Source organism: Sapajus apella, unplaced genomic scaffold (assembly GCF_009761245.1).
Source record: "Sapajus apella isolate SASKATOON/1434 unplaced genomic scaffold, GSC_monkey_1.0 scaffold124, whole genome shotgun sequence".
Lineage (NCBI taxonomy): Eukaryota > Metazoa > Chordata > Mammalia > Primates > Cebidae > Sapajus > Sapajus apella.
In genome coordinates this window covers 3,519,823-3,634,517 of record NW_022437064.1, presented here as the reverse complement: position 1 = coordinate 3,634,517, position 114,695 = coordinate 3,519,823, and the positions used below count along the sequence as shown (strand labels likewise).

The window sequence follows — 114,695 nt, the reverse complement described above, 5'->3', positions numbered from 1 at the left end:
CTTTTAACTTTTATACGAGAGATGTACAAAGCACTATGATGGTATTGGCATATTCTGAATTTGACTATATATTTAAATTTACCAGTGAATTTTATATTTAATCTTTAATTTTCTAATTGCTGCATTATAAAAAGGAAAAAGGAACAGGTGAAATTAATCTCAGTAACATATTTAACCTAACCAGATATATCCAAAAATATTATTTCAACCAGCAATTAAGATGAAAAGGTATGAATCAAATATTTTCCATTACACGTATAGCACATCTTAATTGGGACTAGCCATACTTCAAGTATTTAATAGCCACATGTGGCTAGTGGCTACCTCATTAGACAGTATGTCTCTTTGGTTCTATATTCTCTATATTTATATGATTTAAATTTTTTTGATTTAAATTTATATAATGAAAATTTATTCTTACAATATTACTTTTACAACAGAAGAATGAATAAGAAAGGAATAGAAATTGAAGAAACAAAAGTCTATGCGGTCCAATATAAAAATAAATTTTAAAAAAACAGTAATATACTCATGGAGGAAAGTTAGAAAGTCAGCTTTCGAAAAAGTTAGAAAAGTTAGAAAATCGATCAAATCAGCTGTCATCCTTATGCCCAGAAAAACCACATTTAGGCTCAGCACTGTGGTTCACATATCTAATCTTAGTACTTTGGGAGGCCAAGGCGGGAGGATCACTTGAGCCCAGAAGCTTGAAACCAGCCTGGTCTCAAGACCCTGTCTCTACAAAACAAAACAAAACCAAACAAAACACAACACCATCAACAAAAAGAAATCAGAAAAAACACATTTAACATTTTAGATAATTTTCTTTCAGGCCTTTTCCCATAAGGTATATAATGTATATAGTACGCTTTATTTTAAGGAGTTTTCTATCTTCCATTTATAGAAACGTGCTGTATCTGTTGATGACTAAATGCCCTTGGGTGTCCTGACTATCGAAAAGTGTTTATAGAACCTTTAGAGGCTGAAAGAAAATGATCATGAAGTCTAGAAGAGACTCCTCTGACTATGAGAGATTTGGAAACTATGTGTGAACATGTACCTACTTTTGCTTTTCTCTTTCAAGACAGCTAAAATTGTGCGTGTGTGTGTGTCTGTGTGTGTGTATGTTTGTCTGTGTCACCCTTCAACCAATTCATCCAACCAAAATGTTTTAAGTCTTGATTATTTTATGTTCATCCTTGGACTACTGATGGGTTATTTCCCTTTATTTTAATTGTTGGAGGTGTGGTAGTGGAGGGTCGCTTAAGCCACTGTGTTGACACATCCAGGAGATGAGGGTTGGTGAGGAATTCTTTTGACATTGAGTGCAGCCAGGGGTGAAGATGAATGGAACTCATAGCAGCTAAAATCCTTCCTTCATATTTCAGTGTTTTGTGTTTTATTAGTTTTGTTTCTTAAAATTTTTTAAAACACGTTTCATGAGGTAACATAACAATCTGGTTTTTGGAAAGACATAAATTATGTATGGCTACGTTCACATTTACACTAGGAATTATTGTCTTCTTATGTCCTTACTTCCAAACAGAGAACGTTTCTATTTATTTTTTTTAAAAAACAGCAGCATTAGAGCAAATGAAATGTGTTCCAAAATGAACAATTCCATTAATCGTATGTTTTCCATAATTCTTATTGTAGGATTTATGGCAGTCAACTTGTTTAAAAGTAGAGAATGAGAGGCTCTTTCATATAAAGACAGTATTTAAATATGGGGTTAGATTTGGTCCTGCTTAGCAATCCCTGGCAAAACCACTCTCTTCCAAGTAGTTAAAATGATCTCTTTTCATCACAATCTGTCCATTAAATGACCCCCTTTTGTTAGAAAATTACTTACAAATAAAAAGAAATGTTCTGTGCATGTAAAAGATCCCCATGAAGTTTCAATAGCTGGGCTTAAGTGCAGAGGAAAGCACTTCAACAAAGAATCAAAAGGCAAAATAAACCATAGAGATAAGGCTCAATGATGAATAGCAGGAAATAATGAATAGCTGGAAACTAACTGAATATGTGCTGGAAGTCTCATTTTGCTTTTGCTTTGCTGACAGTTGCATTTTCCAACCAACTCAAAGAGCAATGAAGAGAACTCTTTTTCTTAATTGAACTCTGTGCATGTAGGGAATGTTATTTGGTGGTAAGAAGGATGAAAATAATCATGTCATCTTAGATGATTGTCTTCTTATTCATCAAGGAAGCAACAGTAAGAAGAATCAGCCTTATATTTAGACATTAGAAAGGCCAAATTTTTAAGTTTAGGAAAAATAGGTTAGAGCCCACGGTTATGTACTCAAGACAATAAGTTGTTTAAGAGGGAAGGATTCTACAAATCATCTCTATGAGGAAGAATAGGGATACACATGTAATGATTCCAAAGTGGCTGCACCAGAGTGCTTAGAACAGACTTCTCAAAGAAGAAAACAACAAATGAAAGGAGAGCCCTGCTATCCAGTATGATAAAATAGGGTCTCGAGACCAATAAGAACAGTGTCTCAAAGGTAAAGACCAAAAGAATGACTTGAGACTTTTTTTTTTTAATGAAAAAAAAAAAAAGCTAAGGTCAAATAAAGAGACTTTTAATGTGGTTAATGCTACAATGCTATGTCTCAAACAATAATAAAGGAAGAGAAAAAAGTAGATAAAGCACAATTACTCAGCTCATTTTTCTCACATCTTTTCAATAAGGAAAACTCTGGTAGGTTGATCAGTGGTAGACTAAACATTAAAAAACAAATTCCAAAACAGGTCAAATGATGGTAAGATAGCAAGTGGTAGGTTTGAATGCTGGCAAATTATATTCTGGGATACTAAAAGAACTTATCTTTGTGATTGTGGATACATTGAAAAAGGAGAGAGCTATCTACAGGGTGAAGATGAGAAACTGCCACTTTTCTGAAAGGGCAATGCTGTCTTTTCTTGTGTGACATTTCCCCTCACTGGAAGTGTTAATGTAGCAACAGCAAGAAGGGAATTCCCTGCTCTTACATAGTGGCTAGATTAGATCATCTTAAAGGCCTCATCCCAACTCTGAGAGGCTATTAAAAGCCAGATTCCCATCAACTATTTATTCCCACCAATACTAGGTTGCTATATTAGTCCGTTCTCATGCTGCTAATAAAGATATACCTGAGACTGGGTAATTTATAAAGAAAAGAGGTTTAATGGACTCACAGTTCCACATGACTGGGGAGGCCTCACAATCAAGGCAGAAGACAAAGGAAGAGCAAAGAAATGTCTTATACGGTGACAGGCAAAGAGAGAGCTTGTGCAGAGGAACTCCCCTGCTTTTATAAAAGCAGCAGATCTCATGAGGCTTATTCACTATCACCAGAAAATCCAGAGAAAGGCTTGCCACCATGATTCAATTGCCTCCCACTGGGTCTTTCCCATGATACATGGGAACTGTGGGAACTACAATTCAAGATAAGAACTGGGTGGACACATCCCAATCATATCAGTTGCACAACCATAAAATCTGCAATCTTAAAAGTTTCAGGGGGGAGTACACCTTGGTTTTAACGAAGCCTGTAACTTCAAATATCACGTTGTGACGCATTTCAATGAACACCTGCCAGATAGGCTTCTCAAGATCCATTTAGATCTTGAGATCTGATACCATTTAGCAGCTGCTGGAGATAAGGCCTTCTTAAATTTGTCTCTGTTGATGTCAACACCAATGATCCTGGAAGTACCAGTAGTTTTGCAACCCATGACAATAAAAAGACCAACTTCACCCAGGCCAAACACAACACAAGTTAGAAGGAATTTGACCTAAATTATCAGAAAACACAGATATCCAAAGGCAAAGCAGGGTGAAAAAATGAGTAGGCCCTATTTTGCTGGGAAAGGGAGGTGATGTTTCTGGTCAATTTGTCTTTTTAAATTATTAAATCTTTCAAATAGCAGTTTCCTTTGAAAGGAGCTTGAGAGCTTTATATGATGTACTACCAATCTCTAGACAACAAAAGAAAGGATTTCTTATAGGAATGTTAGAAGCTAATATTAGAATTGTCAAAATTATGATTCCCCTAAGGCCCTGGAGAGCAGTTTCCAATTTTTCTCTTTTAGGTTGAAGACCAGATGAATAGCATAGCAGTAGCTGTAGATGTAACTTTCTCCCTTTGGGCATTATATATACATGAAGGAAGCTGCAAAAGTTTTATTTTACCTAGCCACTGTGATTCAGTTTTTGGTGTCTACTTATGAGGTCACTATGAACAAAAAACAGAAATATGTGGCTAAGAATTTTCTAGAAATACATATAAAAATCTGTACTGACTGCATCTCCTTTAATCAAGGATACACATGTAATGATTCCTAATGATTCCATTCTAATGATTAGGTTAAGCAATTCTAAAAACATACATATCCATAGAATCAATTTAGTAACTGTCATTCCTTATAAAGCCTTTATTCTCCTTTTAAGTGACTGGAAGGGGGTAGGAAATGTGACTAGGTTCATAAAAGAAAAATGAGAAAGGGCAACAAAAGGCAGCTGAATTGTTATTTCTAACCCGAATCTACTCAGCCTTGTTTAGAAGAGGACGACACTTAGGTTCAATTATTGCACTAAAAAAGCCAGTTAACTTATGCAATCTTCCGAGAAGCATGCTTTTAAAAAAAATTAACTTCTCGACTGAGAAGCCCTTGCCCCTTCAAGCAATTTCTGAGACAGAGATAGTCAGCACCTTCAGTCATTAGTTCAGTGTCACCTCTTTTGGGGGATTGTCTAGTCATGGTAGTTAACTGAGCATGTATAATGCCCAGTTACTAACGAAGCACAGGCAGTTTATAAAGTTATGAATTTGTGGAAGACTTGGCAGTTGCAAAAATCAACACTATTAGGGGTTTTTATTTCTTGGTAGATTGATTTGGGTCTTTAAAATTTGGCCCCAAATGTTTTAAGCAGAAATTCTTGTAGACAAAAGGCAAATGAAAGAGCTGTCTTCTTTCCTTTTCTATTCTCCACTTTAAAATAACCCAGGCTAGTATTTGAGAGTATTTAAATTTAGTATACCAAAAGAGAAGACCAACAAACTCTTTGCTTTTCATATTCCAGTCTTCTTCAAAAAGCAAGCTTTCTAAATGATAATCTCCTAAAAATACCAGTTAAGAACAGATGCTACCATTTTGTTAGTACTTTATGAGATAACTCCAAGAATCCTAATGAGTTGCTATCACACTCTCAACACTTCCCTTTACTCCTGTTTTCCATGCATTCTCTCTTATATGCAAGAAAACAAAGAAAAATGCAGTAAGTAAATGTAAAATTCTAAGTGGTATAAACTAAGTTGTGTATTCTCAAATGTGCTAAGCAGCAAGGAAGCCTGTCTTGTAACATTATGTGTTTGTTCCTTCCAAAACCATTAAACCTAGAATGGGGGTAAGGAAGGCAGCCATATAAGCTGAAAAATGGCAATTTTGAGCATGCATCTCTTCTGCCTCCCCCATTTTCTCCTGTGCTTTGAGCATTTTAAATAGGATGGCCTGAAGGAGACACCACAGAAATGAGCTTGGCTTACTTCTTATGTCCATTAAATGCAAGGGCCTATGATGAGGTTTTAGAAGACTGCGATGGAAAAAAAGAAAAAATCTAAATCCTTACCTTTGGATTATTTATCCTGCCCTCTTCCAGCAAGTAATCCATAGCCTATCAAACATACTTTTTCTAGTGAAGCGTCAGGATCAATTTTTGACAAAGGCACTTTCTCTTAACACTGTGTATTCAGTGAAAGTGCTTGTGTTAGAGAGTTGGTTAATTGGTTTTCTTTTACAGGTGGATCTGGTGGTGGCATTAGCCATGTTTCATAAATACCATCAAAGCTTAGTAAAGCAAATAATAAAAGCATATATGAGAGACAAATGGAGGTATAGGATGAAAATTTAGTCAGTAATTAAAGAGACTTACTTGAATTTATTGCATGTATTTCCTTTAGGGAACAAACAAGGGTCAGATTTTCCATACTGAGGGATGACTTTGTCTCCTGGAGAGAACAATGCAATCATTCATCAAAAATTCTCTCTGGAATGCTGAAAGGAGAAATATATACAAAAGACTATGGTGTATTTCAATTAAAGCCTCTCACAATACATGCCCAAACTCACTTTTAATAAAGGGAAGAATCTTTTATCCTCCAGATTAAATTCATCAAAGACTGTGTTTGAGCCATGCAGTTACTATTTCCTAGCTTGTGAACTGTGCTAAGTCACTTGATTGCTATCAGTCAATATCATCTAAAATATTCAGTTTCCCAAAAATTACAAAGACATGCAAAAAAATAAAACCAGAGCTTATGGCTCATACACTGGGGAAAAAAGCAGGCAAAAGAAATCGCCTGTGAGAACAATTAGACATTGAATTTAACACACAAAGCCTTCAAAGCAGACATTATAAATATGATCAAAGAACTAAAGAAAACCATAATTAAATAAAGGAAGGTGGCTTACTCTGTTTGTGCTGCTATAACAGAATACCTGAGACTGAGTAATTTATAAAGAACAGAAATTTATTTCTCACAGTTCTGGAGGCTGGAAAGTCCAAGATCAAGGTGTGGGCATCTAATGAGGGCCTTTTTATTGCATTCTCACATGACAGAGGGCAGAAAGATAAGCAACAATAAACCCACTTTTGCAAGCCCTTTTTAAAGCAACATTAATTTATTAATGAGGATTCCACCCCCATGACCTAATCACCTCCCAAAAGATCTCACCTCCCAACACTGTAACATTGGGAATTAGGTTTCCAACACATGAATTTTAAAAAGGACACGTTCAAACCATGGCATTCCAGCTCTGGTCCCCTAAAATTCATGTTCTTTTTATGTACAAAATACATGCATTTCACCCTAAAAGCCTCCAAAGTCTTAACTAGCTCCAGTATTAAGTTTTTGTCTGCTATGACCCTGTGAAAGCAAACCAGCTATGCACTTTGGTGGGACAGCTATAAGAAGGACATTCCCATTCCCAAAGGTGAGAAACAGTGAGAAAAAAGAAAAGAGTAACAGGTCTCAAGTAGGTTAAAAAAACCAACAAAGCAAACAACATTAGGTCTTAAGGCTTGAGAATAATCTTTTACTCCATGTCCTACCTTATAGACACACTGGGATGTCTAGAATAGAAGAATATATAGTCTTCTCAAGTGCACAGTCTTTAGGATAGACTATATTCTAGGCCATAATGTAAACCTCAATAAATGTAAAGGAATTAAAATAATACAAAGTATGTTCTCTGACCACAGTAAGTGAAATAAAATTAGAAATTAGAAATAGTGGTAACTTGGGAAACTCAAAAATACATGGAAATTAAATAAGATACTCCTAAACAACCAATTAATCAAATAGGAAATCAAAAGGAAAAATAGAAAATACTTTGAGATAAATGAAAGTGAAGGCACAACGTATTAAAGCATATGAGATACAGCTAAAGAAACACTTGGAGGGAAATTTACAGTTTTAGTTTAGTATATTAAAAAGAAACAAAGATCTCAAACCAGTAAGTTACCCTTTTACCTAGAATAATGGGGAAAAAAACATGAAACCTATATCAAGCAAAACCTAAACACTGAGTACAAATTATTGGAATAGGACATAGGAAAATAAGAGAGAAAAATCAATGGGAGCAAAGACTGGTTATTAGGGAAAAAACAACAAAACTGGCAAAACTTCAGCTAGATTAACCAAGAAAAATAAGAGAGGACTCAAATTACTAGAATCAGAAATGCATAAGGGAACATTACTACCAACTTTACAGCAATACAATAAATGCGTAAAAGACTATAAAGGAATAGTATAGAAACAGTATGTTAAAAGTTAGGTAACTTAGAAGAAATTGATAAATTCCTAGAAAACACAAACAAACAGATTCTAGAAGATATAGAAAATATGATCTGTACATTTGTAACACGCAAAGAGAATTAATATTTTAAAAAACTAACTGCAAAGAAATGCCCATGCCTGTATAACTTCACTATTGAATTCTTCTGAAAATTTAAAGAAAAATACCAATTCTTACTACCAATTCTTCACAAACCCTTCCAAAAATTCCCAGCTCATTCTATAAGGTCAACACTACTCTAATTCCAAAACCATACAAAGACATTATAAGAATGAAACAAGCAAACAAAAAGACAAACCAATATCTCTTATGACTATGGATACAAAAATCTTCAATACTAGCAAGCCAAATCTAGTAACATATAGAATGAATGATACACCATGACCAAGTGAGATTTATTTTAGGATAGCCAAGTTGTTTTAACATCCAAAAAATCAATTAACATTATACACAAAATAAATACACAAAACACGATCATCTCAATAGAGGTAGAAAAGGGGCATTTGACAAAATTCAATACTCTTTCATGGTAAAAACACCCAACAAGCTAGGAATTAAAAAGGAACTTTCTCAATCAAGGGAAGGGCATGGATGAAAAACCTATAGCTAACATCCTACTTAATGGTGAAAGATTAGATGCTTGATGCTTTCCCTAAGATCAGGAACAGAGTAAGGATATTCATTCTCACCAATTCTTTCAACATGGCACTGGAGGGTCTAGCAAAGGCAATCAGGCAAGAAAAAGAAATAAGAAGCATCAGATTGGAAAAGTAAAACTATATTTACAGATGACATAATCTTGCATATAGAAAATACTAAGGAATCCATTAAAAATGGAACTGAGTTAACCATCATAAGATCCTTCTCAAAATAAGACATACCTGTGGCCAAGAAGCATATTAAAAAATGCTCAATATAACTAATCACTGGAGAAATGCAAATCAAGACCCCAATTAGATTATCATCTCACACCAGTCAGAATGGCTATTATTTAAAAGTAAAAAAAAAAAAAAAAGATGATTTTGAGGTTGTAGAGAAAATGCAACATTTATACACTGCTGGTGAAAATATGAATTAGTTCAACCGTTATGGAAAGCAGAGTAACAATTTCTCAAAGAACTTATAATTACCACTCAACCCAACAGTCTCAATATTGGGTATATACCTAAAGAAAGAAAAACTATGCTACTATAAAGACACATGCACACGCATGTTCATAGTAGCACTATTCACAATAGCAAAGACACAGAATCAACTTAAATGCCCACCAATAGTAGATAAGATAAAGAAAATGTGGTACCTATACACCATGAGATACTATACAGCCATAAAAAAAGAATGGCATCATGTCCCTTGTAGCAACATAGATGGAGTTAGAGGCAATTATCCTAAGCAAACTAACACAGGAACTTAAAGCCAAATATCACATGTTCTTACTTATAACTGGGAGCTAAGCATTGAGAACACATGGACACAAACAAGGCAACAATAGACATTGGGGGCTACTTGAGGTTGGAGGATGGAAGGAGGGAGAAGATCATAAAACTACATATGAAGTACTGTGCTTATTACCTGAGTGATGAAATAATATGTATACCAAACCCCTGTGATATGCAATTTGCCTTTATAACAAATCTGCACATGTACCCCTGAACCTAAAATAAAGGTTAAAAAAAATAAGGACAGTAATAAAATCGTACTTTCACTTAACAGATGTAACTATTCTGTAGATAATAAAAAAGTGTGCTAACACTCTTCCCCAAAAAGCACGCAAAGTCCTTGGGTGATGTTCACTCTTCTCATTAATTGAAGGATGCAAAGTATTGTTCCTGGGTGTGTCGGCGAGGGTGTTGCCAAAAGAAATTAACATTTGATTCAGTGCTCTGGGAAAAGCAGACCCACCCTTTATCTGGGTGGACACAAGCTAATCAGCTGTCAGTGAGGCCGGAATAAAAGCAGGCAGAAGAACATGAAAAGACTAAACTGGCTTAGCATCCCAGCTTACATCTTTCTCCCATGCTGGATGCTTCCTGCCCTTGAACATCAGACTCCAAGTTCTTCAGCTTTGGGACTCAGACTGGCTTCCTTGCTCCTCAGATTGCAGATGGCCTATGGTGGAACCTTGTAATCATGTGAGTTAATACTCCTTAATAAGCTCGCCTTTATTTATACATTTATCCTATTAGTTCTGTCCCTCTAGAGAACCCTGACTAATACAGGTCTGTTCATGTCATTTGATCACTTTTTAGAGATTTAATGATTTTTTTTTTGCTTATAAAATTGTTTAAATTTCTTATAAATTCTGGATATTAGACCTTTGGATGCATAGTTTGGGAATATTTTTCCCATTCTGTAGGTTGTCTGTTTATTCTGCTGATAGTTCCTTTTGCTGTGCAGAAGCTCTTAAGCTTAATTAGATCCCATTTGTTGCAATTACTTTTGGTATCATCATGAAATCTTTTCCAGAATCTATATGAAGAATGGTATTTCCTAGGTTATTTTTGAGGGATTTTCTTAGTTTTAAGTTTTACATTTAAGTCTTTAATCCATCTTCAGTTGATTTTTGTATATAGAGCAAGGAAGGGGTTCAGTCTCAGTCTTCTGCATATGGCTAGCCAGTTATCTCAGCACTATTTATTGAATAGAGAGTCTTTTCCCCAATTGATAATTTTGCCAAATTTGTCAAAAATCAGATGGTTGCAGGTGTGTGGTATTATCACTGGGATCTCTATTTTGTTCAATTGGTCTATGTTTCTATTTTTGTACCAGTACCATGCTGTTTTGGTTACTGTAGCCTTGTAGTATAGTATCATTTGAAGATGGGAACAAATTCCAGCTTAAATTTTTTTTTCTTTTTTTTTTGCTTAGGATTGCCTTGGTTATTTGGGCTCATTTTTGGTTCCATATGAATTTTAAAATAGTTTTTTCTAATTCTGTGAATAATGCCTTTGGTGGTTTGATAAGAATAGCATTGAATCCATAAATTGCTTTGGGCAGTATAGCCGTTTTAGCAATATTGATTCTTCCCATCCAAGAGCATGAAATGATTTTCCAATTGCTTGTGTTGTCTCCAATTTCTTTCAGCAGTGTTTTGCAATTCTCATGGTAGAGATCTTTCAACCCCCTGGTTAGCTGTATTCCTAGGTCTTTTACTCTTTTTGTGGCTATCATGAATGGAATTGTTCTTGATTTGACTCTCAGCTTGGATGTTGTTTATGTATAGAAAAACTACTTAATTTTGTACATTGTTTTAGAATCCTGAAAATTTGCTTAAGTTGTTTATCAGATCTAGAAGCTTTTAGAAGAAACTATGGGATTCTCTAATTATAGAATCATGTCATCTATAAACAGATGATTTTGATTTTTCTCTTGCCTGATTGCTCTGGCTAGGACTTCTGGTATTATGTTGAATATAAGTGGTGAGACAGGGCATCCTTGTCTAGTGTCAGTTCTCAAGGGAAATGTTTCCAGGTTTTACCCATTCAGTATGATGTTGGCTGTGGCATTGTCACAGATGACTCTAATTATTTTGAGGTATGTTTCTTTGATGTCTAGTTTATTGAGGGCTTTTAACATGAAGGGATCCTGACTTCTATTGAAAGACTTCTACATCTACTGAGATATTCATGTGGGTTTTGGTTTTTGTTCTGTTTATGTGATAAATCACATTTATTGATTTGTGTATGTTGAACCACCCCTGCATCTCGGGGATAAAGCCTACTTGATTGTGATGGATGAGCTTTTTGATGTGCTGATGAATTTGGTTTGCCAGTATTTTGTCGAGGATTTTTTTAATCTATGTTTACCAAGGATATTGGCCTAAAATTTCCATTTTTTGTTGTGTCTGATAGCAGATTTTGGTATCAGAGTGATGCTGGCCTCATAGAAAGAATTAGTGAGAAGCTCTTTTCCCTCTATTTTTGGAATAGTTTCAGCAGGAATGGTACCAGATATTTTTTGTGCATCTAGTAGTATTCAGCTGTGAATTTATTTGGTCCTGGGCTTTTTCTGGTTGGTAGGTTTTTCCTTACCAATTCAATTTTGGAACTCATTATTGGTCTGTTCAGGAATTCAGTTTTTTCTGGTTCAATCTTGGGAGGTTTTATGCTTCTAAAAATTTAACAATATATTTTCTGAGTTTTCAAGTTTTTGTGCATGTAGGTATTTATAGTAGTCTCTGAGAGTTTTTTGTGTATTTCTGTGGGATTGGTGATAATACACTCTTTGCCAGTTTGGATTGTGTTTATTTAAATCTTCTCTTTTTTTTCTTCATTAGTCTAGTTAGAAGTCTCTCAGTCTTATTTATTCTTTCAAAAAACAAACTCCTGGATTCATTGATCTTTTGTATGGCTTTTTGCATCTCCATTTCTTTTCATTTAACCCTAATGCTGGTTGCATGTTGTCTTCTGTAAGTCTGGGGGTTCGTTTGCATTTATTTCTCAAGTTACTTTAGGCGTGATGTTAGGTTGTTAATTTGAAATCTTTCTAGCTTTTTGATATGAGCATTTAGTCTATAAACTTCCCTTTTAACACTGCTTTAGCTATGCTCCAGAGATTCTTATATGTTGTATCTTTGTTTCCAATGGTTTTAAAGAATTTATTAATTTCTGTCTTAATTTTATTGTTTAAAGTCATTTAGGAGAACGTTGTTCAATTTCCATATAACTGCATTTTTTTAATGATTTTCTTAGTATTGATTTCTATTTTTATTTGACTGTAGTCTGAGAGTGAGTTTTGTATGAACTGGGGTTTTTTGAATTTGCTAAGGATTGTTTTATTGCTATGTTTGTAGTCAGTTTTAGAATATGTGCTACGTGCAGATGACAAGAATGCATACTCTGCTGGTTTTGGATAAATAGTTCTATAGACATCTGTTAGGCCCATTTGGTCAAATGTTTTGTTCAGGTCCTGAATATCTTTATTAATTTTCTGCCTCAACGATCTGTCTAATACTGTCAGTGCGTTGTTGATGCTCCCACTATTATTCTGTGATTATCTAAGACTCTTTGTAGGTCTCTAAGAACTTGCTTTATGAATCTTGGTGCTCCTGTCTTTGATGCATACATATTTAGCATAGTTAGATCTTGTTGAACTGCTTACCATTATGTAATGTCCTTTTTTGTCTCCTGCTTGTTGTTGATTTAAAGTCTGTTTTGACTAAAGTTAAAATAGCAATGTCTGCTTTTTGTTTATTTGTTTTCCATTTGCTTGGTAGATTTTTCTACATCCTTCCACTTTGAGCCTATGGATGTCATTGCATGTGAGATGGGTCTCTTGAAGACAGTATACAGTTGAGTCTTGCTTTTAGCCAACTTATCATTCTGTGACTTTTAATTAGGGCATTTAGCCCATTTACAATCAAGACTAATATTAACTTGTGTAGATTTGATCCTGCAACCACATTGTTAGCTGGTTATTATGCAGATTTGATTGTGTGGTTGCTTTATAGTGTCAATGGTCTATAGACTTAGGTGAGTTTTAGTGGTGGCTGTCTCTAAAGGACCTCTTGTAAGGCAGGTCTGATGGTTAACAAATTCCCTTAGCATTTGCTTGTTTGAAAATTATTTTTATTTCTTTTTTGCTTATGGAACTTAGTTTGACTAGATATAAAATTCTTGGTTGGAGTTTCTTTTATTTGAGATTGTTTAATATAGGCCCCATCTCTTCTGCTTCGTAGGGCTTCTGGTGAAAAAATGTGCTGTTAGCCTGATGAGTTTCCCCTTATAGGTAACCTGCCCCGTTTTTCTAGCTGCCTTTAATATATATATATATTGTCAACCTTGGAGAATCTAATGATTATGTGTCCTCGGAATGGTTATCTTGTATAGTAAGTTGCAGGGGTTCTCTGGATTTCCTGTATTAGAATGGTGGCCTTTCTACTGAGGTAATATTTTGTGAATGATATCTTCAGATATGTTTTCCAACTTGCTTGTTTTCTCTCCCTCTCTCTCAAGGACACCAATGAGTCATACATTTGGTCTCTTTATATGATCCAATATTTCTTAGAGGTTTCATTCATTCTTTTTTATTCTATTTAATTGATTTTTGTCTGGCTGAGTTAGTTCAGAGAACCAATTTTTCGGCTGTGAAATTCTTTCCTCAGCTTGGTCTGAGGAAATACTTGAAACTGCATTATAAAATTCTTATAGTGTTTTTTTCAGCTGTATCAGATCAGTTTGGTTCTTTCTTATTAAGTCCATTTCATCTTTCAGCTCCTAAGTTATTTAATTGTAATCCCTTGATTTCTGATTGAGTTTTGACTTTCTCCTGAATCTTGATGATCTTAGTTTTTATCCATATTCTGAATTTTGTATCTATCATTTCAGCCAATTTAGTCTGATTAGGAACTTTTGCTGGGGAGCTAATGTGGTCACTATTATTTGGAGGAAATAAGACACGCTGGGTTTTTGAGTTTCCAGAGTTCTTGCACTGGTTCTTTCTCATCTATGTGGGCTGATATTCCTTTAAACAGGGTGGATTAATTTGAGTATAGTCAGTTAAGTTCTTGTCTGAATGTTTTCAGAGGGCTGAGGCTTTGTGCAGGGGCATATTTGTAGCTGAATTCTTATCCTTGGTTTCATGGTTGTAGGGGGCATATTAGTAAAATATTTTGATGTTGAAGTTTGGGCTTTGATCCAGTAGATGGTGCTTAAGTGTAATGGCCAGTAGGTAGGCTCTTACTCAGCTATATGGCTCCTCTGTTTCCTCATGATTGCAGCCATGTTCCCTCTCAGTGCTCTGAAAGTGTGGGCTCCTCGCTTCCTTGAGTTCTGGCTGCAGATCTTGGCTTGGCACTCCTGGGCTGTACACCCCAGCTTTTTCATGTCAGGGTGAAGCTCAGGCTTTATGCTCCCTCCCCAGCTTGGAGGCAGCAGGGGGAAGAAATCTTGGCAGTCACTGTAGCAGAGGGTCTTTTAGGGCTCCACCCCAGAGAAATGCAGAGCCACTACCAATTGACATAATTGGCTTGGAGTGGGTTAGCTGTGTTGTGAGCCCAAGCCAGGATCCTCTGCCTGGTGACAATCAAGGGGAGCAGGGCGGTCATGAGGGAGAGAAACTGGCCTCTTCTTCTTAGGGTAGCTCTGGCTTACTGGAGGTGTGGGTAAAGCCCACAGGATCTTTATTCCTTCCCCAGTCCATGGGCAATAGGGGTAGTGGCCAAGAGGCTTTCAGTTGCCTCTGGGAGCTCCACCTCAGAGAAATGCAGAGTCACTCATGTGCCTGACTGGCAGCTCTGCTAAGACTCCACATAGCTCTTTATGTCAATCTGGAGGCCCCAGGGTGAAGGGTAATGGATGATCTTCTGAGCCCTGAGTTGCAAAGGTTCATGGCATAAGTGTGGCTCCCTGGGAACTCTCACTCACTATTTCCCCAGAGTGGAGAGCCTCCTTTGGCTCTGCACCACTCCCAGGTCAAAGGTTGTCCTGTCTTGCTCTTCTCCATTCTCTGTGGGTTGCATTGCTTCCTTGATGATTCCCAGTGTGTCCACCTGGATAATGCAATTGAAGAGATAGTGTTGACTCACCATTCTTTCTTCTCTCCATGAGAGTGGTGTATACTAGCTCTCCTAGTCAGCCATCTTGGTGGGAATTTATTGTTGTCATTTTAAGACTAAGTACAGTTTAAGATATGTATGAATGCCATATTGACAGGAATGGACTGTGATGGTTAGTTTCATGTGTCACCTTGGCCAGGCTATAGTAAGTACCCAGCTATTCAGTTAAAGTAGGTGCTATGGTCTGAGTATGCCCCCATAGTTTACATTTTGAAAACTTAATCCCCAATGCAACAGTACTGGGAAGTGAGACCTTTAAGAGGTGAATAGACCATGAGGGCTCTGCCCTCATGAATGGATTAATGACATTATTGTGGATGTGGGTTAGTTGTTATGGGGGTGGTCTCCTGATAAATTCAGCCCCCCTTTTCTCTCTGTCTTCTGTGCTTGCTTCTGCCTTCTACCTTTGAATGACCCTCATTAGATGTTGGCACCATGCTTTTGGACTTCCCAGCCTCCAGAACTGTGGGGCAAATAAACCTCTACTGTTTGTAAATCACCTGGTTGGTGGTATTCTGTCATAGCAGCCAAAAAGGAACTGGTGTTGCTGTGAATCTATTTTGTAAATGTGGTTTACATCTGCCATCAGTTGACCTTAGGTAAAGGAGATTATTTTCAACAAAGTAGGTGGGATTCATCCACTCTGTTGAAAGACCTTAAGAGTAAAACTGGGGGAGGATCCAAGACGGCCAGATAGGAACAGCTTGGAGTGCAGTTCCCAGCAAGAACAACGCAGAGGGTGAGTTCTCATTGCATTTCCAAACAGGTTTTCACTTCCCACAGACCAGGAGGTTCCTGGACCAAAAAGCACCACGAGTTTATAGCATAGCTGCTTCAGCCAGTGCCACGGGTTGGTGCACAGAAACTCACACAAATCTGGGTGGCCATTTCAACTAGTGCCTGGAATGCCTGGGAAACATCCACCCATTCAACTGAAAGGGAAGGGGCTGAGACGGAACCAGGTGATCTGGCTCAGCAGGTACCACCCCTACAAAACAAGCAATCTGAAACGCTCTGGATTGAGAGTTTCACAGCAAGAGCAGCTGGAGCTGGGACAGTACAGCTCATTGGAGGTAAGGGCATCTGCCACTATCGAGACAGTCCACCAACACTATGGCAGTTTTAACTGCCTCAAGGAAGTTCACAAAGCAGCTGGACAGAGCCTGCAGCAGCTCAGCAAGACCTCTCCTGGCAGACTGTGACTAGCCTATCGCTGTGCAGGGCAGGACATCTTGAAAAAAGGCAGCATGTCAGAAACTTATGAATAAAGCCTGACCTTCCTAGGACAGAGCACCTGAGAAAGAGGTGGTTATGAGTTCTGCTGCAGCAGGCTTAAACATACTTGCCGAGCAGCTCTGCATGGAACAACAGAGCTCCTAGCACAGCACTTGAGCTCCTATAAGGGACAGACTGTCTCCTCAAGCAGCTCCCTGAACCCCATATACCCAAAGAGACACCTCACAAAGGACAGCTCAGGCTGACATCTGGTGGGTAATCTTCTGGGACGAAGGTAACAGAAGAAACCAGCAGCAACCCTTACTGTTGTGCAGTCCCTGCAGGTGATCTCCAGGCAAGCAGGGTCCAGAGTGGACCTCCAGCAGTCCTGCAGAAGGGCCTGACTATTAGAAGGAAAACTAAGAAACAGAAAGAAATACCTTCAACAATAACAAAAAGGACATCCACTCAGAGACCCCATCCGAAAGTCACCAACTACAAAGACCACAGGTAGACAAAGCCAAGAAAATGGGAAGAAACCAGTGCAAAAAGGATGAAACCAACAAAAACCAGAACACCTCTCCTCCTCCAAGGCATCACAACTCCTCACCAGCAAGGGAACAAAGCTGGATGTAGAATGAGTCCAATGAACTGACAGAAACAGGCTTCAGAAGGTAGGTAATAACAAGCTTCTCAGAGCTAAAAGAACATGTACTAACCCAATGCAAAGAAACTAATAACCTTAAAAAAGGTTAGATGAAATGCTAACTAGAATAAACAGCTTAGAGAAGAATACAAATGACTTGATGGAGCTGAAAAACACAGGATGAGAACTTCATGAAGCATACACGAGTTTCAATAGCCGAATCGACCAAGCAGAAGAAAGGATATCAGAGATTGAAGATCAACCCTGTAATAAAACAAGAAGGCAAGATTAGAGAAAAAAGAGTGAAAAGAAGCGAACAAAGCCTCCAAGAAATACGGAATTATGTGAAAAGACCTAATCTACATTAGATAGGTGTACCTGAATGTCAAAGAATGAATCCAAGCTGGAAAACACTCTTCAGAATATTATCCAGGAGAACTTCCCCAACCCAGCAAGGCAGTTCAACATTCAAGTCCAAGAAATACAGGGAACACCACAAAGATATTCCTCAAGAAGAGCAACCCCAAGGCATATAATCATCAGATTCACCAGGGTTGAAATGAAGGAAAAAATGGTAAGGGCAGCCAGAGAGAAAGGTTGGGTCACCCACAAAGGGAAGCCCAACAGATTCACAACAGATTGGATCTATCAGCAGAAACCCTACAAGCCAGAAGAGAGTGGGCACCAATACTCAACATCCTTAAAGAAAAGAGCTTTCAACCTAGAATTTCATATTCAGCTAAACTAAGCTTCATAAATGAAGGAGAAATAAAATTGTTTATGGACAAGCAATTACTGAGAGATTTTGTCACCACTGAGCCTGCCTTAAAAGAGCTCCTGAAAGAAGCACTAAACAAGGAAAGGAACAACCAGTACCAGCCACTCCAAAAATGTACCAAACGGTAAACACCATTGACACAATGAAGAAAATGTGTCAACTAATGGGCAAAACATTCAGCTAGCATCAAAATGGCAGGATCTAATTCACACGTAACAATATAGACCCTAAATGTAGATGGGCTAAATGCCCCAATCAAAAGATACAAACTGGCAAATTGGATAAAAAGTCAAGACCCATCAGTGATGTGTTCAGGAAACCCAAATCACATGCAAGGACATACATAGGCTAAAAATGAAAGGATGGAGGAAGATTTATCAAGCAAATAGCCAAAAAAAAAAAAAAAAAAAAAAAAAAAAGCAGGAGTTAGAATCCTACTCTCTGATAAAATGGACTTTAAACCAACAGAGATCAAAAGAGACAAAGAAGGGCATTACATAATGGTAAAAGGATCAATGCAACAAGAAGAGCTAACAATTCTAAATGTATACACACCCAAAACAGGAGCACCCAGATATATAAAGCAAGTTCTTAATGACCAACAAGAGACTTAGACTCCCACAAAATAATAGTGGGAGACCCTAACACTCCACTATGAATATTAGATCAACAAGACAGAAAATTAACAAAGATATGCATGACTTGAACTCAGATCTGGACCAAGCGGATCTAATAGACATCTACATAAATCTCCACCCCAAATCCACAGAACATACATTCTTCTCAGCACCACATTGCACCTACTCTAAAACTGACCACATAATTGGAAGTAAATCACTCCTCAGCAAATGCAAAAGAATGGAAATCATAACAAACTGTCTCTCAGACTACAGGGCAATCAAATTAGAACTCAGGATTAAGAAACTAATTCAGAAACACATAACTTCATGGTAACTGAACAACAGGCTCCTGAATAGCTACTGGATAAACAATGAAATGAAGGCAGGAATAAAGATGTTCTTTGAAACCAATGAGAATGAAGACACAATGTATCAGAATCTCTGGGACACATCGATAGCAGTGTCTAGAGGGAAACTTACAGCAATAAATGCTCACATGAGAAGGGAGGAAAGATCTAAAATTGACACCCTATTGGCAAAATTGAAAGAACTAGAGGAGCAAGATCAAAAAAACTCAAATTGCAGAAGACAAGAAATAACTAAGATCAGGGCAGAACTGAACGAGATAGAGACACAAAAAAACCTTCAAAAAATCAATAAATCCAGGAGCTGGTTTTTTGAAAAGATCAACAAAATAGACAGACTGCTAGCCAGATTAATAAAAATGAAAAGGGAGAAGAATCAAATAGAAGCAACAAAAAACAATAAAGGGGATATCACCACCGATTCCACAGAAATACAAACTATCATCAGAGATTACTACAAACAACACTATGTACATAAACCAGTAAGCCTGGAAGAAATGGATAAATTCCTGGACACTTGCACCCTCCCAAGCCTAAATCAAGAAGAAGTTGAAACCTTGAACAGACCAATAACAAGGGCTGAAGTTGAGGCAGCAATTAATAGCCTATCAACCAAAAAAAATTCAGGTCCAGACAGGTTCACAGTTGAATTCTAGCAGACGTACAAAGAAGAGCTGGTACCATTCCTTCTGAAACTATTCCAAACAATCCAAAAACAGGGAATCCTTCCCAAATAATTTTATGAGACCAACATCATCCTGATACCAAAACCTGGCAGAGACTCAGCAAGAAAAGAAAACTTCATGCCAATAACCATGATGAACATAAATGCAAAAATCTTCAACAAAATACTGCCAAACCGATTACAACAGCACATCAAAAAGCTTATCCACCATGATCAAGTAGGCTTCATCCCGGGGATGCAAGGCTGGTTCAACATACACAAGTCTATAAATGTAATCCACCACATAAACAGAACCGAAGACAAAAACCACATGATTATCTCAATAGATACAGAGAAGGCCTTTGACAAAATTCAACAGCCCTCTATCCTAAAAACTCTCAGTAAACTAGGTATCAAAGGAACATATCTCAAAATAATAAAAGCTATTTATGACAAATCTACAGCCAATATCATACTGAATGGGCAAAAACTGGAAGCATTCCCTTTGAAATCTGGCACTAGATAAGAATGCCCTCTCTCACCACTCCTATTCAATATAGTATTGGAATTTCTAGCCAGAGCAATTAGGTAAGAAAAAAAAAATAAAGGATATTCACTTAGGAAAGGAGGATGTCAAATTGTCTCTGTTTGCAGATGACATGATTGTATATTTAGAAGACCCCATCATCTCAGCCCAGAATCTCCTGAAACTGATAAGCAACTTCAGCAAAGCCTCAGGATACAAAACCAATGTGCAGAAACCACAAGTATCTCTATACACCAATAACAGATTAACAGAGAACCAAATCATGAGTGAATTCACATTCACAATTGCTACAAAGAGAATAAAATACATAGGAATACAACTAACAAAGGACGTAAAAGACCTGTTTAAGGAGAACTACAAACCACTGCTCAAGGAAATAGGAGAGGACATAAACAGATGGAGAAACATTCCATGCTCATGGTTAGGAAGAAACAATATCATGAAAATAGACATACTGCCCAAGATAATTTATAGATTCAACACTATCCCCATCAAGCTACCAATGCTCTTCACAGAACTGGAAAAAAACACCTTAAACTTCATATGCAGCCAAAAAAGAGCCCACATAGCCAAGTCAATCCTAAACAAAAAGAACAAAACCAGAGGCATCACACTACCTGACTTCAAACTATACTTCAAGGCTACAGTAATCAAAACAGCATGGTACTGGTACCAAAACAAAGATATAGAACAATGGAGCAGAACAGAGGCTTCGAAGGCAATGCCACACATCTACAAACATCTGGTTTTTGAGAAACCTGACAAAATCAAGCAATGGGGAAAGGATTCCCTGTTTAATAAATGGTGTTAGGAAAACTGGCTAGCCATGTGCGGAAATCAGAAACTGGATGCCTTCCTGACACCGTACACTAAAATTAACTCCAGATGTATTAAAGAGTTAAACATAAGACTGAACACCATAAAAACCCTAGAAGAAAATCTAGGCAAAACCATTCAGGACATAGGCATAGGCAAGGACTTCATGACTAAAACACCAAAAGAATTGGCAACAAAAGCCTAAATAGACAAATGGGACCTAATTAAACTCCACAGCTTCTATACAGCAAAAGAAACAATCATTAGAGTTAACCGGTTACCAAAAGAATGGGAAAAATATAGATCCAGAATCTACAAAGAACTAAAACAGATTTACAAAATAAATAAATAAATAAATAAATAAATAAATAAAAATAAACCCATCCAAAAGTGGGAGAAGGATATGAACAGACATTTTTCAAATGAAGACATATATGAGGCCAACAAACATATGAAAAAATGCTCATCATCACTGATTATTAGAGAAATGCAAATCAAAAGCACATTGAGATACCACCTCTTGTCAGTTAGAATGGCAATCATTTAAAAATCTGGAGACAACAGATGCTGGAGAGGATGTGGAGAAATAGGAACACTCTTACACTCTTAGCGGGAGTGTAAATTAGTTCAATCATTGTGGAAGACAGTGTGGCGATTCCTCAAGGATCTAGAAATAGAAATTCCATTTGACCCAGCAATCCTATTACTGGGTATATATCCAAAGGATTAAAATCATTCTATTACAAAGACACATGTACACTATGTTCACTCTGACACCGTTTACAATAGCAAGGAACTGGAAGCAACCAAAATGCCCATTGATGATACACTGGACAAGGAAAATGCAGCACATATACACCATGGAAAACTATGCAGCCATAAAAAATGATGAGTTCGTGTCCTTTGTAGGGACATGGATGAATCTGGAAACCATCATTCTCAGGAAACTGACACAAGACCAGAAAATCAACCACCGCATGTTCTCACTCATAGACGGGTGTTGAACAATGAGAACACATGGACACAGGGAGGTGCGCATCACACACTAGGGTCTGTTGTGGGGGCCAAAGGAGGCACAGCGAGGGGATGGGGAGGTTGGGGAGTGATACCATGGGGAGAAATGCCATACATAGGTGACAGGGTGATGGAGGCAACAAACCACAGTGCCATCTATGTACATATATAACAATTCTGCATGATCTACACATGTACCCCAGAACGTAAAATACAATTAAAATAAAATAAAATAAAATAAAATGAGTAAAACTGGGGTTTTCCTGGTAAAAAAAAAAAAACAAAACTAATTCCACCTGCAGACTATAGCATTGGATCCTGCTCTAAAGTTACTAGCATTCCAGTATGTCTTACATATTTCTAACTTGCATAGACTGATTCCACAATCATAAAGAATGCATAATCAAATTACAAAAAATACCTTCTTTATTAAGGCTACCAATGTACCAGGAATTTTGTTAGAGTGATAAACAAACATTAACTGAGTTCAGCCATGGAACCAAAAGTATTATTCAAGTGAAAAGTTTTAAGAGGTCATTCTATAGGTTTTCACAGTACCAAGGTATAGGTGCCTCATGGTCCAGCCTGCTCCTCAGATATGCAATATGCACTGTCTTTACTCAAATCTCATGATCCTTGAGATGGGCAACTCACCTCTTCAATAGAAATGGGCATGTTTGGTTCCCACACCACAAGTACCTTGCATTTAATAACCTGGAAGTCAACAAAAGAAAATGAATGCTATTATCATGTGGATTCATGTTAGTTTATGGGTAGGCTAATTAAGCTATAGCAAGCTCCTATGATAAAATACATTATATTCACACAAACTTTATCATATAAGGTAGGAGAATCTTATAATGTTGAGTCTGTCTTTGATTTACAATGACAATATACCTTAAGCAGAGAATAGGTTTGAAAGTCAGAACCATCCTTGAAATTCTTTTAAATCATTCATAAGTCATAGCATTCAGATAATTCGGCTTCTCGGTTTATTAAGAGCTAGTTTTCCACCAGCTTTGAAACAGAGTTGCTATTTCTTCATTTCGGCACAAGATCATGAAGTTAACTTATATTTATGATCACGTTACAAAAAATGATTGATCTTTAAACACTAGAATCAGGGAATGAAGCAAGAGGATCACCCCATGGGAGCTGCAAGGTAGCTGAGATCTGCTCAGTGAAAAACAGAGTCATATCTCTCCTGTCACTCTCACTCCAGGGCACATGCTCGTTGAGCAGAAAGGCTGCCAAATTTCCCCATCTATCTATAGTGTCAGTTTTCTCATCCAGGTCCCTTTACTATTCACTCACACTCTCAACACCTGTACTTAAAACTGATTTAATGCTCATATAATCCTACTTCCTATGTCACACTACTAGTATATTATAGGCAACCTCTGTCAAATATGATAAAAATGACCTAGAAGATATTTTGACTCAAAACTAACAGTAATCAAAAGTGAGAAGGAGGCCAAGGGCTTCCTTTCATAACTGCTCATACCTTTTTGATTCCTTCTTTTCAAGTCCATAATCTATGTTATTCTTGCTCATAAGTGGTTGTCAACTAAGCCTTACCATAGAATAACTAATAATTAAAAGGATAACTAAAATGGTTTAAGGTTAAAGGGCTCCCAGGAGTGCTTATGTTTCCTCTGATTTCATGTCTTTGCAGGGATCTGAATAAATATAAATTTGATATATGCTACTTGTGAACAGTTATCTACTCTTCCAAAAAATATTTGATTCAAAAGAATCAACCAGTAGTAAAAATTGCTATATACTAAGTAAGGGTTTTCTCTGAGCCAGCCATTGAATATTGTCTCTTTCAGTCTTCATGGAATCCTTATCCAATAGGTTTTTTATTATCCTGTATGCAGTGAAGATCTAACCCAAAAGAGTTTACATAATTTTATAAGACCAAACATCTAGTACAAAGCAGAGGCAGGATTCAAATTCAAGTTTATCTAAATATAAGGTCCATGCTTTTAATCACTAACCATGCTCATACCTTTTTGATTCATTTTTTCTTCTCTCACTGCTTCCCTCACAGCTCTTGTGATCTGCAGCCAAGCATGTTGAGTTGTTGCATTATCTGCCACCTCTAACCAAATTCAGCATGACATAGTAACATCAAACTTTCCATATTGCTTTACTATTTGCAGAGCACTTTTACATCCATTATTGATTTGACTGATGCTTTAAACCAATTTGCAGGAATCTGAACACCAATTACTCCCTGTGTGGGACAGAGGCTGTGAACAGAATATGAATGTTAGTTCAATAAGCCTTAGTTGGAATTTCAACTTTGACAGGGTCTGTGTGACCTTCTGTAAGTCCCTGGATTTGTCTAAGTCATAGCTGTCTTGTATATAAGCTAGTATATTAAACAAAACGATGTCTATATTCTATGTACTTGGTTTTGTCATTGCCAACAGTAATATTCCGGAAATATTTAAGTGACCAGATACACTTCCTCTGTAGTTTCCTATTCCAAAGAGCAGATAACATGTAAATTTATCAGAGCAATTTTCTACTAGGTATCTACCCCAAAGAAATGAAAATACTTTTCATTCATTTGAAAAAAGATATTTTCTACATAAAAACTGACACAAAATGCTCATACAGTTTTATTAATCATAATACAAAACTGGAAACAATTCAAATATTCATCAACTGGTATATGAATAAACAAATTGTGGTATAACCCAACAATGGAATACTGGCCAGCAATAAAAGGGAGATAACTACAATATAATTAGCAACACAGATGAATCTCCAAAATATATTATGCAAAATATAAGAAGCCATACCCTAAAGTTACATGCCATTTGTATAACACTCTCAAAAATGTAAAATTATATGAACAGAAGAGATTAGTGGTTGTCTTTGTCAGTTAGGGCTACTATAACAAAATCCCACAAACTGAGTAGCTTATAAGCAACAGAAATTCATTTCTCACAGTTCCAGAGGCTGCAAAGTCTAAGATCAAGGTACTAGGAGATTCATTGTGTACTGAGATCTTACCTTCTGCTTCGTAGTTGATGTCTTTTTGCTGTGTTTTCACATGGTAGAAAGGACAAGGGATCTCTCTGGGTTGTTGTTTTTTTTAATAAGGGGACTAATCCATTTATGTTTCAATCACTTTCCAAAGGCCCCATCTTCTAACATGACCACCTTGGGAGTTAGAAGTTCAACATATGAATGTTAGCGGGGTGCAACCACTAGCAGTGATTGCACAGTCACAGACATGAGGGAAGGGAAATTACTGCCAAGGAAAGGAGGGAACTTTGTGTTAAAGGACACATTCTATATATTGATTATAGTGGTACTATATGAATACATTTGTAAAAACTCATTACTGAACTCTGCACTTATAAAAAGATGAGTTTTTATATGCAAATTATACTTCAAATAGATAAGTAAAACACTTTAAATCCATAATTCACAATTAGATACCACTAATCACCACCTAAACTGTCTAAAATTTAAAAAGACTTATAATACCAATTGTTTGTAAGCATATGGAAAAACCAGAATCCTCTTACAATGCTAAGAAAAACATCAGTTGATAGTACTGGATTGAAACACTTTCGGCCTTATCTACTAAACTTAAGATAGACAACCTATGACTTAGCAATCCATTTCTAAATATGTGTCCACTTAAAATACATGCACAAACATTTTCATAGAAACATTATTCATAAAAGCCAAATTTACACAAAATCCAAATGTCTATCAACAAGAGTTTGGATAAATACATAAATTATGTCATATTCTATAATGGGATACCATGCAGAAGTGAAAATCAACCACAACTGCTCCCTAGAGCAGGGGTACATTTTATAAATATACTGTTGAGTTAAAGAAGTCAGACACAACACAATAACAAAAAGAGAAGTACTTAGGGATCCCACCCACTGTATTCCACAATATAGTTGGAAAAGACACTTCCCAACCTCTCCTGTATGATTGGAGAACAGTAATGATATTACTGAGCACCTGTCCTGGTGTTCATGGAGCAGTTCCTAGCTTCTCTGTTTGGTATTTGTACTCTGCCTGCTCTCTCAAGATCTACTTCGACTCTTTCCACATTGTCAAACTCAGTTTTAGTTGTAGGCACATTTGCTTGGCCTATCGCAAACCCCAAACTGGCTGCAGCATGCCACACATTTTCTCTTTAATTTAGCCTTATTCCCTGTGCTCTGATCTAAACTCTGATGCTCAGGTTCCCTTTCCAGACCTGCAGCCCCCAAAGAACTTTTTGAATTCCCCCTATAGACTATCGAGGGAAAAGTTTATAATATTTATAGTGGCCCTGTGTTGAGCGGGCTACGTGCTAAGAACTTTATAAGCACTGGTCTCTGCAGCCAATTGCATGAAGTAGATCCACTCAGATCCTTCTTTTTCCAATAATAAAATAGATGCAGAGTGGGCAAGTGTTCAAGTCAAAGGTCATATGTAGCTGGCAGAGTCAAAGCTCCAAAGCTCTGATGACCCTGCTCTTTACTGTACAGAATTCTTAGCATGAGGAGAAAGCCTTAAGTCACAAAGCACCCTGCACTACTCTCAGAAGGTACTCTCAGAGCTGCATTCAGACAGCATCATTGATTCTTCCTGCTAGAGAAGAATCTGGATGCATGGGTCTGGCAGCAGTTCAGTGTCCACTTGTCATCAGTAAGAGTACTGGATTTGAAATCTGGTAAACCTCAGTTTAATGCATTTGCTCTCAGGGCAAATTACCTCACCTCCTTGAGTGCCAGTTTCCTAATCTCCACAATGTAGATAATAGCTACTTCACAAAGTATTTTAAAAATTAGACGTTATGATGGAGGTAAAAGGTTTCACACAGATTAAGCTCTATGAATGGCCGCTCTTTGCTGTGGGTTCCATCACTATTCCCTCTAGGGCAACAGTCTAAGGGGCACACTGACCCAACAACCACATCTACACTCTCCTTGCTTTCTCTTTGTCTACCAACTGGCTCTTCCAGCTCTCCATCTCTGCTCTACCTCTATTTTTGTCATTGTCAGTACTTTCTCTTTCTCTTCCATTCTTTTAAGGCCTTTCCTTTTCTTCCTATTTCAAAATTGACCCCTCATCCACTGCCCTGCCTATCTCAGAATTCCCCCATCTTTCTCCTGTTATCAGAGTCATCTTTTGGACACTCCCTTTTCAGGACCTCAACTAACTGACATGGAGTATGTGCAGTGCTGCTGTGTGCAGATCACAGTGAGGAATATGAAGGGGAATAAGACACAGGGCCCCCTCTTCAGAGGCTCACTATCTAGTGTGAGAAAGAACACACATGAGACACACTCCAGCCTGTGCCAGCCAGTTTCATCCATACCTAGGGTGCAGTGCCCTCATCAAGCAATCCCCTCTTTCCTCTCACCTAGTTATCCAGGTTTAATGCCATTTACCCCAGCCTTTTCTCATTTTGTCACATGACTATTCAAAACAAACTGGTCCTTTGTCACAAGTCTTTGTCCTTTCCAAGATCTTAATAGCTAATCCAATGAGCTAATTTTCCATAGTGCTCAAGATAAAGGGTTAAATATGAGGACCTAGGTTCTTTTTTTAATTTATGTGACTGTGATTTAAAAAAAGAAATTTCCCCCTTGAAGATGTGACTTTAATGTTTTTAGCTTATTGTAACCTAGTTCAGCTCTGCATGCTTTTTGGGTGGAGACTCTGAATAAGTTCCCTGATTGTATAGAACCTTTGTATGGTGGCTTTCTTAGATGCTGGCTGTAGCAGTAATGTGCTTAGTTTGTGTGCAGGTTCCCTGCCTCCTGCAGGGTTGTGATGGCAGAGGTCTCTTGAAGTTTATTTCATTCTCCAGTGGTATGTACTTTATTTATTTATTTTTCCCCAGTGTTTTATTTATTGGGTTGAAAAGTTCAGGCTTCAGGCCAGGAGGGGAGGTATCCGTAGGTAAAAACTGGCTATGGTTAATGCAGGTTGGCAAGCCCAATACCCACTGGTGCGCAGAGGTCCCAGCCTGGGGGAGCAGAGGCAGCTGGGGGAGCTCTTTGTGCAATGCACTGAGGTCTTTTCAGGGGAAGAGAGGGAGCTACCTCAGGTCCCCTTCCAGTTCAGCAAGAAAGCAATTCACCTCACAGTCACACTCCTGATGTAGTGTTGCAACTATTCAGATCAAACAGGTACTTCTTTTAATTTGCAGGAATGCTGATGTTCCATGTGGAATACCACGCCTCATGCAAGCCCGCACCTGGAAAGCACTCCTCTTGTGAGGCCGCAGTCACCGTGAAGTGTTCCAGAAAGGCTGTCTACAGGTGCATCTATGCTGAGCTCCTGTGGGAGGAGCCCCAGCAGTTTCTGCAGTGGTGGATGAGGGAGAAAAGAAGTCCCATTCTCCAAGACCCTTCAGGAGCACCAGGACTGCCTCATTGCTGGAGTGGAGCTGCAGATTTTCTCTATTGAGCCTAGCACTGCACCTCTGCCTCTGCTGAAAGAAACTTTCCACACGTAGAAAATTCTAGAACTCAAGGCCTACCATCTAGATTTTGTTGTTGCTGTTGTTGTTGTTGTTTTTGTCCCATGAGGTGCTCCCTTGATGTGGTGTATTTCCCCTTCCCCTAGGAGTAGGAGCCCCTTAGAGCCAGACTACTATGAATGTTGCTGCTCTTCTAGGTCTAGCTGCCCAGTGGGGCTACCACACTTCAGGCTGGTACTGGGGAACATCTGTAAGGGGTCCAGTGATGTGATCTGTCCTCAAGGCACCCATCAGTGGGTATCAGTGGCAGCTCTGAAAAGGGTGTCAGGGAAGTGGCACAGTTTGTGAGATTCCTTCACTACAAGTTGCCTTAGTGTGTTGTTAGCTTTCTCAAATGCTAACTGTATTAGTAAGGAACTGGTCATGTGAACAGACTCAGGACCTCCTGGTTAGCCAGGGTGATATAGGCAATGGTGATAACTGAGGTCACACACACATTTTCTCCATCCTCCACACTGTTATTGTGCCTGTAGAGGCTGTAATGGACTGTGGCACTTGGCCTGCAGCCAGGAGGCGGCACTTGCAAAAGAGCACCAGCTGCAATGGTAGCAGAGAGATTTGTGTTTGCCTTATGTTATCCAGAAGATGTACTCTGGTGACTCAGGAAATGGGCAGGGCCACACAGAACTACTCACAAAAGTTTTTGTACTTTGTGTTATACTGCCAGGGTGGTTAGAAGAGCAAGGCCAGGTGGAACCTGGGTCAGGCAAGTCTGTGCTCTGGCCCTTCACATGTTAGCAAAAGCAGTGGCCCCACTGGGGATTGTAGAGCAGTTCTCTGGCTACCAGGGTAATGTTCCAGGGAAAAGCACAGTTGCCTCTGCTGTACAGAAGAATTCACATGGGGAGTGGAGAGTAGCGGGTGGCGGTAGGCTCCACCCAGCTCCCACTCACTGGGCAAGGCCAGTGTCATACTTGCAGCGTTCCACTAGCCCCAGCTAGCTAGGTTCCACATAGTCTGCTCAGAACTCAAAACTGCTCCAGGCCATATTCCTTCCCTGAAGGAAACAGCAACCATGGCTTTTAGGCCATGCCCCTCCTGGTTCACCTGTGAAGCAGGGGCACCCAGCTCCTATGCCTGTGGCTATGGCACACTTCTCACTCACCCCTCAGTTCTGGCCAAGGGGGTTTGTCTCCACTGAAGATTATATCATGAATCTCAGTTGGGAGCTTCTTTCTGCCTGTGACCACCACCTGAGTTAGCTGGTAGATTTATGCAAGGTCTGTGAGGTAGGATCAGGAATGGTTTCCCTTCACCACTGATGGAGACTGGAAATGAATATAAAGCCTGTTCTAATGCCAATTCTTCTCATATACTCCCCACAACTCACTAAATCAGCTCCAGTACTGGGTACAGTTAAGGCCTTCCCTCGTGGCCTGGATTACCTAAAGTTAAGGCCTTCCCCCATGGCCTGAATTGCCATGTTTCCCAGTAGGAGTGTATGTTCCAGAGGTAGTCTATACCCTTTTCACTCTGGGGGACTTACAGTTTTCTACCTGGCTCACAGTGTAGGCTACAGTCCAATACTTCTTTCAAAGGTATGTGGCTTTCAATTTTCTTATTACATTCCTGTGTTTGCTTCTTGGAAGAAAGTTCACATGAGACTCTGTACACACTATTTTGTCTTTCCAAGTGGGAGAGGCATGATAACAATGCCTCCAATCTGGTATCTTGGGGGAAAAAGAATAAACTCCCCTAGCGCTTTGAATATATCATCCTACTCCTTCCTGCTCTACAAGTTTCTAGGGGAAAATCTGCTAATGGTCCTATGGAGGTTACATTGTACACAATGAATCACTTTTCTTTTGCTGCCTTCAGTATTCTTTCACTTTTGACAATTTGATTATATTGTGTCTTGATGTGGATTTCCTTAGGTTTATACTATTTGGGATCTTTTGGGCTTCATTAATCTAGATGACTATTTCCCTCTCCAGATTTAGAAGTTTTCAACCAATCTTCCTTCTTTTTCTTTCTTTCTCCATTCCATTTTCTTTTCTTCTTTCTTTCTTTCTTTCTTTCTTTCTCTTTCTTTCTTTTTTTCTTTCTTTTCTCTTTTTCTTTCTTCCTTCCTTCCTTCCTCCCTCCCTTCCTTCCCTCTTTCCTTCTTTCTTTCTTCTTTCCTCTTGTTATGTTGCCTAGACTGGAGTGAAGTGGGTATTCACAGACATAAACATAGCACATTATAGCCTTCAACTCCTCAGCTCAGACCATTCTCCTGTCTCAGTCTCTTTAGCAGCAGGGACTAGTGGCATCCACTGCCATACCTGGCTCAATCATTATTTCTTTAAACAAGCTTTCTGCCCCTTTCTCACTTCTCCTTCTGGAACATTCATAATTCATATATTAGTTTGCTTGATGGTGTTCCATATGACCTTTGTCTTTCATCACTTTTTTTCATTCTATTTACTTTTGTTCTTGTGACTGGATACTTTTTAAATTTTTAATTTTTTGAGACGGGGTCTTACTCTGTTACCCAGGCTGGAGTAGAGTGGCACAATCTTGACTTGCTGCAGCCTCTGCCTCTTGGGCTCAAGCAATTCTCCCACCTTCTTCCCACCCAGTAGCTGGGCTCACAGGGGCACCACCACGCCTGGCTAATTTTTTGTATTTTTGGTAGAGACAGGTTTCACCCTGTTGTGAAGGCTGATCTCAAACTCCTGAACTGAGGAGATCCGCCTGCCTCGACCTCCCAAAATGCTGGGGTTACAGGTATGAGCCACCATGTCCAGCCTGACTGGATAATTTTAAATGGCATGTATTCAAAAATTACTGGGCTTTTCTTCTGCTTGATCTAGTCTGCCATTGAGTCCCTCTGGTAAAAATTGTCAGTTCAATTATTGTATTCTTTATCTCTAGAATTTCTGTGTGGTTCTTTTTTATGGTTTTTAAGCTGATATTCTCATTTTGTTCATTTTTCATTTTTCTGATTTCATTTAGTTATCTGTATTGTCTTATATAACTCACTGAGTTTCTATGAAATGATTATTTTGAATTGTCAGGCAATTCACAGATCTTTCCTTAAGACCAGTTGATAGTGCTTTTTTTCCCCTTCTTTGTTTGTGTCATAGTTCCCTGACTCATTATATTTCTTGTAGCTTTGTGTTGGTGTCTGTATATTTGAAAAAATAGCCACCTCTCCCATTCATTAGGCCTGGGTTCAACATGGAAAGCCCTTCACCAATCAGCCTAGCTAGAGATTTTGGGAGCCTCTTAATCATTTTCTAGGGATATGTATACTTCGCTTCCCTCCTTTCCTTCTGAGGAAGAAGATTAAGCAGAATTGTGCTAGCTGTGGTGAGCTACCCACCTCTTTTCTTTATTCTTGACTTCCCCTAGGAATTTAAACTATTCTGATTCTCTCAGTGTTCTGAGTGAGGCAGAACAGAAAGAAGTCTCTTGAGCACTGTGCCAGAATGCCAGAAATGATGAACATATGCTTCACTCTCTTCTTTATTCCTGAATGGAGCATCCACAAGCTAAAGCAATTTCTCCCAGTTCAGAGCTGTGCCAACTTGGGGGAGGGGCTGATGCAGGTAAACTAAAATTGTTCTTCCAACTAATTTCAATGTGGCTGATATCAGTATTTTTGCTCATCTGGGGTACTTCTTAACTGGAAGCTGAAATATGTGTAAAGCTATTTTGCTCTGTATATCATTGTTAACTTATCATTGTTAAATATATAATTGTTTCTATAGGGAGATGAGGGCTTAGAACTTCCTGTTCCATCATCTTTTGATATCAAGGAATTATAAATTTTAAAGGTGGTTTTGTTGTATTTTTACTTTTTTGTGTGTTTGGAAATAATATTATTCTACCTCATAAAAGAAAACAAAATCAAATCATAGTGTCAGAAGAGACTCTAGAGATAATCTTAATCCATAACTCCTGAGAAGACCAGAAAAGTCAATGTTATCAGCCAGAAAATGTTGTAAGCCAAAGTGACTCCTATGCCTGCCAAAGGAGACTATATGGGGTTGGTTATGACTGGACAATAACAAGGTAAGTAACTGGGCTTAGGAGTTCTGCTACAGTGCTCTTCTAAGAAGAAACTATATTTTCTTTTTTTAAAATTGTATTGTGGTGACAGGGTCTTGGTATGTTGCTCAGGCTGATCTTGAACTCCTGGCTTCAAACAATCCTCCCACCCCAGTCTTCCAAAACACTGACATTATAGGTATAAGCCACCATACCTGGCCTGAAGCTTTATATTTTCTGCCTATCCAATGTGAACTCAGATTTTAAACCTATGAAGAGAACTCTGAGGGTTTATTCACTTTTATGAAGAGCTTCTTTTTAATTCTTTTGAAGTTTTCAGTTACTCATATTCTTAGAGGAAGGTATGGCTAACAGGAAGTCTTTGGAAAAGAGCTGGGTGAGAATTCTCGAAAGGCTGCAGTCAAGGTATGTGCTCTGGCTTGGGTCTTCTTTTGAGGTTCTCTTTCAAGGTCCTTCTTTTGAGGTTCTCAAGGTTGTTGGCAGATTCATTGTTTCTGAGGTCCTTCTTTTGAGGTTCTCATGGTTGTTGGCAGATTCATTTCTTTCCCAGCTGTAGGACTCCTAACGCCTTGCTTCTTTAAGGTCAGCAGGGGAACATCTCTGATATTGAGTAAGGCCTACATCTTCTTTTAAAGGGCTTATCTGATTAGGTTGGGCCAGCCCAAAATAATCTCCTTTCAATTAACAGAGCTTGATAAACTCAAAGTCATTCTGATTAGGGACTTTATATCTGTAAAATCTCTTCATCTTTGCCAGAAAATGCAACCTAATTGCAGGAGCAATATTATATTAACAGGTCTACTCACACTCAAGAGAAGGAGATAACACAGAGTATGTACACCACAGGGAGGAAATCTTGGGGGCCATTGTAGAATTCTTTCTATGTCACTTACGTCAGCATTTTTGTTGTGCTCTAGAGATTTCAGACTGAAAAGTACTGTTTTCTGTGATTGTAGATACTTGTTACAAATTTGAGACTGAAACATATGCTTTTAAAATTGACAGAACAGAGTATAGCGTAGACAAGACACCAGATAAAATTAAAGTTTATTCTTCCACTGTGGTAAATTAGCATCTCTTCCTTTCAGAAATCACTTACATTGCTTTTTCATATGTTAATCAGACCTCTGTGGAAATGCAAAGTGAGAATTTTAAGTGATCAAAATAAATAGGCCTAACTAGTTCACAGCTCTGAGATGTGACCACACTGCTTATTCATGGAGAGAACAGACCAAGTGGCTTCAACAACAGAAATTTATATTTTCAAGGTTCTGGAGGCTGAAAGTCCAAGATCAAGGTACTAGCAGGTTTAGTTTTTGCTGAAGCCTTGTCTTAGTCAATTTGGGCTGCTATAACAAAATACCCTAGACTGGCTGACTTATAAACAATAGAAACTTATTTCTTACAGTTATGGAAGCTGGTAAGGCTAAGATCAAGGCACTGACAGATTCAATGTCTGGTGAGGAGCCACTTACTGGTGATAGATATCCCTTTCTTGCTTTGTCCTAACATGGCCAGCTCATGCAAAAAGACAAAAGTGCTCTGATGTCACTTCCTTTTAGTATAAAGACAACAGGACTGTAAGATTAGGGTCTAACCATTATAACCTTATTTAAGCTTAATCACCTCCTTAAGGACTCCATCTGCAAATACAGTCACATTGGGGATTAGAGATTAAGATATAAATTTGTTGGGGGACACAACTCAGTTCATAACAATTATCAAAATATCTGTGGACAATGAACAATCTGTGGATTTCCTGCTGATCATGATCCCCAGATAATGTTTAAAAATCACGAATTACCATTCGTAAATATATGCACATATTCCAAAAAAAACTCTCCATCTATTTTCTTTGCTAAAATAATAGAGTATCCAAGGCAACAAAGATACCTGTGCTACCCTGAGCAGTGCAGCAGAACAAACTTTGTCTTTTTTATTCTGACACAATTAATGCAGAGAAGCCAGTTGTATTATTTTTTTCCTAGTAATGAGACCAGAAAATTCCCCCTGGGTCTTCACAATGGGAAAATAACATAGTTACATAGCCAGGTACATGTTTTTCTCTAGTGGCCCTCTCTAAGGGAAAGCACAGAACACAGTGTGTAGACTTCTACACAGAGTTAGGTACTAATGTCAGGATCTATGGTTGAGATTGCTTTTTATAACCCAATATACACTTTGTTTCTCTCTTGTTAGAGCTTCTGTTTTAGAATGGGGTGTCAATGTGCCGTGTTAAGAAACTACATTTTGTATCCTTCCTTGCAGCTATAAATGGTTAATGCAACCTAGATTATTGTCTGCGACCACGAAAAGGCTCTTACAAAGGGGGCAGAGAGCTAGCACATACCCTTCTCAGCCCTTACCTCCTCAACCTTCCTCTTGTTTCCTGCTTGGAGTACGGATTTGATATGTGCAAATATAGCAGCCATCTTGGATGACTAGAACTTCAGAAACTATCTTGGACGAGGGCTAACTTCAAAAATGGAAGCCAAATATAAACAAAGATGGACCTAAAACATAGATGAAGCCGAGGTCCATAATGATGCTTCATAAAGTTTCCATACCAACCCTAGACGGTTGAACTCTTTCATGTGAGGAAGAAATAAATACATGTCTATCTTACTTAAAATAGTATTTCTGCTCTCTATTATTAGCTGTAAAAAAGTTTCTCAACTGATACAAACTGAAGACTAAATATCTCAAAATATGAAAATTACCTTAGAAAGTCAATTAGATCTGCCATAAAATCCCCCATAAACTACAGTAAAGCAGGGAGGCATAAATCATGAATGGGTTATGGGCAAAGGCATTTAAGCCTTTAATTCTTGGGCCAGTCAAGAAAATAGACCAATTAGGCTATCTACTTGCACTGTTTTAAGTTAGCATTTGCCTTTCAGAAATTGTCTATATTGCTTTCAGAGACTGTAACTCAGAAATTCAAAATCACATGTATTATGAAAAATCTTGTGAAGCACCACACGTACATGTGTGTATGTTTCTCTATGACTTCTAATTACAATATTTTTTCATGGCTGTTGAACAAGTCATCAGCACATTCTGACTACCAGAGCAGTGTAGTCCATTCACAATTATTAGAAACTCCTTAAAAGCATGTATACCTTCTCCCATTGGTTTTTGATTAAGCTAAACTTGGTTATACCATAACTGTTCTTTAAGCAGAATTGTGGGAAAAAGTATACATTTGATTTATATTGCTTTTTGTTTTATATTTCTCATTTTTCTTTCTCTTGCATTGGATTTAACTCCACTGTATGTACAAAACTGAGGAAAGTCCCTTGTGGCCACGTGGTTTCATCAAGTGGGTAACTGGAGGTCTGAGAAGATTCTAGAATTTAGATTTTTCTAAGGAATGTTACCACGTTGCTAAGCTATGTAACATATCTTAACCAGGGAGCCACATAGGCTCCTTGGAGTAAGAGTGTGAGAAACTGGAAGAAGACAGTTGTATGCTTTTGGAAGCATTTGAGATTGGGCTGTCTCTACCAATTAAAAACTTCTAGCTTAAGTGCAGAGATTTAAGGAAATCAACAAAAATTCAGCCTAGACATATTATGAGGCTGGGAGGTTATCAACAGACTTGAGTTCCTGTCAGCAAGATCACCTGCTTTTAATACTGTCCTCAGGTATAATTTTAAATTTATCTTAGAATAATGTTCTAACATTTTAGATGTGAGTTAGTTAATAGTCCTCAAATTCATTCTTTTTTCAAGATTATGTAAAACCCAAATAAATCTGTTTTAAGAAAATGAAATATGCAAAGTCTGTAGACTAAAGACATTTATTCTGTGGAAAACATCTAGTTCTATTTAACAAGTATTTATTGAGCATTTACTATGTGGCTGACCATATTCTAGGTTTTGGGAATGCAAAGATAAAAAACTGAGCTAGATCATTGCCTACTTGATTATCACATCCTTTTGAGAGGAGCAGAAAATAAAGAAATGTAAAATAAATAATATCAGGGAGTGATACACACTACAAAGATAGCTTAAGGAGGGAAAGGGCTAGAGACCAATAAAGGCTGGGATGATGGTGGGAGCTACTTTTGAGAGGGAGTTAGAAAGGCTTTTGGAGAAAGTGTCCTTTAGACAGAGAAATAAGTGAGGGAGAAAGCCATCAGTATTAATATTTGGCTTTCATTTTTGAAGTTATCTCTTGTCCAAGAGGGTTTCTAAAGTCTCAGTTATCCAAGACCTAAGGGGTGTAAATTCCAGGATAAAGGGGATCTGCAAATGCAGATTTGGTATTCATCACCTAAATAATGGTCTTTATATCCCTATGAATTCATAAGAACTTTCAGCTATTTATTAATCAGATACAATATTCTTTCTGCGTCAGTATACATTTTATACATGTGCTATTTTGGAGTAAGAATATTAATATTTAATATAGATTTACATGGCATGTTCTAAGTAACAATGGTCAGAGTTAGAAATAGGTGGATTAATAATGCTTTTAAAACCACCTATTTTGAAGATTTTGTGTTATTTAGTCTGAATAAAATTTAATAATTTACTAATATATAGGTAGATTCAAAAGGCTATAGGAAAGGAAATACTGCTTCCAGAAGTATTTACACAATTCTGTGAAAGGTAAATACTAACTTTAATTAAATTTTCCTACAGACTTACCTCTACAGAGTTTTCTTTTCCTTTTCTGAATTAGCATCACAATTAAAATAGAAGTATAAATGGAACTCAGCTACCTTCATTCAGGAAATCTCTTGGGTTCATCTTTAAGTCATGAAGCCTCAGCCTAGGTTTTACAACACATAGGTAGTGAGATGAGACTCAAGATATTTACTAACAATAGCTAAAATACTCAGGTTTGCAGATTATTTACTTTTAAAAAGCAATTTAGTACCAAGAAGGGTGAATTACCTGGCATTTATTTGCAATGCCATGTGCTTACATGATTGGAGTTAGAACCCATAATGTAGCTCTTCTGAGCAATAGTCACTAACACACCATAGTTGAATCAGCAGTGTGTAGTACATTGCTTCCCCACAATTTTGAAATGCGTTAAAAAAAATCTAAACGTGAAGAAAATGTGTCTTCCACACAAACATCATCTATCATGTGTATTATGGTGGGGAAAATGGGCTGAGAACCAACATTCTACATCACATAGCAATTACCTATTAGGTTAAAATACTGGAAACAAGTGTGTAGTTTATATTGATTTTTCATTTGTGCATGTGTATGTGTTTTGTACACAAATCCCATCCATGAAGATATCTCCCAAAGGCCCTATTTCCTAATACTGTCACATTGGTGATTAGGTTTCAAAATATGAATTTGGTGTTGGGGGGACACAATCATTTATATCATAGTCAACACAATGTATATTTTGAATTTTGGAGAATTTTTAGTGATATATGTGGATACAATATTTATATATTATCTTTACTCCTTAAGCATTATTCTTGAACAATAAAAAGTCGTAACATCAGATTAAACTTCTTGTAAGCCAAGAGTAAGTACTATAGCATCTTCTTAACTTAAGGTATAAAAACAAGATGAATTTCAGACTTCCAGGAGGCACTGCTATTTTAATAAGAGGAAGAAAATAATTATCTGCATTGTTTTCTTGTTGACCTTTTGTACCAAAATTTAAAGTGTATCACTACCTTTTAAGCTAATCTAAGAGAATTGATGTGGGACAGACACACATAGTAGAATAACTGAATAGTATCAGCTGACATTTAAGTCAATTTCATCAGGTTATAGATGAACAGACTGAAATCTAGGCAATAAAGCGATTAATCTGTGGTCACTTTGCTAGTTAGTGACAAATCTGGGACCATAAATCCTATTTTTGAAATTCTGGTTTAATGTCTTTTTCACTCTCCAAATTGCTTGCTGTACACCTTTCCACCTCAATACAAATAAAAAGCAAATTTACTGGCTTAATTGTACAAAAGGTCCCACACTGAAAGAATGATCAAGTCTAAAGTGTAATTTAAACAAAGAGGTTAGAACTAGCTCCTCAACAGTGATATTCATAAAGAACAATATAAAAATACACTTTATTGGTAGATAGATATTTCTGAATTTAATGTCTACATTTATTTTATCCAACCTAGGATAATTTTATTATTTATATATATCAAACTGAATTTCCTGAAAACCAGATGTTCTGTGGCAACAAGCCTGGGAATTTATACATCATGCCCTCTAAGTATATAGCACGAAACACTTAAACATAGATTGCTTTGGTTTAAAAAGATAGTCAGTGATCTAAAAATATCCATCTCAACAAAATCCTGAGATCAATTTCTAGAATATGAACATTTTTTTGACACTGCAAATTATTCTAACCAAAAAAATCTCTGCTATGGTTATAAATAAAATGTGTATTTCCTAATTCTGGCATGGTGAATAAGATTTCCATTTAAGATAGAAAAAATACAACAGGCACTAGAAAATCATCCTTCCTGGATTTCAAAAGTAGTATACTATCTACTTTTATAGTAGTATACTAGATAGTAGTATACTATCCAAGCTTACTTAAAGTAATGTACTTTCTTTAAGTAAGCCATTATTTAAAGTTTAAATAATGGCTTTTTATGTTCTTAACCCAGAAATATTCTTTTCTACATGGTTGTGAATTCACTAAAATACATAACATTGTCTTTAATCTCCGAGGTCTAAAATGTCTTAAATCTCCGAGGTCTAAAATCTCCTAGGTGTCTAAAAATGTTTGCTGAAGGACCAATAACTGTTACTGAGTATTGCAAACAACAATATGGCAAAGGTTCTCTGGTTTATCATCTCTACATATATCACTCTTTTGGATGTTTTTCCTCCTTCAGGTTTTACCATTCTCTCAGAAGATGATACACATTTATGATGCTGGGTTTTATAAGTGCAATATGAAAGGTCTTAACTTAAAATTAATTCAATGTAAAGTGTATTTGTGAGTATTGCATTTAAAAGTCATCATTTAAGTTTACTATATCAAAATTGATAGTCATGTAATACATTTTTGTGTTGGTAAGTCAACAAAGTGAGCTCAAATGAAAGTAAAAACAGAATATACTTTATACTTTTTACATATGTGATATAAATATTTCAAAATCAAACACTTTGGTTTTCCCATAGGAAAATTTTTTATGATCCATCCATGCTTGTACTTTTCAATGTTTATGAAAATTTGTTCTGAAAGCAAAATAGACTCACATTGCTGTAACCTGAGAAACAATTTAGTTCAAACAAAGGAGATGGAAAAATATTTGATGTGTAAGAAAGTGACAAGAAACTCTTGTCAGAATGTTTGTCATTTTGTGATTTCAGGGTCTGAGCACATCTGGAAGTGAGGTCAATCAATTTAGACTCCAAAAACTTTTGTGGCAACAGTGGAGAGGGGAAAATAAACACTCCATGAACATGAACCTCAACCCCTCGACATCTGCTCTTCGGATTGAGGGCAAAGGCAGCCATATTACGGCTAGAAATGTAAGCTGCTTTCTAGTCAGGCACACCCCTCATCCCAGAAGAGTCTGTCACATCAAAGGTAAGGTGGCTTAAGGTCCTAGTATGTAGATGTAGAATGTACTATTCTCTACACTTGGGCCATTTGATAATTCTGGTGGGTAAACACAAGGCTGCTAGTCAAAATATTTAACTACTGGCAAGGTATGGTCATTGACTATTGGGACTAGGTGCCAGCACTGGAGTGAGAGTCAAGGCCTGCAGTCCCTCTCTTTGCCAGACAGTAACCCTTAAATCACTTGATTGTTAGGATAGGTGGCTGGAGAGAGGCCAAGGTGGCAAGGGAAATAGGGACCACTCAGAGCTCAGGGCAGCCTTGACCAATTGATATAAAAATATTTCAGTATTTTAACAATGCACACATCCATGTTAGCATCTACATGCTAAATATCATCCCTAAGGAAGCATATGTTTTACTCCTGCCTCCTTCCCTTATGTCTTGTCTTTTCTCCCTCCCTCCTTGCCTCCTGCCCTCATTCTCTCCCTCCATCTCTTTCTTTTTCCTTCCTCTCTCCTTTCCTACCTTTTACTTTAACTTTATATGATAGGATTACTCAAAATTACACATTAATAACTGTATTTTCCTTTTGAGGGAGGCAGTTCAATTGAGCTTGGATTGAAGAATTTTAAAATTATACAGTTTTTAAACACATCTTGTATTCTGAGATGTTTTGAGAGGTACAAAGAGAAAAGGGTTCTGATGTTTTGAGAGGTACAATTCTCAAGGTTATGAAATGTATGTAAAACAAGCAGAACTGTTTTGACTTCACAAGGTGAACCAGTCAATTCACTTAGGATGGTGTGACTGTGTGATACCCCCCACATACAAAGTAGCATATCAACATTGGTTACTGGTTGTAATTTAAATAGATCCTCACACCCATCCCTGAGTTTCTTATCCCCAAGAGAAATGCTGCCATAGTGAGCCCCAGCAGATGAAAATGTGTCATATTCCTTAGGTGACAGAAAAAGTGATATTAAAAACCAATGTTATTTGGCTTAGGCAAATAATTCATGACTAAGACCACAAAAGCAAATGCGACCAAAACAAAAATAAATAAATGGGACCTAATTAAACTAAAAAGCTTCTGCACAGCAAAAGAAATTATCAGCAGAGTAAACTGACAACCCACAGAGTGGGAGAAAATATTTTCAAACTATGCATTCAACAAAGTACTAATATCTAGAATCTACAAGGAACTCAAACAAATCAGCAAGAAAAAAAACAAAACAAATATTCCCATCAAAAAGTGGGCAAATAACATGAATACCAAATTCTCCAAAGAAGATATACAAACAGCCAACAAACATGAAAAAATGCTCAACATCACTAATTATCAAGGAAATACAAATTAAAACCACAATGAGATATCACCTTACTCCTGTAAGTATAGCCAGATATAGGTGAAGGGGAGGAAGGCAGCAAATCACACTGCCATGTGTGTACCTATGCAACAATCTTACATGTTCTTCACATGTACCCAAAAACCTAAAATGCAATAAAAAAAAAGTCAAAAAACAAAAGATGTTGGCATAGTTGTGGTGAAAGGGGAACACTTTTACACTTATGGTAGAAATGTAAGTTAGTATATAATCACTAAAGGTACCTGCCCAGCAGCTCTGAATTAACAACGGAGCTCACAGCTCAGCATTTGAGCTCCTATAAAGAAGAGACCATCTCCTCAAGCAGCTCCCTGACCCCTGTATATCCAAAGAGCCACCTCATAAAGGAGAGATCAGACTGACACTTGGCGGGTATCCTTCTGGGACAAAGATAGCAGAAGAAGAAAACTGGTAACAACCCTTACTGTTCTACAGCTGCTGCAGGTGATCCCCAGGCAAGCAGGGCCTGGAGTGGACCTCAGCAGACCTACAGCAGAGGTGCCAGGCTGTTAGAAGGAAAACTAAGAAACAGAAATAACCTCATCATCAACAAACAGAACATCCACTCAGAGACCCAATCTGAAAGCCAGCAACTACAAAGACGACAGGTGGATAAATCCATAAAGATGGGAAGAAACCAGCGCAAAAAGGATGAAAACACCCGAACCAGAACACCTCTCCTCCTATAAGGGATCACAACTCCTCACTAGCAAGGGAACAAGGTTGGAGGGAGAACGAGTGTGATGAAATGACAGAATCAGACTTCAGAAGGTGGGTAGTAAGCAACTTATGTGAATTAAAAGAACATGTTCTAACCCAATGCAAAGAAACTAAGAACCTTGAAAAAAGATTTGACAAAATGCTAACGAGAATGGACAAAATAGAAAGGAATATAAGTGAATTGATGGAGCTGAAAAACACAACACGAGAACTTCGCGAAGCATGCACAAGTATCAACAGCCAAATTGACCATGCAGAAGAAAGGATATCAGAGGTCGAAGATCAACTCAATGAAATAAAACGGGAAGGCAAGAATAGAGAAAAAAGGGTAAAAAGGAATGAACAAAGTCTCCAAGAAATGTGGGACTATGTGAAAAGACCTAATCTACGTTTGATAGGTGTAACTGAAAGTGACGAAGAAAATGAATCCAAGCTAGAAAATACTCTTCAGGATATTATCCAGGAAAACTTCCCCAACCTAGCAAGGCAGGCAAATATTCAAGTCCAGGAAATACAGAGAATACCACAAAGATATTCCTCAAGAAGAGCAACCCCAACGCACATAATCATCAGATTCACCAGGGTTGAAATGAAGGAGAAAATACTAAGGGCAGCCAGAGAGAAAGGTCGGATTACCCACAAATGGAAGTCCATCAGACTCACAGCAGATCTCTCAGCAGAAGCCCTACAAGCCAGAAGAGAGTGGGGACCAATATTCAACAACCTTAAAGAAAAGAACTTTCAACCCAGAATCTCCTATCGAGCCAAACTAAGCTTCATAAGTGAAGGAAAAATAAAATCCTTTGTGAACATGCAAGTACTCAGAGATTTTGTCACCACCAGGCCAGCTTTACAAGAGCTCCTGAAAGAGGCTCTATGCATATAAAGGAACAACCAGTACCAGACACTCCAAAAACATGCCAAATGGTAAAGAGAATCAACACAATGAAGAATCTGCATCAACTAATGGGCAAAACAGCCAGCTAGCACCAAAATGGCAGTATCAAATTCACTCATAACAATATTAACCCTAAATGTAAATGGACTAAATGCCCCAATCAAAAGACACAGACTGGCAAATTGGATAAGAAGACAAAACCCATCGGTGTGCTGTATCCAGGAAACCCATCTCACATGCAAGGATACACAAAGGCTCAAAATAAAGGGATGGAGGAAGATTTACCAAGCAAATGGAGAGCAAAAAAAAAGCAGGAGTTGCAATTCTCATCTCTGATAAAATAGACCTTAAAGCAACAAAGATCAAAAGAGACAAAGAAGGACATTACATAATGGTAAAAGGATCAATGCAACAAGAACAACTAACGATCCTAAATATATACGCACCTAATACAGGAGCATCCAGATACATAAGGCAAGTTCTTAATTACTTACAAAGAGACTTAGACTCCCACACAATTATAGTGGGAGACTTTAACACCCCATTGTCAATATTAGACAGATCAACCAGACAGAAAATTAACAAGGATATCCGGGACTTGAACTCAGACCTGGACCAAGCAAACCTAATAGACATTTACAGAACTCTCCACTCCAAATCCACAGAATATACATTCTTCTCAGCACCACATCACACCTACTCTAAAGTTGACCACAAAATTGGGAGTAAATCACTCCTCAGCAAATGCAAAAGGACGGAAATCATAACAAACAAGTCTCTCAGACCACAGTGCAATCAAGTTAGAACTCAGAATTCAAAAACTAACCCACAACCGCACAGCTTCATGGAAACTGAACAACTTGCTCTTGAATGTTGACTGGATAAACAATGAAATGAAGACAGAAATAAAGATGTTCTTCGAAACCAACGAGAATGAAGACACAACATACCAGAATCTCTGGGACACATTTAAAGCAGTCTCTAGAGGAAAATATATAGCAATAAGTGCCCACATGAGAAGCAAGGAGAGATCAAAAATTGACAACCTATCGTCAAAACTGAAAGAGCTAGAGGAGCAAGATCAAAAAACCTCAAAGTCTAGCAGAAGACAAGAAATAGCTAAGATCAGAGCAGAACTGAAGGAGATAGAGACACAAAAAACCCTTCAAAAAATCAATAAATCCAGGAGCTGGTTTTTTGAAAAGATCAACAAAATAGACAGACCACTAGCCAGATTAATAAAAAAGAAAAGGGAGAATAACCAAATTGATGCAATAAAAAACGATAAAGGGAATATCACCACAGATTCCACAGAAATTCAAACCATCATCAGAGATGATTACAAACAACTCTATGCACATAAACTAGTAAACCTGGAAGAAATGGATAAATTCCTGGACACTTGCATCCTCCCAAGCCTAAACGAGGAAGAAGCCGAAACCCTGAACAGACCCATAACAAGGTCTGAAGTTTAGGTGGCAATTAAGAGCTTACCACCCAAAAAAAGCCCAGGTCCAGATGGGTTCACAGCCGAATTCTACCAGACATACAAAGAGGAGCTGGAACCATTCCTTCTGAAACTATTCCAAACAATACAAAAAGAGGGAATTCTTCCCAAATCACTTTATGAGACCAATGTCATGCTGATTCCAAAACCCGGCAGAGACTCAACAAGAAAAGAAAACTTCAGGCCAATATCCATCATGAACATAGATGCAAAAATCTTCAATAAAATACTGGCAAGCCGATTGCAACAGCACATCAAAAAGCTTATCCACCATGATCAAGTAGGCTTCATCCTGGGTATGCAAGCCTGGTTCAACATATGCAAGTCTATAAACGTAATTCACCACATAAACAGAACCAAAGACAAAACCCACATGATTATCTCAATTGATGCAGAGAAGGCCTTTGACAAAATTCCACAGCCCTTTATGCTAAAAACCCTCATAAGCTAGGTATTGACAGAACGTACCTCAAAATAATAAAAGCTATTTACAACAAACCAACAGCCAATATCATACTGAATGGGCAAAAACTGGAAGCATTCTCCTTGAAATGTGGCACCAGACAAGGATGCCCTCTCTCACCACTCCTACTCAATATAGTACTGGGAGTTCTAGCCAGAGCAATCAGGCAAGAAAAAGAAATAAAGGGTATTCAAATAGGAAAGGAGGAAGTCAAATTGTCTCTATTTGCAGGTGACATGATTGTATATTTAGAAGACCCCATCGTCTCAGCCCCAAATCTCCTAAAACTGATAAGCAGCTTCAGCAAAGTCTCAGGATACAAAATCAATGTGCAAAAATCACATGCATTCCTATACACCAATAACAGACTTAAGGATAGCCAAATCAAGAACGAACTGCCATTCACAATTGCCACAAAGAGAATAAAATACCTAGGAACACAACTAACAAGGAACGTAAAGGACCTCTTCAAGGAGAACTACAAGCCACTGCTCAACGAAATAAGAGAGGACACAAACAGACGGAGAAACATTCCATGTTCATGGTTAGGAAGAATCAATATTGTGAAAATGGCCATACTGCCCAAAGTAATTTACAGATTCAATGCTATTCCCATCAAGCTACCAATGACCTTCTTCACAGAACTGGAAAAAACCACCTTAAACTTCATATGAAGCCAAAAGAGGGCCCGCATAGCCAAGTCAATTCTAAGCAAAAAGAACAAAGTGGGAGGCATCACACTACCAGACTTCAAACTATACTACAAGGCTACAGTAATCAAAACAGCATGGTACTGGTACCAAAATAGAGATACAGACCAATGGAACAGAACAGAGGTCTCAGAGGCAACACAACATATCTACAACCATCTGATCTCTGACAAACCAGACAAAAACAAGCAATGGGGAAAGGATTCCCTGTTTAATAAATGGTGTTGGGAAAACTGGCTAGCCATGTGCAGAAAGCAGAAACTGGACCCCTTCCTGACACCTTACACTAAAATTAACTCCAGTTGGATTAAAGACTTAAACAGAAGACCTAACACCATAAAAACCCTAGAAGAAAATCTAGGCAAAACCATTCAGGACATAGGTGTAGGCAAGGACTTCATGACCAAAACACCAAAAGCATTGACAACAAAAGCCAAAATAGACAAATGGGACCTAATCAAACTCCACAGCTTCTGCACAGCAAAAGAAACAGCCATTAGAGTGAATCGGCAACCAACAGAATGGGAAAAAATTTTTGCAGTTTACTCATGTGACAAAGTACTGATAACCAGAATTTACAAAGAACTAAAACAGATTTACAAGAAAAAAAACAAACAAGCCCATTCAAAAGTGGGCAAAGAATATGAACAGATACTTTACAAAAGAAGACATACATGAGACCAACAAACATATGAAAAAATGCTCATCATCACTGGTCATCAGAGAAATGCAAATCAAAACAACATTGAGATAACATCTCATGCCAGTCAGAATGATGATCATTAAAAAATCTGGAGACAACAGATGCTGGAGAGGATGTGGAGAAATAGGAACACTTTTACACTGTTGGTGGGAGTATAAATTAGTTCAACCATTGTGGAAGACAGTGTGGCGATTCCTCAAGGACCTAGAAATAGAAATTCCATTTGACCCAGCAATCCCATTACTGGGTATATATCCAAAGGATTACAAATTGTTCTACTACAAGGACACGTGCACATGAATGTTCATTGCATCACTGTTTACAATAGCAGAGACCTAGAACCAACCCAAATGCCCATCGATGATAGGCTGGACAGGGAAAATGTGGCACATATACACCATGGAATATTATGCAGCCATCAAAAACGATGAGTTTGTGTCCTTTGTAGGGACATGGATGAACCTGGAAGCCATCATTCTCAGCAAACTGACAGAAGAGCAGAAGATCAAACACCGCATGTTCTCACTCATAGGCGGGTGTTGAACAATGAGAACACATGGACACAGGGAGGGGAGCACTACACACTGGGGTCAGTTGGGGGAAAATAGGGGAGAGATGGTGGGGGGTGGGGAGTTGGGGAGAGATAGCAAGGGGAGAGATGCCAGATGTAGGTGATGGGGAGGAAGGCGGCAAATCACACTGCCACGTGTGTTCCTATGCAACAATTTTGCATGTTCTTCACATATACCCCAAAACCTAAAATGCAATAAAATAAATAAATGGAAAAAAAAATGGAAAATGAAACAAAACAATGTCATGATAGAAATAAACCATGCTTTGTTGAAAAGGTGGCAGAGCCTGGAGATAGAGAAGAGAATTAGGAAGCTGTTGCACCTATGCAGATACATGAGGACAAGCATCCTGCTGTGCTGTTGGCAGCAAGACCAAGCAATGGCAGAATATGAGGCTAGAGAGAGTTTGTAGGGAAGAAATGAAAAGGTCCTGGTAACTGATTAGTATGGAAGATGAAAAGGAACACACCCTCTGCACCTTTCCACACTCTTAGTTATTATAATTAAAAAATGTGTTGCTTTTGATCAAACAGGAAAGCTGAAAGGGAGAAGGTGAAGTCATTTCATTTAGCAGATTCAATTCTAATACATATTCAATTTCTAATACATAAGGAACTTTGTTCTAGATGTGAGAGATAGAACAAAGTTTCTGAGAAAGAAAAAAAATGTCCCTACCCTCATGGAGCCCACATTCTCGTTAGACAATAAAATCAATTCAGTTGTATACACACTGCATGTGTAGTAACACCAGGCATCTAAATGGAAATGGGCTGCCCACAATCCCAAACCTAGAATAGAAATCTATGTCTGAATCTTGAATGGGAACTTAGAAGTAGAGATGCACATTGGGAGTCATCAACATTGAAATATTTAAAGGAATGAATATCATTTCTTTATTCATTCAGCCATCTATATTTTCATTCATTCAGTCAACAAATATTTATTTGGAATGAAAATATAGGCAAGAGCCTCCCCTCACGAGCTGGACTATCTGGCTGGTCAAGTCACTCTATAAAATGTCAATAATAACAATAATACCTACATCAGGGTTAAGTATATAAACAAGGAAGGCAAAGGGAACAGCAAGTGTCAACACAGCATAGAATGTTAGGAAACTGTAGAAGAAGATCCTTGTGCCTGTTATGGAGCATGTTGGGAAGAGGGAAGGGATAATGGGAAATGGGGGTGGAGAAGTGGATTAAGAGGCCAGATTTAGGCAGGCTCTGTATATCATGGTAGGGAATTTATATTTCTTCACAACCAAAAGAGATGTCTACATTCATGGTTTTTACTTCTTCACCTCTGAACCACTCTTTAGCACACTGAAGCCTGGCCTTTTCACCCACCATTGTGCATAGGCTATGCTTGCTAAGGTTACCACTATCCTTCAGTTTGACAAATCCAATAAGCATAATCAGTAAAGATGCCTGTCGTTGTAAAGTAACAAAAACAAATCAACTTGGTTTGTGCAACAAAGATCTATTGGCTCAAGTAACTGGAAATTCCATCAGGAAGGTGGGCTTTAGGTTTGATTTGATGGCCCAGTTAAACAACCTGCCATTTTTAATCTCTTCTCTCTGCTTTCCACAATCCCAGACTCATCCTAGAGCTGGCTTGTTCCTCTCATAGCAACAACATAGCACATCACTTCTTAACTTCACATCTGCATGCCACTGCGACTTTTTTCCAGCAGATTTCAGCAAAATTCCCCTTATATTTTCATTTTATCAGCACACACCAGGTCACATGCCATCCCTGAATGAATCCTCGTGGACATGGAAGTGACATGCACAGATTAGTAGGCCATGGTTCCGATAACCAATCACTGTGTCAAGGGGAATGGGTTCAATCTTCCCCAGAACATATGGCTGCAGGGGCTGCAGAGTGGTAGACAAGGGGAGGATAATGGAGTAAAAATAACCTGGGTACTGTTGTTAAGGAAAGACAGAAATGAGTCCTGGGCAGAACTGACAGATATCCACTACACTGCAATCCTCATCTTAACCTCTTAGCTGCATTTGATTCAGCTAACCACCCCTCTCTTCCTCTCTCTCTTTCTTCACATTAAAAAAAAATATATAGCTTCTATAACAATATATGCTCTTAGCTCTTTTCCTCTACCTGTAGCTTCTTCTTCCTAGCTTTATTTTGGTTCTTCAGTAAATATTGGAGTCCCTCACAGCTCAATCCTTGGCTATTTTCTCTTTTTATTCTGTACTGGGACCCTAGGCAAATATGTTCATTCACAAGTTTCAAATATCATCCATAAGACAAATATTTTTCAAATATGTGTCTTAGACTCAGACACCTCCTTAAAGGTTTAGACCTGTATATTCAACTGCCTACTTGCAATGCACAGAACGCCTCATGGGCACCTTGAACTTTGCTTTTCAAAACTGAACTCTTGATCTTCCTTCAAAAGCAAGATCACCAACCACTGTATCCTAACAAATAAATGGTACTGTAAATTGAAGTTCTTCCTTAACTCCTCTCCCTCATTCTCTTCCCCTTGTAATGCTTCAATTGATTTGTCATTTTCCTTCTAAATATTTTGTAAATTAAGCACTTCTCTCCATGGCTATTGTCATAGCTCCATTCTAGGCCACTATTGTCTCCTGCTTTGACTACTACTTTGCAATTTGTAAACCTCATAACAGCTTTACTTCCACTCTTGCCCTCTCTCCAGTCCATTCTCCACAGAACAACCAGAAAGGTCATATTGAAATGTAAATTTGACTGTTTAGGCCAGGCTCAGTAGCTCACACCTGCAATCCCAACACTCTGGGAAGCCAAGGTGGAAGGATAGATTGAGGTCAGGAGTTGGTGGTACACCTGTAGTTCCAGCTTCGGAGTCTGGGACAGGATGATCACTTGATCCTGGGAGTTCAAGGCTGCAGTGAGGCATGATTGCACCACTGCACTCCAGTTTGGGTGACAGAGCAAGACTTGCCTCTTAAAAAAAACAAATAGACTATTTATCCTACACAAAATCCTTCAGAGGCTTCCCATGCATTTAGGGTAAGGTGGTTAATTTTGACATAAGCCAAAATGTTCCCTATTATGTGATCTCATCTATCAACTGCCCTCCCCCATTATGTATATGCCACAGTGGACTTGTCTAAGTTGCTTGAACATGTCACAAGCCCTTTCCACCTCTGGATTTACATACATAATCTTCTCTCTAATCATAAACCTCTCCTCATTATTTGTGTTATTTTGGTTTAAATATTACTTCAGAGAGAGTTTTCAGGCTTCATATCCTCAATCTAAATTAGATTTTCTTATGGCATTTTTTCATAGTACTCTATATTTTTCTTTAGAGCAATTGTCTTAGATAGACTCGAAGGTGGAGATTTGTGTGAAGGAGCTTTATTAGGAAGTGCTTTTGGGAACAACACTGATAAGAAAGCAGGAAGTGAAGGAAGCAGAACTGGGTAGAAGGGGAAGTGAAACTGCGGATACAATAGGGACCTTAGCCAATCTCATAAGGAGCAGTGGAGCTTCAGAGGTGTCTTAATTTCAGGTAAGGGGACCAGGTCTTTGTAATTCCCACAAACCACTCACTGTGTACAAGAGCTCTCACTGTGGCCCAGCGCAGTGGCTCACACCTGCAATCCCAATACTTTGGGAGGCTGAGGCAGGCTGATCATGAGGTTAGGAGATTAAGACCATCCTGGCCAACATAGTGAAACCCTGTCTCTACAAAAATACAAAAATTAGCTGGGCGTTGTGGCAGGTGCCTGTAATCCCAGCTACTCAGGGGGCTAAGGCAGAAGAATCACTTGAATCCGGGAGGTGGAGGTTGCAGTAAGTCGAGATTGCACCATTGTACCCCAGCCTGGGCAACAAGAGCGAAACTTCATTTCAAAAACAAACAAAAAAAAGCTCTCACTGTGTACAAGAGCTTGCTTTAGCCAAGAGCAATTCCCAAAGAAGGACTCAGAATGAGCCATAAGTAACTTTACTCACCTAGGCTTGAATAACATTCCCATCTGTACTGTGAATGATGATGAGAATGCATTTGGAAAATTTTGGAGAGTTGGCTAGTAACTGACACATGTAGCAGTTGGGGAGCTGAGTGCCTATGAACTGAAGGCATGATCTAAGTAGATGGTGGGTGTACTACAACAATTAACACACCTTATGACTAAATACTTATTTTCATCATTATTTGAATAGTTTCAAACATCCTCCACCAAGCTGTGAGCTCCATGAAGGTGTGTCTGTTTTGTTCACTATTTCCCTCAAATTCCTAAGGAATGGCTGTCACATGTGAGTGCTAGATAAATTATTATGAAAGGAAAGGAGCTTAAATTGCATCCAGATAAATTTGTAGAGTTACTGACAGACTTTAAACAGGATTTATATTCCACATCAGCAGTCTCATAGTTCTCTGTCCTTGAGAAATTGATCTCATTTTTAAAAAATCATTCTAGCTCTATTGTTGAAAGTGGAAGATGAGCAGAGCCTCAGTAGAGATTGGGAGATCAGTTAGGAGACTGATTCAGTCAGGAGACTGATTCAGTCATCAAAGCGGAATGGAATGAGGAATGGGACAGGGTAGAGAGAGGAGCAGAGAAGGTTGAACCTGGAGTAGAGTGAGGAAAGCCCAGCTAAGCAGCACAGAGAGAACCAGCAGAGGGAAACAAATTCAAGGAAAATGGCTAGGAGACTAGCAAAGTCATATTCCTAAAGGATATTAGGAAAATGAAGGCCAAGGGGAAGCAAACAGATGTCACTGTAAAGAAGTCATAGATGAGCTGGCGTGGTGGCTGATGCCTGTAATTCCAGCACTTTGGGAGGCCAAGGCAGGTGGATCATGAGATCAGGAGTTCAAGACCAGCCTGGCCAAGATGGTGAAACCCTGTCTCTACTAAAAAAAAAAAAAAAAAAAAAAAAAAAAATTAGCTGGGTGTGGTGGTGGGTGCCTATAATTCCACCTACTTGGGAGGCTGAGGCAGAGAATTGCTTGAACCTGGGCAACAGAGCCAAGACTCCATTTCAAAAAAAAAAAAAAGAAGTCATAGATGGCCTTGTAATACACTGTCTTGGTCAAACCGGAGGGCACAGTTTTTCACAACTTACATGTGGAAAAAACCCCAAATATTCACATTTAATTTTTAATTGAAACTGTCTTTTTTTCCTATGAAGAACAAATAGTATTAAACTGAATAATTTTTTCTGGTTTTATATACTTTAAAATACTTGATATATACCTCTTCTATATTTTATTTCACATTTTGCTTTGAATTATCTTATACTATAAAACTATTGGCATGCAAGGTACTGTACTGATTTTTATGTCTTCAACTCTACTATAATGCCTACCACAAAGCCATGCTCATAGTAATATATGTTCAATTGAAAGAAAATTTTCAATTCCAACATTTTTTGTCTGCCTTAGAAATCTACTAAATTTTAATACTCACTTCTGGGGGGGAATCTTTGATTAACATTTGGTCCCATTTACAAACTTTGTTAAATACCTTTAAAAGCTTTAAATGGCACTTATTCATTAAATATACTTAATTTTTAAAATATTTCACATATTCAGCAAATTCTCACTGAGCTGTAAATAACTCCTGTAAGTTAAATAAATTATACTTACAAATATGGATACATTATTTAAGCCATTTCTTTACTGGTTAACAACTTAATAATATTTTCATAGTGTTCTACTTAATACCAGAAATGTAAACTCAGTTTAACATTTTAAACTGTAAGTCCAAAGCTAATTTGTTAAATATTCTAATATTCCAAATTATTGAATAAATGTTAGCTTAAATGTGTATTTAAGATGTAGATCTTAAATTTTGATCAATCCGTATTGTATATTTAAGATCTATACCTTAAATCATTTAATCTTACATTCTAATGCAGCTCAGAGATGCAATGTGCAAACAGATATATTATGATATGTGACAAATGCTATGGAAAAAATAAAAGCACACAGGGGACAGAGAGTGATGGGGCACATATCAGACAGAGTTGTCAGAAAAGATGTTTTTGGTGTTATTTGAGAAAACAGTTAAGAATGAAGTGAATCGGTGGTACTGGAGAAAGATTTGGAAAAATGAGCTACTGTAGAAAACACTATCCAGAAGCTTGCCTGGCAATTTCTGGGAAGACAAAGCAGCCACCTCTTTCTACCTCTCATAAATCACTGATTAACAGAAAGCAATGCCCAGCACACTCCCATTTCCCAAGCTGTCCAATTCCACATGATTTAGCATTGATATTGTAAAGAAAACCTGTCTATAATTTAATATTTGAGCCAAATCCTATATTTGAGCCAAAAGCGAATAGCTATTTTTAGAAGAGTGATTGAACCCAGAAATCTTTCATATGAGGAAGGAGTTCCTTTTGTACCAACTTCTCCTTCCTTCTTCTGTCACAATCTACCTTATCCTGCCTCCTATTTCGAGCTCCTACAGCTTTTTACCTTCTGCCAGTACAAAAGAGGAGCCAATGTATCTCTTCTCAACACCTAGTTACATTTAGGCATTGTGGATGCTTAAAAAAAAAATTAAATCTGACATTAATGAAGAAAGCTAGCACCAACTCTCTTGGTCATTGCCAAGCTTTGGGAAGAGAAATATTTGTCTGGGATAGAAGAAGGTCTACTCCACTTGAATCCCAGACCAAGATTGAAGATGTGGGTCTGGTTCTCAAGACTGAGAAAATGGCAGGAGATTTTAAGGGAGCATGTATTGCAAGCAAAATTGGCTACACTGACTTTCAAAGAATGTCCACCTTGCACTAGTTCATAATACAATTTAATTTTTGGGGGGGATCATACAGTTTGAAGTCCAACATTTTATACACATTAAACAATATTTGGTTGGGAAATTGTTGATCATTCAAAGAAAACCTTTCAAAAAACCTTATCCGGTTATTTGCCTTTTTTAAAAAAAAAAAATCTTTACTCACCTAGGCTTGAATAACATTCCTGTCTGTACTGTGAATGATGATGAGAATGAATTTGGAACATTTTGGGGAAGTGGCCAGTCTAACCACTTAGAGAAGAACAGGATACCATTTGCCAAGTGCAGTTACCCTCCCAGCACTGCAGGCCAGGAGAGCCCTGTAAGAGGAGTGTCGCCAGCCCCAAACAGTGCCAAAGTGCCCCCACGGCCTCATTCTGGTGAGTTGAGTTAAAACTGATGAAATGTTTCCTTATGGCTCCAGCAAACAAGGGTGTGGGGAGTCCATATGATGCTAAAATAGCTGCAGTGATTTTTACACGGTCATAAGTCTCCTCACTGTGTGAGACATAAATTTTTTTCACTCTTTTAATCTGATTTCAGTAGCACAATAATGTCAAAAATGTTATTACTATTAGTAGTAGTCGTATCCAAGACATATTTGGTGTGGTTCTAGTCTCTAATCCCTGCAAAACCAGCTAAAAGATGCCAGAAATGAATATTGATCCAACGCTGTCAGGAAACTATGTCAGACAAAAACCAAGTCCAGAAAACACAATAGGAATGGCATTGTATGTTCACATTGTCCTCATGAGACTGTCATGTCCTTATGGTCAGGCCCTGTGTTATTGCTTCCCGTGTTTTTGTCATCCTTCCTTTCCCCCCAGGTCCAAGCACAGTGCCTGGTCCTTAGTAAACAATTAAATTAATTAATTTTTATTGAATTGAAGGAAAAAGGTGTTAATCAAAAGTAAAATGTGGACAAAGCCAAAGGGCAAGGTAAAATAGAAGAAAGGAATTCTGTAAGGTAGAAATTATATCCAGTTCTTCTCTTTCTCTTGCCCTATACAATTTACATGCTATTACTAAAACTGTCAGGATATATGAAAATTATAATGGCATAATGTAAAATATATATATAAAGATAGCAGGAAGAGTGATCAATTATACAGTACTCACTATGTGGAAATATACCATTCTAAGGTCTTCACACTTAAATCATTTCATCCTTTCAAGAATTTCCCTTCCCTCTCTTCCACTAAAGAGTCAAAGTCCACTTATTCTCCCTTCTTTTTCATGTCCCTTTTTATACTATAGAACCTAGAAATTTAGAAACTACATTTGCAAGAAAGAGGCCTTTGATAGGAATCAGGTGTCACCACCTAATAAGAATTCTAATACTAGATATAGGCTAAGGTCATCTTTTATCTATAAATTGATATAAAGGGAAATTAAGTAAAACTTTAAGTGGTTTTAGGGTAACTTAGGAGGATTTAGTTATATGACTGAGTATGAAATGGGTAGGGTTGAGAGGCTGTTCAAAGAAAAAAGAAAGTAAATAATGTAATTGTAATTCAGCACAAACCATCTTTCTGTTTAAAGGGCAAATAACACATATAAATTCTCTTTAATTAGAGAAAGTGTCATTTATATGGACAGGAAACAGAGAAAAATATATCTTATACTAAAATATATACTTTTTAAATCAGTTTAACCAGATCAATAGTGAGTTCTCTTTCTAAAATCTGGTTTCTTTAACTCAGCATGATTATTTTAAGATTCATTCATGTGTTCTTATATCATCATCTTGGGCATAGAACTAGTTTTTAAATGCAAATACTTTATGTTATTATAATGCCATTTTACTTGCAAATTTCCTAATATTTATAATCAAATTCCTGAATTGACCTTAATTTAAAGTCAGAAATACTCTCATCTATTTCAGCAATTGACACATATATCATGTGACATAAATTCTTTTTCAGTTTAATCTAAATACATTTTTTTGTCAATTTCATTTCAGAGCCCAGTAGAAAAATTAAAGAGTGCTTCAAAACTTCCAGTGAGAATCCTTTAGTAATTAAAAAGGTAAGGAACAGCTATTTACCATTATCTATTTAGTTTGACTTCTATCATTTCCTCTTCTTTTCTTTACAAACCTTTCTGAAAAGACACCATGTTTCACAATATTTTTATAGCTTTAGTAAAGTCTAATTAGCATAATATAAGATACACATATTCAAAGTGCACAATTTAATGAGACAAATTTTGACAAATACACACCTGGGAAAATACCACTGCAATCAAGAGAATGCACATCCTCATCACCCCAAGTTTTGTTATGATTCTGGCCCTCCGACAGGCAAATGTTTGTCTGCTTTCTGTCACTAAAGATTAGCATGGAATTTTTTGAATTTTATATAAATAATAGTGAGTTCTCTTTCTAAAATCTGGTTTCTTTAACTCAGCATGATTATTTTAAGATTCATTCATGTTTTTATGTGCATCAATAGTTCATTCCTTTTTATTGCTGAGTAGTATTCAATTATATGGTTAGCCTGTAATTTGTTGATCTATTTACCTGTTGGGGGCATTTAGCTTGTTCCCAATTTCTGGCAAAGATAATATGAACATTTGTGTACAAGTCTTTTTTGGATATATACTTTGCTTTCTCTTGGATAATACCTATGAGTGAAATAACTGTTTCATAGTAGTTGTATGTTTAAGTTTCTGAGAAATAGACAAATTGTTTTCCAAAATGATTGTCCCATTTTACATTTCCACCAGCAGCATGTGAGTTTTCTTTCCTCCACATCTTCCCCAAACTTAGAATGGTCAGTCTTTTTTATTTTTTAGCCAACCTAATGGGTATGTATTAGTATCTTATTATGTCTTATTATGGTTTTAATTTGCATTTTCATTATGAGATGCACATCTTTTCCAATTCTTAGTCACCATGCATATATCTTTTTATGGGAAATCTATTGTTAGATCTTTTGCCCACTTCTTAAATTGGGTTGTTGACCCTTTTTTTTAAATGACATTGTAAAAGTTCTTCATATATTCTAGATTAAACCTTTGCTACATGCATGTTTTTGCAAATATTTCCTTCTAGTTTTAGGTTTGCTCTTTTTACAATAAGTGTCTTTAAAAAATTTATAATTTTTCCATTGTAGTTTCAGATCTGCATGCTGTTTATCTCTCTATTGTGCTTATTGCAATGGCTATAATCTCTAGTACAATGTTGAATAGAAGTGATGAGAACAGACATCCTTGCCTTGTACCTGATCATAGAAGGAAATAATTCAGACTTTCATCATTAAGTATTATGTTAATTTACTTCATTCATAGATGACCTTTATATGGCTTAGAAAGTTCCTTTCCATTCCTAGTGTGCTGAGAATTTTAACAGGAATGGGGAGAGATGTATTTTGCCAAATGCTGTTTCAGTATCTAGCTGAGATGATCATATAATTTTTCTTTTACAGTTTGTTAATACTGGGAATTACATTGGCAAAATTTCATATTTGAACCAACCTTGCATTTCTGGTAGAAACCTCACTTGGTCATGATGTGTTATCCTTGTTATATACGAAAATTTCATAAAATATTTTTAGCATTCTTGTGTCTATATGAGAAAAATTTGTTTGTAGTTTTCTTATAATGTCTTTTTTCTGGTTTTAATATCAGCATAATGTTGGCTTTATAGAATAAGTTGGATATTCCTCTTTAATATCCTGGAAGATTTTATGTAAAATGGATATTACTTTTATCTTAAAAGTGCAGTAGAATATTAGGCTTGGTATTTCCTTTGAGTCAAGATTTTTAACTACAAATTCAATTTTTTTCATAGATATAGGCTTATTTGGGTTGTCTATTTCTTCTTTTTAAAATTTTATTTATTTTATTTTATATACATATTTTATTGCACTTTAGGTTCTGGGGTACATGTGCAGAACATGCAGGATTGTTGCATAGGTAAATACATGGCAATATGGTTTGCTGCCTCCATCTCCCCCGTCACCCATATCTGACATTTCTCCCCATGTTATCCCTCCCCAACTCCCTACCCCCTCCCAGTCCCTCCCCTAGTCCCCCACCCACAGACCCCAGTTTGTGATGCTTCCCTCCCTGTGTCCATGTGTTCTCATTGTTCAACATCTGTCTATGAGTGAGAACATGTGGCGTTTGATTTTCTGTTCTTGTGTCAGTTTTCTGAGAACAATGGTTTTCAGATTCATCCATGTCCCTACAAAGGACACAAACTCATCGTTTTTTATGGCTGCATAGTATTCCATGGTGTATATGCACCACATTTTCCTTGTCCAGTCTATTATCAATGGGCATTTGGGTTAGTTCCAGGTCTCTGCTATTGTAAACAGTGCTGCAATGGTCACACGTGTGCATGTGTTTTTAAAATAGAATGACTTATAATAATTAGGATATATACCCCGTAATGGGATTGCTGGGTCAAATGGACTTTCTATTTATAGGTACTTGAGGAATCGTCACACTGTCTTCCACAATGGTTGAACTAATTTATGTTCCCCCAACAGTGTAACAGTGGTCCTATTTCTCCACATCCTCTCCAGCAACTGTTGTCTCCAGATTTTTTTAATGACTGCCATCCTAACTGGCATGAGATGATACTTCAATATGATTTTGATTTGTATTTCTCTAATGACCAGTGATGATGAGCATTTTTTCATGTTTTTTGGCCTCATATATGTCTTCTTTTGAAAAGTGTCTGTTCATGTACTTCACCCACATTTGAATGGATTTGTTAGTTTTTTTTTTTTTTCCTTGTAAATCTGTTTTAGTGCTTTGTAGATTCTGGATATTAGCCCTTTGTCAGATGGGTAGATTGCAAAAATTTTTTCCCATTCTGTTGGTTGCCGGTTCACTCTAATGATTGTTTCTTTTGTTGTACAGAAGCTCTGGAGTTTAATTAGATCCGGTTTGTCTATTTTGGCTATTGTTGCCAATGCTCTTGGTGTTTTAGTCATGAAGTCCTTGCCTATGCCTGTGTCCTGAATGGGTATGCCTAGGTTTTCTTCTAAGGTTTCAAATGGTGTTAGGTTTTATGTTTAAGTCTTTAATCCATCTAGAGCTAATTTTAGTGTAAGGTGTCAGGAATGGGTCCGGTTTCTGCTTTCTGCATGTGGTTAGCCAGTTTTCCCAACACCATTTATTAAACAGGGAATCCTTTCCCCATTGCTTGTTTTTGTGAGGTTTGTCAAGGATCAGATGGTTGTAGATATGTGGCATTGCCTCCAAGGCCTCTGTTCTCTTCCATTGGTCTATATCTCTGTTTTGCTACCAATACCATGCTGTTTTGATTACTTTAGCTTTGTAGTATAGTTTGAAGTCAGGTAGCATGATGCCTCCAGCCTGTTCTTTTTGCTTAGATTTGACTTGGCTATGTGGTCTCTCTTTTGGTTCCATATGAAGTTTAAGGTGGTTTTTTCCAGTTCTGTGAAGAGGGTCATAGGTAGCTTGATGGGGATAGCACTGAATCTATAAATTACTTTGGGCAGTTTGGCGATTTTCACAGTATTGATTCTTCCTAACCATGAGCATGGAATGATTTTCCATCTGTTTGTGTCCTCTCTTATTTCCTCGAGCAGTGGTTTATAGTTCTCCTTAAAGAGGTCCTTTACATCCTTTGTCAGTTGTATTCCTAAGTATTTTATTCTCTTTGTAGCTGAATGGCAGGTTGTTCTTGATTTGGCTCTCTTTACATCTGTTATTGGTGTATAGGAATGCTTGTTATTCTGCACATTGATTTTGTATCCTGAGACATTGCTGAAGTTGCTTATCAGATTCAGGAGATTTTGGGCTGAGATGATGGGGTCTTCTAAATATACAATCATATCATCTGTAAATAGAGACAATTTGACTTCCTCCTTTCCTAATTGAGGAATTGACTTCCTCCTTTCCTATTTCTTTTTCTTGTCTGTTTGCTCTGGCTAGAGCTTCCAATACTATATTGAATAGGAGTGGTGACAGAGGGCATCCTTGTCTAGTGCCTGATTTCAAAGGGAATGCTTCCAGTTTTTGCCCATTCAGTATGATATTGGCTGTAGGTTTGTCATAAATAGCTTTTATTATTTTGACATATATTCCTCTGATACCTAGTTTATTGAGTTTTTAGCATAAAGTGTTGTTGAATTTTGTCGAAGGCCTTCTCTGTATCTATTGAGATAATCATGTGGTTTTTGTCTTTTGTTCTGTTTATGTGGTGAATTATGTTTATAGACTTGGGTATGTTGAACCAGCCTTGCATTCCTGGGATGAAGCCTACTTGATCGTGATGGATAACGTTTTTGATGTGCTGTTGCAATCAGCATATCAGTATTTTGCCAGTATTTTATTGAAGATTTTTGCATCTATGTTCATCATGGATATTGGCCTGAAGTTTTCTTTTCTTGTTGAGTCTCTGCTGGGTTTTGGTATCAGGATGATGTTGGTCTCATAAAATGATTTGGGAGGGATTCCCTCTTTTTGGATTGTTTGGAATAGTTTCAGAAGGAATGGTACCAGCTCCTCTTTGTACGTCTGGTAGAATTCAGCTGTGAGCCCATCTGAACCTGGGCTTTTTTTGGTTGGTAGGCTATTAATTGCTGCCTCAACTTCAGCCCTTGTTATTGGTCTATTCAGGGTTTCAACTTCTTCCTGGTTTAGTCTTGGGAAGGTGCAAGTGTCTAGGAATTTATCCATTTCTTCCAAGTTTACTGGTTTATGAGCACAGAGTTGTTTGTAGTAATCTCTGATGGTAGTTTGTATTTCTGTAGAATCTGTGGTGATATCCCCTTTATCATTTCTTATTGCAACTATTTGATTCTTCTTTCTTTTCTTTTTTATTAATCTGGCTAGCAGTCTGTATTTTGTTGATATTTTCAAAAAACCAGCTTCTGGGTTTATTGATTTTTTTGAAGGATCTTTTTGTGTCTCTATCTCCTTCAGTTCTCCTCTGATCTTAGTTATTTCTTGTCTTCTGTTAGCTTTTGAGTTTTTTTCATCTTGCTCCTCTAGCTCTTTCAATTTTGATGATAGAGTTTTGATTTTCGTTCTTTCCTTGCTTCTCATGTGTGCATTTATTGCTATAAATTCTCCTCTAGGCACTGCTTTAAATGTGTCCCAGGGATTCTGGTACCTGGTGTCTTTGTTCGCATTGGTTTCGAAGAACATCTTTATTTCTGCCTTCATTTCATTGTTTATCCAGTTAACATTCAAGAGCCAGTTGTTCAGTTTCTATGAAGTTGTGGGGTTCTGTTTCTTAATCCTGAGTACTAATTTGATTGCACTGTGGTCTGAGAGACTGTTTGTTATGATTTCCGTTCTTTTGCATTTGCTGAGGAGTGATTTACTTCTAATTATGTGGTCAATTTTAGAGTAGGTGTGATGTAATGCTGAGAAGAATGTATATTCTGTGTATTTGGGGTGGATAGTTCTGTAAATGTCTATTAGGTTTGCGTGGTCCGGATCTGAGTTCAAGTCCTGGATATCCTTGTTAATTTTCTGTTTTGTTGTTCTGTCGAATATTGACAGTGGAGTATTAATGTCTCCCACTATTTTGTGTGGGAGTCTAAGTCTCTTTGTAGGTCATTAAGAATGCTTTATGTATCTGGGTGCGTATATATTTAGGATTGTTAGCTCTTCTTGTTGCACTGATCCTTTTACCATTAAGTAATGTCCTTGTCTCTTTTGATCTTTGTTGGTTTAAAGTCTATTTTATCAGACACTAGGATTGCAACTCCTGTTTTTTTTTTTTTTCTTTTTTTGCTCTCCATTTGTTTGATAAATCTTCCTCCATCCCTTTATTTTGAGCCTATGTGTGTCCTTGCACATGAGATGGGATTTTTGGATATAGCACACTGATGTGTTTTGACTTTTTATCCAATTTTCCAGTCTGTGCCATTTGATTGGGACATTTATCCGATTTACACTTAAGGTTAATATGGTTATGTATGAATTTGATCCTGCCATTTTGATGCTAGCTGGTTGTTTTTCCCATTAGTTGATGCAGTTTCTTCATTGTTTTGATGGTCTTTACCATTTGGTACATTTTTGGAGTGGCTGGTACTGGTTGTTCCATTCTATGTTTAGGGCTTCTTCCAGGAGTTCTTGTAAGGCAGGCCTGGTGGTGATGAAATTTCTGAGCAACTGCTTGTTTGTAAAGGATTTTATTTCTCCTTCACTTATGAAGCTTAGTTTGGCTGGATATGAAATTCTAGGTTGAAAGTTCTTTTCTTTAAGGATGTTGAATATTGGCCCCCACTCTCTACTGGCTGTTAGGGTTTCTGTGGAGAGATCTGCTGTGAGTCTGACGGGCTTCTCTTTGTGGATAACCTGACCTTTCTCTCTGGCTGTCCTTAGCATTTTTCCTTCATTTTAACCCTGGTGAATCTGATGATTATGTGCTTTGTGGTTGCTCTTCTTGAGGAATATCTTTGTGGTGTTCTCTTTATTTCCTGGACTTTTAATATTGTCCTGCCTTGCTAGGTTGGGGAAGTCTCCTGGATAATATCCTGAAGAGTGTTTTCCAGCTTGGATTCATTCTCTTCATCACATTCAGGTACACTTACCAAACATAGATTAGGTCTTTTCACATAATCACATATTTCTTGGAGGCTTTGTTCATTTCTTTTCACTCTTTTTTCTCTAATCTTGCCTTCTCATTATTTCACTGAATTTATCTTCAATCTCTGATATCCTTTTGTTTGCTTGGTTGATTCAGCTATTGTAACTTGTGTATGGTTCACGAAGTTCTCGTGTTGTTTTTCAACTCCATTAAGTCATTTACATTCTTCTCTAAGCTGTTTATTCTAGTTAACATTTGTCAAACCTTTTTTCAAGGTTCTTAGTTTCTTTTCATTGTGTTAGAATATGTTCTTTTAACTCAGAGAAGTTTGTTATTACCCACTTTCTGAAGCCTGTTTCTGTCAATTCATCAGACTCAGTCTCCATCCAGCCTTGTTCCCTTGCTGGTGAGGGGCTGTGATACCTTGGAGGAGGAGAGGCATTCTGGGTTTGGGTGTTTTCATCCTTTTTGCACTGGTTTCTTCCCATATTCTTGGCTTTGTCTACCTGTGGTCTTTGTGGTTGGTGACTTTTGGATGGGGTCTCTGCATGGATGTCCTTTTTGTTGATGATGAAGCTATGTCTTTCTTTTTTAGTTTTCCTTCTAACAGTCAGGCCCCTCTGCTGCAGGACTGCTGGAGGTCCACTCCAGACCTGCTTGCCTGGGGATCACCTGCAGAACAGTAAGGGTTGCTGCCCGTTTCTTATTCTGTTATCTTTGTCACAGAAGGATACCCGCCAGATGTCAGCCTGAGCCCTCCTGAATGAGGTGTCTCTTTGGATATACGGGTGTTGGGGAGCTGCTTCAGGAGACAGTCCGTCCCTTATAGGAGCTCAAGTGCTGAGCTGTGAGCTCTGTTGTTCTGTTCAGAGCTGCTGGGCAGGTACTTTTAAGTCTGCTGCCGCAGAACTCATAACCACCTTTTTTTTCTCAGCTGCTCTGTCCTGGGAAGGTGGGGCTTTATTTATAAGTTCCTGATGTGCTTCTGCCTTTTTTCAGAGATGCCTTGCCCAGTGAGGAGGTAGCCTAGTCACAGTCTACCAGCAGAGGCATTGCTGAGCTGCCGTGGGCTCTGCCCAGCTGCTGTGTGAACTTCCTTGCGGTTTTGTTTATAAAGGTGTACTTAGAACTGCCCTGGTAATGGCGGTCTGCCTTGGTAATGGTGGACTGCCTCAGTAATGGCAGATTGCCCCGGTAGTGGTGGACTGCCTTGGTAGTGGTGGACTGCCTTGGTAGTAGTGGACTCCCTCAGTAATGGCAGATGCCCTTCCCCCACAATAGAGCTGGACTGTCTTGGGTCCAGCTTTGCTTGCTGTGAAATTCTCAATCCAAAGCATTTCAGATTGCTGGTCTTTGTCGGGGTGGGACCTGCTGAGCCAGATCACCTGGCTCCCTATTTCAGTGCCTTTTATTTTCAGTTGAATAGGAGACTCCATCTCCCAGGTGTTCTAGGTGCCAGTTAAAATGGCTGCCCAGATTTGTGTGAATTTTTGGCAGAGACCCACCATGCCAGCTGAAACAGCCATGCTGGAGACTTGTGGTGCTTTTCTGCCCGGGAATCTCCTGGTCTGTGGGCAGTAAAAACTCATTTGGAAATGCGGTGATCACTCACCCTCTGTGTTCTCACTGGGAACTGCACTCCAGAGCTGTTTCTATTCAGCCATCTTCATCTATCTCTTCTTTAGCCAGCTTTGGTAGTTTGTATTTCACCAAGAATTTGTCCATTCATCTAAGTTGTTGATTTACTGATACAAAGTTTTTCATAAAATATTCCTTTTATTATTTTATAATTTTGTATGTGATTTTGGCAATTTATGTCTTCTTTTTTTTCTGATGTGTCTAGCTAGAGGTTTGTGAGTTTTATTGATCATTTTAAAGAATCAGTGTTTCATTTCATTGAGTATCTCTATTGTTTGGCTTTGCGTTTCCAGTTCATTGGCTTTGGCTCCTATCTTCATAGAAGGTAAAACCTTAGGTCATTGATTTGAGACTTTTTTCCCTAATATAAGCATGTATTACTATATTTTTCCTATAAGCATTACTTTGGCTGCATCCCCCAAATTTTACTATGTTGAATTTTCATTTTCATTATGTTTGAAATACTTCCTAATATCCTTTTTAAGTTCTTCTTTCACCCATGGGTTACTTAAAATCATGTTATTTACTTTCTAAATATTTGGGGGATTTTTCAGATATCTTTATGTTATTGATTCCAATTTAATCCCACTGTAGTTGAAGAACACACTTTGTATACTTTGAAACATTTTAAATTTATTGAGGCTTGTTATATGGCCCAGGATATTGTTGACTTTAATAAATTTTTCATGTATCCACAAAATGAATGTTTACTCTGTTGTTGTTTGGTAGAACATAGTATAAATATCAATTAGGTGAGGTTGTTTGATAGTGTTACTCAAGTCACAACCTATAGCAGCAGCTCACAACCTTATTTGGAAGACTATTTTTTCACATACCTATGGTGGTGTGGGGGAATGGTTTCAGGATGAAACTGTTTCACTTCAGATCACCAGATGTTCCATTCTCATGAGGAGCACACAACCTACATTCCTTATATGTACAGTTCACAATAGGGTTTGCACTCCTATGAGAATCAAATGATGCTGCTGATCTGACAGGAGGCAGAGCTCAGTGTGTTGTGGCCCAAAGGTCTGAGGACCCCCATTCTATAGCCTTACTAATTTGCCACTTTTTCTGAAAATTATTGAGGGAGGGGTGTTGAAATCTCTGATTATAATTGTGGATTTTTTTTATTTCTCTTTCAATTTCTACCAGTTTTTAATCATGTAGTTTGAAGCTCTCTTATTAGGCATAAAATTGTTTACGTTTGTTATGTCCTCTTGATATAATGACCTTTTTATCGTTATGAAGTTACTCTCTTCATACCTGAAATTATTCTTTGCTTTAAAATCTGTTTTGTTATAGAACTGTTGATTTTCTATTTCTCTTTGAATCAATTTTTGGTAATATATTCTTTTCTAAAAATTGTTTATTCAATCTAAATGTTCAGATTTATTGAGAGTTATGTATAATATCCTTATATTCTTTTAAAAATATCTGCTGGTTCTATAACAAGTACCCTTTTACATATTAGTTTTGTTAATTTGTGCCTTTTTCTTGATTAAAGAAGTTTATCATTTTCAACAAAAGTTTATTCAATAAGTTTATTAATTTTATTAGTATATCAAAGAATTGATTTTCATGATTTTTTGATTCTGTTATATACTTCCTTACTATTTTATTAATTTCTGCTGTTATTAGTTTTCTCTATTATATACTTTATCTTATTGCTCTTTTTCTAACTCTTTTTATCTTTCTAATATATATATTTTAAAGCTATAAATTCCCCTCTGAAGATTGCTTTAGCTGTTATCACAATTTTTGCATATACCATTTTCACTGATTTCAGTATATTTTCTAATTCCCATTACTATTCTTCTTTGACTCATGACTCAATTGCTGGACATTATTTGTGTGACATATCCAAGACTGGGTAATTTATAAAGAAAAGAGTTTAATTGCCTCACATCACTGCATGGCTAGGGAGGCATCAAGAAACTTACAATCATGGCAGAAGGCAAAACTGGCATGTTTTACATGGTAGCAGACAAGAGAAGTGAGAGCCAAGTAAAGGGGGAAGCCACTTATAAAACCATCAGATCTCACGAGAACTCACTGTCATGAGAACAGTATGGGGAAGCCTGACCCCATGATTCAATTACTCCACCAGTCCCGCCCTTGACACATGGTGATTATCACAATTCAAGGTGAGATTTGGGAGGGGACACAGAGCCAAATCATATCAGTTGATGTGAAAAAATATTGGATTTGTTATACATTATCTCACTTAAAGTCAGTTTCTAAGAGTTATCAACAACATTAAGAACTTACTGCGTTGCTATTCTTCCAAAAATAAGTCTGCATGATAAACTTAAAAAAAGAATGCCTCAAATACAATATAGCCTATTTGTACTAAACATAAAGTTAAATATTGTTCTATCAATTCCAATCATCAAAATCCCAGGTTGTTGGCTCATTTAAGCACTAGCTTCTATGTGTTGTCATAAATCAGTCAATTCTAAAGAGTAAAAACCCTTTCTTGGAACAGGTACACAGATCTAAGGCTTCCGTAACTCTTCATGGACTTAAAGCTCCCACAACTTTTTAATTTTTAAAAATTACAAACAGTATATTTATCTCCCAGAACAAGAAAATAACCTTTCTATTTCCCTTCCAAATGATCAGGGGAAAAAGTTTAATTTGCCTTTTTTTTTTGAGACGAAGTCTCACAATGTTGCACAGGCTGGAGTGCAGTGGCATGATTTTGGCTCATTGCAACCTCCGCCCCCCAAGGTTTAAGCAATTCTTCTGCCTCAGTTTCCCAAGTAGCTGGAACTACAGGCACGTGCCACTATGCCCGGCTAGTTTGTGTATTTTTAGTAGAGACAGGGTTTCACCATATTGGCCAGGCTGGTCTCAAAGTCCTGACATCATGATCTGCCTGCCTCAGACTCCCAAAGTGCTGGGATTATAGGTGTGAGTCACCTAGTTTGCCTTTCTAACTCTCCAGCTGTCAGTTGTTACTTAGAGCAAAGAAGCAGCAATTTGCATCACGTAGTTGCTACACAGACAAAGCATAAAACCTCTCAGCTGTCTTTTCCTGGCCATAAAAGAGAAATCTTCCCACCTTAACAGCAAATCTCATGTGTCATGAGTTGGCTGTTATCTGGAACTGCGATATAAAGAGTTATACATTACATATTAAAATTTTGTTATCTTGTTATTTAACCAAGAGTTTAAAAATGGTTTCATCAAAAGTTAATAAGGTATCACTATTTGTTTTGTCTCCAAATATAAATATTTAGTAGTTTAAGATAAAACTAATCTTTCTTTACTTTCATGGATCTCTCTTATTAACCACAATATTTTTCATTCATTTTACATTGCATTTTCATAGAAAATATGAGTGGGTGCAAATGTATATTGATTATATTATACCTTTGATTTAGGAAGAAATTAAGGCCAAACAGCCACCATCACCTCCAAAAGCATGCTCTACTCCTGGCTCCTGTTCTTCAGGGATGACGAGTACCAAGAATGATGTGAAAGCAAACACCATTTGCATACCAAACTATCTGGATCAGGAAATAAAAGTAAGTGTCACGTTTATCAAATCCATAACTTGGAAACAGCATGAATATACAAAAAAAAATGTATGCCACTAGCATCCCTAAAACTCTTACTAATAACTGAATTGATTTAAGCCTGCTTAGCCTGAAGTCCAAGGCATAATCCTATTTTCATTTCCAGTCTTACTTTTCTCTTGAATCTTGCTACTCTTAGATAAACACAATCTTTGGTTTTGACATAATGAAAAGCTTGGTGTTTATCAAACAAATCCAGCTCTATTCTTTCCATCTTTCGTTATCATCTTTCTAATACTTGAGAGGCACTACTCGCAATATCTTGCCACTATCTATAAATTTACTTCTCATATTTTAAAGCACAGATTCCTCCAATCAACATTCATCTCTTCCTCTTTTCTTTAGAAAACTATGTCTTCAAACTTTCTCTGCCTGGGGTTATAAACTTAATTATATTAATAGTAATACAGGTATTGATCGACTTACGACCTATGCAACTTACGACCATTTGACTTTACGACCACAATCGCTAGCCATGACTGCTCTGCGTCTGGCAGCGCAAACGTTGCCCAGCTGGGCGTACGACAGTGTGGACCAGCTTCCGGCAGCACTACCATCTCCGCGTGCATATAGCCTACTCAACTCACGACCAAATCGTGTTACGACCAGTCTGTCGGAACCAATCGTGGTCGTAACTCGAGCACTAGCTGTATATCAGCTTCCTGAAAGGCTCTCCCCAGCCAGTTATTTCTGAAAATAATATAAAATCATGAATACATCAGTCAGCTCATATTTGTCATCTGCAATTTTTTCCTTCTTTTAATCTCTTCTTGGTAACCTCCATATTGATCCACCATAAGTCCCACTATGACAAACTAAGGGTCAAAACATTTTAATGATGACTCTAATTGGAATTTTAACTAATCAGTATCTGTAGTTATAATTACAAATAACAGAGCACGTTGTAGAGATGGTTATTGAATAAGCTTAATGAGGAACTATTTTATATCCTTTGGTATATGCCCAGTAATGGGACTGCTGGGTCAAATGGTATTTCTGCCTCTAGATTGTTGTAGAAAGGGCTGTAAACGAGGTTTCTTTTTTTTTTTTAGATTTCAAGGATTTCTAAGAAAAAAAAATCATAATGAGTGAATATATGAGGCATCTCTCGAGAGAAATGGAAATTAAAATTAGACCAAAAGGAAATTTTAGAATTAAGAAATACAGCTTTGCAGTGAATAACAATGTTTCCACCAATTACAGATCACAAATATGACAGTGGTAACATAAGTGCACAATATAGTACCTTTTCTATGTTTAGATATGATTATATACACAAATACTTAACAATGTGTTACAGTTGCCTACAGTAACATGCTATACAGGTTTGTAGCCCAGGAACAATAGGCTATACCATATAGCCTAGGTGTGTAGTAAGCTGTATCATCTAGGTTTGTGAAAGCACATTATATGATGTTTTCATAATGATGGGATCATTCATGAAGCATTTCTCAAAATGTGTTTTTGTCATTAATGAATGACTACAATATCTGAAATCAAAATTTCACTGGATGTGATTAGCAGCACACTTGGCACTACAGAAAAAAATATGTAAGTGGGAGTTAAAGCGAGAGCAATTAAAAAATGCCCCAATTAAAGTAAAAAGACTTTTAAAAATGTAAACAAAACCTTACTGACCTGTAAAAATATATAGGGTGGTCTAACATATGTATGATTGGAGTCTCAGAAGAAGAGGAAAGAGAGATTAGAACATAAAAGTTATTTGAAGAAGTAATAGCTAACATTTTCCCAAATCTGACAAAACCTTAAAATACCCAAGAAAGATAGACACAGAAGTTATATCTGGGCACATCATAATAAAGTCGTGGAAAATCAAAGAGAATATCTTGAAATCAGCATGAGAAAAAAAAACATATTATATATACAGTCATGCATCACTTAATGACAGGGATACATTCTGAGAAATGTGTCAGACAGTTTCATTGTTGTATGAACATCACAGAGTGTACGTACACAAACCTAGATGTTACATCTACTATACATTTAGGCTATATAGCCTATTGCTCCTAGGCTATAAACCTATATAGCATTTTACTATACCGAATACTGTAGATATTGTAGCATAATGGTAACTATTTGTATATCTAAACAGGAAAAGATACAGTAATAATACAGTATGATAATCTTACTTGACCACCATTGTATATGTGGTCCCTTATTGACTGAAACATTGTTATATGGTGCATGACTGTAATGATAAAAATGACAACTGATTTCTCACTGGAAATATGCAATCCATAAGACAATGAAATGATACTTTAAAGTGCTTAAAAGATTTAAAAAGGTGACATTTTATAGTTCTGTCATTCAGAAGTAAAGGAAGATGTGAGGGAGATAAGTGAGGTTACAAAGAAAACAGAGGGGTGAAATGTAAAAACAACAGTAACACAAAGTTCAGGTGAGAAATAAATGAAATATAACTTATAAGGTTCTTACATTATACATGAAGTGGTATAATATTAATTCAAGGAACACTATATTAGATTAACGATGCATATTTTAATCTCTCAAACAACAAAAAGTATAGTTAAAAAGCCAATGGAGAGGATAAAGTGGAATACTAATATGTGCTTGATTAATCCAAAAGGAGGCAGAGAAAAGAATAAGGGGAATGATAACAGAAGAAAAAACTAAAAAAAAAAAAAAAAAAAAAAAAAAAAAAATAGCAAGACGGTACACTCAAAACTATGCCAAAGGATAAATAGACTAAAAACTCTAATAAAAAGACAAGGATTGACAAGTTAGATAATAATTTTTAACAAGGGCCATTATTTCAGCTTCTTTAAATATTTGGGGTTGATAATTAGCGAATATTTAGAATTATTTATTTTGATATCGATGTGCAGAGTAAATGGCAACACCTTCATTTCCTATGTTAAATAATCAGCCAACAAATAATTTAACATCTCTTTTTAGGAGTAAATATGAATAAACACTGTCAGATAATTCACTCGTAGGTTTTCAATTTAAAAAAAAATGTTTGGACAAACATAGGGATACAAGTCTCCTATTCCAGAACCTGGCAAAACCAGTTTTCTTTGACTAGAGGAGACAGTTTCTTAGCAATCCAGTTCATTGCCACTCAAATCTCTAATCCCAGGTTTGGGTAGTTTCTTCTGGTAATGTGCTTTAATACCACCAATTTATTTCCCCTGTGACCACTCTTTACAGAGATTCGGAGTCACTAAATCCTGCCAGACCTGACCTTATGACTTGGGAGTGGAAATGTATTATTAAAGAGGTACTGAACCATGTTCTTTGCACACTCCATTTCAAGGCTTTTGTGCCCTGAAAGAAAAACTGAGGCTGGATCCTTGACTTTGATTTCTAATCGAATAGGTCCAATGACCAGGTACCTTCCCCCTAGGGGGAGTAATTGAAAAAGTTTCAAGTTTGATTAAGGAATTTTCATATCTGTTAAAATTTTCACTCATCCTTAGAGCACACAGACTTGTGAGTATAGAATAATGCCAATAAAGAAGGGAAGATATGAATCACATACATTATGCCACTTTAGAGAACACAGACTTGTGAGCATAGAAAAATGCCAATAAAGAAGGGAAGATATGAATCATATACATTATGCCACTTCATGAAATATGTTCAGGACAGGCACTCAAGGTCAGGAACCACTTGGGAAAATATGATTGTTAGAATAAGAATTGCAAAGTCCTGTGAAGACAGGATGCCAGGACAACTTTTATGGTAAGTACCAAGGCGATAATCCCCAGAATCTTTGCTGGACAATGGTATCTCTGATGCTGAGAACCTACCCTCTAGAGTTAGGAGTTTTCAATTCCAGAGACTTTGTGGTAGTCTGCTTTGAGTTTTTGCCAACCAAGATGATACAGAGAAACTGACATACAGTTTTTCAGTTACTTCTATGGCAAAAGAAACATGAGGTTACCTTGAGGAATTAAGGTTTCTCTGCCCCTAGAAATCATGAGATCACTGAATAATAATTTTTTGAGGGTTTCCAAAGACTGAGTTCAATAGACTTCCACAGGTGGAATCACAGAGAGAATCTACTCATTGAATAATTTTCCATTTCTCCAGATCTGATCAAGACTCAATTTGTGACCCTTTGGAAAAGCTATAATATCTTTGACACTCAGAACCCTGGTTTACAGGCATAGTTATCCCTGCCCCAAGCTGCAGAAACAAATGTTTATCTCAAGGGATTGGAAGCTGCTGTGTTCATTGTGCATCCGCTTAGGTTTCTGTAACAGAGAGTGCAGGTGGTTTCCCAGGAAGACATATTCTACATCCTCTCACTAAAAGGATAATTATATTCGCCAGGATGTTGTTGATCAATTAGTGATCTATTAATTAGAAGCTAGGAGTGATGTGCAATCACTATATTGATGAAAAAATCCATAGAGGCAGAACGGCTTAGAAAATACTGTGAAGCTCTTTTTCTATTTTTGCCACAGTTTTTGATTTGTTGTGAAATTAGAAGCAAATCTAACTTGCTCTCTTTCGGATATGGCATTATCAAAGACAGATATCTTAACATAATAACAAAGTTCAATACAGGGCAGTTGACTTTCAGCCCTTTAATTTTGCTTCTCTATCTCCAGCATCTAGATCAATGACTAACAAATATTTGTTGAATTAATAATTTAAGACTTTAGGCAGAAATACTAAGAGAATCAATGTTGTAGTAGCTCAAACCAGATTTGATGTTGCTTTAGCCTGGGTCAAGACAATAGGGATGAAGAAAAATGGAGTGACTTGAGAAATATTTAGAAGGCAGAATTTACTGAACTTATTGTTTGACATTATGTTTTTGAAAAGGGCAAGGGAGTTGTCCAGGATGAATCTCAGCATCTGGCTTGGACAATTTAATGTATGTTGGTGCTGTTCATTGAGACAGGGGAACGAGGAGGAAAAGTAAGTTTGGTGCAGGTTTTAGGAAGAGAAACGTGGGTTTTGTTTTATATATTTCATGTCCAAAATACCTCTACTACAGCTAAGTGAATACATCTGATAGGCAGATGGATATATAGGACTGAAGTTCAGGATACAGATATGAATATCAGATGTGTTTAAATTCTAACAGCAGACACAAGTAAGACTCAATCTGGAAACTGTACTTTTAATGCTTATTATAGCCCACTTTTATTAGAATTAATTATTTCATATTTCTATCTCCACTGTCACCTACACTTAAGCCTATAGCTCCAGAATTTAAAAAAAAATCTCAAGGAAGGATTCTAATTAACTAACAGGAATTACATTCCTATTCCATTGGGCCAATCACTGTGTTCAAGAATTGAGGTAAAACATCCCTCTCTCTCAGTCTATGGAGAGGAGCAGGGAAGATGAGCCAGTCCTGTGACTGATAGATTCCCATTAGAACCCTCTGGTACAGTGGGAAAGATAAATTCACCAGAAGTATATTCCTGCTAGAAGATGCTGCTTCTGAACAGACAAAACAAGACAAACACACTCCATAGCCTGCCCTAAAGTGTTAATTGTACTGGAAATGTTGTTTTCACTACGATTCTACTGTGTACTATTTGAAATTGAGCTCCTGAGTTGAAAATCCCAATTGACTTAATTGCATATCATATACAGAGTGATATTTGGGATGATGGGATTCTGGAGAGAGTAAAGAAAACCTTATAAGCCTTGTATTGTTTATTTGCCCATATGTAACTCTAATGTTCTCCATTAGATCCTGGCAAAGCTCTGTGACATTTTACAAACTGATTCACTGGCAGAAGTTTTACAGTGGCTACTTCATGCAAGTTCAAAAGGTGCGATTAAGATACACATTTTAAAACACAGCTCAATTTATTGTCAGAAATTGGGAATATGTCAATCAATATCTGAAGTTTTGTACCTTGGATTTGCAAAGAAAATGTTGCAATATTAATTATTTCCTCAGTGTTTCAGTATCAGAATAATTGCTGTCCTGCATATCCAGCTGCATGTATGTGGGTCATTCAAAGAACTCAAAATTCAGTATGCCTTAAATTGAACTCATTTGGGTGACATGAAACACTTGTGTCCAAGGGAGGTCTTATTCTCAGCTAGAGTTAGTGTTCCTCCAGAGTCCACACACCCAGGGGCCTTGCTGAGTACATCCTCTGGGCTGTTGTTAACTCTGAACACAAAGCTTATTTCTTTTCTTTGGTAAGAACAACAGAACAGCCATCCAAGTAACAACTCTGTTACTTGTAACAACTCTACCAATTGCCCTGCAAAACCATCAACTCAGTCATCTCTTAGCCTGTTTTGGGCCCTTCCTGGCCTGTTCCATGAAAACACATACCATTCCCAATCTAGACAATGATAAATGGCAGAGAACAGATATCCTCAAATGTAGCTGCTTATCAGACTGACTAAGGCAAAATCTCTGTGGTGGGATTTGGGAATTTGCATTTCTGATAAGTTCCCAGGTGATGCTGATAATGCTGGTCTCAGGACCACTCTGAGAATCACTGCACTGATCAATGCTAGGAAGCACCAATGTGTGAGGAACAGCCTAATTTAAAATAGGAGACATTTTGGAAATATTACCTTGCCCCAGGAATTCAATACTACTTTTTAGACAATTGAGAAGTGCTTAGGGGCAATGGGTCTTTAGCAATCTTCTAATTATTTTTCCTTTTTAAGAATGTAACATTTAATAAACTATACAAGTAATAAATCCTTATTGTTGGGAGAAAGAACAGATGAACAAGAAAGAAAAAAAGAGATGAGACAGAAAAGAAATCATCAATAAAATTACCACAGACATCATTTCAGTGAACACTTTGGTGTGTATCTATCTATATATGCTTGTAACTATTTATTACTTATTAGTCTGTATTTTAATGGAATCATACTGTACTTCTTATTTTTGTATAGATATCCTTATATCTTTGGCAGCAGCTTGTAAGACTGGCTACTGTGCTCAATATTTTAAAATGATTCCACTGCTATTCAGGGGCAAGTACCTCAGTGAGTTAACTAATCTGGGCACTCTACAGTATCAAAGGTCAGCAGAAACTAGGTTGAAGTGAACCAACTTTTCTGCAACAATCTTTACTCCCACATCGGTAACTACCCAGAAAATAGGTGACCAGTCTTTCACACTCAGGAGCTGGATAATCCTGTGTTTCTAGCCAACATGATAATTGCAACATTCACTCCTCCCACCCTTTTTTGTCTTTTAAACCAGAAAAAGAGTGGGTCTCAGCTTTGATTCATTCTGAGCTTGCTGAGATAAACCTGTTGACTCATCACAGAAGAAACACCTCAATGGAACCAGCAGCAGAGACTGGGAAACCACCCACAGTTAAATCACCACCCACAGTAAAATCGCCTCCAGATTTACCCGCAAAATCAAAAGTGCTGACCAGAGATACAGAAGAGCATCAACCAACCAGGTAATTAGATATAATGGTCCCCTAGAGGGAGAATCTATGACACATGAAGACTTTGAATTCTCGTTAAGTTTCAAAATGCTAAACATGAGGTTCTAAAGCACCTCTTTATTCAGTAAATGACTGCAATATATATTTGTTTGCTTTCATTTTCGTAAATGTAATATAAAAATTGTTCTCAATTCTATTGTTTAGAACATTTTGGCAGAAACTATGTGTTTCTTATCTGGTAAGCTTTCTTTTTAAGGAAAATTATTTTTCCAGTAAGAAAAAAGCAAGAATGGCTACCTAGAAATCTAAGATAATAAAGGTTTTTATAGTTTAACTAAAGTAGATGTAATTAAGGAAATCAAAATTGCATTGTTACAGTTATTGTATATTTTGTTAAATGCATATCACACAGGTTTCACTTTTTTGTGTAGAGCAATGCAAAATTAAAATAAATTGCTTCACTTAAATTTCTTTGATTTACTCCTGGGGCTTCCAGAGAGAAAAATAATTACTAAAATGATTGAAATTACTGCAGGAGAAATTTTTATTAAATGATATAATTTCAATAACAGAAGAAAAATATTTATGTAGAGTCATGGTAAAAGAATGTGTGGAGATGTTATTTAAGCTTGCAGAGAAAATTTTGTTGCTTTAAAAAGTTGAGTAAAGCTTAAAGTTAGAAAAAAATTACGTTTTGAAAATACAAATATGTCACTTTAAAAAGCATTAAAACAGAAAAAAATTGTATTACTAATTGTCCCTATTTTAAAGTGTCCATAAAATCAGAAACTGAAATCTCTACCTTAATGACTATACATATAAAACAATAGTTAGATATTTACTCAAAGTAAGAAGAATTTTTCATTGGGAAGTAAATTTAATACTGTATACATTAAAAAAAAAAAAAAACAAAGAATTGGGGTAGCATATTTAAGATACATATATACTGAACTTACTGATGACAGTGTAGTCTACAGAAAATACTTGTATCTGTGAAATTCACTTTTTTCTTTCTCCAACTGATATAGAGTGTCAAGTCAAGGATCTGAAGAAAACAAGGAAGTACCAAAAGGTTAAGTACAGTTTTTGGTAACTACTGAGTTGGTATTAAGAAACCAGTAAGTACTAACGACTTAGGGAATAGATTTTAAGGATCAGTGCTTTTAAAAAACAGAAAAATACAATACTAATTTCTAGATCAATTCTTGAGAAAGCATCCGCTGACTTTCTCATAAAGATAAATCTACCTTTGTTTTGAAAGGCAAAGTGTCTGATCAGGGACAGACACTCTTTGAGAAGCAAGACAGCAGGACAACAGCAACTACAGATTTGGTTTTAGCAATTCAGTGAAAAGGGAAACCCTGTATTGACCTAACAAAAGGACAATGATCTCAGAGTTTTAGTTCTTCACAGCTTAATGGAGCTAAATAATTTCACTGGAAAGAAAATCAACCAGAGAGAAGGGTAAAATGGCAATCAGCCACAAGCAAGTAACTACGAGACAGCTGAAAATAAATAGAAAACAGCAGTTTTGTGTCCTACCAGAAGCCCAGCTCCAGTCTATAGGGGTACCAGGGAGAATCATGAATTGTGGAAAGTCCTACCTAGGTTAAAAATAGCCCAAACAAAGAATCCTTGTAGGTTTGGCAGCTTCTAGCTTTAAAGCAAGCAGAGCATTCATGACAACAGAGCGACAACTATGAAGCATATCTACAAGCTTTACACAAAAATCTGTCTTGTTATTTCTACAAGTTCCCTTTATATCAGGAATGATATATGATATATAATCAATCAGAGCTCATTAAGGTCACCCTAGACCCCAGCAAGTTCCACTGTGATTAACCAAACCCAAAGAGGCACCATCTGTTAATAGCCAATAAGAAGTACAGTTTAAAAATTACAAAGACTCCCTTACTCAGACTTTAAGGACAGTCTATTGTATCTGGCCTCTCCTACCAAACCCCTCATTCTGGGACTGTAACATCACAATAGTGATGGTTTCTATTATTCAACTTTATTTCTTACCTGTGAGGCCCACACGTATTTTATCACTTAGATACTTGGAACTTTTTTGTATAAGAATTCCCAAGTCATGCCCCTTTCTTTCCATGTTGATATTCAGCATCTCCCCACATCCCTATTCCTGCTTGGGTGCAACTATGTAGGTCTTATGAGCACAATTAACTTGTTTTAGCCTGCTTGTCTCTTCTCTTGTGGTATCTATTAGGACCACAGGTCTTCCTTCTTTCTCTCACTGTCCCATCCTCACCCATCACTCTTAAACATAACCAACTCTATATCATTCCAATCAAAATCGTGTTTACTTTTGAGTGAAGAATGTATCCTGCATGTTAGAGAACAAATAACTCATTAAAGATGAGCATGTGGAAAGAAAGAAAGGAAAAAAGAAAGAAAGAAATTTATTTTCTTTTTTTTTGGAGATGGAGTCTCACTCTATTGCCAGGCTGGAGCACAGTGGCATGATGTTGGCTCACTGCAACCTCTGCCTCCTGGGTTCAAGCGATTCTCCTGCCTCAGCCTCCTGAGTAGCTGGGACTACAGGTGCACGTTACCATGCCCAGCTAATTTTTGTATTATTAGTAGAGACACAGTTTCACTATGTTGGCCAGGATGGTCCCGATCTCCTGACCTTGTGATTTACCCACCTTGGCCTCCCAAAGTGCTAAGATTACAGGCATGAGCCACCATGCCTGGCTGAAACATATTCTTTTATGAATTCTGGGTGTATCTAATTCACCTAAACTTCATATAGTTTCTTGTAGATCATTTACTACTAAAACATGGAGAAGCTGTGTTCAGTGTCTCAAATATGGTCTTATTTAGATTTTTTTTCTATTTCAGAGACTGAGCACAAGCCTCCATTGTTTATAAGAAGAAATAATATCAAAATACCTGTTGCTGAATATTTCAGCAAACCAAAGTCTCCTCCCAGGCCTAACACTCAGGAGAGTGGATCAGCAAAACCAGCGTCTGCAAGGACTATACAAGAATACAACCTCTGTCCCCAAAGAGCATTTTATCCTTCAACATATCGAAGGTAGAAGTTCTAGACTAAGTGAATTCTTTCATGAATATGACCTTCACATTTACATCACTGAATTATTTTTCAAATAAATAGTTTTGGTACTGAGGAATCAAGTGGTCCTCTTTATGGTGGCACATGTAAATCTAAAAACATCTGTATATAATGCTACAAATAAATATTACTGGAGATGATATTTCCATTTGTAGCTAATAAGATGTGTAAAAGAAGTATGTTTATTTATATACTATGTTTCCAGTCTTGCACTGTTAGTACATGAGCATAAAGCCCTGATACTAGAAAAATCATCCATAATCAGAATTAGGCAGTTACAGTTTGACACCTAACCCAAACTCTGTTGGGGGAATTGGGGAACAAAGAACAAAAAATTAAAAACCACCACTACCACAAAATAAATAAATACCAACAACAGAATTTTAACATGTGAGCTGATTTTTACCATCCAGTGTCTCACTGTTGTTGAACTATTATAAAAAATGCTCCCCTCCCCTTCAAAAAGAAAACATATACAAATTGTTTCTAACTCATGAGCCAGAAATAAGCTAGTTTTCAGTCAGTGCTAATGGTGGACATTAACATTTCATAATACTGAATTTTTTGTACTTTTAAAAGAAACCACTCTTGGGCCACAGATATCATTCTTTGAGTGTGCTGCTGTAGTCTATCTACCAATAAGCCAATCCTTTATTTAGAATGTTTGCACTGATGTTCATCAGAGACACCATATAAATTCAGTGTGTGGTGTGTTCATGTGTATGCACGTCTATGTGTACATTAAATTTTAATAACATATTTACTAGGTGTCAGGAATCATTCTAAACACTTAAGATCTAATAACTGATTTTCACAAAGACTGTTTGAGGTAACTACTCTTATTTTCCTCATTATTTAAAATAAGAAAGCTGAGGCACAGATTTGAACTCATTGTGATGGGGTAAGTTGTAACAAATGCCATCATTCAAACACAATTATTTCTCACATGAGAGTCCAAAGTGTGTGTTTCAAAGATGACTTTGCTTTACTTGGTGATTTAGAGGCCCAGGATCCTTCCATCTGGTGGCTGAACCAACACCTAGGGCTCCACCGTCAACTGTACCATGCTGGCAAAAGAAAAATGAGAGTAAAGTGTTAGTTTCTTATTGCTGATGTAACAAATTACCACAAACTTAGTGACTTCATGCAACACAAATGTATTCTCTCACAATTCTGTAGGCAGAGGTCTGAAATGGGTCTTAGTCGGCTAAAATCAAGGTGGGGCAGGACTGCATTCCTTTCCTAAGCTCTAGGGGACTGTTTGTTTTCTTACCTGTTCCATTTTCTAGAGGCTATCTACACGCCTCGGTTCATGGCTCTCTTTCAACTTCAAAGTCAGCAATGGCCAGTCAAGTTGTTCTTGTAACAAATCACTCTGATGCTGACTCTTCTGCCTCCATCTTTTAATTTTGGACCTTTGTGATTGCATTGGGCCTGTTATCCAGCTTATTCACGAAAATCTCCTTCATTTAAGGTCAGCTGATTAGCAATTTAATTCTACCTGCCACCTTAAATTCCCCCTTACCATCTAACTTAACAAATTCAAAGGTTCTGGGAATTAGGATCTTATTATGCCTTCCACAAGGAGGATATATCTGCTTAAAGTCTTGGCCTTGAAATGGTAAACATCACTTCTAGTTATCGTCCATCGTTGAGAATTAGTATAGCTGAAAGAGAAGCTGATTAAAAACTTGAGTAGGAACCATATTCCAACTATAGTTATGTTCTATGTTAAGAAAAACTAGCTTTTCACACAAAGATTTCATGATTGGCTCAAAGTATGGCTAGAATCTACGTGCTTAAGCACTAGGTGCTACTGATAAATATCAAGATTATGCTCAACTCATAAAATTAATAAAGTGCTCTCCTTCTTTTGTTATGAAGAAATTATAATAGCATCGCCAATTCTTTTTCCTTATCATTTTGCTAAAATTCATCTATCAGACCACATAGTTTTTGTGTTTTGGGGGGTTGTAGCTCTTTGACAATTTTATTTCTACTGTGGTAACTGGTCTATTTATATTTTTGGTATTTTTGGAGAGGAGGGTCAATTTTGGAAGTTTATATTTTCCTAGAAAATTATCCATTTCATCCGGGTGTCCAAATTTCATAGAATTGAGAGATTTATCTCCTAATTCATTAAATTTATTCTGCAATTCTCATTTTTATGTATTTGTAATTTTTTTCTTGATTCAGTTAGCTAATGACTTCACATTTTGCTATCATTTTCAAAAAAACTGGAATTGGATTTATTCTTATGTCCAACAATTTTACTATTTTTGTATCTCTTTTCATTTCTTAATATCTTTAAGTTCCATTTTTTATATCTTTAGGTTCATTATTGTTACAACACCTTGGGTCAAATCTTAATTTGTTTATATTCACTCATTCTATTAGCATAAATTTTTAAGGTAATTAATTTTTCTCTATTCACAGCTTTATGTAGATCTATGGATCTGATATGTAGTGTTTTTATTGTCTCTATTTTCAAAATATTATATAATTTCAGATTTGATTTCCTCTTTTATCTAATAAGTTCTTGAGAAAAAAAAAATTAAATGTAAGGCTTTCATCCCATCTCACCAAGTTTATTTTCCAGTTTAGTGTATTGTTATCAGAGAAGCTACCTGTATTTTTACTTTGGAAATTCTTCCTTGTGGTCAAATATGGTTATTTTATGAATATTCCATGGACACTAGAATACAAGTTGGATTTTTTGTTTTCAGCCTACAAAATTTGGTATCACTATCTGTATTAGTAATTATAGCATGTATATTTTCCATATATTCATCTTTTGTCTACTTGCATTGTAATAGGTTGAGAAGTATTAGTTAAAGACTCCTTATACTGATGTGTTGTCTCATGTAATTGCCAAAGTTTTCTCTCAATAACTTTGAATACTATGTTACCTGATGCATAATCAAAATGATTAGATCTTTCCTAAGGATTGCATTCTTGACCATTACAACATGTTCTTCTCCTTTGCCTTATTTATAATGTGTTGAACTTTATCCAATGCTAACATTGTGACTTCTTTCTTCATTTTATTAGCCTGGTATGTCTTTTTCTGCTTTTTATTTTCAATATTGCTGAATAACTTTAAATACAGCACATATTTCTTTTTTAAATCCAATTTTGGAGATTTTTAGACCATTTAAATTTGCTGATAGGACATACAGATTTTGTCATGTGATTGTGTTTAATGTTAGCATTTTTTGTTGCTTTAATAAGTGTTCCACTAAATGATCTGCAATTTCCTTGTTTTGTTTAGTGAGTGTTCATTTGGTAATTTAGAAAGTTTACATTTTAAAAATTATAACTAAGCCTGGCTTCCTCAGAAAGTAAAGCCTGAAACAAAAGCCTATATATTATTACTATTTTAGAGCAGGCAATGTCAAAAAGACTGAGAAACAAGGGAAATGAAGCAAGAAATGAGAAAGCCAAATCAAGCATTATCATTAGCTACTGCTTGACAATTGTTTGCTCAAACCATAAGAGACAGAGTAGATGGAATAACATTTCAATCTTACATATAAAAATACTGAGACCTAACAAAAAGGTTGACTAACTCATCCAAAGTCCCTCAATTAACAGTGGCAGTGCAAGGTTTACGCTTAGTCCAATTTCCTACTGTTTCCATTGATTCTGTCAATGCACCACCTTTTGATTTTGTCACTGCTTCTCTTCTTCACATTACTATCACTGTATGTGTCTGACAGTGAGATAGGAAACTAGAGATAAATACCTGTATGCTAACTGGAATCAAAGTTTAATGACCTTTGCTGCCCTTAATTTGAATCCCTGCCATTTTCTTTCTTTCTTTTTTTAAATCTCATTTTACACCTGCTGTCTGTGTACTGTCTCAGGGCTCTATAGACAATTCTTGCCTTTTATCTACATAATTTCTGTGACCTTTCCTGTGTATAAAGTGAAATTGTATGTCACTTTGCTTTATAACTACCAGTCAATGGTGGATTTCATCATTGTTCATTCATCTCCCAAAAGACATTTATTCACTAGAACTGCTTTCTTTTCTCATTTTTGGTTTTTCCATTCTGAGCATTTTCAAATGCTATAGTGTCAACAGCACCAGTCTCTGGAGAATAAGAATGAGGAATGGTTCTTCTCTTAAGAATGAGCTTGCTTTATGATGACTGTAAGTTATTAAAGAAGTTAAATGTGAGGAAATTCTATATTTCAGCAGACATATATTTTCTGATACATTTATTTAAGTAGTTTACTTCCCTAACTTTGTTCCAATACAAGTAACTTCAATATCTACTGAAGTTTTAACAAAAAAAGAACCTAAATACACCAAAACAATGCTGAGAGAAAAGGATACATTAAAATGAGAAAAAAGTTTAATTTTTTTAAAACCAAATTTTAAAATATCTCAGAAACTAGGTAGTAATATTTGCCTTCTTGCCACCAATAGCCTAGATATGGGCCTGTAGTGGGTAGAATTGTGTACCCCAAAATATATGTCAAATCCTAATACATGGTACCTGTAAATGTGACCTTATTTGGAGACAGAGTCTTTGCAGATGTAGTCAAGATGAGGTCATATTGGATCATGGTGAACTCTAATCCAATGCTGGTCTCCTTATAAAAAGAGAGAAATTTGGACACTGATGTAAACATAGAAGACAGAGTAGAAGACCACTTGACAACAAAACTGAGATTGGAGTCAAGCCACTATAGGCTAAGGAACAGCAAGGATTGCTGGCAACCACCAAAAGCCAGGAAGAGGCTAGGAAGTATTCTTTCCTAGGGCCTACGGAGGAACCATGACCCTGGGACATCTTTATTCTGGACGTTTAGTCTCTGGAACTGTTAAGAGAATAAATTTCTGTTGTTTAAAGCCACCCAGTTTGTGGTAATTTGTTACAGCACATCTAGGAAACGAATACAGGGCTTTTTATAATTAACAAAAATTAATCTTTTATTTGGAATGATTTTTTCCCACCTTTCATAATAAACAGTGCCCTATTCTACATAAAATAATTTAAGTAAAAGGCATAATATTTCATGATGATAAAGCACATTTACTCAGAAAAACATGAAACTTTGAAAAATATAACTTAAGACATAAGCTTTGTTATTTTAGAATTGTAGGGCTTGTCTTTACTTACATATATTGCCTACAAACCTTACCTTAAAGTAGGTAACTATAATGGATTACTAAGAACAAAGTAACAAAAATAGACAGCAAATATCAATACTAAATCCAATAAATCTTCTATTGTGTGTATATATGTTGGTATGTAACATATATAGTGTAAGTTAAGCACTTTTAAAATATATATAAATATAAATATAACTTTTATATATTAAAAAGAAGACAAAAGAATAGGAACTAGTTTTACCCAAACTCAATGAAGGCTACTGAAATCCTTTAGCTGTGACAGAGACCAATCACTTTACCTTACACATTAGGAAACTAAAACAGCTCCCTTTTACACTATTCTTTCTTGTCAGCATTCCCATACAAATGTTTAGCTAAGGATTTTTGTACTTAATAAAATTCAAATTGCTCTTAGTGTGTTCAACACAACCATTCACAAGTAATACAGATATATGGCAAATGGCAAATCAATCATATTACCAATTAATAACTGAGAACCATACATGATCAGGACAGATATAAATATATTTACATGCATATTTTCACATGTATATGTCATTTATAGAAGCATACATTAGTATGAATATTCTTATATGAGAAGAGGCAGATGTACATATAAACTTTATTCATCTTAAAAGCCAACAAATATTTTTTAAAAAAAATATGAAAGAAAAACACAGCTGCTAAGAACTGTTTCATTTTAAATGCAGGTAAAGGCAAAATTGATCTTTTAATAGCAACAGCATTATAAAATAATTTAGTCTGCAAAATTCAATTTTATAATTGAAGTAACTTATCACCATTGTAAGAACTAAACAAATGAATTAAAGAGATTCTCAATTCTTCAGTAATTACTTTAGAACCACAAAAAGGCATCACAAGAAGGAACAGATATGCACTCCACAGTCCAAAAGGAATGAATTATTAATGTCTATTACGCTGCTACTTCTTCCTAAAATTACTACATTTCTTTCAAATAACTAAGTTAAACATAAAAGCTGCAAATAGAGGGGAATCTACCATACACAACATTCTGATAGATTGACAGTATATTTATGAATATGTGTCCTCACAGATGTAGACAATAGATCATAAAGATGTTGAAGGACTATAAAATAATAAAACTGAAAAGTCAGAAGGCACATTCTAAAGAATATAAAATGAAAGAAAATGAAAATATACTAATAAAGTAAAATTATCTAGAAACTACTATTTGAGGCTTTAAAAACAAAAACAAAAACAAAAACCCACATACACATTTAAATCTTCTTATGCAAAATCAAAAAATATTTTCTTACAAAGTTTAATGGGCTTTTTTATTATCATTTAGCTCCAAAAAAAAAAAAAAGTTTTAAAATTCACAACAGAAATAAGAGAAAATAAAATTTTCTTCCAATTTCAATATTCTATATAGTACTTCACCTTCTCCTAATTTTTCCTTAAACTAAAAGGAAACCAGGTAATATTAGTGTGGCAGAGAGTTGGCTGTAGATTCAGTGTGATTTTCCTTATCCTGCTTTTCTTCATGTGGTGAATCTGGTTCATTTCTGCTATATTCCTCCTCACTGGAATCACTGTCCGATCCACCTTCCTCCACCCTGACAGACTGCTTGTCATGAGAACTTTCACAGGCTTTGTCTGTGGGAACAGCTCCTTTCCGCTGGGGCAAGACAGTAAAAAATGCTTCTTGCCAGTCTCTTGTTTCCAGGTATTCCAGAATAATCTCAAACACTGCAATAAAGACAAACTCCATACATTTCTTAGCCAAGCTCATCACAATGCTGCATGCTGTCTTTTAAAATATATTGCCTTTGTATTAAGACTCTTATTTTGTCCTAACAACTACGGTACTTTGTTCTTATCTCTTCTTTCTATTGTCTGTCAAGGCCAATTTGCCCCAAGGTCCTCCAGCCCAGTTACCTATCTAGCTTTTTCTCAGTTCAGTTCTTAAGCACTCAGAAATTTACCAGTATCTCATGTCAATTATAATCAATAAAGACCTTTTCAGTTTCTCTCCTACTGTTTTTTGACCCCTTCACATCTTTATCCTTTACAAGTTAACAACCTGGTTAGCATTTATTTAACTTTCTTCATGTTTCCTATAAAGAGCCATTGACACTAGGAGCTCCTTGCCTGCTTTTTTTTCTCTTTTCTTTCTTTTTATATACATTGGCTGTAGTAAAGAGTCCCAATATTGTCTCTGGGGTACTCTTACTTCAGCATACTGCTAAAGGGCTAACTTGAATTACTTTGTGGAAAATGTAATTTCCACTATATATCAAAGGTTTTAGAGGCAATTCCTTTGTTGAATCAATAATTTCATTTATATAACTCCCTAGAACCTGCTATATAGGAAGTATTTAGTGTATAAAAATCGTTTAATAAGTAGTCGTGTATTGACTTAAAGAATTTTTTTAAAGCAAAGTCTAGGCGAAGACAGGTACACGAATGTCTATTTTAATGTTATTTGCAACAGTAAAAAGAAAAAAAACACAATTCAACCACGGGAGAATGTTTAAATTTTTGTATATTAAAAGATGGACTACCATTTTTTAAATAAATAAATAACTTACTTACTTACTTTATTTATTTATTTATTTATTTATTTGAGACAGGGTCTCACTCTGTTGCCCAAGCTGTAGTGCAGCGGCACAATCATAGCTCACTGCAGCCTCGACCTCCTGAGCTCAGGTGATCCTCCCATCTAAGCCTCCTGAATAGCTGGGACTATAAGCACCCACCATCATGCTCAGCTAATTATTGTATTTTTTGTAAAGATGAAGTTTCACCATGTAGTCCAGGCTGTTTTCAAACTCCTAGGCTTAAGAAATCAGCCTGCCTGGGTCTCCAAAAGTGCTAGGATTACAGCCCTGAGCCACCGTGCCTGGCCACAATTAACAATGATTCAATGACATGAAAAAATAAAGTGATAAAGGAGAGAAAATATCCCAGATTTACAACATTGTATGTAATACAGTAAAAATCCAATTATGTAATAAATAATAATATATCTGCATAGGAAAAGAACTGGAAGTCAACACCAAAAAGTTAACACCAAATATCTCTGTGTAGTAAGATATAGCTAATTTTTGAATACTTGCATACATTTTCAAATTTTTCTAATATGTCTTATTTCTGTTAAACAAATTATAAATGATAACTTTTTATAATTTTGTCTCCAGCAAGGCGTAATACTTTCTACCTGTTCAAATACTAAATGTAATATTCTTTCTCACAATGTTCGCTCAGCTATATTTTCAGTTTATCCCTTACAGCTTACCATGATTAACTGCCAAAACTTTTCGACTATTCATCTTCACAAAATTTCCAAGTGGGAGCTGTGCATGATTGATTCCATAATCCGATGCTTGTTTATATGTGACACCCTAAAACAAAGATACTATGACTTCAACAAGAACATTAAATTATTTTAAGGCTCTGTAATAGTATAAATAATTTTTAGAAAAGATTTATAGTTTAGAGAATGTACAGTTCAGAGAATATTATCTGAAGAGGGGTATGTATGTGTTTTACTGCTCATTTGGAAACATTCTCTTGACAATAAGTATAGTCAATGTTTAGAGCATTTGTTTTAACCTCCTCAAGTTACAAATTAGGAAACCAAAAATATTATGTTTCCTGCCCAGTTACAAAGCTCCTCAGCAGCAGAACCACAAGAAAAATCTGCTCACGTGTCTCCTGACTCAAGTATTAATTTCCCCATTCTACCCTGCCTTTATCTCAGTTTAAAATAAAGTCCTGCACTGCATAACAAAGTTTCAGGCAACAACAGATCTCATATACAGTGGTGGTCCCATGAGATTATAATGGAGTTGAAATATTCCTGTCACCTAGTGACTGTGGAGCTGTGGAACATCATACTGAAATGCATTACTCGTGTTTGTGGTGATGCTGACAAACCTTCTGCTCGTCACATCAAAGTACAGCACTATAATTATGTACAGTAAATAATGTTTGAGAATAATAAATTATATTACCAGTTACGTATTTACTATACTTTTTATCATTAGTATACTTCTCCTACTCTTAAAAAAAAAATAGTTACATATAAAACAGCCTTAGGCAGGTTCTTAGGAGGCATTCCAGGAGAAGGCACTGTTACTATAGAAGATGACAGCTCCACGCATGTCATTACCCCTAAAGACCTTCCAGTGGACCAAGATGTAGAGGTAGACGACAGTGATATTGATGATCCTGACTCTATGTAGGCCTATGCTAATGTGTGTGTTTGTGTCTTTGTTTTTAACAAAAAAGTTTAAAAAGCTAAAGAAAAAGAGAAAAAAAATTTTAACTTTAAAAAGTTAAAAAAAAATTAAGAATAGAAAGAAGCTTATGGAATAAGGATATATGAAAGAAAATATTTTTGTACAGCTGTATAATGTGTTTATGTTTTACGCTAAATGCTATTACAAAAGAGTCTAAAAGTTTTAAAAATTAAGTTTATAAAGTAAAAAAAGTTACAGTAAGCTAAGGTTAATTCGTTACTGAAGAAAAAAATTAGTGTAGTGTAAGTGTATAATATTTATAACGTCTACAGTAGTACACAGTAATATCTAGGTCTTCACATTTATTTGCCACTTCCTTACTGACTCACCTAGAGCAACTTGCAGTCCTGCAAGCACCACTCATGGTAAGTGCCCCTATACAGGTATACATGAATTTTTAAAATCTTTTATAACATTTATGTTTAAATACGTTTAGAAACACAAAGACCATTATGTTACAACTGTCTACGCTATTTGGTACAGTAACATTCTGTATAGGTTTGTAGCCTAGGAGCAATAGGCTATGCCATGCAGCCTATGTGTAATAGGCTATACAGTCTAGGTTTCTGTAAGTACACTCTGTAATGTTCATATCGCTTAATGGTGCAATTCTCAGAACATACCCCATCGTTAAGCAACGTATGACTGTATTTAAACTGAATTCAATTATGTAACACTACTTTATACAAATGGCAAAAACAAATTAAATGAAAACTTGAATTGAGAAATTTTAAATAACAGATGATGTTTTATTTTTCCCTTTCTGTAAATTAAAAAAATGCTGAATATGAATTTTATCTCTTGCCAAAATTAAAATCCTTGAAGCCTATGTCTAACCGGAACTGAAATGGTCAACAAACAGAGTACAGGAGAAAGAAAAGCTCATTTCTCAACTGATGGTTTACATATTTGGTGGGTGGGGGGGCAAATAATTAGTAGATTGAAGTAGGTGCTTTTGAAAACAAAACTGTTTTAGTTCAGAGAAACAAACACGAAAAAATATGTGGTTCTATATAAATAACAAAACAGAATTTTTCCACTAAGAAAAAAATAAAAAGGCTAAAGATCATTCTGATAAAATTCCCTATGATGCAACAGAGCTGCAACTGTCCAATTGGTAGCCATATGTGATTACTTAAATTGATTACAGTTTATAAAATTCAGTTCTTCAGTCATACTGTACACATTTGTACACACATAGTGAAGAACAGAATTTCGTAAATTGTAATCAATTTAAATTTAAGTAGTCACACGTGGTTACCAATTGGACAGCTGCAGCTCTATTGCCACAGAGCTAACATACTGGACGAGCAGATATGAAAAATTTTGTATGCTGCAGCATTGCCGGTGAAGTATAAAATGACATTTTCTTTTAGAAAGTGCATTTCTGTAATTTTTCATCCAAATAAAGGTATAGATGGGAGGAGAGAAAAGTACAAACGTAAGAGAATAGAAAAAACATCTCATGAAAATAACATATTTAAAAACTAGTTTAAATTCCAATGGCTTAGCAACTGATTAGCAGCAGTATCTCCTATCAATAAAGTGTAATGGTTAAGCATGTAGACTTCAGAGCAATCTGCCTGGTTTCAAATAGCTGCCATGTCACCTGCTACTACTGATTTTAGACTAAATTTCTCTGTGCTGTGAATTTCTTACCTGTGGAATGTAGATGATAATAGCACTAAACTCACTGGGTTGTAATGAAGATTAAGTAAGCTAATGTATGTGAAATACTTTGCTTAGCTCAAAAGGTGACTGACATATAGTAAGCACTCAATAAAGATCAGCTGTCATTAGTATTACTGTTACTTTCAGGAAAAGCTGAAATAGCAATTTTAAGTAGCAAAGGCAAAAATAAAAATTTAATAGTACCTTGCAATGGTTGTGATCTACTAATCCTCCAATCACATAGGCCTTTGATTCATCTAATTCCTTCAGTATATTAGGTGAATCTGATGTAAGATAAATCAGGTCTTCTTTTTTTATGAGTTCACTGTAGTGCTCTGGTTTGATATGGATATCCTTTAAGACACAGGGGAAAGACGTTACTAATTAACAGGATCTTATGAATATTATCTACAAATGATTATTCTCTTTTCCCAAAACAAATCCATCCAAAAACATGTAAAATGAAGTTCAAAAGAATACAATCATTACAATGCATTATTTAGAATTTACTACATCAATTCCTTATCATCTCACACCTTGATCATTTAAATAGCCTCTTAATTTTATTTCCTCGTTGCTGGCCTGAGACCCCTCCAACCTACTTCCACACATTGATAGCAGGCTCATTTTCTAAAAACATGACTTCCAATGTTTTATCTTTTTCTGTGGAATATAATCTAAACTCTTTAATAACTCTTTCCTGAATATGGCACTAATCTACTTTTCCAACTTTATCTCAGTTCTAACAAAACAAATGCATTTTTACCGCCACATACTTGCTCATATTGTTCTACAACCAAAGAATGCCTTCTCCAATTACTTCCTCTCCATCTACATGAATCATGAAAGGGAACAGCTTATAGATTTAATTAATTCCATATATCTGTTGTTACAAAGAGATACACATTTGAAAACTTCTTCGCCAAAACTGTCAGATCATGGGTATAAAATTGAACAATAGCTGGCAGTCATGATTTTGCAACCCACACTGATTGCATAAAAGAATATGTATCACCAGGCTCAGATGACATTTACCCAATAATTTTTAATGAAACCAAGAATGAAGCAAAAGAACTCTCTCCTAAAATGTATAATTAATAAATAGCTACTTTTCTGGAAAATGTTTTACTATAAATTTAACCTTTATACTTAATAAGGGCCCCAAGAGGAACCTGATTAATTAGAGACCAATGAAGCTCAAGTCTCTCTGGAAAGCTGATGGTATAAATGATAAATTTAACAAGTCGCAAAATAACTGAAAACATGACTCTTAATTTATTACACTATTTCTTGGAAAAACAGGCACAAACATAGGATTTGATAAATATATTGTACTTAAAAACTTAAAAGCCTTTGAAAATGTTTCATATCATAGACTATTAACAAAATAAAAGCCTTCATTATAGAATTAGTGAATCTGAAAGGGAAATTGTGTCACTGACAGAACTGATTTTGAGAAAGAAAAAAGTACAGGGATAACCCAGGACTTTTCTAAATAGGATCGAGTTCCTCAGGGACTGGTACCAAAGACAACCTATTTTGTCATCTTTACCAATGATTGAGAACAATTTGGTCCAACAGAAAAAACAAAAAAACAAAAAAACTGTGAAGCGACATACGCAATTTTAAATATTCTAGTACCCACATTTTAAAAAGTGAAAATAGATAAAATTAATTTTAACAATTTATTTTTTTAACACAGTGTACCCAAAATGTTACTATTTGAACATTTAATAAATGTTTTAAAAATTATCTAGGATATATTCACATTCTTTTTTCTCTCTTCTGCGGTACTGAGTCTTTGAAATCCAGTATGTATTTCCTATTCATAGCACATTTCAATTCACAATTCAGACTATCACATTTCAAGTTCAATAGTCACACGTGGTCAGTGGCCAGGACAGGGAAAGAAGAAACAGAATGCAGGCACACTTTCAAAATTTAGAGTGATTTCATTTTTATAGGTAACATATAATGTTTAGCTAGTATGCTAGGGAAAAATGATATAAAGATCCTTAAAATTATTTCTTTTTAAAAATATGTTTTAAAAGTTGACAGTAAAATAGGTAAGATTTAATGAGAACAAATACCAACTACCAGATATCTTGCTCCCTTCTTCAGCATCTCCAGTTTGTAATCTTAGACTTAGGTTCAGCCATTACATCTGGAGATTGTTATATTAAGTAGCATTATATACAATTTAGGTACAAAATGTAGATCTTTAGAAACATAAAAATACCTGGAATTATGTGAGAATTTATCTGTTTTAATTACCTTCCAGTTGACCCATCCTTTGTCATTTTCATCCATGTTCTTTTTCAGCTGGCCTCCATGGCTTGTCAAGTAAAACTGATAAAAGATTTGTTGGTATAGAAAGAGAGAACAAATATCCATTTGAGTCTAATATTTTATTTCTCTCATTTACTCATCTGACAATCTACGAAACACAAAATATATTTATTCTCATTGATCTAGAAAAATAAATTTGTGACATGCTTTGAGCATACAATAAACTGCGGTAGAAATGGTATGTTTTGTGTGTGTGTTTCATAACCCAGTAGCTGCAGTATCCTATTTACATTTTCATCACAAGTAGTTATAACTTGTCTCTACCTTAATCATCACTTTTCTGCAAACTCCCTGCTTCCATGTCAAGTTCCTATTCTTTTTTTTCTGATACCAGTTTTTTTTTTTTTAAACCAAATGCAGTCTTCATATTTTTTCTTTGATTCTAAACCCTGACACCTATTTAAGTCTCAATCAAGGGTGAGAAAGGGTCTACTACAGATAAAAATGGGAATATAAGGAGTATCATATAAGTGTGGTATGAAACTATAAAACATAAAAAATACAAAAGTCTAAAATTACTATCACTAGGTAAAAACAAAATATCTAACCAAAATATATTAATAGTTCCTGGTTCTTAACATCAGTGAGCTAGTATTAATTTTTAGGTCACCTAGAATTCCAACAGAAAGATGTTATTCTTAACAATAGCCAAATAGTCTCCCAAATCACTCCTTACCTCAGCTTAAAAATACCTGTCTAAACTTTCAGCGACTCAAAAGAAAACAAAAAACCTTTAAGGAGACAAAATCTACACAACAGATACCACAGCATATATCAAGCAGCCACAGCTTTTGGCCCTGAGAAACTGGTATAAAAAGATATGTATGTCCTACAGTGAAGATATTCAACTACATGGCAATGAAAAGGTCAATTTGTATAAGACTGATGATTACTGGAAAGAGTGTGTCTAAGATACCATACTGAAAGATGTTTAAAATATTTTGCTTTATTTTTGTCAAAAAAGAAAATAATTTTCAAATTGGCATTAAACAAGATTACCTGTAAGCCTCCTGCAAAGACTATAGGAATTATCTATGTCTTTAGCCATGAAAGATATAAAAGAAAACTAGAGTCTGCTTTAAAATCTTCAGACATACCTGCACAGGATGCAGTGCCCGTCGGTTTTCTGCATAACATCGCTGAATCTGCTTATGAAGTTTCTTAATGTCCTATTACAGAGTTCAATTTTTAAAGCAAAGTTATTAAAATTTTCTATGGCCATTTTGTGATCTTAAAGGAATGGAATACACAGAAGGAATGACTATATACATACAATTCTTCTTCTTAAATACAAATCCATTCTGATGAACATTATTTGATTCCTTACATACTAACAAAATTACTATAAGTTAATGCTCTGTAAGTGACCCATTATTTTATATTTTGTATTTATTTAAAATGCTAGTTCATGAAAACAACTACTCTCTTAAGAAACAACAACAAAACACTTTTAGAGCCATAATATTACTGTTTTCATGTTTCACCAACACTGATAAAACCCTACAGATCTTTATGATTACTAAATGGCTAATTTAGTTCTGTCATCTAGACTATAAAGTGTGTGTTTGTCTCTCTTTCCTGTCTGCACACATACAGACACACACACACATACACACACACACACACATAAATATACAAATTCATTATATCAATGAGATTTACTAGCTGATTTAACTTAGGGGAAAGAAATTTGCAAAACTCAAGATTCATTTCAATGCATAAAGTTAAATAAACGGGATATTATATATTAAAACAAGGATGATTCGACCTAATTCATATACAAGATTTTTCTGACAATTCATGATACCTTTAATACCATTAAGTCATCAAAACTACAGTCAATGATAAGGCGAAGGGTGCTATGAACCACATCTCTTCGAACACGTTTTCTGTCATTTCCATCTGAGTGTGATTCCACTTGACATTGTCGCTCCAATTTCTTCCTCTTGCGTTTTTCCTTCCGCTTTTGTCTAAAATTAGTTATTGAAATTACATTTTGTTATTGTGTATCCAGTTATTCACAAGACTCTTTTAAATAATTACTTTTAAAAACTATCAGGTTAAGCCATAGGAAATTGTCACTTCTGTGACCGTTCAAAAATGGTCAAGTATTACCAGTTTTATACAGTCCATCTAAAAGCTTCAGATAGAAAGGAAATGAGCTTCCAAAAATGATCTAAAGCTTTCTATTTAAATCCTAACTATACCTCCACAATAGTTTCATTTGTTATTGGTATCATACTATCCATAAGAAAACCTTATAAATACTGACTTTGAGTTATCATGAATTTTACTTTCATCATCCACCTATATAATTTTTTTTGTTTCGCTGTTTTTTTTCTTTTCTTTTTTTTTTTTTTTTGAGACCAAGTTTCACTTTTGTTGCCCAAGCTGGAGTGCAATGGCGAGATCTCGGCTCACTGCAACCTACACCTCCCCGAGTTCAAGCGATTCTCCTACCTCTGCCTCCTGGGCAGCTAGGAGGTAAAGAAAAAAAGCAAAATAAAATTGTTCATTAAAAAAAATTACATACTTTTTCTCTAATTTACACCAACTATAGTTTATTTTCTTTTCGTAAATTTTGGTGTTTATTACAGTAACAAATTTAGCCTAACTGCTTTCACTAAAACCTACAATGGTTCTTCTGGCAAAATCAATGTTAGGCCAAAACTTGACCTTTCTGAGTTGGCTGTTTTTATTCCATAACTAGCATATGGACACTAATTACACTCCTTATACAAGACAGTTGTTTCAAAAATTGTGCTGCTACTCATAACATACGTTGTTAACTTCAATTTTTTTCTCTTGCATGCTTCTTTTCACTTTTGTCTAAAATTAGTGATTGAATTTTAAGTAACACAATTACACTTAATATGCCAAAGAGCTATGCAAGGTCTAACATTCCATATTTCTAAATAAAAAGAGAGCATATACATTTTGAAACACATACTTCCGGAGTTCCCGTTGTTCTTCCCATTGTTTCTGTTTTATTAGTTTTTTCATTTGCCTTTTAGATATTGGTTCAGACCCTTCACCTAATCTTGGCTTCTGGCTCTCCTCTTGATCTTCATTTAAGCCTTGCTTTTTGTCAACGTTAGAAGTTTCAATAAATGCTGGCAACATTTCAGACGACATTATTTGGTACCTCTGAAAAACAACTTTTGACATGAACAGATAATTTACAAACACAAAAAAGTTAAAAAACTAAAATAATAGGATGAAAATAAAAATTCAGACAATCAAATGCCATTTATTGGTAAATATCATTTAAATGCCATTTAATATCAATTAAGTATCATTCATCAGCAATGCTAGCAAAGGTCTGAAGAAATGGGGGGTTCCATATACTATTGGTTAAATTTCTGCAAAGAAATTAGAAATGCACACAAAAATGTACACAAGAGTAGAGGCAATACAGTGTTATTTTTAACAGTGAAAAGTTAGAAGCCTCTTGAATGTCGACAAAAGAAAACTAAACAATTATAGTTAATGTATAACACAGGCAAGGAATGTGAAGAAGCCAGTAAAACTTATATATCCAAAATTATTTAATGATAAGGGGAAATGGGTATAAGTTAAATAAAATCAAAGAAAAAAACATATACATTATGACCAACTTTTTAAAAAAAAGTATACACACAGACATGTTTAATTCTTACCTATGGTTTTATGCATTTTCTAAAGTTTATGTAATGAAAATTATTGTTTTTAAGAAAAGAAAAAAATATTTTAAAGAAAGATAAAAAGCATCTTTTCTGTAGTCTTTTTTAATGCTGTCGAATGAGGGAAATTACAAAAAGAAAAAACTGATTTTTAAAAATGAAATCAATAACCAGGAAAAAATTCACTTGACACAAATTAAAAATAGGGAAATCTGAAAATGACTTTAAAGTAAATTTGGCTGAGATATTTCAGAGAGGTAATAAGTAAATAAGAACTATAAAAACAAAACAGAAAATTGTGATACAAAAGCAGCCTTTCCTACAAAGCAAAACAAGAATTCATAAAAAATAACAATTTGAAAACCAGAAAATGAAGACATAAAAAGTTCAAAGGAAGAGACAAACTCCAGATTATTTGGCGTGCCAAGGGGTAATGATGATTTAAAAGATATCCTGACAATCTGACTCAGTATGCAGACAAAAACAGAACAGAAAAATAATATGGATGAGTAGTTAAGACTTGAATAACAGAATGAGAGGGACACAGGGAAAAAGGTAATTCGAGATAAACATATATATAGCCATGAATGCATTCATTACTTTTTTTAAAAAGCTAGGTAAGTAAGGTAATGCTTACCTTACTAGATGTGGGGAAACTGAAAAAGCCTAAAAAGACTAGAAGGAAAAAATTTAAAAATATATATTTTGATTCGCAGGCTCACTTTTTACTTTCTTTCAATATACAATACATTAAATAAAATTCAGCAATACAGGTATCTAAAACAATGCCTGGTGGAGGAAACTTAAAAGCACAATTAAAATTCACAGAAAACAAATTGCTCTCTTCATGAAATAAAAATTAATATTCCAAGAGAGCACATTTCCTTTTATCAGTGGTATCATTTTCAGTTAGTTCTCTATTTTATTCAAAAACTGGACGTGTTGATTAGCTCTATGTATGGATTTTTTTTTTTCTTTTTTTTGAGTCTTGCTCTATGGCCAGGCTGGAGTGCAGTGGGGCAATCTCGGGTCAGTGCAACATCCGCCTCTTGGGTTCAACGATTCAACTGCCTCGGCCTCCTGAGTAGCTAGTATTACAGGCACACGCCACTACGCCCAGCTAATATTTGTATTTTTCGTAGAGAAAGGTTTCACCATGTTGGTCAGGCTGAGCTCTAACTCCTGACCTCGTGATCCCACCGCCTTGGCCTCCCAGAGTGCTGGGATTACAGGTGTGAGCCACTGCGCCTGGCCTAAGTGAAGATTTTTTAAAAAGCAATGTAACGTTTTACAGCTCATGTACACCAGGGGGAGCATTTGCCTTTCCTATCTAAGAAGTCTTAAATTTAATTTGACCTGTCATAGCATTGTAATGTTTCAGTCTCTCAAATACAAGGAAAGGTCACAGGCTGGCTAACATCATCATCATCATCATCATCTTTTTTTAAACTATTCATAATTAAGAAAACGCACTGTACTAAGTTTTTAGATTTTAAATAAGCTAGGTGCATTGAGACAACGGAATGCAACAAAAATGATGCAAGCTTGATATACATTATTCCTTATAGCATACAAATATATCTACCGACTCACACTGTCTACACTATACAGTAAGTATAGTGTATATCTACACTGCACTATGTACTAGCATGTTCAGATTACCTGTTAAGCAAAACATAGCACTTTATTAGGTATACTTGCTTTCTAATTGTTTTAGTTTGGGCAATAACGTATAGAATTCTATAGTAGAATTTTGCATTCCTTTCTCACATGCAGTGATGCTCACAGTACATTTTTATTCATTCAACCAAGTTCACCAAATGTTCAAGAACGTATTTTATATTAACTATAAAAATACTTGTGTGAGGCCGGGCGCAGTGGCTCAAGCCCATAATCCTAGCATTTTGGGAGGCTGAGGTGGGCAGATCGCCTGAGGTCAGGTGCTCGAGACCAGTCTGACAAACACGGCAAAACCCTGTCTACTAAAAATACAAAAATTAGTCAGGTGTGGTGGTTTGGACGCCTCTAATCCCAGCTACTCGGGAGGCTGTGGCAGAAGAATCGCTTGAACCTAGGAGGTGGAGGTTGCAGTGTGACAAGATCGCACCACTGCACCGACAGAGTAAGACTCCATCTCCCAAAACATATCATATATCATATATATATGTATAATTTCACACAAATATATGGATATATGTGTGAAATTTTACTTAGCAAAAATTTTAAAAATTACTAGGGTTCATTCGCAGATACAGGTTATCAGGTGGGCTTACAAACTATCTCAATCTTCCTTGTATTTCTGTATCTTAGCACAGCTTAAGGCAAGGAGGATACATCTTAAATCAATGAAGACTAAAAGAAAAAAAAGTTTTTTAAAACTGCATAAGTTTTGAATTGGGATAAACAATCGTGGTAATTTATGACAGTCTCACTTCCAGAAAAATCTGAACGAACGTGAAAATAATGCAGAATGGAATTAATGACTTGATAGTGACACTTTTTTTTTTTTTCTTTTTTGAGATGGAGTTTCGCTTTTGCCCAGCTTGGAGCAATGGCGCAATCTCGGCTCATTGCAATCTCCGCCTCCCGGGTTCAAGCAATTCTGCTTCAGCCTCTCAAGTAGCTGGGATTACAGGCATTCGCCACCAAGCCCGCCTAATTTTATATTTTTAGTAAAGACGGAGTTTCACCCTGTTAGGCTGGTCTCGAACTCCTGACCTCAGGTGATCCACCCGCCTTGGCCTCCCAAAGTGTCGGAATTACCGTCGTGAGCCACCGCGCCCGGCCAGTAATGCCCTTTTAAAGACGTGCTGGCTAAACGTGGAGCAGCGAAAAGCCCTTTGTTCACTTCAGCAGTCAAGCCTTTTGGGCAGAGGAGATTCTTTCAGAAAGTGACAAGTAACTTGTCTTCATATCTTTAAAAAAATCCCCAAATTGAAAGTATGTCAGTGAAATCAAGTAACACTTCGATCTTTTCAACAGCTCACAGCACCTGCAGCAGCTTCCCCTCAGGCTCTCTACATTTCAGAGGGCTCAGCCACGTCAGCCCCTCCCAGGAAAAATAAGGTAAGGCAGCTTTGTAAAGCCTACGGTCTCTAGCCACGAAGTGGCAGGGGCATAACACGCTTTCCGGCCCTTTAGAGTACAGATTTCCCTCTCATTCTTTGCAAACTCACTTTTCACATACTACGGGCCGACTGCAACCCCAAAACACACGCCGACTGAAAAGGCCCCACCGTGTGGGCGGAGCGTCGCCCAATGTCCCTTCTAGGCTCCCCGCCAGCGAACGCACTCCAGGGGCGGGATTAAGCTGCCGCTGGCGAACCAGAGAGCAGCTGAGTAGGCCACGGGGGTGGGGGGGGGGGTAGGGGGAGAAGCGCCTATCCTCAACGTCATTTCCTTCAGCAACAGCGCCGCAGGCAACCACTTCCATACCACCGCTCCACTCTCCCCCGGAAGCCCTTCTTGCTAGTCGAGGGCTGCATAGCACGCGCACCTTTGCGCCCGAACAATACCCAAGTGACGGCGAGCGCCAGCCAGTGCCAGGACACTTACCGAGCTGAAGAGTTTACAGGGAAGTGAAAGCTAAGAAAAAAAGCCTTCCTGGGTTGGCCTGGTTACCGCTCCAGCTTCCTTCCACAGAAACTTCAATTCCCAGAGTCAGGGGCGGTAGTTACACAGTGGAGGGTACGGCGGTTGCGTCTTACGTCATCTAACTGCGCCAATTTCGAACCCGCAGTGGGAGAAAGGGGAGGGGTTTGAGCGGGGCGGGGTCCGGAGTTAGGGTTTTGGGAGTAGGATGTAGTTAGTTACAGTGATGTCTGTTTTTTCCAGTTCAAGAAGTAAAGTGTGTACCTGCACACGTGCACTCATTCATATATTCTTGTGGGGATTGGGTGGAGGAATTAAGATAGTCCCACTGTTAAAAATGCAAAACATGAAACAAGGCTCATAATATTTCTGTGTTGAAAATGAGAGAAAAGCATCTCTTGCCTAAATTATTATTTTTATTTTTGCATAGTAAAATTTACATTTATTTAGGAAATTCCTAACCATCCAAATGGTACTTCTGATTTCTAAGATGTAGAACTTTTTTTCTTTTTAAAACTGCTGTTGTACCTCAGGAGATAAGAGAACAGATACTTTTATATGCCGTACATTTATTTTTAGGTGTAAAGATTTATCAATTGCCTTTAATACAAGTTGGTATAAGGAGGGCAGTACATTTAGTGAAGAGAGCTCTATTTAATAGGGGATTGTAAAGATTAAATATATATGTGAAGTGTTTTGGGGTCTGTAATTTGTTTAGAAATGTTTGTTATTAGAAACAGCTGGTTTTTGTTTGCTGCTCTTGTACCTTGTAACTGCTTAATTTTATTAGCGTTAGTTGTTTTTTCTTGAGTGGATTCTTCAGGATTTTCTGTAAGTAGAATCACGTCATCTTCAAATAGAAATAGTTTTACATCTTCCTTTCCAGTTCAGATGCCTTTTGTTTCTTTTATTTGCCTAATTACTCTGACTAGGACTTCTAATAATGTTGAATATCAGTGATGAAATTGGACATCCTTATTTCTGATTTTAGGGAGAATGTTTTCACTGTTTATTGAGTATGATGTTAAGTGTGAATTTTTCATGGATGTCTTTTATTAGATTAAGGAAGTTTTCTTCTATTCCTAGTATGGTATGTTTTTTTCTATGAAAGATTGTTGAATTTTGTACACTCGTGTGTGTGTTCATTCTATTAATGTGTTGTATCACATTGATTGATTTTCTTATTTTGAACTACCCTTACATTCCTGGGATAAATCACACTTGGTCATGGTATGTTAAGTCTTTTAATGTGCTGTTGAATTTGGCTTACTAGTATTTTGTTGTAGAGTTTTGAATCTGTCTCCATGAAGATTTAAGTAGTATGTAGTTTTCTTGTGGTATCTTGTCCAGCTTTGATAGAATGTGTTATAAAGTATTTCTTCCTCTTGTATTTTTCTTAAGTTTGAATAGGATTGTTGTTCATTCTCTTTTACATGTTTGGTTGACCTCGTCAGTGAAGCTGTTCTGATTTTGTACTTCTCTTTGTTAAGAAGTTTTTGATTATTGATTCAGTCTCTACTTGTATTAGGTTTGTTGAGATTATCCATTTCTTCTTGAGTCGGTACTGGTAGATGGTATGTTTCTAAGAATTTGTTATTTATTTATTTATTTATTTATTTTGTTATTTTTTTTTAATAGTATACATCTTTTTTTTTCCCCAATTATTTATTTTATTGCATTTTAGGTTTTGGGGTACATGTGAAGAACACGCAAGATTATTGCATAGGAACACACGTGGCAGTGTGATTTGCCACCTTCCTCCCCATCACCTACATCTGGCATTTCTCCCCTTGCTATCTCTCCCCAGCTCCCCACCGTCCCTCCCGTTTCCCCCCAACTGACCCCAGTGTATCGTGCTCCCCTCCCTGTGTCCATGTGTTCTCATTGTTCAACACCCGCCTATGAGTGAGAACATGTGGTGTTTGATCTTCTGCTCTTCTGTCAGTTTGCTGAGAGTGATGGTTTCCAGGTTCATCCATGTCCCTACAAATGACACGAACTCATCATTTTTGATGGCTGCATAATATTCCATGGTGTATATGTGCCACATTTTCCCTATCCAGTCTATCGTCGATGGGCATTTGGGTTGGTTCCAGGTCTTTGCTAATGAACATTCGTGTGCACGTGTCCTTGTAGTAGAACGATTTGTAATCCTTTGGATATATACCCAGTAATGGGATTGCTGGGTCAAATGGAATTTCTATTTCTAGGTCCTTGAGGAATCGCCACACTGTCTTCCACAATGGTTGAACTAATTTACACCACCAACAGTGTAAAAGTGTTCCTATTTCTCCACATCCTCTCCCGCATCTGTTGTCTCCAGATTTTTTAATGATCACCATTCTAACTGGCATGAGATGTTATCTCAATGTTGTTTTGATTTGCATTTCTCTGATGACCAGTGATGATGAGCATTTTTTCATATGTTTGTTGGTCTCATGTATGTCTTCTTTTGTAAAGTGTCTGTTCATATCCTTTGCCCACTTTAGAATGGGCTTGTCAGTTTTTTTCTTGTAAATCTGTTTTAGTTCTTTGTAAATTCTGGATATCAGCCCTTTGTCAGATGGGTAAACTGCAAAAATTTTTTCCCATTCTGTTGGTTGCTGATTTGCTCTAATGACTGTTTCTTTTGCTGTGCAGAAGCTGTGGAGTTTGATTAGGTCCCATTTGTCTATTTTGGCTTTTGTTGTCAATGCTTTTGGTGTTTTGGTCATGAAGTCCTTGCCTACACCTATGTCCTGAATGGTTTTGCCTAGATTTTCTTCTAGGGTTTTTATGGTGTTAGGTCTTCTGTTTAAGTCTTTAAGCCATCTGGAATTAATTTTAGTGTAAGGTGTCAGGAAGGGGTCCAGTTTCTGCTTTCTGCACATGGCTAGCCAGCTTTCCCAACACCATTTATTGAACAGGGAATCCTTTCCCCATTGCTTGTTTTTGTCTGGTTTGTCAAAGATCAGATGGTGTAGATACGTTGTGTTGCCTCTGGGACCTCTGTTCTGTTCCATTGGTATATATCTCTGTTTTGGTACCAGTACTATGTTGTTTTGATTACTGTAACCTTATAGTGTAGTTTGAAGTCCAGTAGTGTGAGGCCTCCTGCGTTGTTCTTTTTGCTTAGAATTGACTTGGCTATGCGGGCTCTCTTTTGGTTCCATATGAAGTTTAAGGTGATTTTTTCCAGTTCTGCGAAGAAGGTCATTGGTAGCTTGATGGGGATAGCATTAAATCTGTAAATTACTTTGGGCAGTATGGCCATTTTCACAATATTGATTCTTCCTAACCATGAACATGGAATGTTTCTCCATCTGTTTGTGTCCTCTCTTATTTCGTTGAGCAGTGGCTTGTAGTTCTCCTTGAAGAGGTCCTTTACGTTCCTTGTTAATTGTGTTCCTAGGTATTTTATTCTCTTTGTGGCAGTTGTGAATGGCAGTTCGTTCTAGATTTGGCTATCCTTAAGTCTGTTATTGGTGTATAGGAATGCATGTGATTTTTGCACATTGATTTTGAATCCTGAGACTTTGCTGAAGTTGCTTATCAGTTTCAGGAGATTTGGGGCTGAGACGATGGGGTCTTCTAAATATACAATCATGTCACCTGCAAATAGAGACAATTTGACTTCCTCCTTTCCTATTTGAATACCCTTTATTTCTTTTTCTTGCCTGATTGCTCTGGCTAGAACTTCCAGTACTATATTGAATAGGAGTGGTGAGAGAGGGCATCCTTGTCTGGTGCCACATTTCAAGGGGAATGCTTCCAGTTTTTGCCCATTCAGTATGATATTGGCTGTTGGTTTGTTGTAAATAGCTTTTATTATTTTGAGGTACGTTCTGTCAATACCTAGCTTATTGAGGGTTTTTAGCATAAAGGGCTGTTGAATTTTGTCAAAGGCCTTCTCTGCATCAATTGAGATAATCCTGTGGTTTTTGTCTTTGGTTCTGTTTATGTGGTGAATTACGTTTATAGACTTGCATATGTTGAACCAGGCTTGCATCCCCAGGATGAAGCCTACTTGATCATGGTGGATAAGCTTTTTGATGTGCTGTTGCAATCGGCTAGTCAGTATTTAATTGAAGATTTTTGCATCTATGTTCATGATGGATATTGGCCTGAAGTTTTCTTTTCTTGTTGAGTCTCTGCCGGGTTTTGGAATCAGCATGACAGTGGTCTCATAAAATGATTTGGGAAGAATTCCCTCTTTTTGTATTGTTTGGAATAGTTTCTGAAGGAATGGTACCAGCTCCTCTTTGTATGTCTGGTAGAATTCGGCTGTGAACCCATCTGGACCTGGGCTTTTTTTGGGTCGTAAGCTCTTAATTGCTGCCTCAACTTCAGACCTTGTTATGGGTCTGTTCAGGGTTTCGGCTTCTTCCTCGTTTAGGCTTGGGAGGATGCAAGTGTCCAGGAATTTATCCATTTCTTCCAGGTTTACTAGTTTATGTGCATAGAGTTGTTTGTAATAATCTCTGATGATGGTTTGAAATTCTGTGGAATCTGTGGTGATATCCCCTTTATCGTTTTTTATTGCATTAATTTGGTTATTCTCCCTTTTCTTTTTTATTAATCTGGCTAGTGGTCTATCTATTTTGTTGATCTTTTCAAAAAACCAGCTCCTGGATTTATTGATTTTTTGAAGGGCTTTTTGTGTCTCTATCTCCTTCAGTTCTGCTCTGATCTTAGCTATTTCTTGTCTTCTGCTAGACTTTGAGGTTTTTTGATCTTGCTCCTCTAGCTCTTTCAGTTTTGACGATAGGGTGTCAATTTTTGATCTCTCCTTGCTTCTCATGTGGGCACTTATTGCTATATATTTTCCTCTAGAGACTGCTTTAAATGTGTCCCAGAGATTCTGGTATGTTGTGTCTTCATTCTCGTTGGTTTCGAAGAACATCTTTATTTCTGTCTTCATTTCATTATTTATCCAGTCAACATTCAAGAGCAAGTTGTTCAGTTTCCATGAAGCTGTGCGGTTCTGGGTTAGTTTTTGAATTCTGAGTTCTAACTTGATTGCACTGTGATCTGAGAGACTTGTTTGTTACGATTTCCGTCCTTTTGCATTTGCTGAGGAGTAATTTACTCCCAATTTTGTGGTCAACTTTAGAGTAGGTGTGATGTGGTGCTGAGAAGAATGTATATTCTGTGGATTTGGAGTGGAGAGTTATGTAAATGTCTATTAGGTTTGCTTGGTCCAGGTCTGAGTTCAAGTCCCGGATATCCTTGTTAATTTTCTGTCTGGTTGATCTGTCTAATATTGACAATGGGGTGTTAAAGTCTCCCACTATTATTGTGTAGGAGTCTAAGTCTCTCTGTAAGTCATTAAGAACTTGCCTTATGTATCTGGGTGCTCCTGTATTAGGTGCGTATATATTTAGGATCGTTAGCTGTTCTTGTGGCATTGATCCTTTTACCATTATGTAATGTCCTTCTTTGTCTCTTTTGATCTTTGCTACTTTAAAGTCTAATTTATCAGAGATGAGAATTGCAACTCCTGCTTTTTTTTGCTCTCCATTTGCTTGGTAAATCTTCCTCCATCCCTTTATTTTGAGCCTTTGTGTATCCTTGCATGTGAGATGGATTTCCAGGATACAGCACACCGATGGGTTTTGTCTTTTTATCCAATTTGCCAGTCTGTGTCTTTTGATTGGGGCATTTAGTCCATTTACATTTAGGGTTAATATTGTTATGTGCGAATTTGATACTGCCATTTTGGTGCTAGCTGAGTGTTTTGCCCATTAGTTGATGCAGATTCATCATTGTGTTGATTCTCTTTACCTTTTGGCATGTTTTTGGAGTGGCTGGTTCTGGTTGTTCCTTTATATGTGTAGAGCCTCTTTCAGGAGCTCTTGTAAAGCTGGCCTGGTGGTGACGAAATCTCTGATTACTTGCATGTTCACAAAGGATTTTATTTTTCCTTCACTTATGAAGCTTAGTTTGGCTGGATAGGAGATTCTGGGTTGAAAGTTCTTTTCTTTAAGGATGTTGAATATTGGTCCCCACTCTCTTCTGGCTTGTATGGTTTCTGCTGAGAGATCTGCTGTGAGTCTGATGGGTTTCCCTTTGTGGGTAACCCGACCTTTCTCTCTGGCTGCCCTTAGTATTTTGTCCTTCATTTCAACCCTGGTGAATCTGACGATTATGTGCGTTGGAGTTGCTCTTCTTGACGAATATCTTTGTGGTGTTCTCTGTATTTCCTGGACTTGAATGTTTGCCTGCCTTGCTACATTGGGGAAGTTTTCCTGGATAATATGCTGAAGAGTGTTTTCCAGCTTGGATTCATTCTCTTCGTTGCATTCAGGTACGCCTACCAAACGTAGATTAGGTCTTTTCACATAGTCCCACATTTCTTGGAGACTTTGTTCATTCCTTTTTACCCTTTTTTCTCCAGTCTTGCCTTCCCATTTTATTTCATTGAGTTGATCTTCGACCTCTGATATCCTTTCTTCTGCTTGGTCAATTCTGCTGTTGATACTTGTGCATGCTTCGCAAAGTTCTTGTGTTGCGTTTTTCAGCTCCATCAGTTCACTTATATTCCTTTCTATTTTGTCCATTCTCGTTAGCATTTTGTCAAATCTTTTTTCAAGGTTCTTGGTTTCTTTGCATTGGGTTAGAACATGTTTTAAGTTCACAGAAGTTTCTTACTACCCACCTTCTGAAGTCTGATTCTGTCATTTCATCACACTCGTTCTCCCTCCAACCTTGTTCCCTTGCTGGTGAGGAGTTGTGATCCCTTGTAGGAGGAGAGGTGTTCTGGTTTCGGGTGTTTTCATCCTTTTTGCGCTGGTTTCTTCCCATCTTTAATGATTTATCCACCTGTCGACTTTGTAGTTGCTGGCTTTCGGATTGGGTCTCTGAGTGGACGTTCTGTTTCTTGATGATGAGGTTATTTCTGTTTCTTGGTTTTCCTTCTGACAGCCTGGCCCCTCTGCTGTAGGTCTGCTGAGGTCCACTCCAGGCCCTGCTTGCCTGGGGTTCACCTGCAGCAGCTGCTGAACAGTAAGGGTTGTTACCAGTTTTCTTCTTCTGCTATCTTTGTCCCAGAAGGATACCCGCCAAGTGTCAGTCTGGTCTCTCCTTTATGAGGTGGCTCTTTGGCTATACAGGGGTCAGGGAGCTGCTTGAGGAGACGTCTCTTCTTTATAGGAGCTCAAATGCTGAGCTGTGAGCTCTGTTGTTCAATCAGAGCTGCTGGGCAGGTACGTTTAAGTCTGCTGCAGCAGAACTCATAAACTGCTTTTTGTTCCCAGGTGCTCTGTCCCAGGGATTTAGGGCTTTATGAGTTTACGTTATTCTGCTGCCTTCTTTTTTTTTCCTTCAGAGCTGCCCTGCCCAGCAAGGAGGCAGCCTAGTCACTGTCTGCCTGTAGAGGCTTTGCTGAGCTACTGTGGGCTCCGCCCAGCTGCCGAGTGAACTTCCCTGCAGTCCTGTTTATATGGGTGTAGTTAGAACTGCCTTGGCAAGGGTGGCCCACCTCTGTTAAGGCGGAGCCTCTCTGCAGTGGCAGGTTGCCTTGGCAACGGCAGGCTGCCTTGGCAACGGCGGGCTGCCTGAGCATTGACTGACTACCTCCGAAGTGGTGGGCTGCCCCGGTAATGGTGGACGCCCCTCCCCCACAGAGCTGGACCGTCCTGGGTTCAGCTGCGCTTGCTGTGAAACTCTCAATCCAGAGTTTCTGATTGCTGTTCTTCTGTGGGGGTGGGACCAGCCTAGCCTGATCGTCAGGCTCCCTGCCTCAGTGCCTTTTTTTTTTTTTTTAAGTTGGTGTTCCATTCGCCTGTTGAGGCGCCGCAGTGTGTGTTTTTTCCCGTGCGACAACTCACTGTGCTGGCTTAAACAGCGGCACTGAGATTCGTGGCGCTTTTTTTGCCCTGGAATCTACTCTCCTGGCTCCCTGCTCAGTCCCCTTTTTATACAGACGAATGGGTGACTTCCTGCGGCTCCAATCACCAGCCAAAAGGGCACCCGGACCGGTGTATTTTGTACGGAGAACCGCTGCTCCGGGCGCCGACAAAGCAGCCGTGCCGGGCAAAGCAGCGGCGCCGGCTGGGACAGCCACGCTGGCCGAAACAGCTGCGCTGGCGATCCGTGGAGCTCCTCCGCCTGGGAATTTCCTAGTCTGTGGGCAATAAAAATGGGGCGTCCACTCACCCTCTGCTCTTTCACTGGGAGCTGCAATCCTGAACGGCCATCTTGGATCTTCCCTCCAATTATTTTTAATTTATACAGAAAATTACCATATCACATGATTTTACGTAAGTGGAAAATTAAATTCAAAAAGTGAGTCAGATTCACAATAAAATGCATTTAAATTTAGAATCTGTAAGCCTTTTTCATGGCTCAAGTAAAACAGCCATAGCTTTACTCTTTATTCATTCCTTTAACTATTTTTTCTATGCTGTTTTGCAAAACATCAGATGACATTTCATTGTTTATAATGTTTGACCTTATATAATCTTTTTTATTTGTATAGACTATGTCAACTAAAGAGAAATGAAACACAATCCCATAGATTGTCATTTTCTGTTTAGTTTTTTTCCCCCTCTTCTCCTAATAGGTAATTATTGCAGAAATTGAAGATGAGAATGAGGTTTGCATTTTTGAATAGAAGACTGGCTTCTCAGCATAGAAAGAATTTTAAAGTAAATTATCCTTGATGCTTGAAAATATTTGAACATGTTTAAATGCTTCGGTGAATAGAAAATTAAATTCAGAATTTGAGGTTTTCTAAAAGAGCTGAAATTTGTCTTTAGTTACAAAGCTAAAGTCATTCTCACCATAAGCCTTTAAATTTTACTTGAAACACTGTGTCAGATACAACATTGTTCTGAGTCCCTCTCTGTTTTCCTCATCTCAAACCTGAAAGATCTTTCTTAACTGAGCACTAGCAAAAAAGTCTGGATCTACTTCTGATCTGTTAGTAGGGCATCTTTTTTCAGCTGCCTCCATATCAGGGCAAAGAGTAGCTGAGGGAGGATTAGTAATTGGATATGTAGCCCTTCACATGTAGGTCATTAAATTCAGGCTGGCAAAGTGATGTGCCAAAACTTTCCACAGCTGTTCAGTTGCTCCTATGGGATCTGCTTTATAAATAATTATACATTTTTTTCAGAGTTAATACATGGCATCCTTAGATAGTTTAAGCCAAGTTTTAAAGCAAAAAAAAAAAAAAAAAAAAAAAACACTTCATATTTTAGTGAAGAAGCCAATACATTTTCTTTTGTCCTAGACATTTAACTTTGTAGTCATTTGGTGCAAAATCTAAAATGATTCTAGTAGCAATCCAAAGAAGTCAATTTGACAAAAAATTGAAACATATAGAAAGTTTAAGAAGATGAAATCATATGAAACAATATTTTCGTTGATTTGTAAAGTTCATGTGTTTATTTATTTGACACATTTATCAAGTTCTATGCTTTTTGTCTTAGTACTGGTGATACAGAAATGACTAAATCATGCTCTGTGTCCTCAAGGAATCCCTAATCTAATGGAGGAGCCAGCAGTAAATAAATAGCATATAACATGTACTTGAGATGCTTGTACTTTGAAAGAAGCAACTAATTGCTCCTTGAGGCAGAGGACGTAGTTTTGGAGATTGAATAATTTTGTTTCATCTTGGAAAGTAAGTAGGAGTTTTACAGGTGTCTCAAAGTAAAGAAGTTTACGGTATTGGGAAAAGTGAAAGCAAAGACCTAAGCACATCATAGATTTGCACATCACTGAAAAGCTGTGGATAGGATGAGGCAGAAGGAGGAGACAATGACCTGGAGGGTTTCTCTAACTTGGAAAACTGTTAGGAATACTATAATATTAACTGGATCATTTAGCGAATACTGGAGGAAAAATAGGCTTTGAAAAAATAGTTTGATTTTAAAAATGTGGATTCTGGGGAGTCGGCAGGACATCTGAGTAGAAACAGATTTAAAAAGAATGAGCGCATACTAGTAGTTTAAGACAATTTAAGAGGATAGACTCAAACAGAGACTACATGGGGTACAAATGCATAATACCTATGGGTACTGGAAGGTAGCAAATGAGAGAAGCATCTGGAAGGAAAGTATCACAAAGCTGATACTTTCCTTTTTAATCAGGGTACAAGTTCCAAGAGAGAATATGGGCCTAATCACACCAGATGTCAATTTTTTAACAATAGTCATAAATATGAAATCTGGTTTTGAAGTGTTGACAGCTATTTTGTTTGTTTTAAAATACTGAGCAGGCTAAATATATCTGTGGGTCATATTCAGACAATTGGTAGCCACTTTGTTAAATTGGACCCTAGTTTGTAGAATAAGAAGGGGGCTGCAGATAGAACTAATACTTTAGGACATAAAAATACAGTAATAAATATGATTATGAACGCCTCCAAACATTTTATTTCAAACATTGGGCAATCATTACAAATTCCATTCTTTTAAGCTTAATTCTAATTTTAAGTCTTAGACTACTCTTCAGCAAGTTGGAAGTGAGGAGATGTGGAAATAGAATAATGCTTGTGAGTACTTTAATTTCAGGCTGGGAAAGCCAAAAAGAAACCTGTTTTTAAACATGACTTGAAAGGTAGCTAAAGGGAAGAATCTACCACTCATCTATAATGATTTCAACCTGCATTTTGACTGATTCCAAAAATACAGAAAAAAAACTTAAAATGTATTTTAAAATACCATATCCTTCCAAGTAATACATGAATATTAAAGAGTCTGGGAAGATGATTAGAGAGGCAGTGTAGTCTGTGAACCTCCTGAATCTCCTCATAAAAACATATAAAGCATCTAGGATAGACAATAACAACAATCCCAGATGATAGCTATAACATAACTAGGTGGAAAAGAATCCCTACAAATCTCAAAATACGAACAGAAAGGAGAAAACTCAACATCAGCAACTGTGTAGGAGGAAATGGTAGGAAAACAACATATCATCTGAAGACCCTCAGAATAGGAAGGCCCCAAAAATGCCAACAAATGATTGCTAGAAAACGGGAAACCAGTGTGAGGTTGGTGGCAAAACTGGTAGGGAGTTCAGCAGACTCTAAGCTCAGCTAAGTGTAAAGTAATGAGCAGGAGGCTCTGAAGTTGCTGGAGGAATGTGAGACCTGTGAACAGTGGAGCTCCATTCTTGAACATAGCCCAACACTAAGGAGAAAGTAGAAATCGAATTAAACAGAACAGAGACAACAGGGACCAAGGAAAAAGCAGATGCAGGTAAAAGTCGGAAAATAGAAAGGAGACAGATCTCAGAAAATACAAGGATACCAATGTTTCATTTTATGAAATATTAAAAAGGAACCTCTAGAGCCATGAAAGTGGGAAAGCTATTCTACCCAATCCTCCCTCTCAAAAGTACAGAATAACTTAGTCTAAAAGGTATACCACAGAAAAGGATCATGGTTGAATTTCATTTAAAGTTGCTATAATAGAATAGAGAATATGAAGCAAAAAAGGTGGATGAAAACTATAATGGAATATTTCAAAAAGGAGAGCAATTTTTAAATAATAGAAAATATTAAAGAATGACATAAACAAAAACCAAAAATGATTCAGAAATGAATGTTTGAAGATGAATAACAGATCTAAGAAAATAAGAAATGTAAAAAGCACATATATACATTCACCATTATACTGAAAGTTCTAACCAGCACAATAAGATTTGAAAAGAAAAGGAAGGAAGAAATAAAGCTGTTAGTAGATGGCATGAATGTCCATCTAGAAAATCCCAAAAAATATACCAAAAAGACCCTCACTAAACTAATAAGCAATTATAGTAAGGTCACATAATAAAAGGTTAACATGCAAAAGCCAATTGCTTTCCTATACAGCAGCGGTGCACAAATGGAACTTGAAATTAAAAAGAACAACCCCTTCAAAATGAAATAGGTATAAATCTAACAAATTTGAACAGAATCTACATTAAGAAGCTGCAAAACTCTGATGAAAGAAGTCAAAGAAGGCCTAAACCAATGGAGAGATATGATTTGAAGACGATGCTGTAAAAATGAACGCACCTAGTGTCCAGATCTTGGTTTCTAGTACCATTCTTCATTTAAGTAAACCAGGGATTCTTGGAGAAATGACTGATTGTAAGATTGGAGTAAAAATGTACAAGATAAGCTGGAAGCATCTTGTGGTGCCAGAGAATAAGGAGATGCTAAAAACCAAAACCAAAATCAGAACCGAAACAACACACATACAGTGGGGTATGTCAAAGAAACACGGGGCCAACTGAAGGAACTCCCAGTGGCTACAGATAGACCAATTGTAGCAACAAAGAAGTATTGGATTATAACTCAAAGGATAAATTAAATATCCATGAGCCCTTACTGATACAGTGATTAAATAAATCAATGGGAAATTAAAGACAAACTTCCCATGCAGAGGAATTAAAATAATTTATGTAGCTACTCCACCCTCAAGGAGAAGGAACATAACTCCCCACTCCTTAAGTGTGGGAAGTACATAGCACTTCCTCCAAAGAGTGCAGTATGGAAAAAGAGGGTGAAAAAAAAAAAAAGAATTAACTTTACAATGGAGAAAACTAAGAACACTGATCAAAGTCAATGTAAATGGAGATAAATCACATGGGTATCATGTACCTTTGATGTAATATGGTATCAAGAAAATGGCACTTTACCTCTATGGTTTTCCTCTTCCAAACTTACAACCTCAGTCAAATCATAAGAAAAATATCACAAAAATTCCATTAGAGGAGTACCTTACAAAATATCTGACCAGTTCTCCTCGGAGTTGTTACAGCCAAGAGGAGCCTAAGGATACATGACAACTAAATGTAACGTACCCTGGATGGGATATTGGAACAGAAAAGAATTAGGTAAAAACAAAGGCAACCTATATAATGTATGAATTTCAGTTAATAATATATCAGTATTGGTTTATTAATCATAAATCAACCACATTAATGTAAGATACTAACAGTAGAAGTAACTGTGTAGGCTATATGGGAAATCTTTGTATTATTTTAGCAATTTTTCTGTAACTCTAAAACTGTTATAAACAAAACCTATTTTGAAGTAACATATACATTATAGAATGTGAGAAAATATAATGGCAAAAAAGAAAATGCAAACACAACTATATTTTCCCTCAGAGAAAATAATTTTTAAGATGTTCAGTGAATATTGTTCTAATACTTTTTCTGTGCTCATATGTTTGTATATTGTTTACACAAGAAATCTCAAACCATATCTATATTTGCTGTTTAGCAGACTGCTTTCTTTTACTTACTAAGATATGGTAAATACACTATATTTATATGTTTACATATTTGCCTATATCATACTGTACAAAATACATGCTTATATAATATTATTTTCCAGTGGCTTCATGGAATTCTGTTGAATTGATACACCATAATTTATTGAATTAATTTTTGTCATTAAACAAACATTATGGTATCCAAATTTTCACTATACCACAAAGGTCCTTGTGACACCATTTTAAATGTTATTTTTATGTGCTTTATGCTCAATCCCACAAGACTCTTATTAAGAGCCAGTGTGCTTCTCCACCATACTTTCTTTGCTCTTCACTCCTTCTTGCATCTCAGATTTTATCTGGGGTCCCTTTTTTTCTAATCGAAGTAGATTTTTTTAAAGATGTCGTTTGGAGAGGACTTTTACTTCTAAACTTTCAGTTTTAACTTTTCTGGAAAATCTTTATTTCAAGCTTATACTTAAAAGACATATTTATAAAATATATATAGAATACTAAATTCACAGTTACTTTCTCTCAGCACACTGAAGACAACATTCTAATGTCTCCTAATTTTCATTGATACTGTTAATAATTTAGTAGTTGTCTGCTTTTCTTTCTCCTTGAAAATAGCCTGTCCTGTCTATATGGTTCCTTTAAATATCTTCTCTTTCTCTTTGATATTCTGCAGTTTAGTTATGATGTGTCTACTTGTCTGTATGTGTGTTTTTAAAATTATCTTGCTTAAGGTTTATTGAGCCTCGTGAATCTGTGGATTGGTATCTGTGATAGGCAGACAATGGGTCCCCAAAGATGTTCATACCTTAATATCCAGAACCTATGAATATCTATGTTAAGGTTGTAGAGGAAATCAAAGTTACCAATCTGCAGACCTTAAGATAAAAAGATTACCTGGATTATTTAGGCAGGCTCAGTATAATTACAAGGATTCATAAAATGGAAGGGGGAGACAGAAGAGATGGTCTGAGTGATATGAAGTAAGAAGGATTCAGCGCACTCTTGTTGGTTTTGTAGATGGAGGAAGGTACTGCGAGTCAAAGAATGCAGGTAGCTTCTAGAAGCTAGAAAAGGTAAGGAAACAGATTCTCTCCTAAAGCCTCCAGAAAGGGATATACCTGCCAACACCAGTGTTAGACTTCTGACCTCCAGGACTAGAAGACAATAAGTTTGTTTTAAGCCACCACATTTTTGTGGTAATTTGTTATGGCAGCAATGGAGAACTAATACAGTGCCTTTCAATAATTCTTGGAAATTCTTCAAATATATTCCCCAAATATTGCCTTCGCCCCACTTATTCTATCCTCTATATCTCTTGACCTCTCTTTAACATTTTTTATTTTCTTATTTTGGTAATTACTTAAAACAATTGGCTTCTGATTCCACTTCAAATAAATTCATATTTTTATACTTATATATTAAGAATTAGTCCATAAATATAATTGTTACATTGAATATTCTTTAAAGAGAAAATTGCATTATTACTTGTATATCATTTTATTTTAGGTTGTGAAATTTCTTTTTAAAAATATTCAATAAATTTATTCTGATAAAAATTAAAATCTTGTTGTATTTACAGTAATCTACTAAAAGAGTTTCCATCAATTCTCTCCTTTAAATGCTTGCGATTCAGTTTTGTGTGGTCAAAGATAATTTAGAATTCTCTTTTGGTAACTGATATTATACAAAGGATTTTTTTGGTTGTTGTCAAAGTTATGTGTGTGTATATATGTATGGGGGATATAAAATTTGGTTAATGACTCTATTTTGGAAAAATGAATGTTATTTTTGGGGTCTTAGAGTCCCAATGTTTCAAACCTGTGTCAGGTTTGCTTTTGATAAGACAAAAGGATTCAATGAATATTTATTTTCTTATACAGAACTCTTAAACAATACTCTTTAGAATAAAGTATATATTATTGTATAATTTTTGCCTTGGTATAAAAAAAGTCATCAAATTAAGAATATTTTTAACTTAAAAATTTTTTCAAGATTGCTTCAAAATGCTAACCTCCCTCATTGAATTGAAAATACTATTCAATTTTAAATTGTTATGACCATGTAGGGATAACTTAAAGTGTCCTTCTAATTTTTTTAAATTAATGTCATACTTCTTTCTAAGAACAATGTGTTTCAATGTTATAAAGGGACTTTTTTTTTTCACATAGCTTTTGTACATCCTGACTTTCTATATCTATATCTAGTAGGGTAATGTATTTCCTTCCAACCTTTACTGGGGTGAAGTTCGTTTGTCTTCTAATCTAAGAAAATACGTTAACTACTGACAACCTCTGACACTCAACAGAAACACAACTGTACTTTGGAATTAATCATCCGTCTTTATTTCATAGTCTCCTTATTTATCAATGCAAATGGAAGTTAGCAAATATTTCACAGTGTCATGTCCTACCAAGGAATTTCATTGCAATAGGATTGTTTTAAAATATATAATTTTATTTCGATTTAACTAGCATAGATCAACTTTTATCCCTATATGTTCAGCCTGAATATCTAACCACAAATTCACAAATATCAAGGTCCCTGTTAGTTTTCATACAAAATTGTCATGACTTACTATGAAGACAGTCCCAATTAACAATTTCATGTCATCTGCAAGAAATCAATTTTTTTCTCACTTCCCCCAACCTGTAACATTTTTTAAGCAAAGAAAAACACTTGGGTCTAGGTTTCAAGCTTTATTTTTCTATAGTCCTAAAATCATTTCAGTAAATTAATCTGAGACTCATTTTT

At 36.6% G+C, this 114,695-nt stretch overlaps 2 protein-coding genes across 6 annotated transcripts; one reads left to right on the top strand and one right to left on the bottom strand.

Annotated features, from left to right (window-relative positions):
* The first annotated feature begins 30,699 nt into the window (after positions 1–30,699).
* On the top strand, positions 30,700–82,689 carry CUNH4orf17 (chromosome unknown C4orf17 homolog). The gene is made up of 10 exons (XM_032261545.1): positions 30,700–32,584; positions 37,132–37,197; positions 39,901–40,120; positions 53,989–54,198; positions 55,782–55,846; positions 67,370–67,513; positions 73,266–73,347; positions 74,757–74,964; positions 75,981–76,024; positions 77,815–82,689. The coding sequence occupies exons 3-10, from the start codon at positions 39,988–39,990 to the stop codon at positions 78,012–78,014; spliced, it is 1,086 nt and encodes a 361-aa protein (XP_032117436.1). The 5' UTR covers positions 30,700–32,584; positions 37,132–37,197; positions 39,901–39,987; the 3' UTR covers positions 78,015–82,689.
* Positions 82,690–83,681: 992 nt separating this feature from the next.
* On the bottom strand, positions 83,682–98,858 carry TRMT10A (tRNA methyltransferase 10A). Of its 5 annotated transcripts, none has more exons than XM_032261541.1 (8): positions 98,698–98,858; positions 94,431–94,638; positions 93,288–93,450; positions 92,578–92,649; positions 91,406–91,480; positions 89,336–89,485; positions 86,455–86,560; positions 83,682–84,905 (listed from the first exon to the last, which is right to left on the bottom strand). In XM_032261541.1, exons 2-8 carry the CDS (start codon positions 94,613–94,615, stop codon positions 84,640–84,642), a joined length of 1,017 nt encoding a protein of 338 aa, XP_032117432.1. In that variant the 5' UTR covers positions 94,616–94,638; positions 98,698–98,858; the 3' UTR covers positions 83,682–84,639. The 5 variants fall into 5 exon arrangements, with proteins under 5 accessions (XP_032117432.1, XP_032117431.1, XP_032117434.1 ...); XM_032261540.1 differs by having other exon boundaries at positions 94,431–94,625; positions 98,698–98,857; XM_032261543.1 differs by lacking the exon at positions 98,698–98,858 and adding an exon at positions 98,319–98,485.
* Positions 98,859–114,695: the final 15,837 nt, after the last annotated feature.

Bases quoted from the DNA above. Each gene is read 5' to 3' on its own strand.
- CUNH4orf17 (XM_032261545.1), top strand. From the start codon at position 39,988: ATGAACATGAACCTCAACCCCTCGACATCTGCTCTTCGGATTGAGGGC. The intron at 67,514-73,265 runs GTAAGTGTCACG...GTTCTCCATTAG, and splicing joins ATCTGGATCAGGAAATAAAA to ATCCTGGCAAAGCTCTGTGA. The intron at 73,348-74,756 runs GTGCGATTAAGA...CTTTTAAACCAG, and splicing joins ACTTCATGCAAGTTCAAAAG to AAAAAGAGTGGGTCTCAGCT.
- TRMT10A (XM_032261541.1), bottom strand. From the start codon at position 94,615: ATGTCGTCTGAAATGTTGCCAGCATTTATTGAAACTTCTAACGTTGAC. The intron at 93,451-94,430 runs GTATGTGTTTCA...AACTAATTTTAG, and splicing joins GAACAACGGGAACTCCGGAA to ACAAAAGCGGAAGGAAAAAC. The intron at 86,561-89,335 runs GTACTATTAAAT...TCTTTGTTTTAG, and splicing joins TAGATCACAACCATTGCAAG to GGTGTCACATATAAACAAGC.